General features: G+C 33.6%; 7 protein-coding genes across 9 annotated transcripts; 3 read left to right on the top strand and 4 right to left on the bottom strand.

Annotated features, from left to right (window-relative positions):
- The first annotated feature begins 2,183 nt into the window (after nucleotides 1–2,183).
- Nucleotides 2,184–17,213, top strand: LOC128186652 (integrin beta-3-like). Of its 2 annotated transcripts, XM_052856487.1 has the most exons (23): nucleotides 2,184–2,288; nucleotides 2,646–2,737; nucleotides 4,779–4,877; nucleotides 5,989–6,070; nucleotides 6,352–6,486; nucleotides 6,911–7,001; nucleotides 9,851–9,935; nucleotides 10,293–10,379; nucleotides 11,257–11,340; nucleotides 11,520–11,597; nucleotides 11,717–11,923; nucleotides 12,380–12,465; nucleotides 12,618–12,666; nucleotides 12,991–13,143; nucleotides 13,385–13,521; nucleotides 13,814–13,935; nucleotides 14,108–14,217; nucleotides 14,435–14,521; nucleotides 14,618–14,750; nucleotides 15,087–15,161; nucleotides 15,511–15,555; nucleotides 16,345–16,514; nucleotides 16,642–17,213. In XM_052856487.1, the coding sequence occupies exons 1-23, from the start codon at nucleotides 2,237–2,239 to the stop codon at nucleotides 16,720–16,722; spliced, it is 2,340 nt and encodes a 779-aa protein (XP_052712447.1). In that variant the 5' UTR covers nucleotides 2,184–2,236; the 3' UTR covers nucleotides 16,723–17,213. The 2 variants fall into 2 exon arrangements, with proteins under 2 accessions (XP_052712447.1, XP_052712448.1); XM_052856488.1 differs by lacking the exon at nucleotides 10,293–10,379.
- A 4,715-nt stretch (nucleotides 17,214–21,928) lies between these two features.
- LOC128187711 (guanine nucleotide-binding protein G(o) subunit alpha) lies at nucleotides 21,929–51,417 on the top strand. Its single transcript, XM_052858196.1, has 10 exons — nucleotides 21,929–22,056; nucleotides 22,358–22,499; nucleotides 29,663–29,933; nucleotides 30,597–30,639; nucleotides 38,051–38,192; nucleotides 40,069–40,229; nucleotides 41,003–41,131; nucleotides 43,037–43,166; nucleotides 43,470–43,623; nucleotides 48,830–51,417. Exons 3-10 carry the CDS (start codon nucleotides 29,816–29,818, stop codon nucleotides 49,015–49,017), a joined length of 1,065 nt encoding a protein of 354 aa, XP_052714156.1. The 5' UTR covers nucleotides 21,929–22,056; nucleotides 22,358–22,499; nucleotides 29,663–29,815; the 3' UTR covers nucleotides 49,018–51,417.
- Nucleotides 51,418–57,000: 5,583 nt separating this feature from the next.
- On the bottom strand, nucleotides 57,001–62,544 carry LOC128189153 (THO complex subunit 6 homolog). Its single transcript, XM_052860640.1, has 13 exons — nucleotides 62,465–62,544; nucleotides 62,247–62,362; nucleotides 61,250–61,314; nucleotides 60,988–61,042; nucleotides 60,619–60,708; nucleotides 60,236–60,284; nucleotides 60,021–60,098; nucleotides 59,731–59,833; nucleotides 59,390–59,442; nucleotides 58,970–59,038; nucleotides 58,387–58,500; nucleotides 57,857–57,985; nucleotides 57,001–57,254 (listed from the first exon to the last, which is right to left on the bottom strand). Exons 1-13 carry the CDS (start codon nucleotides 62,471–62,473, stop codon nucleotides 57,165–57,167), a joined length of 1,020 nt encoding a protein of 339 aa, XP_052716600.1. The 5' UTR covers nucleotides 62,474–62,544; the 3' UTR covers nucleotides 57,001–57,164.
- Nucleotides 62,545–63,652: 1,108 nt separating this feature from the next.
- On the bottom strand, nucleotides 63,653–68,659 carry LOC128189152 (uncharacterized). The gene is made up of 2 exons (XM_052860639.1): nucleotides 68,498–68,659; nucleotides 63,653–66,862 (listed from the first exon to the last, which is right to left on the bottom strand). The coding sequence occupies exons 1-2, from the start codon at nucleotides 68,519–68,521 to the stop codon at nucleotides 64,997–64,999; spliced, it is 1,890 nt and encodes a 629-aa protein (XP_052716599.1). The 5' UTR covers nucleotides 68,522–68,659; the 3' UTR covers nucleotides 63,653–64,996.
- Nucleotides 68,660–68,871: 212 nt separating this feature from the next.
- On the top strand, nucleotides 68,872–81,715 carry LOC128189883 (lon protease homolog 2, peroxisomal-like). Its single transcript, XM_052861670.1, has 17 exons — nucleotides 68,872–69,029; nucleotides 70,996–71,086; nucleotides 71,305–71,500; nucleotides 71,669–71,793; nucleotides 72,229–72,381; nucleotides 72,623–72,795; nucleotides 73,277–73,375; nucleotides 76,056–76,130; nucleotides 76,433–76,618; nucleotides 76,716–76,863; nucleotides 77,287–77,366; nucleotides 77,839–78,071; nucleotides 78,450–78,703; nucleotides 78,891–79,103; nucleotides 79,368–79,565; nucleotides 80,201–80,311; nucleotides 80,582–81,715. Exons 1-17 carry the CDS (start codon nucleotides 68,923–68,925, stop codon nucleotides 80,687–80,689), a joined length of 2,550 nt encoding a protein of 849 aa, XP_052717630.1. The 5' UTR covers nucleotides 68,872–68,922; the 3' UTR covers nucleotides 80,690–81,715.
- Nucleotides 81,716–88,581: 6,866 nt separating this feature from the next.
- LOC128190719 (uncharacterized) lies at nucleotides 88,582–95,733 on the bottom strand. The gene is made up of 5 exons (XM_052862863.1): nucleotides 95,516–95,733; nucleotides 93,666–93,816; nucleotides 93,291–93,514; nucleotides 89,626–89,648; nucleotides 88,582–89,132 (listed from the first exon to the last, which is right to left on the bottom strand). Exons 1-5 carry the CDS (start codon nucleotides 95,565–95,567, stop codon nucleotides 88,701–88,703), a joined length of 882 nt encoding a protein of 293 aa, XP_052718823.1. The 5' UTR covers nucleotides 95,568–95,733; the 3' UTR covers nucleotides 88,582–88,700.
- A 5,358-nt stretch (nucleotides 95,734–101,091) lies between these two features.
- Nucleotides 101,092–107,468, bottom strand: LOC128190721 (Golgi-associated RAB2B interactor protein 3-like). 2 transcript variants are annotated; one of them, XM_052862864.1, is made up of 4 exons: nucleotides 107,335–107,468; nucleotides 103,653–103,718; nucleotides 103,036–103,434; nucleotides 101,092–101,470 (listed from the first exon to the last, which is right to left on the bottom strand). In XM_052862864.1, exons 2-4 carry the CDS (start codon nucleotides 103,711–103,713, stop codon nucleotides 101,388–101,390), a joined length of 543 nt encoding a protein of 180 aa, XP_052718824.1. In that variant the 5' UTR covers nucleotides 103,714–103,718; nucleotides 107,335–107,468; the 3' UTR covers nucleotides 101,092–101,387. The 2 variants fall into 2 exon arrangements, with proteins under 2 accessions (XP_052718824.1, XP_052718825.1); XM_052862865.1 differs by lacking the exon at nucleotides 107,335–107,468 and adding an exon at nucleotides 105,103–105,162.
- Between the last annotated feature and the right edge of the window lie 3,436 nt (nucleotides 107,469–110,904).

Here is a 110,904-nt window from a genome sequence, read left to right on the forward strand (position 1 = left end):
AACAATTAAATTTCCGTTCGATTTACAAATGTAAAGGTATATGTGGCGTATTTGGAGTAAAATATTTGACATGAGTTTGAGGAAAAATTTACATCATGCTTCTTAATATAAGACGTTTCTCAAACTCTTGGCCCGTAAAACATGTTCTTCCTTTAGTTATTTGTCTCTAAACTTTGCTACACGTCTGATGAATATTAATGTGATTCGCCATTTGTAACGCCACAGCGCATGAGTGCGGGAAAACTTAGTATTGAAAACAAGATGGAAGAACAGTTTGTTTACAAATTAGAATAACGTATTTCATGTTTTAAATTAGATAATTCTTATACCAGATGATACCCGAAGCATTATTTTGCCGTTATTCATTAAATATTAAATGTAGAACGATATAAATTGCTAATTATGTGTAATATAGATAAAACACGATTTTAGCACCAACGACACGGTAAAATGAGTGAATAACGTTGCCCCCTCTCCCTTAGGGATGCATGTACTGAGAGTGTTAACTTTATTTATTCTTTATTCAAAATTTCCTCTAAACGAAAATCTACTTGTGGTTTATAAGGTAAAGACATGAACACATGGAGCACGTACGAACCTGACTAGCAAAACCCCAACAACTTCATAAAACTTGTTTAAAAACTTCTATGACGTCACCCATTGTATTTAGTCAACGTTTATTTTCACTATTCAATCAGCAGTTGTTGGATATATAAATATCCAACTGACGGGCAGTTGGATATTTTTAATATCCAACCGCCCATCAGTTGGATATTCAGGCAAGTATCCAACAGTGCATCAAACAAATAAAAATGACAAAATGTTGAAGATGTGTATTTCAACATAAATCCAAATTTATAACATCCATACATGTACTCGTACATCCGATAAGCCACGAATGAAATTTCAGCAGAAATACATGTATTTCCTTTTTCTTAATTTTAATAGACTTGGGATCACATATTACATCACTTCCATAAACACTTTTAGACTTCCTCTTTGAGCCTTGAACCATAACACTCCTTTTCATTAGTTTTAACAATAAAAGGGATATTGTCGCACTATGACTTCGTAAGACTCCTATCAAATTTTTTCACAAATCATCGTCAAAATTCTGATTTTTCCTTTCTCATTGCAAGTCTACAATATCATTCAAACGGTATCCGTGCCTTTCCCGGAACTGGACTTCTATACTTTGCGTTAAAAAATTCATCATCTAAATCTATGTCTGCTCAGTACAGCGGAATGGTTTTCTTTAACATGAGCACCTGTTCACTCGTCCATGAATAAAAGGTGTGTTTGGTAAGACTATTGTGTATGGTACTGTTGGAATTATAAATGAGCTAGGTGCTTTTGTATTACAGCACAGTTGGATATTTGAATGGGTCATTGCTTCTCTGAGGTCCAGTGAAGGAATTTTTTTAAGTAAGATAAATAACTCGATAATGTTGAATAGTTTAGAGAAAACATCCCCTCCTCGGGCCTTCGGCCCTCGGAGAGAATGTTTTCTCTAAACTATTCAACACTATCTCGTTATTTATCCATTACATAAAAACTTATGTTCGGCTTTAATTCCTATTCCACCAATCTACATAGTCTCCGATGACAATCTTCTCTTTGTTCCTATCCTTATCAGTATGTCTTTTTTTTTCGATCACTGCCAAATCTGTCAAACTTAACGGTATACCTATCTTTCTCGTCGTCGCCATTGTTGTTGTGATAGACTGAGCGTGGTATCACGTGACCGATTTAAGGCGGAGTTTATTCAAATGCTGAATTTATTGTTGACCCCACAATATTCATAAAAAAAAATATATTTATTAATTACTATATCTTTTAACCCGATTGATATAAACTGCGTAATTTATTGTGAAGATCTATCGTTATATATATAACATATTTAAATAAATAAGTCAATCAAATATTTCTTAGCACGAAAAAATACGCCACATATACCTTTAAGCAACATTCAACTACATATACCATATACTGAAATTTAGATTCAATGTAATTTTGATAATCCTTTGACAATCGCCTAATTAAATCATATTCTCACTTTGACTTGGACCTTACTACATTTTAACTTGAATTTAGCTAAAGAAGACGAGGATTTGCTTTTTATTTCCTATGAGCAAACTTCCTTGAAATCGCTCATTGAAGCATTGCCAAAGTAGAACCACAATTTCCTTGTTATTACGAGGATATCTCTGGACGACCGAGAGGGAGCAAATGAACGATGGCGCTCCTCGGCGTTTATTGTCAAATGGTCATCATAACTTTATTTATATGTAAGTTAAACTCATATTTTTATAAATTTAGATTTTGTTTTTTAATTGATTCTTACATATTAATTGAAAACAAGATAACCACTTAGTAAGTTCATATGTTTGCAGCTATTACAAATAGTATGTTTATAAAATTGCATGCAAATGCGATATCTAGATGGTATAGATGTTTAAGTCTTCAAAGGTTGAAAACAATATGCCCTAGATTGGTCAAAAGGTTTCAACTAAATATTAATGGGTAAAAAGATTTATTTATCAATAAATGTCCTGTCAAATAATTAACAAAGACAACAATATGCACGATTTGTTTTAATTCGACTGACTCGCTAACCATACCCTTTTCTTCGATTCTTCTAACAGCCATTCCTGGTTTGGTTTTCTGCCAGTCTTGCAATGGTTTTCGGTGTGGTAAGTGTCTGATTCGTTCCGGCTGTGCTTGGTGCAAGGATCTGGTAAGCATGCAATTCATTCAAAATATACACTTTAAGAGGGCTGGATGGTCACGTGACCATTTTAAGACTATTTCAATCTCCTTAAGAAGAAGAGCACTATAGAAAGATATAAAAAAAAAAACATTCAGATTTTAAAGTTAACATATTTGGAATTTTTCTTTACTAAATGATTGACTGCTTATGGCTTAAAATATAATATTTAAAATTGTTTGCCATATCTTATGGATAATTTTGTACAGCATCCAGCCTCCTTTGGTTCACGCCTCTATTATATACATGTAGTACCGACAATCTGATTTTTTTTTAAAAACATTTTTTTTTGTTTTATATCTTAAATAGATGTATTCAATTTGTATGAATTGATTCCTCTAGTTGAAGCTTTCATTTGCTTTAGAATTATACATCTATGTCATTTGTATAGAGTTAAGAATCCCCCCCCCCCCAAATATCTGATTTATTAGAATATCAAGGTTATGTCATTGAAAGAAAGATTCAGATCACTCATCATAGATTTTTGTTTAAAAGTTCGGAACCTTTTCCTCTATACTTGTCAAAATGCGTTAATACTTATAAGGATAGTCAAATGCCGTTAAGATACACAAATACGAATTCAAAGCACAAAGAATTTTATTGTTTAAGACCATGAAGTGGAATATTTAGCTATAAATTGTTTTTTTTAATATATGGAAAAAAATTCACATGATACTATTATGGGATTGTAATGCATGAACCGATTTTTCTGTGTGTCGGAAACTCCTTTTACTAATTTCCTGATCTTAGATTATATAACATCCATTTCGTATCGCACTATGTATCTACATCAAATTTAAACAACATGTATTACAGCCAACGGAAGCTCCGTGGAAAAAACGCATATCGGATGTGGAATGATGAACCACTTGTAAATCTTGTAAAGGCCAAATGTATTGTTAATGTTCACGACATAGGCTATCCTAAAATTATACATAATAAATGAAAAAAGTTGTTTACTATGCAATAGAGGTTTAGAATATCTGGTCAAAACAGCAGCAAGGATATGGTGTTATATTATCCCCCCCCCCCCTCTCCAATGCACGATAAATAAATATTGTAAACATGCAAAATATGTTTTCTACATTCAGAGAAAAGTGTTTTCATGCAAAGAGCTATTAATTTATTTATTTTCTATTTATCTATTGTATTTTTGAAAATGTGATTTAGATATACATGTAGGTAAAACCACTTATGCCATACAGACAACTAAGGCAAGATGCAACATAATATTTTATTTATAATATTTTAACGACGTCAACATGCACTTTATTTTAAAAGATGTTTAAGACAGGCGACTTATTTGTGTCAAAGAGTGGGTTAATTATGTTAACATGTAAGATAGTTATGTCAACATGCAAAATGATTTTATTTTTTAGTAAATTACTAATGTCAACATGCAAATTAATTTGTCAAATATATTTATGTCAACATGCCAGATAACTATTTGGACATTCGACTTATTCATTTCCATATGATAATAAAAATACTCGTTTGATGACATAAATTTTATCGCATGTTGACATTATAAGCTCGCATGTTGACAAAGATATCTTGCGTGTTAACATATTTTACTCGTATGTTAACATATTATAATACTGATGTTGCATAGTGTATGTATGACGTTTCTAAAAAGATTCGTGACATGCATGTAGGTATGATTATTTTACATGTCCATATTGACATGCTTCATTGTATGTAAATTGCAGAAATATGCTACCTTACAGGGAATATGCATAAATGATAACTTCCAAGTGATATTACATGTGAATGGTTATGTTAAATGTTTGTACATGAGCGGCTCAATATCAAGCAAAGGGACAGTGGTTTAAAATCTAAGTATGAAAACTTAAAAAAAAGAGTGCATTCTTAGTGTGCATGATCTGAGAAAAAGCATCGATGATTTTCATTTTAGGTTCACATACAAGATCTTCACAAAAATATTGAAAAATTTGAATATTTTGACAATGTTCTAGTACATGTAAAATTTAAATATCAAAATGACTTAAAGGACTACAAACTAAACCGATGCGACAGTCTGGAGAAGATGATTGGAGATGGATGCACCAACATAGTGAAGAGAGAGCCATCTCGCATCACCGTTACACAGGTGTTTTAATCAAATATTTGAATTATTTCCACTTTTTCCTATCTAAACATCTTAAATGCATTTAAAATCAGACCAATCCTTCTTGTTCTTATGGTGGCATATCTCTGCCCCTTGTGTGCAAGTTATTTTTCCATCAAATATGTCGACATGCAAGATAAATATGTTGACATGCAAGATAATTATGTCAACATGCAACATAACTATGTTGACATGCAAGAAAATTGCAATCAGATAAGAATTATACAAAATCTCAAAAATTCTCAAATATCGCCCACTTGTGACATCCAATATGCTAGATGCTACTTTTTATGTCGACATGCAACTTATTTATGTTAACATGCAAGATAAATATGCTGACATGCAAAATATTTATGTCAACATGCAACTTATTTATGTAAACATGCATCTTATTTATGTCAACATGCAACTTACTTATGTTGACATGCGAGATGAATATGTTGACATGCAACTTAGTTATGTTAACATGCGAGATAAATATGTTGAAATGCAACTTATAAGTTGTATGTCAACATAACTTAGTCGCATGTTAACATAACTAAGTTGCATGTCGACATAAAGAAGTTGCATGTTAACATAAATAAGTTGCATGTCGACATAAAGAAGTTGCATGTTAACATAAATAAGGTACATGTTGACATCAATAGGTAGCGTATCTAACATCTTAAATGTCACATGTTGGCGATATTTGAGATTTTTTATAACTCTTATTTGATTGCAGTTTTCTTGCATGTCAACATAGTTATGTTGCATGTTGACATAACTATCTTGCATGTCAACATATTTATCTTGCATGTCCACATAATTAATAGAAAAATAACTTGCACACAAGGGGTAGAGATATGCCACCATATGTTCTACTCCGTGTTGAAGTGTTTCATACCGAAGCAAAAATAGAATTGATTGTAACGGAATTTAACTTGAATAAGTTAAAAATTTGTCAACAGTCATATAATTTCGCGAAATGCTAGTTTTCTTGACTCATTATTTTTGTGAAGTATAATAATAATAACAATTCTAAACCGTTTAGTCTGCTTTGAGATTTGAGCTCGAGGCATATAATTAAAAAATTAAAAATGTCATCTACTCGTAGAATGACGATTTCTCTGATGGGGGACCGGGATTGGAGGCTGTTCAGATAAGGCCACAGAGGGTGAAAATTCAGCTGACACCTAGTGCGTTATTCAAGGGCTAGATTAAACTCACTTACGAAACGATGTGTGAATGTATACTATAAACGAACTTTTTCTTGGTTCATATTAGAAAAATGGTTGTAATTGGTAATTTCACAGCAATCAATGTTGAAAGTTGTCATTGATTTAGACAACTTGATTATACATGAGACTTGAGTTAGATACAGTATGATATTTGAACCAATCTTTTAACAGCAAAATGTTGAATTTTAATGTCAGGAAATTGTTGTGTCCTTATTCTATTATAATGTTGGCATTTTCAGACGATGCCGAAGTTAGGCTTCCAATTTATTATAAAATTGCTCGTAATTTTCCACTGGATGTGTACTTTTTAAACGACCCCTCCTACACAATGAGGTTTCTAATTCAACGTCTCAACGAGCTTGCCAACAGTATTGGTAACTATTTCTATAATAAGTACAAATTCATTATTTAGATATAAAGAACAATTTAGTTCAATTCAATGTGATTTATTCAATGAAAACCCATGGAAATGACACAAGAGATACTAGTTTTGTTTTTATATGTTTATTGTAGCAAATTCTGAAAAAGTTAGACTAGACAATTAAGGTTTTGGAGAACTAAAAGTCTCTTTTTTTAATTTTGGTTATTTACATGTATTTTTTAAATAAATAAGAAGTTTAAAGCTTTTGGTTTGCATAATACATGTATATCATTTAACGTAGAAGAAAAGACATTGCAGAGCAAATCAATCAAATTATGATTTTAATTTTTATTGAATTTTCCCCCCTGAAACTGTTAATGTTCTAAAAGTGATCTTGATGGGTGCAAAAAATAAACATTGTTTGTCTGTTGTTAAAGCTGATGACATTTCATTGCTAACTACTGACTTCCGGTTTGGTCTTGGTACTTCCATGGAGAAAAACATTTTGCCATTTACTGACCCAAAGGGGTAAGTTAATATAACGTTTTCAAGGAAATTGTAACAACGTGCATTAATCAAAGTACTGAGAGTACTGAAAAACGGGGTCTTGAAAGTTTGAATTTGTAATTGTACTTGATTTCCTCGAATATGCTTCCAAAAATTATGAGTTTGAATTAGTTACTTTAATCTACGTTAATACGGCTTTTTTGCAATTGTCTGATACTTCGTACTTTGCCCAATTTTTACTCAATCCCGGCCTTCATAATTGTAGAAAATTGACACAACGGTATTTTATGTAAAATGAATTTTTTTAAAATTACTACTAACTGGGAAAATCAAAACAACTATATCAAGGAAGATAATTTAAATCATTAGATTTATTCAATTTTGTGATCCCAGAGAATATCCACAAGTCGGACGGTATCCGTTATACAAGGTTTATGAAAACCTCGAAAACTCTCAAACTGCTGAATTAACAAACAAAGTTAATATTTGTATACTGATAACAAACACAGGCACCTGACGTTAGAAAAATTTCTTTTTACAATAAGATTCCAAGTACTCTAACAATAAAAAGGTTTGTCACAACCGCCATTTTGATTTTTTAGACCGACTTATCTGACACGATTTTCTTGTAGCGATTCATGCAAAATTAATAGGTCCGTTTGCCACTTACTACTTTTTTGTGTAAACTCGAACATCACCTACACGAATTACGATACAACCGCCCCGTTAATTAAAAATCATTCTCCGAAAATCAGAGACATACATAACAGAGATTGGCAACTCCGCAATTAGCGTGTAAATGTTACGGGACTAACCTTACTTTGAGCACTACAAGTGCAACAGGAATCTTGTATAAGTCATTAAATTTGAACCTGATATTGAACATGAACCTGTCAATATGTTTAAGAATGTTTTATTTATGAAACATCTACAAAAACTCGTGATATAGCTTTTAAATTACTTTTTTAAAACTTATTGACTTTTCACAAAGTAATGGTAATGGTAATGCATTTCTTTACTCATGTAATGGTAATGTAATGCATTACTTCAAGAAAATGAAGTAATGGTAATGATAATTTAATGCCCTAATTCATGAAAAATGGTAATGTAATGCATTACTTTACAATGTAATTCACCCCAAGCCTGATTCCAACTAAACCGGACAACATGAACATTAACATTTAACTTGATTCTTCAATCGATAAGATTGTATATTTTATTTGATGTATTTGTCACCCAAAATGTATAATCTACATGTATACAGATTTTGCTTACCGTCCATTGTTCAAAATTTAAATCCAGTTTAATTAATTAAAGAGCCAACGAACGAGAAGGCAAATTCAGACCTGTTTTTATTTTCTATGTACAAAATTCCTTCAGAGACGAACAGCAGTCATACCGCAAGTAGACTGGAAGCCAATGAAACACCTATTTAATATGTAAGACATCTTTTAATATGAAAGACATCTTTGTATAATCCGTTCTAATTTTAACTTCAGCCTGCGCATGAAGTTCGGTAGTATTCAGGTGAAAGATTGTCAAAAAAAAAATCACGACTTTTCAAAAATGGCACATTGCGTTTGGGAATTTTACTTTCGATTCAACCTTCAACCTCATCTATTGATAAATGAGCTTGTACACCAACTGAATCGTCAAAGGCGTTGTGCATTCAGTTATGTAACTCATTCTACATTTGAACCCGAGCAAGAATATTTTGATCAATAAAACTATTTGTTTATTTTCTAAATAAAATTTGGTTTATACAAGAGGACTTAAAAAGATTTAATGCGTGTTTTTATTATATATATTTACTGAAATGCATGAAAACTTTCTGCACTATTTTCTTACGCACAGATTCAATTCATGTGTTCTACGCGTGCCTTCCGGTTTGAGACTTCGGCTGACAGTAAACTAATAGACGGGGTCACGTGACCCCGTCTAAAAACCAAAACGTCTAATGATGTTGGAAAGGCAAACGTTCATGTTGAACACAAATTCAAACTAATCATAAAAATTTATGTGATGCAATAATTTTTTAATTTTTTATAGCATTCTGTCAATATGTGGAATATTTTTTTTTTCAAATATGTTTAGTGATTTGATTTATTATTTCCAACTGTTAAAAAGCTACAGCAAATTTTTAATTATATATATGTACATTTCTTTAAGAAAAAATAAAATAAACCATTGCCAAGTGAGATATATATTTACCTAATATCGAACTTTTATTCAATGGGTAAATGATCAGTAATTAGATGTTCTTGGTAATGTTTAGACGATATCAATGACGTCTTAATGGTTAAGACGAAGATATTAATAATGAAATATTAATATCAGTTATATGTAAGAATCAAAGGTTTATATAAAGGTCTGGCCATGCTTCTTTATATTTCATACACGAACAAAGCTATGTGTAAAACCCAAAAAATCACTCAAAGCTTGGGGTAACCGTTGTTAGGTTACCAAGGCTCAAAAACAGCAAATCTTATATACTTTGAAGCCACATTATAAAGTTGTGCCCCCTAATTTAAACTATCTAAAACATAAAGCAATCACTGTCATAAAGTCAGTTTTAATTTCATAGAGGAAAATTGGTTGACAAGCCAATTCTTTTAAAATGTAACCATGGAGAAAATCCTGTATTATTTTCCTAAAATCCTATTGGAATCTTATTGACAATAGGATAAAAGTTTTTCTACAGAATCTATAACAGGAACAGGAATAGGAATTTAAACGATTTTGGTGGAAACTGTAGGTGTTAAAAAATGTCAAAACAGCACAGCACTGGCATAACTATCTGACACATTGTAATTCGCTAATTTGTTGTAATATTGCATTATTTTCAATGTATATTCATGCTTCATTTTCAGTCTGATGTACTCTTGTACCAATTGCGATCCACCTTATTCCTTTATTCACCGCCTATCCCTTACTAGGGATGTTGAAGATTTCAAGGTAATATGTTCCATCGTGTCTGCAAAAGTCTCTTCACCCCTTACTCGCTCAATTTTGACAACTAAAGTATATAATTGTTGGGGATTTTTTGTTGGTGTAATACAATTCAAAGGCACACTTGTCTCGATTTGTTTTATGTAAATGTTATTCAAGAAATGAATAAATAAGCAAATAAAGAAAATTTCATTTGAACAAAAATTCAAGTTAAAATAATCATACAATCATTAGGATAATTATTAAATAAATGAAATAAACACAAACATTCTGAAGAAGAATAAATTCACGTGGATATTTTTTTCTTTATGGATTTTTACAAGTTTTACAATTAAAAAATCTCAAAAATTCCGTCTAATCTAGGTTGCCATAAGTAAAGTTAATACAACGGGAAACTTTGACATGCCTGAGGGTTTGCTCGACGGATTAATGCAAGTCATGGTCTGTGGGGTGAGTAATTCTATTTTTCCTGTCTTTGCACCATGCAGTAGTTATATGAATCCAGGGGGATTTTTAGTCTAGATATATAGGACGAAGCATGTATGTGGTTTTACTTTTACCACAACTTTGAGAATTTTGCTCGAGAAACCTACATGCCACTGCTGTCTGAATCCCAAAGCTTTTCATGAATAAGTACCAAAAAAATTACAAATTTTGTACACGTATAAATATGCATGTTGTCCGTAACATTTAGTGTTTCTTTCTGTGATGAATGAAAACAACACCCATGTTTGACACTTGTGCTTATTTTTAAAATCGATGGTTGACATGAATATATTTCATTGTTTGCATAAAATACACTTGGTTTGAACACATCTTAGTATCCCAATTGAACATGTCGTTGTCAATTGATGTTGATAATCTTAAAAGTAAAACTGTGTGACTTATCCAGAGTTTTTCAAAGCGTTTATTTTATGGTGTGGGAAATAAATAAATGGGGAAACAATGTTTTCGTTACGCGATTGACTCTAGAAGTGCAATTCGCTAAAAACATAATATCTCTTAATAAGTATTTAGATGAAGTAAAATTATGATAGCTTAAAATGTTTAAAGGAAAATAAACGTCCTTTGTATTTTGAAAAGAAAAATTATGACATATGATTATTCACCAAATTGAATTATTTATTTAGACATATTAACAATCCAGTAGACCACTGGTTGCTAAAAGTAATTATATTTATGGTAATTAGAGAGCTTACGGTGTTGCGCAACTCCGTAATTTGGTGTCTTTTGATATGTACATGTATAGTGTACTTGCATAAATCTCTTGTTTGAACACGTTGCTTAATAGCCATGCATGCACAATATATTTGATATTTGATCAAAGGATAGGATTGGTTGGAGAAACAAAGCCAGAAAAATGGTGATTTATGCCTCGGATATTCAATTCCACCAGGCAGGGGATGGAAGGGTATTTATCATCAACGCGATGTTTGCCATAAAAGCTAATAAAGAATCAACATGTTCAATATGATAACCAAATGAATCAACATCTTTAATATGATAACCAAATAAACATTTTTATATTTCTGTGTAACAAAAGTTGATATGCTTATCATGCAACTATCGATGTTTCTACTTACATTTTAGTTGGCCGGGATTTTAGAACCCAATGATTGCATGTGCCATATGGATAGCACTGGAAAGTACTCCAAAGCAGAGATTCAGGTAACCAGTTCAGCAGTATCCAACCCTGTGTCACGTGATAAAATAATTCATTTGTTTTAGGAGTTTGAAGAGGGAAGGAGGATACACTTTTTGAAGAAAAAAAATGTTTTCATTTTTAGGACTATCCGTCAGTTGGACAAATTATACAGAAAGCACGGGAGAACAACATAAATATTCTGTTTGTTATTGGTGGTGATGAGTCTGAACGTGTTCGAACCACCGTCTACAACAGTTTGGCCGCCGCTTTACCGGGAGGGATTGACTTTGCGGCGGAATTAGACACCACATCTTCTAACATCATCCAAATAATCGGCGAAAGTTATAGGGTATGATTTGATTTCTGAAACAGAAATTCACTCATTTCCCAGTGTACACCTCATTGAAAATGGGATGCCTCGGCTGTATATGAATCGCAACCTTCATTTCATTTTGAGTAGTAAATGAACTTTTCCCGATTTCAGTAATAATAGACTGAAGAGAAGATTAATGAACAGTAAATGGGAAATATATTGTTTTTAAACTTTTTTGACATTCGTCATTAAAACGATGTTTGAAAAATTAGTATATAATTGTAGTAAAGTTTTACTCCACGTTTTAGTTTTTGTTATCGATTTCATATTAAACATATTTACAATTTTGTTCAAGCAATTTGTTCAAAGAATTTAAGAGAAGAATAGCAATGCAGATGTAAAAGTAAATGGGTAATTATTATACCAAGAATGCAAGGCAAAAGTAAAACCAAGTGAAATTTTGTAGTCCAGAACTAATGGCTTTTTTTTCAGAGATTACGAGATACGGTGAAGATGGTTTCAAGTCTTCTTCCGAAGGAAATCATGCTTAAAATTTATTCAGATTGCAACTCTGATGGGTACATCTCTCTCTCTCTCTCTCTCTCTCTCTCTCTCTCTCTCTCTCTCTCTCTCTTTTTTAAAGTCCAGGACTAACCTTGAAATTCTACAAATGTACATGTAGTACAATGCTAATTGAAATATTGCTTCAGGTGTATAAAATTTATTTCAGGCGCTTTAACCTGACAAATTTGTGCACGGTCTTGAATTTTAATCAAACAGTAAGCATTTATACAACTTTTATAATAATAATTAATACTTTTTTGATCAAGTATATAAGCACTGTGCATGTGCAATTTTTATCATTTAAAAAAAAAAGAGGGCTTGATGGTCTTGATGGCTATTTTTAGACTATATAAAAGTCTTTGAGACGAAGATCTCTGTATAGAAAAATATTCAAATAAAATATGGGGATCTTTACTAAATAATAAGGTCAATGGCTAAAAATTAAAATTTTAAAGTACATGAAGATCTGATGGATGATATAATGAGCATCCGGCCTTCTAATATCATCTTTAGAAAAAAAAACCTTATTAATTACATTGCTTACTTTTGACGCTTCCATTCAATCTAACCTAAATACATGCCCCGAGGAGAGAAACAGTTCCTTTGCGATATTTCCAGAGGGGTTGGATGAGCGGGTCACTGTAAACCTGGAACATGCGTGTGGATGTGATTGTCAAATGGAACCGGAAGCGGTAAGAAGTCAAGTATCACTGAGGTAAAATGCCTTTAAAAAACTAATTGTGCATATAGTGTGTATCATGACAAATTGTGCAAAACCAGATTTGATTTGATTTCTACTTGTACGCAGTATTTTCTGTTCGTAGAATGTACAAGTGTTATGAATTTTTTCTAACATGAACGAAATATATATGGTAGTAAATAGAATGACAATAAAAAACGAAGCACTATCAAAATGCCTATTACTGTATATAGGAACCTAAAAGTTCGAAGTGTAATGGGAGAGGACGATACGAGTGTGGGATCTGCATCTGTGACCCTGGGTGGACCGGAGAGAGGTGTGACTGTGACGAGAGGGGGTCCGTGGCAGAGGCGTGTGGTACAGAACAAGGGTAGATGATTTAAATTACATCGCCCTTAATATGATATTTGATCCAAACAGTTAAAGAGCTATAACCCCTAAACACGTCTTCTTATGCAAAGGAAAATTACAATTTTTGGTTTTTTTTATTTATACATAATTGAATTTGATTGATAATGTGACCTTAAGTTTTAGGCTTAAAGATAAACGTTTATTGTTGAAAATGGGCTAAAATTGGATGAAAAGGACAAATGTGTTCTTAGTTACTATGTACAAATAATCATATATTTTTTCAATATCCCCTTCCCCAAATATTCTTTCAGAATCTGCAGCGGTGTCGGAAACTGCACGTGTGGAAAATGTGAATGTTCTCCGGGTTTCGACGGAGAAAAGTGTGAATGCAGTGACCGGAACTGTCGCTCTTACAATGGTTTGTTATGTGGTGGTAAGTTTTGACCTTGAATTAATATAATTAATAAATTATGGCATTAATTCAAGTATCTATCTGTACATCAATTAAAAAGACTAGATGTTATTGTAAAATTAACACATGTTCCTCCACAATTAGTTTCAAAAGAAATCTTTATTAAAAAGTTTATTCAAATTTTAACACTAAGGACCAACTAATGGCAATTGTGACTGTGGAAAATGCGCTTGTTATTCGAATTTTACCGGGGAGACTTGCGAATGTTCGACATCCACGGGCATGTGTATGACCGAAAATAATGTAAGTGATGAATAAAGCTACCTGCATCTTAATTCACACCACTTACCTCAATTATAGTCTTTGACAATGTGACAATGAACTGCTTGGAGCGTGCATGAGCAGTACTTGTTTGATGTTTTTGCATACTGTTGAGTGGTTTTTATTTACTAGAACTAAATGTATGATAAAATATATTTTTTGATGTAGGAATCTTAGAGTATGTTTTTGTTTGATTTAGACTCTTTGCTCAGAAAATGGCATTTGTGAATGTGGAGAATGTATTTGCAGCGCAGGATTTACAGGAAACCATTGCGAGCGATGCAAGGTAAACTTAAGGATTTTTTACAGCACCATGATGAACCCTTGTGAAAATATTTGTGTTAGTTGATTATATTATATTTGCATTGAACTGAATTTACAGAACTGTCCTGCAATCTGTGAAATTCAGTACAATTGTGTTGAATGCGCTGGATTTAACCAGGGACTTTACAATCAGAGCATATGTGATCAAAGATGTAAGAATGTTGAGATCGTTTCTCTCTTACAGGAAGCATGTAAGTATCCAGGGTTTTTTTTTAAACGATAAAGGTAAGAATCAAGGAGGTCAGATCAGATTCTTACTTAAATATAAAGATATGATTTTAGCCACAAACTATTATTTAGGGGGGAAAATCTAATGTATTTGCTGTAGAAATTAAATATCTTCCTAAATCTTAATTCAAAGCTCTTCTTCTAAAGAAGATTAATATAGTCAAATCAAAATGGCCACTTCCACCCAGCTTAGTATTTAAAAAAAAACCCGATTTTGTGTCTGCTTATATGCACATGTATATCTTTCGTAAACAGTTATCATGTGAGCATCTGATTTGATATAAATGTCCATACTTTAGCATTTAGTAAAGACCTGACCATAACGGGTTGTGTCCTACGAGACAGATTTGGATGCATCATCAAGTTCAATGTCCGTAAGTGGTACTAGTACTTTGTAAAATGTTCAAAAAATTAATAATTGTTTAAAACCAAATTAATTACTGTATTTTTGAATTGATTTACTTTCAACAATAATGTATCGACATTCCAGAAATTGTATTTTCCTTTTTTTTATTACATATAAGGTTTTTTTTTTTATTGTATTTGAGTTGACAGCTCAACCCTGTGAAAAATATCAAAGTTTTTGTATTATCATAATGGTTTAATGTTTTTAAAGTGTCTTCCTCAAATTAAAGATGTTACATTAAGTTACGTGTAAGTCCAATATTTACACTTATGTTTCCTACATATACTCAATGGATCAATTTTTCTGTATATTTACAGACGATTCTGAAAATGAACAGACCATAAAAATCAAATCATTGAGAGGTGAGGTCGTCCTTTGATTTAATTTAAAAACAATATATACTCATATTATGTACAAACGGGTCGCCCTTTAAACTGGAGGTAGGTACGATGTAATCGTGGTTCTGCTATATTACATTTAAAGCAATATAATGAGCTGTATTTTTTAGAATTTTATTTTGCTGAAAAAACCTGCTAGTATGATAAGTCTGCATGTAACAAACTTCTATGATATGATAAGATTTGAAAACATCGATAATTTTTGTCAAAAGAAAGATTTCTCTTCTGAGGAATACATTTATATATAGCAGATCAATTTTTGTACAGGATGACAATAATTCAATTTTGTCCAATTAAGACTTCTCGGTGGCATTTTCCACAAAATTATGGCTTATAGAAATTTATTAAAACCATAATATTTTTGTCATTTTGATAGAAAATAACATTTTTGTAAAAAACAAATTCAACATGAAAATTGCAGCTCATATTATTTAAGTAGTAAAAATTACTCAGTTATATATTGGTTTTTCTATGACATAAAAAGTTCATTGCCTAGCCACTTACTGTGATTTAGCCAATATTCGTTAGATTTTAATTTTCGTGGATTTCGTTGTTGAGTTGATCCACAAAATAAAATGTTCATTGATAAGACATATCGAATAAGAAATCGTACTTGACTTATTGTAAAAAAAAAAATTGTAATTGTTTTATTATAAAATAATCATTGACCAAAAATTAAAAAATCATAAGCATGAAACTGACATTTAACTTATTGAAACTATAGTACCTTTGTATATGCCTATTCTTCGTCAGAGTGTCCCCCAAGCCCACCCGACCCGCTGATTATTGGGGCCAGTGTGTCAGGGGCTGTCGTGCTGATAGTCCTCCTGTGTATTCTCATCTGGAAACTCCTTACCATGTTTTATGATAATATGGAATATTCAAAGTTCGAACACGATTTGAAGAACCCGGCTTGGGAAACGGTACCTTTAAATTAAAAATCAATAATTTGACTTGAGCATTACGCATAACATTAAAATTCAATAAATGAAACATGAAAGATGTATGAAGATGTGAAAGTATATTTAAAAAAAAAACTTTGTTTTTTAGACTGAAAATCCAATCTACAAAGAATGTATAACGAGTTTCGAAAACCCCATGCGTGAAGCCAATGTTGAAGAAAGCAGTTAAGATATCTTGGAGAAAGGCAGCTTAAACTGCAGAAGTTCCTTTGAATTCTTAAAAGAAAGTTTGCAATTGAATGTAAAATAATTTTAAAAAGCATTATGTAAACACTAACAGTAACTTATTTTATTGCTTGCTAAATATCATTTTATGCATGTATATCTAGACGCGCGAATTTGAAATTTTATTATATGATATAACATATTTACATGTAACCATATAAACATAACAATTTGTAGATCGCATTAACTCTCGTTTTTTATATCATTTTGTATTTTCGGTTTAATTTATATAGCATACGTTTATTTTAATCAACCAACTGCGTTAATAAACCTTGTCGGTCTAACATGTTTAAATGTCTTCGAAGATACAGAATGCATGTACATATAAGTATATAAACAGCATACATTGTTACGTTGCATAATATTACTATTCTTGTTATCTACAGGTACGTAGCATCGTTTTTGAAAGTGGGGGGGAGGCAGACTCATCCGAAAAATCTTGACAACAAAAAAAAAAGGTTACTTTCCAAAATCCTGAACATCCTAAACCGGGGGGGGGGGGGGGGAGAGAGAGAGAGAGAGAAAAGTTACTTTTAACTTCAGTGAACTTATATTCAAATTTTAACATGTTCCCATAAAAGAGGGGGGCCAGCTCCATCTTATTTCAATTTTGTGTATGTCAATTTAAGAAAAATCTTTGCTGCCAAAAAAAATGGGGAGCCAGCCCCCCCCCCCCCCCCCCCCCCGATGCTACGTGCCTGATCTATTACAGATACTTACAGATAAATGAACTCAAAACTTGTGAATGATGAAATATGTCATTTATTTAAAAATGATGACAATAAAGAAAAATATAATAGTAGGGGGATCGTGCCCAAAAACTGTTCACATAAGATGTTAAATAATTTATCAATATGTTGATCCCCTTAATTACAGAACAACAATATTTTGTTCAAAATTGTATACAATATAATTATACAAAATAAGCAAAAAGATGGTAGCGCTCAAAAATAAAATATGCTACTAATTGTGAATTGCATAATGACAATTGGCAATTCCAAAATATCTTAAAGACAAAGAGCTCGGTATAACGTTATTGGAAAACATTTAAATCTTAAACGTAAAATATTAGGATTTTATTTTTTCTGTACTTAAAGGGGCATGGTCACGATTTTGGTCAAATTCTATTTTTATGTTTTTATTATTTACAATGCTTTAGAAATGCATTTCTAATGATCAAATAAAATTGGAGAGTCATTCGTAGAGTTATAAGCAAGATACAGGGTTCACAAGTCTTTGTCATGTAAACAAGGCCCGTGTCCTGTTTTTGTTTACATAGGTTCAATATACCAGTAAAAAATCTTTTTCCAGCCTATTTGTCTATCTTTTATTCATTTTAAAGGGTACCTGCAGTTCCGGTCAATTTTTTATATAATGGAGATCTATGTGTAAAAACATCATCCTGAAAATTTTACAGCGATCGCATAAGTAGTTTTCGAGATAATTGGGGAAAACCCTATTTCTACTCCAGATTTAAACTTAATTAAAAGCATAAATGAGACTCCTCGACAAGTTTGTGTATGGGCTATGGTACTCAGGTGATCGTTAAGGCCTGTTGGCCTCTTGATATAAAAGAATACGCTGTACATGATACCAGTTGTTGTGTAACCAAATGACGTCATTATATTTGCGATGCACTCTTTAAAATTCCAAAATCACTTTTCAATGACAACATTTTTTTTTACTTTGTGTATATTTTGTAAATTAGTTATATAATCCAAAATGAATAACCAACCACGAACGCTGACCCAAAGTTATCAAGAAGGAAGATAATGCTTTCGTAAGTATTTCATAAGAATGACGCATATTTTTACATAAGTAATCTGCACTTGTCACGAATTCAAAAGTTTAAAATACCATGATCTTAAAAGCTATTAGTTAAAACCGGGATTATATGCACGTATGCGAGCTTCAGTTTTTTCTAGATATTGAACTCAGAGAATCCAAGTTCATGCAGCTTTTAAACATACATTTACCATTTTTGAGTCGCACAGATTTCAATAAATAGCCATGCGCGTGTCTTAAGGGTGTCAGGGATTTGCCCCTTCCTCTCCCCCTCTGGAAAATAAAATTCAAATCTATTAAATTGACGTAGAGAAATTCCCGAAAATAGGATTCTGACCGCCCCCCTCCGGTAAATTTTCTAGATCCGCACGTGAATAGCGATAGAAAACAGGTGATTGTCTTATTTTGAATTCCTAGCACTTCAGCATTGTAAACAAGTGTCGTATTTAATAAAGTTATCAATGAAAGTATTCATTGTATACAACGTAATAAGAAACAGCGTGCCCGATATAGATTAACAATATTTCATTCATACTCTGTTTGTACACGTACATAGTATTAGGGATTGTGCACATCCTTTTTTTTTATTAACAGTCCTCTTCTTTAAAATAAAACGGACTGTAATGTAAAAGTTATTATAAAAAAAAAACAATACTTTTATTAACAATATTTCTTCTAATAAGGCAGAGATATTGAAAAATAGTTGATAACTCATTTTAATGAGAGGAATAAATTCTGTCCTACTATCGTGTCAAAGATTTTACTTCTGTTTATTTTATTTTTCTTCTAAATTTTAGCGCGATTTTAATCAAAATACTTTCTCGGGGTTTGAATATGGGTATTGTTTGAAAAAAACTTTTGTTAGGTTCAAATGTTGGTTAATCTCATTTACTCGTTTATCTACGTTTATGATAGTAAAAACGTCAAATGTCTTAGAGTTTTAGATAATTGAATTTCCTCACCTGTCATCTTTATTTTGCTAAAAGCATTTACAGGCATTATGTACTTCAAAGGGAATTAATTTGAAACGCTGATTGGACTTAACTCGGTTACTTTTACCAAATTGAGGGCTACTACCCGAGTGTTGATCGGGTTATAGTACAGCCGAGTGTCGATCGAGTTGTACAGTGGTCCTTATTGGTGATGCTACTTTTATTGTCGGTAATCGTCCCAAACCTTTCTGGACTGGACATTGCCGGTAAAAATCCTTACGGACATTCCGGGAATAAGGATAATTGGTGGAGAATCCGGGTACGATCCACGGACCTCGGCCAAGCGAGTTTTCCCCAAACCTCAACTTACCAAGTTGTCATGTACAAATTTTGATTATCAATAATCTAAATTTTTGTAAAGGACACTACATTCCTTTGCAATGCGCATAGTTTAATGTTATATGAATAAATACAATATCTTGGTTACATGCCTGTATTTCAAACAAGATAAAATTTATAGATACCAAGTGCGAATATCAAATTAAGGTAATGGTTCATCAATCATTTTAAAAATCGTGTAGAAAGTCAGCTAATTTACATTGGAAACACCCCCCCTCCCTCTAATTAATGTGCTTGAATAAACCAAACAAATTCTCGTTCATTTCTCAAATAAGATGAAATATGCATATAAACTGATTTCTACAACAGAAAATAGAAAAAAAATTATTCACAAGGTACAAAGTTACGCACATAGTTAAATACAAATACAAATACCAATAGGAATATAAGACAGAAATATAACACCTTTGTTAGGCTATGCGCTTATCTAATCACCAGTCTTAAACTTCCTTTTGAACAACAATGCCCGAAAATGATTTCATAATTTTTGCATGCACAATGACGGAAAGAGGAAAGCTAATTAACTTTTGAACCATTGAAAGTTGTTGTTAAAACAGGAAGTTTTGATTAATATGTAAATAAGATAATTTGACACTGATCTGTACAAAAATATACATTTTTGACCCGAGGAAATGAAATATTTTAGTAGAAAATAAATTACACGCAAATTTTAGAAGACAAAAAAAAACAACGTTGGACAATATCTTTCGGTTGGCATTTAAAGTGAGAATGAATCATAAAAATAATTAAATAAAATATTCTTCATAATTCTGCACCAAAAGGAACTGAACATAACTGTGAAATCAAAGTACTGAAGAACTGACGGGAGTTGATTTTGTCGATGTTTATTTATTTTAAAATCAATGATATGTTATTGTGCATGACAAGTACATGTAGTTTCTAATTTGTATTTGAATTACGCACATTTTTATACAACAAATTTTTGGACTTTTTCGACAAAAATGTCGAGAAACCCCCATATGAATCATGTAAAATGATATTTAAAGATAAAATTAATTCAATCCAACTATGTATCAGTAATAGAAATATTTCTCGAAAATTGTATGGATCCAAGCAATATTGAACTCTAGTCTCGTTCAACCAAACGCTCGGCTGACACAGTAAATCTCCGACAAGCAAGAGAGACTCTCTGCTTGTCGGAGATTTACGGAGACAGCCGAGCGTCGAGTTGAACGAGACTATATATTGAGCTCTGGCTTAGGAATCCATACGACTACAAAAAATATCTAAATTGTTCGTACCATTTAAAATCTGACTATTTTCAAGGTATTTATAAATAAGTTTCCTTGAAAAACAATGCTTTAGCATACATTACATCGAATTTATCAATTATTTTCAAGAACTAAGTCTTGTCAGCGGCGATGATTTGTGCTGAGGTCCAAACACTGTTTCACTTTCGGTTTGTCTGAGTAACTGCATAGGAGAGTTGATTAAAATCAACTCCAAAAAATATACATTTGTACTTACAATTGTCAATAATTTTCTGTTCGAGTACTCTCAGTACTTTGATGATTTTTCTAATTAGATTCTTGCTTCTATGGGCTTTGTGGCTTCTGTAAGTGGCTGCTAGCTACAGCCTGTTTTTTTTTACTTGGTTTGTGTTGATTTATATATGTTATTCTTAATTAAGTTTACTGACAGAATTATCATATCATTCTGCATTTCAAATGTTAAAAATAATGCCATCTTCGGAATCCCTAAGATATAATATCCTGATATCACTGATATATCATGAAACAGTGCTAGTGTAAGGGAGGAAAATGCCGTTGATTCCGACGATCGGTAGTAACTAGTGACTCTTTTATTGTACAATGGGCAGGTAAATCAAGCAGTAAATCTGAGCGATAGAGAGGAGAAGTTGGGGGTGTTTTTTTTAACTTATCTTCTTTGTTCGGACTTATTTAGAACTCCTTTCCTTTACCATATTAAAACTATTACTAGTATTCCTCTGAATCCCAACTTCCGCAATAAGGTTAATTTGCGTCCTGGAAAAATACACACTTCCGGTTTGAATGGTCAAAACAAGTATGTTACCTGTATAGGTATCGACTACCTTGATCTAACACTCGGGGCATTCGGGATAAAATATGCAGGTATTTGGATCTGACAGAGATTTTCAGTAATATCCCACATAATTACAGGTAAGATTGGTTTCTTTTCTTCGTGTAACTTTTAAAGAAAATTTTAGTAATTTAAGACAATTTTAAAACAAACTGATGATAACTTCACTATGTACAAATGTACTATGAATTTCATGGCACACAAAAAAAGCTAATTATTTACCTGAGCCCAGTTCAGAGTACAGTATTTACGTGCGAATGCATATTTTTTATGTATATATTTTTTGGTGTTAACTTGGTGTATACAAAGTTATCAGTACTATTTCTTCAGTTTTCTACCACACTTTTCATACATATTTTTTTTTTTATATATCTGTCCAAGGAATCGGGCGTTATGGTGGATCATGTCACGGAGCTATAAATCGACTGCCTGATTGACTTGGTGTGATGTGACCCCAGGGCCCGAGAGGAGCGATCGTTACCGAAAGATTAGATCACGGCCGGTGGATCAAGAAACTGTCAAAGTAAGGCAACAAATGTTTTCACATGTATACACAATGAAGCTATGTACTTGTTTACTATTTTTTTCTATTTTTGTTCCTTATTCGTGTTTGCACGTGAACGAATTTCTAGCGAAATAACAAATATTCGTTGGAGATCGGGGTGGGACAATTCCATCGTTGGATAAAGCAAACTACTGCGAAAAAAAAATGAAAGAATGTAGGCTGACCGACCCCCACTACAGTATACGTAACTGCAGATTAAAAAATTCCTTAGAAAAATTTTTGCATGGTTTTTTTTTTTCTGGCAGAGGTGTCCCTCTCTCTTTTCATGTTTCAGTTGAAAAAGCGATAAGTTTTGTCCTTTACCAGCACAAAAAACTACACACATAAAAATTACGTATCACTACAATCAGAATTTCAAGAAATTTGTATTTATGGCAATTTCAATTACTTTTTTACGTATAAATTTAATAAGCAATATAACCTGTAGTGAAGGTAATCAAGGTAAATGTATGTGAATTCGAAAAATAACCGGAACGTATCCTAATTAAGAACATCTAATTCGTCCGAAATAAAGTTGCTCGAACAAATAAATACCTGATTTGACTCTTTCAAACTGATAACACTAGTAACACATAAAGAAATAGTTTCCCTATGAAACGTGGGAAGTTTACTTTCTGATATTTGAACTCATGATACAGTATAAGGAAATAAGATGACAGTGGACCTCAATACAATTACACTGACTTTGTGAAACACACTTTTTATCTTACAGTGTCAAATCAAATCACACGAATTTTAACAACAAATGCCGGGGGGGGGGGGGGGGGGTAAAGGTAGAGTTAGGCACTAGACCTTGAAATTAATAATGCAGACTCTATAATATAAAACTTTGTTTAGAGAGACTATATTATCTTGAAAAATCTATAATTTTGAACTCCCAAAAGAGGCAGGCGAACAGGAATGTCGTATAATGAACGATGTTGTGCTTTATGCAACAAATAGAAAGCTGCAAACAAATTGTTTTTCTTGTCATATTATAGAGTACAGTGCTTTATCAAACATATCATATAAGAATATTAATAAGTTTATAAGTATTTAAAACAACTATACAAATTTGAGCCTTTTTTATAACAGGATGAAATGTCGTTGATTGTCTAGCAATATCAACGATCCCGGTTTCTGACGTGAGTCAACCCGTTTTTATGACTTTTTTTTAAAATTCTTTATTCTGAAACGATGACATATAATACATGTGTTAAAGGACAGGTGACACAATCACAAAAACATTGACCAACAAGTTGATTTGTGAGTGGGATACAATTTCTGCAAAATTTTCCTTACTACTCCCATCAGTTTCACAGCTATTGCTGAATTACTGAGCTGATAAGACGCGTGACCTCAATATGCATATCTGAAGCCTCTGAGATCGGAAACCTTCGGTGCGACGTAATAGCCGACACACTGCCCATTCGCTGTATCTTTGAATCATAGGGATTTCTGAATTGCTCTTATCTAAAATCTGAAGTCATTAACTTTTGCTCATTGCTATTAAAAGTTTGAGAACCCAGAACATAAACAGAGTTATTCTAAGCTTAGAAACCCCATTTCTGTTTCCACAGCAATTATGAATAAGAGTAAAAATTGTGACCTGTACGGTTAACTTTTCATTGATCTATATACTTCATGCTGGAAAAAATATGCCAGATGTTGGATTTGTAAAAGATAAAAATCATCAAAACCATGGAATCATTGTTTCTGAAGAAAGGATTTTGTTTTGTCAACACATAGTAAGTGATAATGTATACAGACTTTTCGTAACCAGGAATTTCACTGGATCTTAAGCACTAAATTAACCCTTATTAAGTTAATTGGACTTAATAAAGGATATTTTGATTTAAGAAGTATTACCAGAAATCCTGGTACCTGTAAGCAAATATATTTGTAAATTTCTTTAGTTCCACAAAATCAGGGGTCTACCTTAAATCTCAATACTAATAACTGAAACATCTTTTAATTTCATTTTTAGTATGGTATTTGATCATGTTTGTTTATTGAAATTTAATTAAAAGAACTATAGATATATACCAATTTTCATAATCAGTAAATACTGAAACAGTAGTTTCTTAACATAGTATTCAGGTTTTAAAATCGTATTAATCTCAGACTCCTTGAATTTTATCCAAATGTAATTTGATCTTTTGGTAGTACTTCTGAGTTGTGTATAATTTATTCTCTATTGATCAAACCTAAGAAAAAAAAGCCCAAAAACGAGCTGTTATGCACACTGATTACTTCTTATATACTGACATTAGATTCAGATGGACAATGGATTATTTTTTTTTTTACAGCAACACCAATTGTTACAAATAGTACACAAAAAAGGATTTATATGTGATATAATAAAAATCTAACTCATCATGCTCCCAGTTGAGTTTTTTTTAAAGAAAAAAAAAATATTTAGATTAATATCAACTTATTCAAATCAATGTTTTGGATCTGCAAGATTGGATTAATATGCATATTATTCAAACAATATATTTCAAACTTTACTGAATACTGACAATCTGAGCAAGTAGTTGCCTATCTGGCTGACAGGATGATAATCTGCAATAAATGATTATCAATCACTGAATCTTCAGATTCATTCTAATTTAATTACTTTTTTTCAATTCCTATTACCACTATCTTATGTACATGTAATCTTGTACATTCTATAATCTTATTACTTTGTTTTTAGGAGAGGGTTCATACACTAAACTTTTCAATAAAATATGCTTTTAATAAATTCACTTTAATCTGATATTGCTTTATTTCAAAATCATCATTTGCAACACAAATACACTATCCTGTACGTGTAAATAAATCCTCGTCCATTGCTCTGTTTACTATGTAGCCGATAGCTGACTATGTCATCTTTGACGAATAACGCACAGGGGTTTCTTATCTCATTAAAGATCGGCAAAACTCGGAGATCTGCTGCAGCTGGGATTTTCAGCACACTTAATTGAGCTGTGTGTTCTTATCTGATGCTAGTCAAATGGAAAAATTGTTATAAACTGATTTATATTTATCAAAGAAAATGTTTTTAGTAGAAAATGATTTTGTGTCACCTGTCCTTTAACAAACATTTAAGAACAACAGACGTACAGGTGTAAATAGTCAAAAACATATAATACATGTATTAACAAACATGTAAGAACAACAGACGTACAGGTGTAAATAGTCAAAAAATAATCTAAACCCCCGATAATTAAAATGAGGATAAACGGACAATGGTAATCTACACGGTTTCATACCTCTGTTCCATTCAAAGCTTTATCAGGCACGTAGCATCGTTTTTGAAAGTGTGTGGGGGGGGGGGGGGGGGGGGGCATGCTCAAAAAATCTTGACAAGCAAAAAAAAAAAAAGAGCAAATTTTAGCATTGTCGAAAATCTTCAAAATCCTAATCCGGGGGGGGGGGGGGGGGGGGGGGCTGGCGTAGTATATCCATTACTTCAATTTCACTCCTAATTTCCTTATTTTCATAACAATTTTTTTACATACTCCCAAAAAAGTAGGGGGGGCAACTCCATGAAAATTCATTTTTTTATTTGTAAATTAAAAAAAAAATTGTTGCGGTGAGAAAAAGTGGGGGTGGGGGGGGGGGCAGGCCCGATGCTACGTGCCTGTTTATAATGTCATCTTTTTACCTATTAAGTATGTCATGTTGCGACTCAATTCCGAACTGACATAGTATACAGTATTCTGTATATTTAATTTCACTCAGGTGACCTATTGCAATTGGTCTTTGTCCGTCGTGCAACTTTTTTACATTTTTAACTTCAAGAAATCCACAAGGCCAATTGTTACCAGTTTTGTGTGAAGCATCTCTATGGAAGGAGGAATCTTAATTGGGAAATTCATGACTCTTCCACCCCAGGGCACCATAGGCGGGGGAAAATATGCAAAAAAAAACCTACAGTTTCAAAAATCTTCTCTACTATCACACATGTAGGGGAAAAACTAAATGCATGGGTATGATTCCATGAAGCCCTCTACCAAAATTGTGAAATTCATGGTCCCAGGGTTAGGGGTCAGATCCTGGTGGGGGAGGGGGCGGGGGGGGGGGGGACATGACCATACATATACTCCGAGCGAGATTCCTCCCACTCTGCTACCCCCTCACACCCCAAATTTTCATGAAGTACTAGTATTGTTTTCTAAACATCAAAAGTTAGAGGAAGAGAAGGGTTTAGATTTCAATATGAAGCTTAATATGCAAACATGAGACTCGGTCGAAAGGACTATGGTACTCAGGTGACCATGCATCAAGGCCTGTGGGCTTCTTGTTTAAGTTCATAATGTGTCAAAAAACAGTGGGTGATAGATTTTCATTTTGACAGGTTATTTTAATTGTTAGAGTATTTTTATGAAATTTTAACTATCTTAAAAAAAAAGATCTATTCAGCTATCTAAGGAAAAAAATTCATTTAATAATACTTGTTAATCAAAGCATACATGTATATATGATAAGTATTTATACTCAGTTTTCAGAAGGGGGGGGGGGAGTATACAACCGATCGCCACTTATTTTTTAAACAAATTCTAAACTCTGTCCCGAGTTTCTGCTTCTACCACATTCTGCTTAATATATCGATAATCAAAAATACCTTTTTACACAAACACAAACTACCTTCATGAATCCACTAGAATAAAAAAGTCCATATTTTCTGTTTTGAAACGTCCCCTCTACCGCTTCAGTTTCCTATACTCAATCAAATATAGAAAGTCAACGGGGATTTTGCATTGCAGAAGACGTGAAAAGTACCCGGTTGATAACGTTGAAAAATTGTGCTAGGTGTCCCGAGTTCTTCCGCATTGAGAAAATATGTCAATTGCAACATTTCTGATTAAGAATCTCCGTAAGAAATTTGTTTTCGTTCATGTCAATTTCTCAGGGTAAAAATAGATAAAATGTCAATTAAGAAGTCTTGGATTTTTTTTCCCCTTCGATTTCAATTGTACTTCTTGGACAGGTATGTGTATTCTCGCTAAAATGTATCAAAAAGTGACGGAAACAGTAGCCTGGAACATACTATAACAAACAATATTCACTTGTGTATTTATTCTTTAAAAAAGAAAAGGAAAATAAACACACACACAAAAACCAAAAAAAAAATCAAAAACAAAACAACAACAAAGTCAATGTTTGTACGAGCACGTCTAATTATATGGAACCAATGGGCTATTATTCTGTTACGAATAATTAAAGATTAATATTATGCTTGTAACTTTTTTTGTAATACATCAGTGTTATTTATATAATGTAATTTATATATGAACTAAAACTATCGTTTTTCTTTTATGAATCGTGCAAGGTTATTCATGTACGTTAAAACCTACAGAAGCGTAAATGAATAAAAAAAATTGTCAACTCAAATACGTGTATCTAGCTTAAGGTACTGTTGAAAGTTTTAAAATTAAAACCTTCTTTAAAAGAGAAAAGGCACCAGGGATACATTTAATTTTACCGAATTCTTTTTTCTGTGTCAGAATCAGGCGTTTCATCATTTAAAATTGTTGGACAAAAAACCCCGCAAGTTTTCATTTTATATTTTTGGGTAGAGAATTGAATGTCTCATAAATATTGTCTTTGAAGCTTTGTTATGTTTTAACTTGATAAAAAGGTTCGTGCAATAAATTTTGCATTCCTGTTAAAATATTCAAATGTTTGCAATAGATACATGTAACTCTGTCAACAAAAAGAAATAAATGAAATGTCTTTTTCTATGAGTCACTTTTCAAATTGTCATTATTTTAATCTGTTTATTTACGTTAATCATACTGCGCAGTTTCAAATACATGCTATTCAGTACGCGCCAAATCATATGAATTTTGACAAAATACGCAATTTGCTTCTAATTGCATATTTCTATTTCTAAACCAAACAATGATAAAATAGATATAATAAATGGCAGGTACAAGCCACATGTATATATTGTGTACATGCGGAAGGAATATTATTTAAACAGATGTTTTATAACAGGACATTCAATGAAATTGTGTATAAAATCCTTGAATACGAATCTTTATTGGACACATTTATTGTTTATCACCTATATTCCGTATATACGTACGTATAAAGGTGAGCATATCAATTTTTTTTAATAATTTGATGATAAGTCATAAATAAACATGCCTTTTTATAAAGGGTCCAAAATACAATATTGGGTACTTCAACATAGAAAGGAAATTAACTTGGATATTCTCAAATTAATAATCATGGGACATCGTTGTTTAAGTAAACACGATACTCCATGCTAAGCATTGATTTTTTCCTCCATATTTTTGAGCCACGCTTATTTAATTATTAACAGCTGCATAATAAGGCAAGAAATCGATCTAATTTTTATGCAGCCAACAGATTGGCGTTCAATTGTCACCTATCCCACCAAACGTTAAAATAAAAAAAAAAATTACAATTTCTACATAATATATAGTCTAAACTGATCTGAAATGTGAAATCGTGTGTCGCGCGGTTTTCTGCGTCATTTTCCGTTTGTAAAAATATCACGGAAGAAGATTGTAGCCACCGCCCTGCAACAAGATGCGCGAGGCGATGGTGAGGCTTACTCCATTAACATCAGAAAAACACTGACAATGTAGTTTCACATGTAGGATAAAAACAACATTCAACATTGCATACCGCTTAATTCGATAATTATGAATCAAATTTTCAATCTACATTTATAGTTTTTCCCTAGAAAAAAAAACAATAGGATTAATATATTAAAGCCCGTGCAACGAATGACGTCAGCTAGTAACCCCCGTTACTCGGCGATGTAGAATAGCTATATCCGCACTGGATCGATAGAACGAGAAACGGACGCATATTTAAATAGGCTTTGTTACACCGCTTGGTGGTAGATACAAGCATCCATGACCACATTTTTCGTTGCCAAATGATACCCGTCAGCAAGAGGCGAGATTATACGTTTATTTTGTTTTAACTTCCATGTCTTTTCTCCGGCGACAGTGGAAGGATGCGATATTGCCTCGCTATGAAAAAAGCCGAGTGAGATAGGTTTTGAATGCGGAACCGAACATCTTTCTTTCACTGTCTCGCTGTTTCACGAAGTCCAGACCGAGATTTGGCTTTGCACAGTGAATATATGTTAATATCGGTATTGAATATTTCAGGGAGTGGATTTTTAGTAGATATTTCACCCTGGATTTGAGTGTCGTGTGAGGAGACGGGGTCAACATTGGGATTAAAATCCCCCATCATTTCGGTGGAGGAGACAAATTGATATTTTGGGATCTAAACATTGTGGTGCATTATAATTTTCAAACATGGGCTGTACGATGAGCCAAGAACAGCGCATCGCTTACGAGAGAAGTAAGGCGATTGAGAAAAATTTAAAGGAGGATGGAATACAAGCAGCTAAGGATATAAAGCTACTTCTGTTAGGTAAGGGATGTGTGACCTCCAATGCTTCAAAAATCTATAAAACACGAAAATCCTACCGCTGACATCTTCAGCATTGATTTATGCAAGTTTCATCCGCCATTTTGAATTGTTTGGAAACGATATAATTTTTCAGTGGCAGGAATAAATTATGTATTATCTAGATAGGACGTATTCGAATTTAGAAAGATATAGGTTGATACATGTCCACTTTTTCACACAGGGTATTTCGGAAAGGAGTAATTTTATATTTGGGAAGACATAACCAATCGATAAACGTTTCAGATTCCTCGTACTGATAAACATCTACAACATCATTAATTTTTATTTTAAGATGTACCGATGAGGCGCCATACGGGGTCGTCTCGATAATGATATTATCTTGAGATAGTAGGGCGCTCCATGCCGGAAATTTTAGCAGTCATTTGTGTAAACAAAAGTTGCTTTGAATAATATGCGAGTAGTGTATCATTTTTATTCAGATAGATAGTGTAATTATAAAAACGCAGTATCGTAACGATTTTTTTTTCTCATGACACACGCCTTAGTGACGTTATGTATTCTTTCTTTATGTCAATAAAGATCAATGCGGCTCTGTGTCATGTTTTATTGTTTTGCTTTTTGATTTAACTATATATCCAATGAATGTTAAAATTTGATTTTTAGGTGCGGGAGAGTCAGGAAAGAGCACCATTGTAAAACAAATGAAGTAAGTAGTGAAATGAGTATATGGATGTGACGTATTCAGTATTGTACGTAAATGTTGTGTATGCAATTTGAACAGCTGTATCACTGTTATTTTACATCAAGAAAATAATAAACATGTTTGGGTGGGGATTTTCTTCTTCTAATTAGCTGTACTCTGACTTCTTATATCACTTCTAAAATCTCTTCAACAGCACAGGAAGAAACTCAAAATATACATACAATACGCTCTCTCTCTCTCTCTCTCTCTCTCTCTCTCTCTCTCTCTCTCTCTCTCATTATAAAGCTGTGCTTACGTTGCATGTCATGTAAATCTGTTGGACTTTATAACTTCCTATATCATTTTACACATATACACAATTATTTTCTTTTATTTCCGGTAGAACTTTCATTATACATGGTACTTGTCCGAAATCCCCCCTTCGTTTGCCTCTTTTCATATTGTACCAGACTTACTATGCAGATGTATTAATGCATTGTAAATACCAGAGTTACACACGCAGACATGGCAGCACAGAAAACGACCGCAGTGTGTAATAGTAAAATGATGGAGCCGCCATAACAACAGCAGCAGACGAATTTAGCATGACCTCAAGGCAAAAATCAGGAATTTGACCAATATGTATTATCAGCTGGTAATGAAGAGCTAAATACTGCTCAACATTTTTCTTTTATGCCGATGCACCGGACAGAGAAGCTAAGCAGAATAGCAAAAATTTTGCTACATGTATTTACGAGTCCTAATGGACCGATGGAAAAACTTGGGACCAAATAATCCATGGTTTTTGTTTGACGGAGAGAGAAAAATTATCGATCGGAAATGGCTATGTGACAGGGGTTGTGAATGGAGCTTTCATTTAGCACCTGCCTGCGGCCCTACACCCGAGGTGAAGAGCGGGGCCATTCACCAAATCAATAATGGGAAATCGATCGTGTATCGCGGGGAGGAGGCGCCTTATCGCCATCTGATAATAATATTGGAAGAAGAAGTGCAAATAGACTCGGCTTTAGACGGGTGATTTTTTTTTCAGCCATACTTATGCTTATCCATCTGTTTAGCGAGTTTAAAAATCGCTGTATCATTTGTCGCATAGGCATAATTCTCTTTAATTGGTTTAAATGTTTGAGAACACATGCTGTTAACAACTAACTATTACACATAAACACACGTTAAATCATCCAGTTACAACCAACACAAATGGCGTTATTGTACTCGTCTCCTTGTCTTTCCTTTCTTGGTCTTATCATGCTCTTGACAATAAGCTCAAATGAATCAACAACCCCAACCCCCCAACCCCACCCCACCCCACACTTCCTCAGGTAAAAATTAGCCTCACATCATGATCAATTTCTTTGAAACAAATGTAAATTTGTAATGGACGACAAGCATTGGCGTTTTAAAATACTTATTGAAAGCGTCGATAATTTGTAACTCAGAAATTTTGAATTATGTACAAAGAAACCGTTTGTAATGATACTGAATCCATTTTGGAAGAATTGAATTCTGGCTAAAAATGCCGACCAAACAAAACAATGTTATTAAAATCCATTGCACAGATTCATTGGCCTCAAAGGTATCATCAGATTTCAATATATAAACCTACATATTTAAATGCAGTTATATGCTAAACATGCTAAAATGTACACTATCTGTAAATCTTCGTACTTTACTATTTTTTTCTCTCTAGCATGTCAATGACATAATACTAGTAATGCTTATGAAAATATTCATAATAAACAATTCCTACTTAGTGTTAAGCCGAAACATTATTTATATTAACCCCCAATATTTCTATTCGACAGTTCATCTCTAAATGGCTTGGGTTATTTGCAATTTCATGTACATGACAGTTAACGTATGTGTAAACAATTATTTGTTGAATATACTACTAAAAATGGTTAAAAAGTGAAAAACAACCTGGAAATAGTCATGTCTTTGATTCTTAAAAAGTCTTACTATCTGCTCGGAACAGCACCTTGTCATTAATTTACTGGATGCATTTAACACGTTGCTTTGAAAATTTATTAAAAGAATTGTTATTTTATTCAGTACATAAGAGGTAGATAATAATCCTCGCTGCATTTCTGTTGGTTTAAAAGTTTTGGTCTTCTTGTTTAGAAACACGCATCTAATAATTATTATACAACGATGTTAAAACCCAAAGGCTCATTTAGTGGCCAGCACAATAAAACAAACAATGCATTCTAAGAATTCATTTTCTGTAAGTAGTTACATAGTCGTCAAGTGTTTAGTGTACAGATCGAGTTTCTTTCTGTTTTTTTATGAAGTATCCTGTTTAAATCATTCGCATCCTCTCGCTTACAAGCTAACACACATCCCCCACTGTAACATCTGTAGCATGAATGACACTCAGCATTGTGCAAAGGAGGTCACCAAGGGGCAGTTTCAAGTGAAACCTTGTCCTGCGTATTGACAAATCAGTAACATTTGGATCCAGTGCTTGAGACGGTCGTGTGATATTCTCTGCCCCTTGGAACTCTTCAAAGATAAACTTGTCCCCGCCTAAAAAGAGCACTTCAAATCTAATACTTTCTCCTTGTCATTTGACCCTTGGAAGACTTTCCCCCTTTCTAACTTGTATATTAGGACTTGGGGTGAAATGCAGATTTCTCTCTCTCTTTCTCTCTCTCTCTCTCTCTCTCTCTCTCTCTCTCTAAGAAAAATACAGACTTGCGTTTAAGAAATACACGATATATTCGTATATGTTTAACAATGAAAAGGCGCTACGTGCACAACATATCTGGTCTCTGTTTAAAACGGAAAATTTCAAGGCAATTGAAAATTTACTGAACAAACGTGATAAGTGATCCACTCAATTGTGTCAAATCTCTTTTTGAAAAAAAGAAAAAAAACCGGAACAAAACCCTTCATCTTTATTCTATTCTACAACGACGTGGTTAAACTTGTGATAGACACTACTACCACTTTGACGACGTTTAATCAGATTATGAATCAATACGTGACTCAAACTGTGGATCAATTGGCGGAATAGAAGGAAACTCTGTATAAAAAGATTATGCTTGTTATTCAACAAGTATACGGGGTGGTTAAGTACATTATTAGAGATTGGGGAAGCATCTAACTGACGAATTGACAGCCCAGATTAAAATTAGCACGGGAAACTTAGAATTACATATACTAGTACTTTATATCTTGAAAGCGTACAATATTCCAGATAACATTTCAGAGCTAACGTTAACTTTGCACATAAATACAAATCAAAGTTTTGCAGCGAAAATTGTATAACTGTGTTACGGTAGAACTCACATAGAGGCACATAAATGTGTTTTAAATGAGTCTTACAAAAGAAATCTACAAGTATTTCACTTAAGATACGTGCACTCTGCTTTTCTTGTCGGAACACATGTGTATACTTATATCAAACTAACAAACAACTTCATACCTTTCATGTAATTGTGTTATATGAATTTATATTCAGACATATGTTGCTTGTTAACTTATTATCTCTAGTCATTTACATGTACACATGCATGCAAATTCTTAAGATTAACAATGCGTCTAGTCTGAATTTCCTTTATCAAAGATGGTCGGGCATTATAATTATTTGCATTAGTTGGATACTGTACAACTCATGCTCAAGATTTATGATATAATGGTAGATGCTCCGACGTTCGTTCTTAAAAAATATAATGTTCTGCTGCAAGGCGATCATGTATATAATTCCGTTATTAATTTGCGTTAAATACAATTTAACCATTTTCTTTTTGTTGACCTAAAAAGGCTAAATGAAGCTCCATTCATCAAGAACTCAATTATCTGCCTTAGTTTTTTGTTTACACTTCACTATGACGTAAAGAAAATAAAATGTTTGCAGCAGGTTGATGAGATGTGTATACCACATGGTTAAACAAATCCTTTTCATTTTACACAGCATGCCTATGACGTGAAAAAATCGACGGCAGCATTGTTGCTATATATATCCAGAGGTTAATACACATTAGAGTATGTCAGATTCTGGGATTCTTCTCTTTTCATCCGCCGTTTCGTGTTTATTCTGCCTTTCTTCTCATTCGGAAGAAAAAAAAAGACCAGTTTTAAACCACGTCTTCACCTCTCTCTATATACTTTCTTTTCTTGATGCCATGATAACGGTAGATGCAAATGAATCTTTCATTTGCTTGTCACAAGAGAGCAACATATATCCGTGTCGTTTTAATGTACACCCAAGTCTACCGGAAGCAACTTCAGGATAGAATTGGAGGATCGAAATTCAACGAACAATCCGAGACAAGTTTGAAGAAGGCAAGAGCCGGTACATTTTTGATATGTACTAGCATTCTAGGCGCTTTAAACTAACGTTTCCTGGTACAAACCGCCATCAAGTGTTGTTAAAGTGTGTGGCATGCCTTTCTCTTCAAAGTTTCCTCTTACACGTGTACCATTATGATACCGCTAACCAAGATGGGGACTAGGATATTTCATATATAGAAAGAAACATTCATCATGGACCTGTTTTCAAAGATTTTTTGGTTTAGCTCAATATGGTTATTACACTATTCCTAATGTCATTTCCATAATTATGTTTATAATATGTATTTTTGACTAGCATGTGTCCAGAGTGTTTCTTATTCTATGTGAATTTTTCATTGTTTATTATTAATCTTGAGAAATCTCAAGAATCCACTCGTTTTGCAAAATCCTAAACATCACGCAGTGACGGATATGGTACATGGAATCCCAATGCAGTCTTTGAATTAACATACTGGATTGGTCGATAAGGGACCGTTAAGCAGCTTGTCCATAACGTGTTATTTGTGTTGATGAGCAGTATTTTTATCTTGTTTAAATACAATGTAAGATAAGAGTTACAGAAATTAGCAGGAAACTAAGACAAACAGAATTGCCAGCATCCGGATTGGCCATTCATGTTGGCGCATACTTGTCAACACATACTTACACATTAGCGCAAAGTGCCAGGGCAAGAAAAGAAAAACAACACCAAACAAACAATTATACTTTTGTTATTTATAGAACACTGACGCTTCTCTGATGGGGCCATCTTTTAAATGCTCCTAATTTGATAAAGCTCAATTATTTAACTGTAAAGAAAAAAACCAAGTACGCGAAATAAGAAAAAAAAAACCCACACAAATAAATAACTCGTGTAACTGTCTAGATTTAAATGTTTCGGTCTCTGATCTAGATGATACTGTAGACAACTTTGTAAATAAGCAGTTAACAGTCTCCGTATAGATGTTTAATTACGAACAGAAGCAAACATTTGTATCCATTATCAGTCACTGCCCACCCTCACAGTCCCGGTCCACATCGATTTGAAACCTATCCTATGTCAGCCCTTCTCCGTTCTTCGAGATCTCTGTTACTAGTTGCTATGCTGAGTGATGTCTGAGGTGGGTGCTTATTTCATGTGTTTTAACCTCCGTGGATCGATTTGGTACACATACAGCAAGCCATTATCAGCGGAGAGACGGAGCCTCATCGATTGATCACACAGATTTGCCCCCTTGCTTTGATTTCTCAACAACTATTGCACGCACATTTCATGTTCCCAACTCTGCGTATCCCCCATGTCTTGGTGATGGTATACCTGCATCTGTACGAAAGATTCAGTGAAAAACATACACTGTCAGATAGAATATATCGGTACAGGTCTGGGCATTGGAAAAGTCAACCGTTGAATGCAAAAGAAAGGCGTTTTACCAAAGCATTGGAGAAATCAACCGCGCCAGTTGATTTCTCCAATGCAAAAGAAAGGCGTTTTACCATTGCTTGGCATGTCAATGTCGCAAGAACACCATAGGAGCAAGGGTAGGGATCAAAGGAAGCAAGGTGTCGTCTTTCTCTAGTGTTAACGTGTGTTCAGCAAGACATTGAGGAGAGGAAGTGGTGAATAAGCTGGTCTTGAAGTAGCATGATGTCTAATCCGACTTCTACTTATACAGAGATTATATCTTGTTTGCGCAGTTTGCAGACACTTGGCTCTACCATTGCATGACTTTGGTTTAGTGTAGACCAAAAAGCTATTCAGCACATTTGTCACAGATGGGGCACGAAAGTTTGCTATAGAAAGAATAATCTTACTGTGTCCAGGTTAAACCCGGTCCTACCGGTCCGTATGGCATCTATCATTTTAACGTTAGAGCATTCTATGTAGAAAGTTGTATATTGAATGTTCATTATTGTTGAACAAATTAATGGCTTATTCACAATAAACCGCATATGAGGAGCAGATACATTAGGTTATTCGGTAAAATTGTGTTCGTATGTCGGACCGACCGGGTCTCGCAGGAATGTACTTTATGGTTGTATAATTACAGTGTATTAATATTTCTCTTTTCACGTTTGTGTTGTGTATCATAATTCTTCATTACTCGGCAAAGGATAGTCGATATAGCACAATGAGAATTCCGCTTAAACCGTGATATCCATTATGATATCATGGAGTACTGCTTTGGTATTTTCCTGACTTGCACTATCTATATCTCTTATCATATAACCATTAGACTATGTCGTAACTGCTGCAGATGATTCACAGAAAGCCTACACATAAGTAATTCATAACTTATTTGAGAGAGAGAGAGAGAAAGAGAGAGACGAGAGGACGTAGGAAAAAATCTTCGATCGAAAATGCAGCTTTGCAAAAATATCACATCCATTCGCTGCATGGACTTGTATTAAGACGAAGCAGACTGTGTCGTATATCGATCTGTGGGCATGGAGTCGGCGCTGATCGATATTTCCTCGCAAATATAATGGCGAAAAACACCGGCCTGCTATCGGCCTGTCTAAATAGCAGCTAAATAAGGCTGGTGATGGCCCGCCGAGAATACAAATGAACATCTTACTGGGTTATTTTTACTTGCTACTAATCTTTGAGTGGTATTTTCCTTATATGAAGCAGCATTTTCATACCATTGGTCTTTTGTTTGCACACACACTCTCACACACACAAAAAGTTATACGTATTTGCAATGTGTAATTTCGCGCACACACATTACGCACTCAGTTTGTGATACGATCGAGAAGTGAGTGTATGCATTCACAATATTATAGTTCTGCTGATAGTTGGTGGATTTTTAATAAAATAAATGTTGGAAAGAGATTAGTCAGTATATTATCCTAGGTATCAAGTGTTCTCCTTGTGAACAGGCAGAGATTATAATATTTTCAAAATACTTATTCTTATTTCGCATTCTGGTTAACTTTCTAATCCAACAAAACATGTAAAACTTTAAATGTTGGATGCATGCACCATTTTTTTTGTAGAATTTTCAATAAATTCATCAGGTGATATAAAATATTTGAATAGTTCATGCACTATAAATGATAATCATTTTGTTTCGGAAACAAATTTTTTTTGACAATTGTCTTTATTTATAATTATTTTGTTGTTGTTTTTTAATCTTTACAGAATTATCCACGAAGGAGGTTTCACTCAAGAGGATAACAAACAGTACAAACCCGTCGTGTACAGTAATACTATACAATCCCTCGTGGCCATCATCCGGGCGATGGGGGCACTACATATCCAGTTCGCTGACAGTGAACGAGAGGTATACCAGTTGAATTATGTATATGGATATATATAAACACACTTTTATTGTTACAAAGTGGCATAAAGTTTTATATAGTATTTCACGTCTCATCAGTATTTGGGGTTCAAATCCTGTTCCCATTTTTCGCCAAGTCATGGATTTTACGAACATTCAGCGAATTATGTATGAAGTAAGACACTGTGGGGATTGAGATGCTTGGGAGGGGGGACTAGGGGGCATAAAAAAATAACGAGATTCACCTAAAAAAAAATGTAAGACAGAATTCATGAATTCGTGAATCCATTATTTAATGAATCTAATAAGAAAACAGCATTCAATGATGCCCATTTTTTGCAGCGAATACGTTGGGTGAAAAAAGGGCGGGGTTGCCAAGTTGTTTTTGCTTCTTCTGGCTTTTTAGATGTTATTCGCAATAGCGAAATGGTTAACCAGATCGTCTGCACGATGCACAGACACACATCGGCTCTCCGTTCATTATTTAGCAGGTCTGAAATATAATCACGTTTTCTCTTATGCCCTACAGATTTTCCTCCATTGATCGCTGTGGCAAGATAAATATTAAATACATGCACTTTCATTATGAAACCTGCTGAATCACGAGTGATAAAACTGCATCGTTGTCAAATTGAAAGAGGAAGCAAAACATTAAATGCAGTGAGGGAAAAATTAGTTCATTGCTGTAAATTACCGATGGAGTGATTCAACAATTCGCGAATGAAGGCTAAATAAACATAATTTCTGCCAACTGCAATTTACTGCATACTTTGCATATATTCAAATTAGCTAACAGCAGCAATATCGGCATTACGGGAAAGTACATGTAGATTGTCTAATGGAGCTCCGAAGTCTGTAGTAGACTGATGGAAATTTTCTTACGTGAATTTATTGATATACCAATCAATGAAACAGTCGGCCATACTTGGCACACTTTAGAGAGCGCGGGAGATGACAATAGGTTGTTATAGTTACGAGAAATCATTCATGACGGTCGACCTCATTCATAGGTAGCGCTGTTTGGATCTTGCGCGTATACGTACACTCGGGATTGGGGCGTGGACTCGTTCAGTGAACTACCGTAGGGAAATTCCTGTCGGTTTTTATCACAATTCATTTACCGCTAATTGGAGCGAAAATTATGTTTAATATATGGATTTAATCAGATATGATTTAATTAACAAACTATATTAGTGATTGTGAACATCTCCAACCTAACTTCCCCCACCCTCCCCCATACCCAGCTGATCACCTTTTTCAATATATATACAAAGGTAATTTTCTTTAAACGAATAAAGGGCGTTATTTTAAAATTATTTGAATGGAGAGAGGTATTTTGAGGGAAAATGGGAGAATAAAGCTTGTAAGATACTAGTAAATCAAGTGAGAACTCCAAGACCCTGGTCCCCCCTGGTTTTATTAGAGTCCTATACTCGTTGATTTGGTACCCGTCCCGACGTTCTTTTACCAATAGTTTGGAATCATAACGATGAAGGAATCCAGACGCACACAAGTAGCTGTTGGGGAACTCGCCAGACTCTGGCATTTGTGTACATGTACCGAGTGGTGCCAATGGTTTTATCTATATGTATATACACATCAAAAAATTATTTTCATTAATCATACGCAATCCTCTCCTCTCCCCCTCCTTTGGTTGTTGATTTTGAATATTTGTTGTTATTGTCAAATAAACAATACGTAATAAATAATTCAATGAAGCAGTTCCAACAGTACATAGTCCAGAAGTTTATTAGTTCTTTATAAATTATTCCAATTAAGTTTCATGAGGTGAAACTTACATGTATAGTACCAAAATATATATTTTGACACAAAACAACTTTCACTGAATCAATCAAGAAATAAACATTCTTATTTCCAGTCGGACGCAAAGATCGTCCTTGACGTCATATCCCGGATGGAGGACACGGAACCCTTCTCAGAGGAACTTCTAGCGGCCATGAAGCGACTCTGGACTGACACCGGGGTTCAGGAGTGTTTCGGTCGCTCCAACGAGTACCAATTAAATGATTCTGCAAAATAGTAAGTACCTGTACCGCAATCCAGTTACTATATATTTGTGTTGTACTGTATCCATTGTCATGTTGTAAATTTTGAATTTACCGGGTGGCAGTAAATCACTGCCACCCGGTAAATTAAAAATTTACAACATGACACCATTATACTTGGAAATAATCGGCGGTAAAGTTGATTTTATACAGTTGGTGTTAGAATGAGCTTTTGCGAGTAAATTTCGCAAGAAATGTTCAATTTGAAAATCAAATACTGGGAGGTAAAAAAAAATCGCAAAACAACAAAATGCGATTGAAATGAAGATGGCAGTCAATATTTTTTTGAAACCACTTGTTTCAATGCCGAGCGCGCATTGGGTTTTTCGCAGTGGAGTCTTATTTTAGAGGAGATGTAGCTGTGTGAGAAACCTCCTCGACAGCCTCAATAAATAATTTATTTTCTGCCGCGAAACACCTCTCGTCTTTATTTCGTTAATGCCGACATCAACATATGTTAGAACCATGTAGAAAGAGGCATTACTTCGAGGTAACTGACGTCGGCTTTCTAAAACGGTGTTTACTCTAATCGAAAGAATGAGTCATGGAGTAGAAAATAAACTTCAGAAATGTATTTTTACCGTCTGTATTTAATAAAAAGTCTCTCTCTCTCTCTCTCTCTCTCTCTCTCTCTCTCTCTGATAGCGTTAAATATATGTTGTTATACCCAGGTGTAGCCTCAGTGCTTTTCAATGTATTGAATTGCAGATAAATACTTTAACTCAATTCATTTTCGTATTTCTATAGTTTTCTAGACGACTTAGATCGCTTAGGAGCAAAGGATTACATGCCCACAGAACAAGATATACTACGAACCAGAGTTAAGACCACGGGCATTGTGGAAGTCCATTTCTCTTTTAAAAATTTAAATTTCAAGTAAGTATTTTACGTATTTCGTACGTTTGGGAAACACAATGTTCAGTGTTAAGCTAATTTTAATGTGACCGGTATACAAACGAGTCTAAATGTCGTGTTCTCATTTTACTATAGGGATATACCTGTAATATGCTATATTTATATAATGCTTTACGCATAACGCCAAATTAAGTTTGAACTTTCTCAAAATAACCTATGACTAATATTCATTTTTGATCTATAAATGATAATTTCAAACGAATGATTTTATTATGACATTTTGAAAAAGTTATAAGCAAATATCATTCAAATAATAAAGATCGTAGATCTATGCGCATATGGAGAAAAGACCAAGGACACACTTGAAGTTCACTTAGAACTCCTTTAGAGAGTTATCCTCAAATATGTATTATTATATAAGATGGTTATTTAATTTCTTTTTCTAGAGTAATATCTTTTTCATATATATATAAAGGTCGTGTGCCCATTTTACAATGTGTGTTAAGTAATGTATGATTTTGTAATGCTAAATTGAATTTTCACTTAATCAATACATGTACAAGTTTGTAAAAAACGAATCTTTCATAGTACAGTATTGTTTAGAACCATTTTAACAAGAGCTTGGACTTTGGGTAGTTGTGTCAAACAGCAATGTGACGTAGGCCTGTCTATTTCTTTGCTGGCCACTCAGCTACATGACTCTGAAATCAACAAGATTTGTCTGGCTCTTGAGCAAAGACTACGCAATCTGTGTATATTTCACTTGAAACCAGCGTCATTTTCAACTTGTTTTGACGCAAGAAAAAGATAATTAAGTCCTACTGAAAGTCCAAGGTCTTGTTATAATGGTTCTATTATCAAGAACCATACGGTTCATAGGGTTAACAGATTAGACAAAAATACATGTAATGTGTAAAAAAAAATATAAATAGACATATGACTAATCACAGTCTAAAATCAGTCTGCGAGATAGTAATGTATTAATTTGAATGATAAAATAGAAATTATAAATGTAATCGAGAGTAATATTTAACTAAAAGAAACCCAAATATTTTCTATTTTGTTTTTGAGCCCTTGTAAGGGTATTTGCCCAAATTATATAACTCTTTGATATTTTTTCTTGACAATAATTGAACAAATTTAAAGGCAGATGGATTTTCATAATAATTTTTTTTTACAAACATCTTTCTCTTTTCTTTGTAAAATGGACAGATTAGAATAAAATGAAACTCGTCTTCAAATTGTGATAGCAAACATAGCTTACAAAATAGTCATAGATCTAATTAAAAAAGAAAGCTGTCACAGGGTTGAACATGCACTACTTGTGTGCAGTTTAAAATTCAAGGAGAAACATGCGTATGGTGGTTGTCAGTTGACTATCTAAGAGTTTCAAATATTCTTAAGAATAGCCGGTACGATTGAAAATATTTTATCGATAACATAGACCTCTTGCTACTTAATTACCGGTATTATCAAGGTCACTGAAAATTGCCCTTTAGAGTGACACAGATAGTAGTCTTGCAAGGGGGGGGGAGGGGGGTCCATATTTAAACTTGTGTAAAATGTAGGACTGACATAGTTAGTCTAGGATGGGGGAGGGGTCCATTTTTATGTGTACAATCTTCTTCGATATGAACAGAACAGCAATTGTTTTTTTGTTTTTTTGGTGTATTTTGCATACACCATACTTTATTACATACAGACAGCACCAGGCTGCAATATGGCAACCTTAACATCATAAAATTCGAGATTAAAGCAAAATAAAAGAGAAACTATAATTCGTAATAATTTCTAGGATAGATGCCATACTTCATAAAATTTTATGGAGCGAACAAGGCCTCTGGGTTTTTTGAGAGCTTTTTTTTAAAGTTATGTTTGTATATAAAAACTGAACAATCTGTATGTACCGTGCATTCTTCTTTGTAGATTATTCGATGTGGGAGGTCAAAGATCGGAACGGAAAAAATGGATTCACTGTTTTGAGGATGTAACCGCCATTATATTTTGTGTAGCTATGAGCGAATATGACCAAGTTCTTCATGAAGATGAAACAACCGTAAGTTTAAAAAGCATGAAGGCACCATTTAGATTTTATCAACCATTACATAAATGCATGCAGTGTAAAGAAAAGCTTGTTACAGTCAGATTCTAATGCATTTAAAAATAATATTTGAATGAAAATCCGTAGTTTTGACTGCTCAGATTATGTTTTTCTTTATTTGGAATTTTCAAAAATTCAATTGGAATCTCATTTTCTTCCTTTCTAAAGTTTTCTTTCTTTAATAAATAATATACTAGTAGAGTGATACATGTACTATACAAATGAATTTTAATGTATTGTTTGTCTATTCCATTTCAGAATCGAATGCAAGAGAGTTTGAAATTATTTGATTCTATCTGTAATAACAAATGGTTTACGGATACCTCCATCATCCTTTTCCTTAACAAGAAGGATCTGTTTGAAGAGAAGATTAAGAAATCCTCTCTCACTATATGTTTTCCGGAATACACTGGTAAGTTCTTGCATTAAAAAAAAAAATAAAATCACCGACAGTTCAACTAAGATATCCGATCTCCTAAATGTTGTTGGTGTATAACTTAAAGCGCATCATATATATATACAAAATACATATATTAATTTTCCTTAACGGGGACTAAATCTAGATTAAGTTTTAAAAGTGAAAAAAAAAATTGTTAACTTTTAGATACCGAAAAAGTGCATTTTTATAACCAACGACATTAGTAATAAGTATTTTGCTATGAAGGAAATGGTCTGTTGACTGAAAAATTATGATAGAGTGTTTTGTCGGTGGTAATAGATACAAAGTAATATTGTATTTGAGTCAATCGCTTCCGCAGATCTTGGAAAACAATCTAAAAATTCTTGCTTAAGCGTCCTTGTCGACCCTCTTCTCATATACATTGAAACAAATAAAGAGAAATTTATTATCGTGCGAAACTGGAGTCAAACTTCAGTAAAGCCAATAGCCTAAAATATACCACAGAAGGGACATTCGAAATTGACTAGGGAATACTTCATACTGATTTTGGGCGTCTCCTTTTTGTACTAAATTTCCGAGCTCTGTCGGAAAGGCACGAGAAGGGTCTATAGGAATGGGTTTTCATATCGAAAAATGACTTTTCCCGAATGCATGGTCTCATTCCTGTGATTGCTTCAGTGTTTTGGGTGTGTGTGTGGGAAGGGGGTTGGGTGGGGTGAGGTTCATTGAATCATCATGTCATTCCTTAGCTCGTATTTACATGTTGGATACTTCTTCATTAACATAATTTACATGTACGGTCTTTAGTCTAGCCGCTAAATACTGGTTTCCGGAATTATCCGAAACAAATTCGGAATAAACTACTTTTCCACACCCGGTGGCTGAATAGAATAGACAGCTTATGTTCCTTCTTTAGTAACAATAAAGGTATTAATGATGTGTTGTCTCTGGGTTTTTGTGGTCTGTGGTCTAGTTGTATTTATAATATATTGATAATTTATTTATTGATACATGTAGAATCATTTTAGAAGACCTTGGACTTTCGGTAGGACGTAGCTATCCATTCTTGTATCAAAACAAGTTAAAAATGACGCCGGTTTCGAGTGAAATATACATAGATTGCGTAGTCTTAACTCAAACACCATACAAATATCGTAGATTTCAAAGAGCCATGGTTGAGTGGCCAGCAAAGAAATAGACAGGCCTACGTCATATTGCTGTCTGACAGAACTACCCAAAGACCAAGCTCTTGTTAAAATGGTTTTACCTGTAAACGATTGTTGAAGACTTCACATAATCTTGTACAGAGGAAACTTGGGTTGTAGGAGGTTGAAGATGATCCTTGTATGCTATTTTTACACATGCTACCAATCTTTTTTTTTTTTTTTTTTTTTTTTTTTTTTTTTTTTTTTAATTTTTTTATTTTTGTTTACACATAAATCCACATACACACATATTTCAGACATATTTCATACATTTCAAGATTCTACATATTGTAATAACTTATTAATCTAAAGAAAACATATTAGCTGTGTAGTGTAAAAACGTGTTTTTTTGAAGAAAAAAAATAAATAAATAGATGATAGCAGTAAATGAAAAGAGAAAAAGGGAGAGATACAGAAGAAAATACAAAAATACAAAAGAAAAAAAGGGGGGGGGGGGTACATTATCAATATATTTGTTCAAGTCAATATAATTTTAAAAAAAGAAAGAATAGTTTAAGCAATCACAGATGTCATAAAACTTGTTATAATTTCTCACAAATTGTTTGCCAGCGGTTTTCATAATCTGAGTATCTACAGTTTTTCAATAGCATATATTTTTCAAGCAGAATCCTGTTTTTTATTATTTGTTTTACTAATTCAAAACTTAGATGAGGGTTTTTGTTATATTTGGTAGCAAAAATATACCATTTAATAACCATCAATATTAAATTATACATTTTATAGATGCTTTGTTTTAGAAATTTACCAAATAAAACAGATTTCCTATCAAAAACTATGGAAATATCAAATTGATTTAAAAACCATTCTTCAATATTACACCATAGTTCTTTTACATAGAAACATTCATAAAACAGATGATCAATTGTTTCAATATTTGTTTTACAGAAGCTACATAAGGGAGAATCAATTAATTTCAACTTGTGCAGATAATAATTTGTAGGTATAATTCTATGTAAAATTTGATATTGAAGCCAGTTGAGTTTACTTTCTTGGACCGCTTTAAAACAGAGACAGTAGATTCTATTCCATTCTAAATCGGTGAAATTTTCTCCAAGATCTCTCCATCTAATTGATGATGTTATCGGTTCTTTTTTATTTTCAATTAAAATGTTATACATTTCCTTACATCCTTTTGTATTCCTATAAAAAAGATAAATAGAGTTTGGAATTTTAGGTCCATGTTCTTTGCTCATATCTGTATTATCTATGTGTTTTTTTACAGCTTTTTTTAGACCTGCATATTCAATAAAATTTGTATTCACTTTCATGTTATTTAGTATTTCTAAGCTAAGAAAATTCCCATTACAGTCAAACAGATCACTAGTTAGTGTAAACCCTACTCTAAAATATTTTTTTAAAAATACTGAGGAATTTCCTATCAGAATGTTTGGGTTGTCCCATAAAAGTTCATTATTAAATTGTTTTTCAGTTTGTTTACTTGTTGATTTTATTACTTTTGCCCAGCTAAGTAACACTTCTTTCCAAAATAGATTTGGTATTTTTCTAATCATTTTAAAAGTAAAATCTAATCCTCTTTTCCATAAATCTGATATTTCAATTTCTAAGGTTGTTTCTAAAAGTTTTACCCATTTTGCATTAGAATTAATTAATCTTTTTATCCAGCTGGATTTAAGAGCAGTGATAAATGCTGGGTAATCAATCATTTTTAGCCCTCCATATTTATAATCTTGTATTACAGTGTTTTTCTTTATTTTATGCATGTTGCATCCCCATAAAAAGTGGTACAAATCGTTTTCCAATTTTTTTATCAAGTTTGTATCTGGATTGGGTATACTTAATATTAAGTGATTTAATTTTGGTATAATTAATGATTTTATTATTCTAAGTCTCCCTATCGGTGTTAGCTTTCTATGTTTCCATTGATTCATTATTTTATTGATTTCTGATAATTTAGGAGAATAGTTTAGCTCGGACATTTCTTCAAGGTTAATTGAAAATTTAATTCCGAGAAGGTCAAATGCTGTGTTGTTCCAGTCTAGCTTCCATCGAGTATGGTGAAAAACATCTTTAGAAAATTTTTTGCTACCTATCCATACCATTTTTGTTTTTTGGAAATTAATTTTAAGACCAGATATATTTTCAAAGAAGTCTAATTCTCTTAGAATGCCATCAAGTGTTAGGGGAGAGCCATCAGAAATAAGGGATGTATCGTCTGCATATTGGGACAGCTTATATTCTACATTTCCAATTTTAATACCTGTTATGTCTTTATTATTTCGAATTATTATTCCAAGAATTTCTGCACATAGGAGAAAGAGATAGGGCGATATAGGGTCTCCTTGTCTGCAACCTCTTTGAGGGTATATGTAATCTGAGCTGAGCCCATTCTGTAAAACACATGACTTTATTCCTTTATAAAATGTATTAATCCATTTTTTGAGCTTATTACCAAAGTTGAAAAAATCTAATGTTTGATTGATAAATTCCCAGGAAATTGTGTCAAAAGCCTTTTCAAAATCTATTAGCATAAGCAGTCCAGGAATTTGTTTATAATCTGTATATTGTATAATGTCATAGATTAGTCTTATATTTTCTCCAATAAATCTTCCTTTAATGAACCCAGTTTGGTCTGTATTTATTAGTTTATCTAAGTGTACTTTAATACGTTCTGCTATACATCCTGATGCTATTTTATAGACAACATAGACTACCAATCTTTTTGTCTCAATCTCGGTAATGCCTTTTCCTTATGGAAGTGTAGACACACAGAGGAAATGAAAATACATAATGAATTGACGGCAAGAAAAAGGGATAGAAAATTTGTTTAATCAATTTTTTTTTCATGACTAAAGATTGGATCTTTAACCAAAAGGAGCGATTTAATTAAAGAAAAATCCATATTCTATATCTGAAGTACTTAAAGTATTTAATGTCGAAGTTGACTCGGAAGTATCTAAGGAATGCCAACAGTTTAGGAGTGAGTTTGTTTATCAATTAAACTTGACACTTTCATTAATAATAATTGATTAGTATGAACTAGAAGGGCTCTGTAAACAATGTTTTCCGTAAGTTTTCATTATAGTTGCTATTTCGGAGCTAATAATGAAAGATTAAACAAAACAGTGGGGAGCAACTAACCTTTAGTGTTAAAATGTATTATAGTTTTCAATAAATTAAAACTGAAAATATGATATCAATATTATTAATGGTTCGATCTCGTCTATTCCCCGGAGTTGTCTTAAAAATAAGATAGTTAAATACATGTACGGTATATATATGTCGACATATATCGATCTTACTAGGTGACATAAAAACCAGTCAAGTCGACATAAGAATCCGACAAGTCAACAAATAATCTGACAAATGATGGCAGAACCATGCCACCATCATATGATTTTCTCAGGCGAGTAATTTTCAAATTGGGGATTACTTGCGGAAGTAATTAATACGATAGATATTTCGGCTCTATCACAAACGTTATAATTATATGAAAATCAGTGCAAGTGTTGTGTGATGGAACCACTCAATATTTAAGGACACAGTCATACATGTACACACATGAAGCATGAAATGTGTCTATTATGTTGTACTTGCAACAACTTGAGCAACGAGGCTCTTGTGTGGTTTTAAAAATATTGAAACTGTTTGCAAAACTACAACATTTTAACTCTTTAAATACAATTGATTCCAATAGGTATCTTTAAAACGTTGAAACGCTAATAGTAGAAACGACCAGTTGCTCTGCTAACCTGTTTACCATCGCGCAAGCGCACTAGTTAGTTAGCGGAGTATTTCAGGAGAAGCAATACAGTTTATAAATTACTTTTGAAGCCGAATTCAATAGAATTTACAAGACTGTAGCTAACGCCAAACTCATTCAACAATATTGAAATAAGGACGTTTTGTAGAGTTAATTAATGACATATCCTACATGACTGTTTTTTTAATGTCTTGCATATATATGAAACTCTTGTTCTTGTATCATACTATGTGCAATTCTGAATTGGTATTCTTCGCTCTATTTTTTGCAGGAAACCAAACTTATGAGGAGGCAGCTGCCTACATTCAGGCCCAGTTTGAAGCGAAGAACAAGAGTTCAACGAAGGAGATCTACTGTCACCAGACATGCGCAACAGATACTAATAACATCCAGTTTGTATTTGACGCCGTTACTGACGTCATCATAGCCAATAATTTGCGGGGATGTGGCCTGTACTAGTCGAAGTCAAACTATTTTGAGCCTTCTGGACGTAAAAAAACACTTACATACTACAACAACAACAAAAAAATCAAGACCATACACGAGAACTTGGACTGTCTTTTTTTACGGAATTGTCGTATGCCTGACGAATCTCTCGAGGGCTTGATCCATGTGCAAGTTACGTAAGAATGCGAGTGTCACAGACATTTCTTTTCTACTGCCAAGTGTGCACACCCAAAATCTAAATATATTGGCAGAATTAAAAAAAATATATATATTGAACGACTTTGCTGCTCACTACATATGAATATGTACATGCACACATACAATATTGAATGCATTATGTAAGTGATAGTTTTTTTCACAAAGTGATAGGTTAGGATTATCCAATTGAGTGAGAGAGACGTGTTATGACTCGTCCGATGATGGGAGAATGGTTCACCATTTCGAGTCACCGTAGATTACTTTATTGTAACCATGGTACCCTTATAGTACAATGCTCCTGGCCTTTTGATTGTGTACCTTTGTTAGTATGTTTGTCTACATGTGGAGGTCAAACACGTGATTCATTCATGGCTAACGCACCTGTACATCCAAATTGATGTAATTTGTATCTATGGTTTGTTGAAAACGTATATTGTCTATTTATAACACAATTTTTCCATGATTTTCGCAGTCTTCTCAATTTAAAAAATGAAACCTTTATAAGAGCTTGTCGATAAGGATTTTGAATCAATTAGAGAGCTAGAGAGAGAGAGAAAGAGAGAGAGATGAAGTAGCAGTTAAGGTAGCTTATTGAGAATCTCGTTTTCAAACTGGCCTTTTCCTGAGACGCAAACACTCAGAAGTGTTCGTTGGAATCTCTATGTGTTGTCGGTGTCAAGGTCATTCATTTTCTAATCACCTTTGAACGAATGTGTTCCTCTGCTTGCTATCTAGCCGTTATAGTGAATGTCTGTGTTATTTATATAAAACAAAATGGAGGCAAGTAGTTTACATGTGAAAGCCAATTCAAATTTTTTCTGGTATGTGTGGTGTGAAGTCAATGCATTATCCGTCATGAATTTACTTAGTAACTAATTGATATATATGCTTATTCCAGACAGTTTTGACTTCTACGTGATAGCATGTACTCTGTTGCTTTTTTGCATATTGGGACCATGTAACTATAGCAACAGGGTCATGTTTAGATTTGACCTCTAACCCCTTTTGACGTGATGCCTCATCACTGAGAAAATGGTTAAGGTATATGTTTTCTATTTTGCAAAAAAGCCCAAGTTATGGACTCTTTATTGTTGTAAAGATTCCATTACACTTTTTCTTTGTAAAATGGCGAACCAACATTCCTCTTGCTGCCCATTTCGTGTCATGTCTTTATAAAAGTGCTGTAGCAAGGACAAGAGTTTAGTCTCTTCCGGTTGCTACGATTGACTGTACATCAACGTTCTGTTTATAACTTACTTTAAGTGTACTGTGTGTTTCAAAACGCATATATATTGATCCTATCATAAACTTTTTTTATTATGATTTTTCAGTCAATATTGTAATTGAAATGGTGGTAACCTCGTAGTGTAGAGGAGTAATATATCTGTGTTATGGGGTGGGTGCAATACAGTTCATTACCTCTATATAAGATACGACAGGAAATTTTTTTGTTTGGTACTCATGTTAAATGGGACAAAATTTGTCAATGGAATACCATTAACTCATAAGCCTCTGATGAATTCTAGTCAAGTTTTTGAGACATTTTAACACGCTTTCTTACAAGGGTTATCTGGACATTATTATATTTAAGCTGATATTTATATTGGTGTTGTTTGTCATATAAAAAAAAAATAATGACCGTGTCGAGAACTGTTTCATTTCTTTTAAGCAAATGAAGTGTATACATACTCGGTAGATTTTTAATGTTCTGTGTCGCATTGAAATCATTTCAATGTTTAGCTTGGGAAACAAAGTCAAAAAATCGGCTTCATGTTGAAATTATTTCAATATATGTTTATTGCTATGTGTTGACATGTAACAAAAAAGTTGGTACTTTATCAACTTTTTTTGAGATCACGTGATTTTTTTCTTGGTCATGTGGTCAAATTGAATTTTAGCTTGATATTCCACGTACGTCACGTGATTTTGTGACAGCTACTTGATCATTAAGTGTTAAATTGTCAATGGTATATATACATACATATATATATATTAATAAATATAATTGTGAACTTTCATTAGAATAAAGAAGACAAGTGTATAGCGCTGTTCTTTTACTGAACCCAAACCCTGTACTGGGCCCCCATTTCGTTTTAAATGAGGGCTCTTTGGAATCTCACAACCGTATATCAAACTGCAGAAAAAGAAAAGCTAGAAATGTCTTTGTGTAAAACTCTCCATTTATCAAAATAAAGTCCTAGTATTTATCATGAATATTCGTGTTCTTTATTTGTTATTTTCAAAGCAAACTATTTAAAGAAAATATTGGGGATGTCTGAAATATAGGCTTGCTTCATTCAACAGTACATACTTTTAGATTGAATCCGTGCGATTGTCTTCTCCATCTATAGAAAGCTAATGAAAGATAGAGGCTATTATTTTGATATATTTGAGATCATTAAGAACAAGTCTAATCCGAAGGGAACTTCTCCCATTTTCTTGTGACGTAATATATCGGATTGTTGGTGGCTGTTCACATTTTATTTGGGTCAAATGTAATTCACACTTGAGCACTGGTTATATGTTTAACCGTTTTACTACATGTATAACTGTTAATTTAATTCATACATCCACGTCTTCTTTAAGAACTTCATCTACTGACGTCATCAATATTTGTGGTTGGCCCCCATTTTCATCCTATTTTTTTCAATCAGGGTTAAACAATAATTATCGATAAAACTAAAGTTCGTAATTTACATATTAATGTTTCCGTATTAGAAGTGGGATACATCAGAATATAAGGGAAGAATAAATTTAAAAATTCTGATCGTCACATAGGCTTCTATTGATAAAATTTTAATCCATTTATGTATCATTTCCTGTTTATCGAAAAGTGTGTAAACATTTTATCATATCCTCTAAAATAATATTGATGCACAGGTAATCAAGAGAATTTCTTGAAATCCACACTTTTGGGGGAAGAGAATGGCCCTTGGCTAGAGAAGATGCCAACCCTGATATAACAGAGGTACAAGATGTCACATCCTGTCCGACATAGTCCAACGCACTACGGGTCCGGATTCGAACTACCGACGCCCCACCACCACCACCATTTGAAATCCACGCGCACCCTACATGTATATACATATTTATAACTTTCGTTCTCAACCTGTTCCTCGGCGGCCCAACAACAGATCCAAAGCTCAAAATATGCTGCATAGTATATTGCATTCAGTTTCAGGACTTGTAGCTTTTCTTTCTTTTAAATTCTTCTAGTACATCCCCCCTTCTTTTATATTTTATCAAGTGCGTGCTCATTAGGCGGAACTTAATATGTAAGCAGAAGAAAAATACAGGCCACGCCTGCTGTCCAATCCTATTACATTTTGAAATTTAAATAAAATATTGTTTAAACTGTTAGGCGGAACCGAAACCGATGATTAAGGGGTATGGGTAGCCGCGGTGGGTGCCGCTTTCTTGATAAAATTATGGCATAACATTGTATCTTTCATAACACTCTTCTTCCTATCCATTTCAAAATCACCCCCCCCCCCCCCTTTAAGGCCCAACACCTATTGCAATTTCAAAATATTCAGTGCTACGATGTACGTGTTAGAAGGATATGCAAAAGTAATTGTTTTTTTTTTTACCTCATGATTAAAATCAATAGACTACTTAGAATATGTACATGTATTATCCAACATTCCTCCTCGATCCTCTGTTTATAGCGTTTACAGAAACATTCTTTGAGTATTATGAGGTGATCAAATACGTACGGTCAAATCGTGATCGATCAAACCCAATAAAGCCCAAAAGGCTTTATGATCAATTTGAATGATTCCTTTTTACTTATTTTTATATTTTTTTTCAGCAATTTATCGATTAAAAGAAATACTAAATTAGTCATTGATGAAATAAATTGCAATATACATTACAAAATCGATTCGTATAGTATTATCTTTGACGAAGATACTGGAAACTGAATATTTTAACACAACGTTATATAATTGTTTCAAATACATAATAATCGTGCATGTCAAACAGTTCAGGCGTGTACTGAAGGTGGTACAATGCATGGGACACATATATGTCGATATAAATGTGGATAAAAGTACATTATCATCAAAATATTTTCACCGTTTTAGAATTTTCAAATTTTACAATATTTGATCCAATAAAATGTTTGAAAGGGTAAAAATTATAAAAAGACCCAGCGGAAGTCGAACTTTCGCTACACTGTTAGAGGCAATAATTATAGAAGAACATAACAAAATAGTGTCCCATTTCACCGAAGTTTTGATATAAAACATTTCTTGAAAGAAGGATAACTCTAAATATTTACATAATGTCACAGCCTGTGTTAGAAATTAAAACCCGATCTAACCAGTTTAAATCAATCTGACTGTCATCTTATGAATCATTACACATACATGTGATTCTTGAATTTTTAAACTGCCTTCCAACACATAATACTTTGCAACGTTGCATTCATTGAGATTTTTGGGTTAAATGTACGTAAATGTAAATACATGTATGCTTAATAATGATTACATCGCGAAAATGATCGTATCTTGTACCTTTGAATGTTATTATTCTCTATTGACATATCGAATTAAACTTAAGTAATTTTGAGAACTCAGAGAGCACAGTATTGGCATCAGACCACCAAATACGACGTACATTTATGAAAATATCGACAAAAATGATAATTTAATTACTATAAATATTATTTTAAATATGAAAAGCGAGCCCCCACCCATCCACCAGTGTTTTGTGGAATGGTCTCTATTGTTTTGCAACCAACACTATTCACGGTAATTTTTTTGATACCAAAACATATTATTAAAATTCAGTTATATATTCAATGCCAAATATTTTCGCGCGTTGCAAAAACAGGAAAACAGGGGAAAATCTGATGAATGAACATATTTGACATGATATGACTTTGGTTAACCAACAGTTTCATCTGAGAAATAACAGGGTTTTTCCATTTGCTAATTAATTAACGAAGTCTTGAAACTTCTATCTTCTTGTTTTGATCTTGATGTTTTCTTACTATCAACGCTACACAATACAGAATCTATAGAAAGTTTATCAGATTCCCGAAAACAGCATTTAATCTTATTTTTTTCACCTCTGTGTTTCAAATAAGATTTCCAGTAGTTAATATACATGTCCATTCATGTACTTATCAATATGTAAGCAAAAGTTCTATAATTTCTTCTGTACCGAATTTTTTAATTTTTAACCTAGTAATTTAAAGGAGTGCATTGCATTACTACATGTAAATATTTGGTTGATATGATCGTAAGAAAGTTTCAATGATAATCTAGCAATAGCTTTGTTGTGCATTATAGCAATGTCATATACAAGTATATAGTCATCCCTTTGTCGACACTTTATGAGAGAACTTTAATATCAATATCTGACCAATTATACATGTACTGCAGACTTTAAAAGACCCACTAGTGTTTAGAGAATGGTTTACTAACCATGCAGTCGGCGGAAGGCATTTAAACTGTTTGTTGACAACTCAATAACAAACTGGTTGAAGCTGTCCAACTAACGGTCGAAAAGAGGTCTGTATGTAGTATCGTAAACTTCAAATATTGTGTCATAGATCTATATCAACGATACACATTGTAAATGTGTATTGATTATTGTATTCATTGTTCATATCCTGTAATTCATGCACAATGGTGTGGTTGACTTATTTGACGAATCTGATAAGACTGTATGTACATGTACTATAGAAATCGATACATCATCAAAATTAAGATATTTACATGTAAAACCTAGTACAATGTCAGAAATTGGGTAGATTTGATTGAACTTTCATTGATTTACTGAATGCTTTATAATCGTATAATGCTTATTGCTTACTAGTATATACCTAAAAGGGGGAGGGTTGTAAAGAAATATGATTCAACCCCAACCCTCCTTTCCCCTCATAAACACACACTTACATATACATGTGCTTTGTGTCTTAGTCTCTTCTGATCAACGAAACATTCTTCTAGAACAATCATTTAATTCATCATTTTCAGGCACGAGGAATAGAGGTAGACGACGTCCTTCGTCAAATATGGGCGACTTTGACTGTAGTGGCCTTGATTTTAGCGGCTGTGATTTGGGCGGATGTGACTGTGCCGGGGCGAACTGTGACACGTGTGACTGCGGCGAGTGTGATTGTTGCTGCTTTGACTGTGAGTGCTCCGATTTGGGTTGTTGCTGTGAGAGATGCGCCTGTGATGACCGCAACTGTGGTAGATGGATGGAAGGTTGGGAGGGGACTTCGTGTGAGGGGTGTTGCAATTGTTGCGGAGTTTGCGTGAGAGACTGTTGCTTTGACTGTCGAAATGTTTGGTGTCAGGTACCCCTGTGCCAGATACATGAAAGTTGCGAAGAGGACTGCGGTTGCAGCGGCGACCGGTGCAATCTCGGTCAAGGCCAATGTTGCGGGCAGCCGTGTGGATACTGGTGCTTGTGTCACTGCTATTCTTGTGACCCCTGGTGTGTCTGGCCAACCTCAAGTTATCATGGATGCGATTGCCATTGTTGTACTCAATGCTCCAAAAGACGAACGTGTCGCTGCTGTTCCCATGACAACCGATGCGAAAGCGAGGTCTCGGTTAAGGCTAAGGAAGGCGGTGTGATAAATAAACAACCAACGGCTGATGGAGCAACTACCGTCACAGTGGTTACTACACAACCTGTTTAAATCTTCTTTTTATAAATGACTTATAAATAAGTTTGTCATTATAATAATCAAATACAGTGAAAGTCCAGTCTACCATTCCAGCCATTAAATCATTCCTATAAATTGATTAATATTCCTCTATGGCTATCCATTACTTTATAATTGTGCAAATTTTTTTCTTATACATCTACATGTATATATCATTATTATATTATAGGACAAGCTCTTAAGTAAAAAATGCTCAATAATAATTAACCCGAATCATTCAACCCTCAGAACAATACCAATTAGCTTCATTTATTTCTGAAATATTTATTTTTAATCCTGTCACACAGTAATTTGACCTAACCTGTCTACATAACACTTACAAGAATAAAGGTATTTTATTGGCTGTCCATGTAGTCTGATATCTGTACTTGAACTTAGATTGTATGTAATGTGTGTACAATATTTCTTACATATACTGAATCATTTATGCATTGTATTGACAATCTTTAACAAGTACGTTTTAACTAAAATACAAAATTAATAAATCTTTTCATGAACATGTTAAATCATTTGTGTAATGTCTATTCCGGCTTATCGTCAACAGAACAAAAAAGCTTGGCTCTTGCATTATTTCTACAAATCAACCTTATTGCAATCCACATCATGATGGCATTTTTTTTATCACATAGGCGTCGGAACCGGGGGGGCTAGGGGGGGGCTTAGCCCCCCCACTTTTTTTGCAAAGTTATATCTAACCATTAGAAACATAGTATGATAGAGGGTTCAGCCCCCCCCCCCCCCACTTTTTCTTGCAGGGAAGATTATTGTTCCTAAATTTACCTTGAAAGATTGAGAAGTTGGATTCAGAATTAAACTAGCCCCCCCCCCCCCCCCCCCCCCGGATTAGGAATTTCGTGATTTTGGAAAAAAAAAATTTGGTAAGTAAATTTTTTTTTCTTTTGAAAGTATAGGTATGGTATACTCCCCCCCCCCCCCCCCCCCCCCCCCCCCCCCCCCGGATTAGGATTTTCAAGATTTTGGGAATTACTTTTTCCTCAATATTTCTGAAGATTAGTCTAGCCCCCCCACTTTCAATTTGCTTCCTTTTCCTCAATATTTCTGAAGATTAGTCTAGCCCCCCCACTTTCAATTTGCTTCCGACGCCAGTGTATCACATATACATGTTATTACATGTACATCAATTATCTTAGTGAGCTGCTTGTGAATGTTGATGTTTTCAATGTCACTAGGCCATCTTGTCAACTTGTTGAATTTTATATAAGCGGATGCCAAATGAACATTCAATGTACAAGCTACCACTGAAATCCTAATATTAATCAGGGGTAAGAGAGAATGAGAAAGCTCTATATCCAAAGTTTGTGCACACATCTATCTTATAGCTGCTACCACTGGCACAGAGAACCTGCAAAACCAAAATAATCAAACATTGGTTAAAAGCCTTATAAATAAAATAAATTTATTCTATACATTGTTCATGAAATATCATTAATTATCATATATTATTATGAGCAAAACTACTAAATACCGGTATCAATAACTGTATCATGAAAAAGAGAGCCCAAATAATTGTGTCTCACATTATGACCCAGAATTTGCAGTTAGCACCTGAATATTGGGTCAAGACAATTTTTGAGTTTACAGACATGTGCATAAATATAAATATTCTGATGTTTGGTAAATCAAAATGAACATTTTAACAGAGGACAAGAAAGTACTTCATACAGGGAAATATTAGCCCCTGTTTTATTTTGCCCCTTTTGCCCTCGTTGTCATTGCACAAATTTAAGACTGTGCGAATTCTAATGTCTTAAATTATCTCTCTTTAATCACAACTGTGTCTGAGCAAATTCAAGATGGGGCAAAACTGTTTGAAAGTGTAGAGGGGAGAAAATTACATGGTACAAAAATACTAGAAACCCTATTTACAGTATAAATTCAATCAAAATTAGGAAACTGGCATAATTAGGAGCAACGGTTGGTACAGTGAATGTTCATCAAATTTACCTTGTATTTGTCATCATTTTTGTTGACGGAGACATTGAACACAGACGTTGGGGTACAGGGAACTTTGGCTTTTTGGTCACCATTCACAAACCAGTGGTTCACAAACGGTTCAGTACCTGCAGAAAGGATCTACAATAAATATAGGTCAAAAGATGGTCAGTTCTAGTCAACTATACATGTATGCCATGATATATAAATATATAAACAGAGATAATGCGACAAATTCATTCAGTTACAAAATGTCCTGGCCCTGGGGCCATAAAACTGAGATGAGCTCACTTTTGATCTAAGTCTTACTTTTACAAATGGAACAAGCAGTGAAAAAGTGGGACTGAGATCAAATGTAAGCTCATCTAAGTTTAATGGCCGCAGGGCCTGATGTTATTTATATTGAAACTGTTCCACAAAATTATCAAATATGTTTATGTATCAGAAAAAAATAAAATAAAAAAAAGTACAACTATTTAGCTGATCACAAAAAACAACAGAAAATTACTGGTACAATAACAGAATGTGGGACCATATCTTACCATATCATCGTAGAACTGGACCGTTTGTTGACACGCTTTTGGAGTATCGAACACAGAGGTAGCTGTCATAGAACGAAGATGCCATAACGACATTTTTGGACCCCCTCCACACACCTTGAAATACAAAATAATGTGTTTTTTAAAAACTTTATTATAATAAAATCATTACTGCTTTATCCTGGCCACAACATGCACTCCACATGCAGTGCTTTAATTGTTATTAAACATTTTTCTTTGAAAAAAAATCACTATTTGAGTTGGTTCTATACAGACAGGCATACGGTGAAAGAGTTATTTTCAACCAACCACACTTGTCGAAGATTTTTGTAAAGATGGAATGATATTGTTTTTTTAAGGCAAAGAGTACTTGTCACCTACAGGACACTCTGAAAAAATGCCCCTTTTATAATCGACAGTACTTTATTAGAATCATTGTCAATGTTAATTTGTAATGGTAGATAAACACAATGATCAGTGAACCTATAGTCTTATTTACAATAAACATGCTTAAAATTGCTCGTCAGAACTTTGAATTATAAAGTTGTACATAAATGGTGAGAAACAAATTGCCTGCAATACTTACCAACCAATCATTGCTGCTGTCCATAGCCACACATCCCACCCATTTACCCAGGCTAGGCCTGCAGCAACTCTACAACAGAACAGGAGCTATGAGAGGAAAGCATATTTTTACTCCTATCTAAAGAAACAATTACAGTACATATACAGTAATTAAACCGTTATGATTTGTTATCAACTCATGAAAGAATTGAATGAAAGAAAAATACAGAATGAAACAACATAACCTGTAAGATAGCAATAACTACATGTATGTACCTAAAGAATTGTTTATTTTTGTTATATGTGTACTTGCATTTTATACTTCTTAAATCTAAATGTACAAATGTATCATTTTTTAACATTATTTGCACATAGATGCAGGTTTAAAGCAATGGAAATGTAGGACTGTTATTTACACATAAAAGAGCTTACAAATACAAACCTCTGTTTTGTGAGGAACAATGGAGTACACAGGCTCAGCACTGTCTCTTACATCTGTTGGTGAAAATACATATAACTTGTGTCAAGGCGGTAGTAAAGGAACACAAGTGTATGTGAAGCACTCAAAAAATACATGGAGTTCCAGAGCCCTAGCAGTGGTCATTTACATTATCATTATCTATAACAGTAAATTTTAGGAAGGAATGTAGATCAGAACATAACGATAGAGCATGCGTCAATCTCATAAACATTTCATCACTTGACCAAAAACAGCTGCATTACAGTTCTTTTTCATTGAAAACAACACCTTAATAAATGTGTGTGTGTAGACAAAACACTGACCCCAGATGTTGACCGAGCCGTCCTCAGATGCAGAGGCCAGAGTGTTCCCATCACTCTTCAAGGAGATGTCGTGTATGTAGTCCGTATGACCACTCATGCATAGCTATTGAATATGAAATTTGCTAAAAAAGTTAGTGTGACAACTCATGGTAGCCTAATGTATACAAAAATTTACATCTCATAGATATATTTATTTCTTTGAATTGCGCCTTACATTACAATTCAAATTCCGGTAATTCATCAATTGGAATTGATATCATTAATTTGAATTGAATTGAATCTCTTCTCACCACTTGTTTTCCAGACTCTAGATCCCAACTGTACACATTCTTATCACCACATCCAGCGAACAGTGCTGTCCCTGTCTCCTAGCAACAATAAAGATAATGATATACCGGTATATCATTGTGGAAATACATTTAAATGAAACTGCTGGTACCGAGGCTCTTTTTTAGTAAAAACTTTTAGTAATTAAACTCATTACTTCTCTTGATGTGATACACACCTGCTGATCTACGACTAATGTATTCACTTCTGGATTGGAAAATGGGCCCCTGTTAAAAAGAACAGAACTATTTTTTGATAATCTTGTACAAATTATCAATATAAAGAGTGAGAGGTTTTACAACCAATGATAATCAGAAAATTCAAACTTTGTAAAAATATAAAATTTAGTATAATTGAACAAAATACGTGATTAAGCTGACTTATTGCAAAAAGTTGAAAGTAGTCTTTCAAATTACATTTTACATTCTAATTCAAGCCATTTGATAACATTTTTGCATGTGCATATATATCAGTTGATTTTGATGGAGGAACTTCAACATTTATAAGACCAATTAACATCAGAATTCAATATGAAAATGTGTGTTTATATTTTTTTTTTACCTCTTGGGTATAGAAAAAGACCACACAATTCTTGGACTTTTGTCTAAAATCTCCTTCCATTTCCATGCACAGATGGGGCCATTTCCTGCACTAATTAAAAAAAATTGATACATAATGTCACAATGCAACAACTTTATCTGAAAAATCTGACTTACTTTTAAAATTTAACATCAGAATTTAGAAGAACTGATATTCAAAATCTACATCATAAATTATTATTTAATATTGAGATTTGTTTTCTCACTTTTTTTATGGAACATTTGTTCATTTTGGCTTTCAAATTAGAAAATTAATCAATTCAGAAGAAAAAATATATTTTTGAAATCTCTTACAATTTACTGTGATACAGAAAATTAAACTAGATAATACCTTATCAGCAGATCTCCTGTTGTTGCTAAACAATAAAGAGCACCATCTTCACATGCTACAAAAGGAAAATAATTATAAAATTTGATTAACATGATTAAGTAGCTTCCTTTAAGAATTTAGGGAAAGCATGTCAGTTTCTATAAATTGCATAATACGTTAAAAGGTTCAATGCACATCAATTATTAGGAAATTTAAGCTAACACAACTTGAATTTTAGTGCACACTGTACATTCATATACCTGTGATTTTATCGAGAACTTACCTTGAAATGAAAATATTTGTTTCCAATTACCCTCTGAAGCATCTGGGGCTAGAGCTTTAAAAACACTGAAAGATATAATATAACAATGAAACTAACTTTATGAATACTGGTAGTAAATAACATTAATAAAATAGATTGGCAACTATTTCAAGTTTTCTGATATCTCTCAGCGCATATTGTTTATCATTTTTCAGGTCTTCTATTTTTTAAATCATCAAAATTTCCTATAATCATTGATAATGAATTAAATCCTATTTCTTAATTGTTCAGAATATATACATGTACCTATCTATCATTTATTAGTAAATACTAAAAATTTAAACAATGACAGAGAAGGAGTTTCAAATAGCAACAGTCTGGTACCCTTTGTCATGATTTTCTTGTAATGGGATTGTAATGGGATGGGAGAAATACTGACAGACCAGACCAGGATTAGACCTGGGGCCCCTGAATCTCTAGTCAAGAGCTCTATCACCTGATCATGAGCTATCTGGCACCGGTATTTAAAACGGTCTTACCGTCACATTCCTCCCCCCTTAAATGATCTACTTTGAAGATCACATTGCAACACCAGGATTTCCCCTGGCAAGAGGTGACCTGTCAATTCTAGATGTTGGTCACGGCATATGTAGATTTAATTTAACCTCCATCAAACATTCTTACCGATTAATTGTACATGTCGATGCTGTTTTAAGAATAAAGCTGAGTCCAGCACATATTCAAGCTACAAAACAGTCATATCCATGACAGAGATGCCAATCTTTTTTATTGGTAATTCTGATATTATATATTATTACAAACCTCTGAAAATATTATAAATAAAAGATAAAAGATTATTAAAAGAAACTTCTCTTAGATTCTGATGTACATGTGATGTATTCTCTTTTGAGAGGTGGACAGGCATAAGCTACATCCATGTAGGCTATGCCTGTCCACTTCTTAAAAGAGAATAGATTCTGATGCAATGTAAATTTACTTACACGTGTTTATATTTTACCTGAAAATTGATATTTTCCCATAATTGTTGCATGTTGCTAAATAATGGCCACAAGGAGAAAAACACTGAGAATATACAGTTGTATGGAGCAGTTTCCTGGCCTCTAAACTTTTGTCCTGAATCAAATAATTAATAACATGTCGATCAAAGCCAAATCGTAAACAAACCAATTAATCATTCAACTAACTTGAAAATCAAAAATTGTTGACGATACTTACAAGCTTCATGGTTCAATTCTAAACTAAAATTTTTGTGACGGTAGACCGAATTTGTTTTGTCCGCCGCGTTGACATTGAACATCGAACCCGATCCAAAAGCATGTATTTCTGAACAAGTCTCAGTCTGGTTAATTCTCTACAGTAGGTTTCTCTGACTTTCTCGTGGTTTTTTCTTCTTTTAAACAATAGTGTGTGCATTATTTCTTCCATTTTTTAAAAAATAAAATCACAGTAAAATAAAATAATAAATCGAAGTTCTTTACTAAATATATTAAAGAAAATTTTCTAAAAAATGATATGTAACAATATCAATGTGTCAGCAATATATGGCTTTCTTTTAACAACTTTTTATAGATGATGTGTTTAAAAAATAACCTTTTACCTCGATTGGATTTTGCGCTGGATCTGTAATTAAGTCAGAGGATATTCATTCATTCTCTCTTTATTTCCTCCTTAAGGAGATTTTGTAAAGCATAACATATTTACACTGTTATAAATTCAACACATAGTGAAAATAGATATATACAAAATAAGAAAAGAAAAGAAAAGTTATTAAGTCAGAGGATATGGTTTTATTCACAAGAGAATCGACATTCTTAATAAATAAATGCACAATTGCTTGCATATATAGCATTTATTTTTTTGTTTGTTTTCTAATTTAATTCTATAATTTTTGTGGAAATATTGTATTCAAGAATTTGTAACGAACACTTAAATAAAAGTCAGACCATGCTAATACCAGAACAGTGCAATCGATGACCAATATCTGATTTTACTCAGATAGCGTATGTTCATGACACTTTTTATACATGTACAATTTTTACGAACTTAAATAGATAGAAGGTCTACACGCTGAATTTCTAGCGCATTTATTATTTCCTATATTGTATACATTTTACAAGACTAGTTCGTATATATTGCACTTAAACGACGTGCTTTGTTGTGACTAAAATGATTCAGTGGTTCGAGTACCAGATATTATGTAACCTTATAGTACTAGGCTTTTTAGGTTGTTAAATATTCAAAACTGCATGAATAAAGCTCGAAATTGCGCTTTTGCAAACTTAATTAATAACATTATCAAATAGATTTAATCGGGGGGAAAAATATAAATTTGAAATTGTATTTCAGGACTAAACCAAATGGACATTTACGCTATCTCATCCCCATCTTTACAACGCACACAAATATTATTGCATATGAATTTAATCTTTAATCGATTATGAAACATTAAAACAATGATTAACAAACAGTGAATGATATTTATCACAGCATAAACCATAACAAAGTATAATATAATGAGAAAACATGTCATGTTACAAGTGAACACATTCTATGAGGTAAAAATTAGTAACAATGTAAACAATTGCCATATAAATACAAACATTATTAATATGAGCGTTATGCCAATGTGGAAGATTGACTTATATGGATGAAGAATTCATTTGTAATTTATAATCCCTAGAAATCATGGTCAAATCAAGTAATTTCTCACCAGGTATAAGTATAGTATATGTTTTTAATGCAATATATCATAAAGACAAACGCATAATTATATGAAAGACAGTGGTAAATCAAACACAATATGTAAAAAGGTAATGATCATGGGACTCTACATTTTGGATTACTTCAATTTTGATTTCCGGTTAAAGGAAAATGATACTTTCATTTACATGTATATAATATCCACATCGTCAGATACCCAAAATTGGTTTGATTCTCCGTCTGATTTTTCACTTGGTCCATTATTATTTGATAAAAGCAAAGTTTAATTTAAATTAACGGAGAATTATTTTTTTTAATATAGCGAGGTGATATTAATGTTCAGCGATGACATCTAATGTCCATGGGCGTGCAGATTTCTATACCGACATCTTCGCTAGCCAAGGGTTTCCGCGATACACTACATGCATGTATGTTCCTTCTGTTTTCGAACGTAGTGTATCGGAAACCATTGGCTCGCAAAGATGCCTTATTCAGAGACTTGCAAAGATCATACAAAAATGTGGAGATACAAATATAATGCAAAAATGTTCTTCCAATATAACATCATATAATATACATTGTATATTGTTTCGGTTCCAAACAGTCTTGATTGCTCTTAAAATTTATCTGTTACGTATACAATATACTGTAATAGCTTCTCTTCTTTGGAATGTGTCTAACCGCAGCTGGTATTCAAACCATACTTTTGTTGATGATATATACATGATAAAATATGATTTCGCTGAGAAAGTGATACACATTAAATATTTGGAAATAATTGTTCGGATTGATGACTGTAGTATTGATCCAAGGTCAGAGAAGAGAAAATCACAAAAAAAAAATTGGTCGTAAAGAACAATCTGAAGAAAGAGCAAGATAAATACCGACATATAATCAAATTCGATTTGAATTATTTCTGATCGGCTTTATACACTGTGGGAAAAAACTCGCTATCCACACTTTTGTTGTTGCTGTTTTTAACAAAGACAAAAAAAAAAAAACAAAACTGCAATTTAGAAATAAATTACATAGCTTCCAAATATTTTCTCAATACGTTTTGCCGCCTGTCAATCGGCGGTTAACACTCTGTATGGATTTGCAGGATCTCTCCAAATCATCTATCGCTTCCGGGGAAATATTACGGCAAAACGATACGTCCAGGGTCCGAAGCCGTTTGCTGTACATCTGCAGAAACCGGATGCTCTTGTCGGTCAGGTTGTCACAACTGGAAAGGTTCAAGTTGTTCAAGCGCGGGAGTCGCCTCGCAATGGCCTCGACCGCATCGTCTGTGATAGACGCACATTTCGATAGCACGAGGTGTTCAAGACTTGGATTGGCGGCCGACAGAGCAAGCACTGTGGTATCAGTAATGGGAATCATGTCTAGATTCAAGTAACGAAGCTCCTGGAATTTCAATACTTGAACTAACCCAATGTCAGTCAGTCCAAGACAAACCGATAAATCAAGATCACGCAACTTTGAGAGGTTGTATAGTTTGTATCTAAGAAGTTCTTTTTCTATGATTTCTTCTTTCATCTTTCGCACTTTCATTTTCTCTTCTTTTAAAGTTGGTTTGCGAAATATGGTTGTGCTTTCGTAATTTTTGTTACAACCTTCCTCTAAAGGCTTCTGTTCATCAATGTTTAGCTCAAATCCAAGAACCCCCAGGTCCGTAATCTTTTTGCACCAAGCAAGACGTAGAAATTGAATGTTCTTTAGATTTTTAGTAATTTCAAAAATACTTTGATTTGTGAGACTTGTGCAAGAACCCAGATCCAAATGCACAATATATGGATGTATGGAGCAAAGCTTTTCCAGAAGTCCGTCCGTAATTAAGGAGCAACAACTCAAATTAACATGAGTCAAAGGCATACTGGCGTTTGCGCACAGTCCAGCCTCTATACCGAATGAGGTCACCTGATACAAGTCGGACATTTCAATGGTCTGCAGTTGTGATAGATACGAGAGCTTCCGAATGGAGTGAGCGGTGACATTGCGACACCGGTTCAAAGCAAGGCTCTGGAGCTGGGTCAGATTTGCTGCTATGGCACCAATCCCAGGGTCAGCAACACCATGGCAGTCCCTGATGTCAAGAATTTTAAGAGATTTTTGCTTGTGGCTCAAAGCAACAATTCCTTTATCTTCTATCTCTTTGCAAGCCACCAAACGCAACTCTTGCAAATGAAGATTTGGAACATTTGCAAGAGTTTCCAAAGCGTAATCGTTGATTTGGTTTCGACTTAAATCTATTGTAGTTAAAGTCGACGCCTGTAAACTTACGAAATCTATAAAATTTTCAAAAGTTAGCACTGCGCTGCTAACGAGTTTGGATTTAGCTCTTGGAATGTAATGGTCACTGCTAAACACAATGTGGGAGCCAACTAACCAAATTTTCTCCACGTTATGACAGATTGTCACGATTCTATTAAATGTGACGTCAGAAAGCTGACGTATTGATGATAAATTCAATTCTTTCACGTTTTTCAGAGTATCTCTCAAAAGCTGAAGGTCTGTGTTTCTCTCTAAAAGGCGCCCAGACAAAAATATACTGTTGCAGTTCGTAAGGTCAATGCTGGTAAGATTGATACAGCTGGAGAGAATCTCTACGAAGGTGCTCTCGGTAATGTTGCAAGATTTAAACGAAAGCGACCTCAGACTGTCGCTCAGTTGTTTACATGACCTCAGTAGGACGTGCTTGGTGTTCATGGAATTGTCGAGCTGGCTGAGCGTCAGGTGAGATAAGCGCCGGTGGCTGATGGACGACAAAGGGACGTACTGGGTGTCCCCGTTAAAGTGCAGCATGACATCCTTTTGCAGAATGGGGTCCAGGGAGGCCTCGTACCAAGTCTTGCACACAAGGGCAGCCTCCTTGCGGTCAGATACATTCAGGAAACGCAGTATGTGCGTTACAACCTGAAATTTAGATACAAAGAATGAATGTTCTTGTGATGTCATTATTCTCACGAGATTTCACAATAAAATTTGATGTCAAAACAAGTTAATGATTTGCTAGAGTGTCTTAGAAATGCATATGACAAAATAATTCCGAATGATGAAAAAGTATCGGTACATGTACATTGTACAATGAAGGTGATGATTTACATGTACATATGTAATTTTACTGTAACGTTAGCAGACAGTAATTATATATGCACAGAGTAATCTTGATCAACTTAAATTGATAAAATTTTATTTTGATTGATTCCAACAAAAATAAGATTCTGATATTTACATAAGAAAACGGGGAGACATTTTAAACATGATTCTATTAAATAGATTGTGTTTATTTTTAAATATGTATTTAGGAATTAATTGATTTCAATGCAACTGGAACATTTTTAAAACTCAAGGCCATCTATACAAAAAGGTAATCAACACACATTCAAATTACAGGATTCTTTTTAGTGCAACCAATCATTAGTACAGCTTTTCATGTCTTGACCACTCAATCAAAAAAATCTTACTTTACATGTATGTCTATAGTAGATTTGTGATTTAAATTGGGGAAATTTTAAACCGTACAGCTTTTCACTATCTCTTAGTACGTGTGAGTTTTACACCAAACTGAAATATGAAAATCAATCTCCATATGAGGTTCATGTGCGGATCCAGAACATTTTTCGGGGGGGGGGGGGGGAGGGGGGGTCTGACGGTTACTTAAATTTTTCGATTGGGGTGGACAGACATATTTTTGTGATTTTTTTTAAATGTAAATTAAAAGAAATTTGAATTTGAAGGGGGGTCAAGACCCCCCTGCCCCCCGATCTGCGCATGAAGTTTATCATTAATTTCTTGAGTTCTTTATGGAAAACGCTCAAATTCTGCAACATTGTCGAGACTTTTGATATTACATTGTATCAAAAATATCATGTACAGACTCTAAACTCATGTGAATCCTTCCAATCATTTAAAATGTAGCAAAATTACAAACGCAATTATAGGTAACTGCTATATAAGTATAAACCAAAGTTATATTGTGTGATTTGGATGCTATAATATGCAAATTCCTTCAAATTAACCAACCATTTAAATAAGCCTTATAATTATTTTAAAACATGTAAAAAGGTGCACTTTTTTTCGAGTATGAAAATTTACAAAATGGAAAGGCATACTAATTAAGCTTTATTACACTATAGCTGTAATCACCTGATTTGCAGTTGGGGGGGGGGGGGGGTTATGGTTAATTGACCATACTGGCCTCAATATATGTACATATACAATATATAACGGAAGTACAAATCTAACGCATGTACATATACTAACGTCCCTGTAATCCGAGACTCGGGGGTTAAAGTCAGAGGAATCTCGGATTAACGTCCCTGATCTGATGAGCTGGATGCTATACTGCAGTACAGTGTATATTATTACTATATACTTCGCCCCGTAGAGAACATCTGATTCAGTACACTTGGTACCAATAAAAATAGGCAGAGAGAGAGAGAGAGAGAGAGAGAGAGAGAGAGAGAGAGAGAGTGAGAGAGAGAGAGAGATGATAAAATCTGGGACATGCACCTTTTATAAATGTACATCTTTAGTTTGTAAACATACCTCTTGTGGAAGCGACCCAGCCATTTAAAATTGACAGTTTGTTCACATTTCCTATGTAATTGTAGTTTATTTTCCGTGCAGCCTGTACAATGAATGTCAACCGATTGTTTACACAACACCGATAACATTCGTTACTTTTCAATTCGTGGTTCGTCAACAACGCAAAATTCCAATGCAACCCGAAAGTCATGAAAAATTCACATGTGATGATCATGTGACTAGCAATGACGAAAACACAATAATTTACCGTTATATAATTTCCCGATTTTTATGCATGAAATTAAGATATATAAAACACCTACTATGTTGAGCATTGATTTTAATCTATAATTGTTAATTTTACATGTAACGTTAAACATAGGCCTATATAGATATATTTGTTATGAAAATCACGTGATCACTAGCACTTTCCAGAAAATCTAAAAATGGCGTCGTCCATAACAATACCCCGGCGCTTGCCGTTACTTTTGGTTAAAGACAGCGTTCTTCTGCCAGGATCGTCGATGCGAATTCCGGTGAAAAGCATGAAAAAGTAATGTTTAATTTGCATAAGATATGTAAAAAAATATTTGACAAACAATTCATAATGTTTAAATGATAATGATCGATAGCAGTTCAGCTGCATTTGTCAAAGTATTTATTTTTCGATAGTGTTTCATAGTTTAGAACTTTAGTGGATATTTTCATGTCAATCAATGAATGTTTAATCTAATTTCAGCCTAATATCTGTTTTATCAAATTTATGGATCGATTATGTTTATAACTGCAAATTGTTTATATACCCTGATTCATTATGAAATGTAACGTACGTTATACATAACAAAGTCACAAGCACAACTGTTGCATGACTGTATCATAATTGCATGTAAAAGTCACAGTCTTCTAATGATTGGCATACAGGAATTTTCTTAATCATACAAAGCATTCCAAAAATAGTCATACTGTAATGTTTGAACCAAACATTGACATTGTCATATAGGCTAATTGTATACAGCGTGTCTGCGCACCCGCACGTCCAAACCATATCTTTCCTTAAAAGTAAAATCTTCCTGCAGTAAAACACTCAAATGACATAGATTTTAATTTATTTTAAAGCATTATCGCTTATATAGATGTTGAGAAATACAGAGCTCGATAGTAATTATCTTGTCAGTTTTGATTCATTTGAAACAAAAGTTTTAATGATAGGGGGTAGTGCTTTCTTCAGTGTAACAGTAATAAACCAATGTTCTTTGTATTTCACTTGTTATTCATAATTTGATCTTGGATTTTGTTATATTTTACTATAACTTTGAGCGGCTACAGCTTTGATTTTTATTTCCATTGGACAATACCTAAATATATTTTAAATTTTTAATATGAAATTGACCCTGGTGTCTAGTCTACCCTGTTGTCTAGTCTACTCTTGTCAGACCAATCTTGGCCATAAAACGGCATACAGGTTATCAGTGTTTCACAAACGTATACAGTCCGTATATTTACTAATACCAGGGATATGATAATATCTGGATGTTGGACTTAATTGTTGAATCAATAGCCCAACTGGCCTAAACATTATAAATCAGGGTATGGGGCTGTCCAGTTTGTAAATTTACATTTTTAGGCACGTAAATAAATGTTGTCCTAAATGAATGATATAAAATGTTTACACACGGAGCCTAAGCGTGGTCAGAGCAAAAAGACTCATGACTTGTAAAGAAATTATCTATTCTTCCATTTCTCAAGCACCTATTCAAATATATTGTTCTTTATCAAGTGAAAACTTCTTGCCAATTTAAAAGAATATATTATGCAAGTTTCTTAAATATGCATATGCGCACAGGGTAACCAATATTATGTTTCCCTCTCCAGAACCCGTACCCTATTACATGATAAATGCTATTATCCAGAATACGATTTCCATGTGTGCATGCATGATGTTCAGGGCAAAGAAATCTGACATTGAAATATTTAGACATATACATGCATGTATCTAGCATTGTATGAAACTGGAATGAAGTTTAATGACAAAAACTTAAAACTGTATTATACACACACAAAAAAACTTGAAACAAAATATACAGTTTCCAAATTAAATTTAGATTTTTCTCTCATTCCCTTATCATTTCTATATTTTCATACATTCAAAGTTTTTTATAGTTTTTCTATTGAAAAAGACTTCAAGTGCCTCATTGAAACTAAACTCATTGATGTTCGGATTAATTATAATTTTCTGCTTGTTCACTATTCATTCTGGCAGAGTGAAACATCGTACCCGATGATAATAAAATCGTATAATCGATAAATTAATTCACAAACAAAATCTGTTGTGCGAGTGCGTTGACACGCCGTCATATTGAGCAGAAAATTTCACAAAATTAAATATGTCACAGATTAAATCTTATGCTATTCACCTCTCAGGGTTCCAGAAGAACTATATGTAGGTGTAGAGGTTAATGATACAAATTTACAGTACTAATTAGTAATACAGCACTTTAATTGACAAATATTGTTTTTAGTATGAACATGGTGAAGAGTAGACTCCTCAGTAGAAGTACACTAAGCAGTACAATCATTGGAGTAGTTCCCACCCAGAGGCTAGATGAAGAGGTAAGACGTTTGAGAGGTTAGAAAAAAACTACTTGTTGTGCTCTAAATACTTCAATAGCATAATAAGAAATGATCTGGAAAAAAATAATTTGTCTGATCAAACATTTATGAAGAAGGAATTAGAAATTTGAATGCATTAAAAGTTCAATTGTGAATTGGAAAATGACATTTTAAATGTTTTGAGTGCGTAGCATGCATACACAATTTTGTTTCCACAGGGAGAGGATTTGTCTGCGCTACATTCTATTGGGACAGCGGCAGTGGTGGTGCAGGTCACAGGGACTAACTGGCCAAAACCTGCGTACACCTTGTTAGTGACAGGGCTGTGTCGATTCAAACTGCAGGAACTCCTACAGGAAACTCCATTTCCAGTGGCCACAGTCACACAGCTGGATAAACTTCCTGAAGATATTGGTACAAATTTTAATATCTCTAGTCTAGATACTATTAAATATGATTGATTTTGGCATGATTTTATGGAGTAATGTATCCTCCTAGTCTAGATACTGTTTATGATTAGTTTCGGCATGATATTATGGAGTAATGTTTTATTTAACTTTGATAACAATTTGTCTTATTTAGGTGATACAATCAAAGGAGATAATGAGAGTGCTGAACTTGATGCTCTGGCAGAAAACTTCAGAGAGCAAGCAGCCAAACTTGTAGATATGTTGGACATTTCAATTCCTGTGGTTGCTAAACTCAAGGTATAAACTATATATATATATATATGAAAGATACAGTTACTATCATTCATAAATCTCATTCAAAATGTCCTATTGTCAACTCATTTTAAATCTTATTTTTAATGGAGATTCTTGTCTCACCTAATAGTAGTCAGCATTTAAATGGTGGTTGCTTATTGGCACCTCTGACCATGTATCCAGTTATGCTTAAGCTGCTGCTGTGTAATAGTTAAGCCTGAATATAACTGAAACTTTCTGATCGTAAAAAAGTTTGATTTAAATGCATAGCAATGAATTTATTGTAATATCAGTGTTTTATTTGTAATAAATGTGTATACAGAATTCGTCGTGAACTGAAAATAAACAATAAGATACATGTTAAAAGCGTTATTCTTTTATACCAGTTTGTACATAATCTGTTGGAATGCACTATTTTCATAGTCTTTAATGTTTTAGAAAATGTTGGAGAGTTTACCAAGCCAGCACTTGCCAGACATCTGTGCAGCCATTGTAAAAGCTTCTTATTCTGAGAAAATCCAGGTGCTGGATGCCGTAGATTTGACAGAGAGATTCAAAAAAGCTCTCCCTCTTCTGATGAGGCAAATTGAAGTAAGAAATCAAAGTATTTAGTTTGAGTACTGGTAATGATAATTAATTGGACATGAATATTCATTTGAATATTTCGCTGTTAATACCATATAAATATTGGTTTTGATTTAATCATTGTCATTCTTCTTGATTTAAAAAATTATGATAACATCATTCGTATTACTTACAAAAAGTTTTTCTTAAGTTTTAATTAATATGATAACCTCTATAAATTTTTTGTTGTTGTTTTGCTTTTATTTAGGGACTCCGTTTGTTACAAAAGGCAAAGAAAGATAGATTCGAGATTGTGACTCGCAAGGAGGGCGACACGCGGCCAAGTAAAATGCGAAGAACCTTCAGAAGTATAAACACAGAGTTAGACGATGAAGACGATGGGGAAGGGGATGATTCCGTCGACTTGGAGCAGAAAATCAAGTAAATTAAACCTGATATTTGTGGCCATTTTTAAACTCTACTTATCTTCTTTAGACGAAGAGCTCTGTATGAAATAAAGATATAGGAAAATATTAAAATTTGGGGAAATTTTATTTTTTTACTAAATGATCGTATATAGCTCCAAAAATTTTATAAAAAAATTTTAAGGTAGATCTGAGGGTTATAAATTTGTTGGCCACTGAGCCTCCTTAAGTCACAGCATAGACATTAATTCAGGTCTATAGCAAAATGTTAGAGACAAATAATTTTGATTGAGCAAGTAAATAAGGTCAACACTGGTCAACAACGAGACAAGAAACTAATCTTTGTTCCATTCTGTACACTTGAAATAATTTTGGTGTTGAATGGTAATCTAGTAAAATTACACTCAAGAATTATTGTTTAAGGTTGATATCATTTATTATTAGGAGTGACGTACATATTATACTATGGAAATGATGTTTGAATTGATATCACACAGGGCTGCCAATATGCCAGACCATGCTTACAAAGCAGCCATGAAGGAACTGAAAAGGTTGAAGAAGATGCCCCAACAAATGCCAGAGCATGCCCTGATAAGGTACTTTTTTTGTATAATTTTTCTATCATTTCATCTCTCTCATACATCCAGTCTTATTGGTCAATCCTTGAACTAATTCCTTAATATTGTATATGGCCAATTAATTTTACATGTGCAGATCTAATTTTCACAATCATTTTTACATTGCAAAATATATATATATATATTCAATATGCAGAAATTTTATCTGGTATTGTTTGCTTTTGGTAACTTTTTGAATCGCAAAAAAATGACTGATGCATATTTTTAAAAAAGTTAAACATTTCCCCATTTTTGCAAATTTTTTGAAAAAAGAAAGAAAAAAGGACATATGGTAAATTCCTTTATCTGGTTGAAGATGGTGGTAATAAGTGTTTTTAAAGTCCTTCTCTCAAAGTTTGATGTAATTGACATCACCTTAATGACAACAGCTGAAATTAAAGTGCTATACCCTCGGCGTAGGCGGTGGCGTCGGCGTCAGCGTCGGCGTCCGGACCTGGTTAAAGTTTTTGTTGCAGGTCCTGTATCTAAGCTATTACTTGTCCTGTCTTCACCAAACTTGCATGGATGATGCATCTTGACCTACTTATGGACTTGAAAGACTTGGATGCTGAATCTGGGTCCTAAATTTCAGATGCTGGAGGAGGTTAAGGTTGTTGGACCAGGTTAAAGTTTTTGTTGCAGGTGCCCTTTGATAGCAATATCTTAGTTACTGCTGTTCCGTACTTCACCAAACTTGCATGGATGGTGTGTCTTATGATACTGATGCACCAGACAGGTTTGAGTGCTGAATCTGAGCTATAGGTTTCGGATGCTGGAGGAGGTTAAGGTTTTTGGAGCTGGTTAAAGTTTTTGTTGCAGGTGCCCATTGATAGCAATATCTAAGTTACTACTGGTCCTAACTTCACCAAACTTGTATGGATGATGCGTCTTATGATACTGATGCACCTGATAAGCTTGAATGCTGAATCTGAGCAATAGGGTTCGGATGCTGGAGGAGGTTAAGGTTTTAAGAGCTGGTTAAATAAAGTTTTTGAAACAGGTGCCCTCTGATGATGATATCTTAGTTATTACTTGTCCTTACTTCACCAGACTTCCATGGATGGTGTGTCTTATGATACTGATGCACCTGACAGGCTTGAATGCTGAGTGTGAGCCATAGGTTTCGGATGCTGGATAAAGTTAAGTTTTTTGGAACAGGTCACATGTTTAATAGATGATAGTATACTATTTCAAACTTGCATAGTTGATTTAACTGTAATATGAATGAATCGCAGAGGTAGCTTCAGATGCCAATGCACCTGATGGGCTTGAATGCTGAATCTGAGTCATAGGTTTCGGATGCTGGATGAGGTTTAGTTTTTTGGAACAGGTCACATGTTTTATAGATGAAAGCTTGCATAGTTGATTTAACTTTATTATAAATTAAACGCAGAGGTTGCTTCAGATGCAGAGCCTGATCTCCATTATCAAGGATGCTAAAGAAATTTCCTACCTCACTCAAACCAGATCGATAGATAGATGTGTTTGTTGATAAATGATATAACATGATTCCTATGATATAGTATTGTATGATATGAAACAATATTGTTTGATATGATACAATATGATATCATATGTTATATTATAAAAAGTTATACGACACAATATGATATTGTATCAATTTTTTTTTATATTTTATGATATGATATTGTACCATGATATTGTTATGTATAGTATTGTATATTATGATACAATATTGTATAATATTATATTGTATTTTTAATTTATTATTTCATCAAATGATACAATTACATAAGATATTGCAAAATATTATATTGTATCCTATGATACAGTATTGTATATTCTATAATATTGTATAATACAATATTTATAATATGATATTGGTTGTAGTAATATAGAATTATATCACATGAAATTGTATTATATAATATTGTAATATTATATTATATTGTATCATACGGTATAATATGATATGATATTGGTTTATATGATATATTATCATACCACATGAAATTGTATTATATGATATTGTAATATATATTATTGTGTCATATGATACAATATGTATCATATAATAATGTATTTTATAATATTTTACTTTATCGCATAATATTGTATCATTTGATAAGATACAATGTTGGAATCAAATTATATTGTATTATATGATATAACATCATATAATGTATCAAATATGTTTCAGTGTCATTCAATACAACATCATACTATATTATACAATATAATATCATGTTTCAATGTTATGATGTATTATGTAATATGATATTGTAATATAATACTATATTGTATTATATTTTATGATATTGTATTATGTGATCAAATACAATAAGGTATAACACAATACATTGTCATATCATACGTTACAATATCATATCTCATTATTGTTTATTACGGTATTTTATTGTATTATATGATATATATTATATATATGACATGATGCAATATTTAATTTTATATCATTGAATTGATAAACATATGAACATATGATTATCATAAAAAAAATTATCAGATGATATACAATATTTTGTCAAAACAGAATCCATGAATGACCAAGATCATAAAGTATGATTTTCATATAAAATGATAAAGGTGGTCTTATGAAGGTGATGTCTCATAAGGGTGATGCTCCGTCTCGGTGAGCTTAGTAATCTATGATTATGTATGTTTTTTCTTTAAATTTAAGAAATTATTTGGAGTTAATGGTGGAGTTACCATGGTCCAAGAACAGCAAGGATGCATTGGATGTTTTACAAGCCAGGTTTGTAGAGCTAGTGTATACTGAAAGTTACTTAGCTATCTACATGTATATATACATAGTAACTTAATATCATTTATAACAGGTACCAGTAATGATTTAAAATGTATAAATATTAAGCTATTTACATCATTTGATTCACTGATAATTTCAAGTTAATTTTTAGACCTATGAACTGTCAGTATGACACCGCAAGTATTTATATTACTGTATAAAACCCAGCCCGGCCTTATGATACAAATGTTAAAGAATTATTGAACATTGTGAGCATAATTTTGTCAACAGTTGTCCCTCTTTAAATACAGAAAAGATTTGGACACCGATCATTACGGACTGGATAAACTGAAAAAGAGAGTGATCGAGTACCTGGCTGTGCGGCAGCTGAAAAATTCCTTGAAGGGCCCCATTCTGTGCTTCGTAGGACCCCCAGGGGTGGGGAAAACCAGTGTGGGGAAATCCATTGCTCAGACACTTGGCAGAGAATTCCACAGGTCTGATTATTCATGAAAAAATAATTTTCTTGTAATTGTAGAAAGGGATTATTAAGTTTTGAAGTTTTGCAGAAGAACATTAAATTCATTTTTGCAGGATTGCTCTTGGAGGAATATGCGACCAATCAGATATCAGAGGACACAGGAGGACATATATTGGTTCTATGCCAGGAAGGATAATACAAGGTTTACGATTGGTTGGAGTCAACAATCCTGTCTTCCTCCTTGATGAAGTTGATAAACTGGTAAAAAAAAAAAAAAAAAAAACCATTTTCTTTTAAATTTTTGCTAAGAGATATTGCTACATGTAAATTATTACATGTAACTTGAATCACATACATGCGCTGTACATTATCAGACCTGTAGGTTATGCATACAAAGTGTATCCTTTCAATAGTAATAAATTTTCTGATATTTTCATTGTTAACCAAAAGTATTATTTAAACTGTAACTGTACCTACATCAGGATTACAGAAAGTTAAAAATCCATAACATCAGTGATTACAAAGTTGTACCACATCAACCTATCATAGTTGTTATGCATTCTATGCACTCTACTATAATAATAAAGAATGGGATGTTTATACCCAAAATTGAACTTTGTTAGGAGTGGTGTTCATTGAAGTTATTAAGTCAAGGACAGAAAATAAATTGTGGAGTTATTGTAGGGCAAGTCTCTACATGGGGACCCTGCAGCAGCCCTGCTAGAAGTTTTGGACCCGGAGCAGAACAACACGTTCACCGACCAGTATCCTTTATCATTTCATCTGTTGGTTAATGTAACTGTTGTGTACTGTGATAGTGATAGGATTATTAAAATGAAGATTTATGTGCACTCTCAGTATGTGTTTATGCAGATGGGGAGTACAATCTCAGTTTGCTTCATTTGCTTTTATAGCTTTTTCAGGTATGGGAGTTGCACAAAATCTTTTCGCTTGTGTATGCACATTTTCAACTTTAAAATCATACCGGTAGTTCTGATCCTTATTTTGTAACCTTTGCATTTAGGAAGTTTGCATTCACCATCTCTTTCAGTATTTATGGAATATGACCTTGAGTTTAGCAAGGTTGTGAATGGAAAAAATATTGCTAACATAATTCTCTAGAATGTATATGTATTTTAACTTTTGATGGTTGCTTAAATTATTTTTCATTAAGAGTAACATGTTTAAATGTTATTTGTATAATTTAACAAAAGCGTTGACCTTGACCCTTCTCAGCTATCTAAATGTGCCCTTTGACCTATCACAAGTGTTGTTCATAGCAACAGCTAACAATATGGCCACCATTCCCCCTGCATTGTTGGATAGGATGGAAATCATTCAGATCCCAGGCTATACACAGGAAGAGAAAGTCACCATAGCATTGAGGCACCTACTTCCTAAACAGATTACAGAAAACGGGCTAACCCAAGAGCAAATACAGATACCCGAAGACACACTTAAAGTCATTGGTAAACATCTTTTAAATAAGTAAATCAACAACAGAAAAATAACAATGTATGTACAAATAAATGTGTATTACGTTTGAAATCACTATTCATTTTTAGTTCCTGTTGGTTTGAATTACCGGTAATCATACACAAGTGTTGCACTGGTACATGTACCTTGAATAACATTGATATGTCAGTAGTGAAATGACCCCCCCCCCCCCCCCCCCCCCCCCAAAAAAAAAAACCCCATAATCTTTCAGTATTTTTACCTTGAAGAATTTTCTCAGTTACATAGAGCTTAATAGATAAGAAGGTTTGACTGTATGAATAGTTGCTAAATATACACAGGAGGCTGGGGTGGTATATCCAAGGAGAGTTTATGTTTGTCTTTATTTGTAGTTGCCAAGTACACCCGGGAGGCTGGAGTGAGGACCCTGGAGCGCAGGATTGGGGGTGTGTGTCGGGCTGTGGCAGTCAGAGTGGCAGAACATGCCTCCAAAGCCAAACACGAGAAGATGGATGTCGGGGCAGACAAAAAGCAAGTCACCAACACCAACCTGCCTGCCTCTCTATCACAAGATGTGTCCACCCTGGCCCATCCTCCAGAAATGCCTATAGTGATTGATGAAACAGCTTTGGAAGATATTCTTGGGGTAGGGTGACAAGCTGCTTTCTTACAGTTAGCAATATGTTTCTAGATTTTCTCCAAAGTTTTCAGTTTTATTAATTAGCCTTATCTATTCATTTTACTGTTTATTCTGCCACTTTGACATCATGACAACTGTAGTATATGTACAAATGTTTATAACTGATTTTAAATGTATGAGTATTCTTGTTAAGCCTCCTGCATATGAGAGTGAAGTGTCCCAGAGACTTGGACAGCCAGGTGTAGCAGTGGGGTTGGCATGGACCCCCATGGGTGGGGAGATCATGTTTGTAGAGGCCTCACAGATGGATGGGGAGGGTAAAGTGACCTTGACAGGACAACTTGGGGATGTGATGAAGGAGTCAGCAGAGCTTGCCATGAACTGGGTCAGGTCCCATGCCAAAAGGGTGAGTGTATAATTCTGAAGTTGTTTGATCCTTTCATAGGAGTCAAATCAAAAGACACTGAACTTCATGACCTCCTAAATGTACTATAAGTACATTGTAGTACCAGATGTATATTTTGTCACATATCAGTAGGGCAAATCACTTTGTACAAGGTTTATGTTTAATGCATAGGACTCTTAAAGGATGTGTTAATGATATTTACATGTTTTTAAAATTTCAATTTCTGAATCTAACGTTTTTGCACTTTAATCATTTCAATATCAGCTTGGCATTGAGAAGGAAAAGAAATTATTGGAGAAGAAGGACATCCACATCCACTTCCCTGCTGGAGCAGTCGGAAAAGACGGTCCATCTGCTGGAGTTACCATAGCAACTGTGTTGGTGTCATTGTTTAGTAAAAAGTGTGTCAGGTCAGATGTGGCAATGACAGGGGAGATAACTCTCAGAGGACTAGTATTACCGGTATGTTATTGTGTAATATTTATATGATAGGTACATGTGACATTTTGTTGTTTGATTTGATTGGTGTTCATGACTTTTGAGAATGACTCCCACAGTTAGGCATTGCATCTACCTACATGCACTGGTGGAATGTAAGATTGTAGGGTTCATACCAGTCTTGTGATAATCTAAAAAGATAAAATGAAATACTTCAAGCTTCTTACACTGGGATTGTCATTCAGTGTCAGAAACTTTGATTAAACAAATCTATAGATCTTTTATTTGGACAATACAAAATTTATAGAAAGCCTGGTGAATCAAAAAGAAGTGAAATACTGTATCCTTTGGAAATATTCGCCCCAGTTTAATTGCCCCTTTCACCTTCGGAGTCAGCAAGCAAATTTAAGACTGGGAAAATTCCATTATCTCAAATTATCTCTCTTCAAACACAACTGTGTCTGGTCAAATTCAAGACGGGGCAAATTTTTTGCAAGTGTCTAAGTGTGAAAATTACATGGGGCAAAAAAAATCTTATACAGTACTTTGTTGTTGTTAAACCATTCCAGAAAATCAGAAAAAGTCTAAATGTGATATTTATGCATGATACTCATATATCCAAGGGTGATATTTATGTTCATTTTTTTGTTTTCATGTAGGTTGGTGGAATCAAGGAGAAAGTATTAGCAGCACATAGGGCCGGGATCAGGAGAATCATAATGCCATACAGAAACGAAAAGGACCTACTCGAAATCCCCAACAATATCAGGGTAGATAAACCATTACATGTACTGGTTATACTAATCTATTAAAGAACACAAATATACACTAAATTGATGCAAAATAACTTAAGCAGGCAGCATACAGATTAACAATTATTTGACAAATCTTGTAATTAATGCATGATTGCATTTAATCACATTTTTCTCTCAGTAATGTGTATGATCATGAGCTGGTCATTTGGGGGGGGGATTCAAAGAAAACTTTTGTACTCCTGAATGATGAATATAATTTTGAATTCTTTTATTTTAAAATTTCAGCAAGAGCTAACTGTTGTCTTGGCCCATACATTGGATGATGTGATACAAGATGCATTTAATGGGGAGTTCACACTCATGAAGGAACAGCCTGCCACAAGCAAACTTTGATGTGCAGGGGGAGTACACACTTACAGCTATGATTGAACAGCCTTTTGGCAGTATCAGAGTCTTAACAGCAAACTGCTAATGTGTAGATCATCCAGCTGATTGAGATGCAATTAATTACATGAAGTTAATGAAAATCCAAATATTCAGTGCTTTTGAATTGTACTGTGTTTACAAATATATCAGCAAGAGCAATATTGTTAATCAAAATGCTATTGAAATTTGTTTTTGAATCGAACTAATTTAAGTAGCTATCAAATATACCCAAATTAAGCCCTCTTTATAATGATTTCCAAGTGATATACTTAAGTCAGTGATAGTTCTTTTTGATATATGTTCACAGATAATTTTGATGCAAATGTTGAATATTTCGCGGTATATACATGCGCGGATCCAGAAAATTTTTCCAGGGGGGGGTCCGAAGGATAATTGTGTTTGCCAGGGGGGGTCCGAGGCATATTTTCGCGATAAATTTACTATGTAAATTTAATAAATTTTCATTTTCCAGGGGGGGTCGGGACCACCCCGACCCCCCCTCTAGATCCGCGCATGATATATATTTCTCAAAATACAAATAACATCAAAAGAACTTGTTAAAGGCGAGAAATATTGGAGACAATGAAGTTCTGACAAGTTTTCAAGAAAGTATATCGCATAAATAAAAGTTGATTTACAGTACATCATATCCAGTTACAGGTATTGTAATTTGATATTATTTAAAAAGTAATTTATATTGTTAAACAGATTTATGCACAAGAAGTTTTAAGCACAAGTAATGAATGAATCATATGGTATCATTTTATTTTTCGGAAATAATTATTTGCTTTTGTTAATTATCAAAAATCACACGTACAATTACAAATCTCTTTTTTAAAATCATAGTTACCTATGCTGAATTATGGATACCTTAGAAATAGTGTCTGATTTATATTGTTGATTGTGAGTTGTCTTTTTAATCCTGTTACATATATTATTTGTTATATTTAAACGATTGATTACAATCAATTAAAGTCTAAAGAAATTCTTGAATTTCTTGAATTTTATTATTTTTCATGGACATGTATACCAGACTACCAGTAATGTGACATCATACTTTTGCGACAGGCCAAAAGTACATACTTCATTTGTACATCCTACCAAAAGTCCAATATCTTGTTAAAATGGTTCTAATGCTGGGCCTGTAATTAGGACTATATGATAGATTTAATTACGCCAATATCATATGGTCACTTAATGATAATCAAAGAATGATTCCTTATTGCTTAAATATATTTATGATTTTCAGTAATTTTATAAATCAAATATTAAATTATTGACAATTTAAAGTTGCAGTGGGTTTTCATCTCGAGTAATGTATGCACCCCCCCTTCCCCTGCACTTGCGCCACTATTACGTCATTTGAATTTCTGTTGAAAATATGAACAGCGCACGTGTTCGATATACGTGCAAATTAAGACAGCCCTACATGTATCTGAAAAAAAATTGTGAAATTCTTTTTAAAATTTTTTACCTGTTTTTCTAGCTCTTGGAGTTTCTATTATTTTATTTCGAGCTCTCTACAGCAGCGGTGGAAATTATGTTATTGTTTTCAACCATCGAAAACAACGCCAACGGTCGCAAATTATGTTTGAAGAGAAAAGTATTGCCTACATGTATTAGATATTCTCACACTCTAGAGTGATCGATGTTTAACAAAGGTATTTCGATCACATACATGTAACAGATTTTACGGCCACATTATTATTCATAATAATGTCAATTTTTTGGCTAAAAGCTTTTTTCGCTAACCACTTTATCCTTTTTTAAATGTACTATCAATTAAATCGGTGATTTTCATTGGCTGCTGGCCGAAATTTCCGGAATAATGCTTTCAATCAATACATGTAGCGTTCACAAACTTCCGGCCTTGTGGAAACCAAAAAAACTGAGTTTTTGAACGCAAGTCGTTATACCATATATATACATCACAATGTTGATGCTACAATTTCCTCTCGTACTTGTGTGCTATTGGTTTTGCTGGTAATTGGAAGGTTCTATGGTAATACCAGGTCCGATTCAATTGGTTGTTTACACGACAATGTCCTAGACACGTGGATTTGAAAAAAAATTTATTAATCGATTTTTCTGCCTGGAAGAGAATGTATCACCCATTTTAAGACGTTAAAATTGCACTTAAGGTGAAGAGAATTCAGATTTAGACCATTGTTCTGCCTCAAGTGCCAATAAACAATTGTGTTAAAGTTATTTCGCAAAGCCGAAACTTCGGGTTGTTTTTTTTTAAAAATGCAATCAGGAATATAGAGTTAACATTTTATGATTTCAGGCTTTTCAACTAATGACAGACTATTCCAGTTTAAAAGAGAACTATTTAATACATGTAGATTATAATTAAGAACAAAGGATCATTCTTTGAGTAGTATGAGGTGATCAAATACGGTCGATGTGATCAAATTTAGTAAAGCCCAAAGTATTTGTCGATGATCACTTCATAATATTCAAAGAATGATTCCATATTACTTATATTTATAATATTTGTATAATTTTCAGTTGTATGTTTAAATCTTTAAATGAGTCAGTGCGTGATAAATTTGTATTGATATACGTTACAAAATCGATTCTTAGTGTTATCTCAGACAAAACCACTGGAAAATGTAAATATACAAATTTAGAATTTTATTCAGTTAATTTGTTAAAATATAATCCAATGAATAACATAGGTTACATGAACATCAAGATCATTGAAACTTGTAAAAAATATCAATATCCGTTAGCGGTTAACAGGTTTCAATAGTAAAATTATAATAATAACAACAATAACTAGATACGATCTCGTTACGAGTAACGAGTAGGTCTTCCGTTCAATTTTTAAACGATACGATTAAAATTTAAATGAAATTTCAAATTTCCCCCTCAACCATTCCTTTTCAGATAATGCATACGATTGTCAATATCCCTTGAAATGCTTAACAAAGAGTTTTGCTTTTTCACATACAGCACATTTAAGGTTTAAGATTTTAGTCCCCTAAAATCCCAAATTACGTTATTAATTGGTTTAGAAATTCGTTTTACAAAGTGCTATTGTTACGACCAACAACTTTGTTTCTATAATGCATTACAAAATCTTTATCGTTTTTAAGTTATTTGTAATAGACTTTACGAGTATCTTGGCCCCTAATTTAAGGGGCCTGTCCTATTTTCTTGAGTTCATTTGAACGGTGTCACGAATACTAACATTTTTTGTTCTTACACTTATCTAGAATTGTTGTTCATTTTTTAGATACAAATGATTGAATATTTTAGGGGCCAGCCCTCTAGATCCTTAATGGGGACAGACATTGGTGTTTTCAATAATGGAATCGATTAAAATCATCAATGCAAGCATTTTCTCTTCAACAATGCTTAACAAAATATGTCTATTTTTCTAGATAAATTGTGTCAAAGTTTTAGTACTTTGGCCCCTAAAAATCCCTAATTACGTAATAAATGGGCGTAGCAACGATCTTGCCTGATAGATATTGTTACGGTCAACAACTTTGCTTCTGTAATGCATAACAAAATCTTTATCGTTTTGAAGTTATTTGTAATAGAGTTTATGAGTGTCTTGGCCCCTAATTTAAGGGGCCAGCCCCTATTTCTTGATTTTGTTGGAAAGGACTTTTGATTATCTACCACTTTTGTTATATATGTTTTAACAAAGTATCAACTAATAAAAAGATAGAGATCAAAACGTATGAAAAATTTGATTCAAAATTCGTACCCAGTTTTCGAGCCTAGGCGAGCTCATAGAAATGGCGCCACTGGCGCTAAAAAACTGCATTGTGCACAACTTTAACCTATGGTCTACCTATCCTGAAAATTTCATATTCCTATCTCTGATAGTCTCTTAGTTTATGTCTGCACAAAATGGGTCGTAAAAACTGACAAAATCGGCCGTAAATCGGAACCGGAAGTGCCGATTTCAAAATTTCAAAAAACTTCTAGAATTATGACCACTGGCAATCATCTGTGAAAAAATGGTCGAAATCGGCCGAATAGTTTTCGAGATATCGCGTGCACAAAATTTTGGGAAAAAAATAATAATAACTAGATACGATCTCGTTACGAGTAACGAGTAGGTCTTCCGTTCAATTTTTTAAACGATTCGATTAAAATATCAATGAAATTTCAGAATTCTCCCTCAACCACCTCCTTTTAGATAATGTATACGATTGTCAATATCCTTTAAAATGCTTAACAAAGAGTTTTGCTTTTTAACATACAGCACATTAAAGATTTAAGATTTTAGTCCCCTAAAATCTCTAATTACGTCATCAATGGGTTTGGAAATGAGTTTTACAAACAGATATTGCTGCTATCCACAACTTTGCTTCTATAATGCATTACAAAATCTTGATCATTTTTAAGGTATGAGTAAGAGAGTTTAGGAGTCTATTTGCCCCTAATTTAAGGGGCCAGCCCCTTTTTCTTGGTCTTATACGAAAGGTCTCATAAATACTAACATTTTTTGTTCTTACATCCATCTAAAATTGTTGATCACTTTTGAGATACAAATGATTGAAAATTTTAGGGGCGAGCCCTCTAGATCCTTAATGGGGACAGAAATTCGTGTTTTGATAAGTGGAATCAATTTAAATCATTTTTTCAAACATTTTTTCTTCTATGATGTCTAACAAAATATGTATACTTCTCTAGTTATTTTTCGTCAAAGTTTAAGTACTTCGGCCCCTAAAAATCCCTAATTACGTAATAAATGGGCGTGGCAATGATTTTTTCAAATAGATATTGGTACGATCAACAACTTTGCTTCTATAATGCATTACAAAATCTTTATCGTTTTTAAGTTACTTGTAATAGAGTTTACGAAGGCCTTGGCCCCTAAAAAAAGGGGCCAGCCCCTTTTTCTTGATTTGTTTAAAAAGGTCTTAAGAATACAAATATTTTTTGTTCTTACACCCATGTAAAATTGTTGGTCATTTTTGAGATACAAATGATTGAATATTTTAGGGGCCAGCCCTCTAGATCCTTAATGGGGACAGAAAATCGTGTTTTGATAAGTGGAATCAATTTAAATCATTTATTCAAACATTTTCTCTTCTATGATGTCTAACAAAATATGTATACTTCTCTAGTTATTTTTCGTCAAAGTTTAAGTACTTTGGCCCCTAATAATCCCTAATTACGTAATAAATGGGCGTGGCAATGAGTTTTTCTAATAGATATTGGTACAATCAACAACTTTGCTTCAATAATGCATTACAAAATCTTTATCGTTTTTAAGTTATTCGTAATAGAGTTTATGACTGTCTTGGCCCCTAATTTAAGGGGCCAGCCCCTATTTCTTGATTTTGTTGAAAAGAACTTTTGATTATCTACCACTTTTGTTATATATGTTTTAACAAAATATCAACTCATAAAAAGATACAGATCAAAACGTATGAAAAATTTGATTCGAAATTCGTACCCAATTTTCGAGCCTATGCGAGCTCATAGAAATGGCGCCACAGGCGCAAAAAAACTACATTGTGCACAACTTCAACCTATAGTCTACCTATCCTGAAAATTTCATATTCCTATCTCTGAAAGTCTCTGAGTTTATGTCTGCACAAAATTAGTCGTAAAAACTTACAAAATCGGCCGTAAATCGGAACCGGAAGTGCCGATTTCAAAATTTAAAAAAACTTCTAGAATTATGACCACTGGCAATCATCTGAGAAAAAATGGTCGAAATCGGCCGAATAGTTTTCGAGAAATCGCGTGCACAAAATTCGTGGAAAAAAATAATAATAATAACTAGATACGATCTCGTTACGAGTAACGAGTAGGTCTTCCGTTCAATTTTTTAAACGATTCGATTAAAATATCAATGAAATTTCAGAATTCTCCCTCAACAACTTCCTTTTAGATAATATATGCGATTGTCAATATCCTTTAAAATGCTTAAAAAAAGAGTTTTGCTTTTTAACATACAGCCAGTAAAGATTTAAGATTTTAATCCCCTAAAATCTCTAATTTCGTCATCAATGGGAGTGGAAATGAGTTTTACAAACTGATATTGCTGCGATCAAGAAATTTGTTTCTATAATGCATTACAAAATCTTGATCGTTTTTGAGGTATGTGTATTAGAGTTTAGGAGTCTATTGGCCCCTAATTTAAGGGGCCAGCCCCTTTTTCTTGATTTTATACGAAAGGTCTCATTAATACTAACATTTTTTGTTCTTACACCCATCTAAAATTGTTGATCATTTTTAAGATACAAATGTTTGAATATTTTAGGGGCCAGCCCTCTAGAACCTAAATGGGGACAGAAATTCGTGTTTTGATAATAGGAATCGATTTAAATCATAAATTCAAACATTTTCTCTTCTATGATGTCTACCAAAATATGTTTACTTCTCTAGTTATATTGCGTCAAAATTTAAGTTCTTTGGCCCCCAAAGATCCCTAATTACGTAATAATTGGGCTTGGCAATCATTTTTCTAATAGATATTGGTACGATCAACAACTTTGCTTCTATAATGCATTACAAAATCTTTATCGTTTTAAAGTTACTTGTAATAGAGTTAACGAGTGCCTTGGCCCCTAAATAAAGGGGCCAACCCCTTTTTCTTGGTTTCTTTGAAAAGGTCTTAAGAATACAAATATTTTTTGTTCTTACACCCATGTAAAATTGTTGATCATTTTTGAGATACAAATGATTGAATATTTAAGGGGCCAGCCCTCTACATCCTTAAAGGGGACAGAAATTCGTGTTTTGATAAGTGGAATCAATTTAAATCATTTATTCAAACATTTTCTCTTCTATGATGTCTAACAAAATATGTATACTTCTCTAGTTATTTTTCGTCAAAGTTTAAGTACTTTGGCCCCTAAAAATCCCTAATTACGTAATAAATGGGCGTGGCAATCATTTTTGCTAATAGATATTGGTACGATCAACAACTTTGCTTCAATAATGCATTACAAAATCTTTATCGTTTTCAAGTTATTTGTAATAGAGTTTTAGAGTGCCTTGGCCCCTAAAAAAAAGGGCCAGCCCCTTTTTCTTGATTTTTTTTTTAAAGAACTTATGATTCTCTACCTTTTTTGTTATATATATCTTAACAAAATATCAACTGATAAAAAGATATAAATCAAAACGTGTGAAAATTTTGAATAGAAATTCGTACCCAATTTTCGTGCCCAGGCGAGCTCCAAGAATAGCGCCACTGGCGTAAAACAACATAATAGTGCACAACTTCAAACTATACACTACCTATCCTGAAAATTTCATAGTCATATCTCTGATAGTTTCTGAGATCAGCTCTGCACAAAATAGGTCGTAAAAATGTACAAAATGGCCGATAAATCGGTACCGGAAGTGACGACAGGAAAAATCTCAAAAATGTATGAAGTTTACATAAAGTCCCATCTTCTGTGAAAAAATGGTTGAATTCGGTTGAACAGTTTTCGAGAAATCTCGTGCACAAAATTTGTGGAAAAAAATAATAATAATAAGAAATCGTACGAAAACTATAAGGTCTTCCGTTGGAAACGGAAGACCTTAATAAGAAACAGTACGAAAACTATAAGGTCTTCCGTTGGAAACGGAAGACCTTAATAAGAAACAGTACGAAAACTATAAGGTCTTCCGTTGGAAACGGAAGACCTTAATAATGCAACAATTTCAAAATACACATCTTTGATAACAAACGGTACGAGTAAACATTAAAATGACTTGGTTTACACACAAACAGCAACCGTACGTTGCGTCCAACAAACGGATGCATTTCGCCATTGTCGTCTGAACCAGCCCCCACCCATTTTCATAATTATTAAAACAGATGCCGTTTAAATATTTATCTGTGAACTTTTAAGCAAAGAGGAGATGATCACACTCGAGTGTTTTTCCTAAAAAAAAAAAAAGTCCACAGTAATGCTAAATGCATGTGCCCAAACAGACATTTGCAAGCAATTAAGTCGTTGTTGACATGAAGGAAAATGCAACATAGAATAAAACAATCTACGTAAGTATCTTATATGTAATGCAATATATCATTGGGGTCCCTTGGAGAAGCACTGCTCCTCTGATAGTCACCTGTGCCCCCGCTGTACACAGACATGCGCCTGTCGTTTGTGTCTATAATGGCTGCGTCCATTTCGTCATCATAGTCTTCTATCCGACTGCTCCCAGTGCGAGAAGTGTTATTGCTGTTGCGACCAGACGAATGCTTACTGTAATAAACAGCATGCTCGGGAGGTTTCCCATTACGGTCGCTGGAAAGGTTTCCAACTACGGCCCGGGGTTTGGACGGGCATTTATACTGGATGAGAGGGCGCTTTGGTTGGTCACGTGAGCTGCAGCAGCAGTAACACATCAGACAACAAAGCGCTATCACGGCTGCTGAGACACCAAACCCGACCGATAAACCAACTATCATCACATCGTTTGAGGATTTCTTTGAGCTCTTTAAGAAAGAAACAGATTTAAAATGTTAAGAGAAGGATATCTTGAGGTATTAATCAAAGTATATAAGAATATAATCACCGTTTTGTACAACATTTCAGTAAGAAATGCATTTTGAATATGCCTGCAAAATACTAGTCATCAATAGTCGTTGAATTCCAATTTTCGTGGATTTCGTTGTTAAGTTGATCAACGAAATTAAATGTTCATTTGCATTCAATTTCAACTAACATTTTGTATTGATAGGATCATTATCCACGAAATTACGTATCCTGAAACTCTGGTTTTCAGAAAATCCACGAAAATTGATACCCACGAAAATTAATGAAACCACAGTATTGTAAATGCCCCAAAGTGCGATATCAAAATTGTGATGGAAAAATTATGGTATGGTTAATTTTAATGTTTATTAAAACGCGTGCATGTTCATTCGATTTTTTTCTCTTTGCTTTGCAATGGCATGAGCGATAAAAATAATGAATCTTTATACTTACTGTTTGAACCATTGAACTTTCCCCTGAAAGAAAATTAGAACCAATTATCATACAATACACTACTATGAATATATCATAAAACAAGAGGCCCACAGGCCTTGTCGGTCACCTAAGTACCATAGCCCGTACATGGACCTGTCAAGGAGTTTTCATGTTTTATTATTGAGTGTAAACCCTAATCTGAGACTCCTTTGACTGTTATCCCGGCATTTATCATTTGATGTTTATCAAAAGCAATAAGTTACCTGGGAAATAATCTCAATAAATACATGTGGTATATGGTACACCCCCCCCCCCCCCCCCAATGGGCAGTGAATTTCACAATTTTAGAAGATGTCCATAATGCAATTATGGACATAATTACATTGAAGTTAGTTGATCTCAAATTACTGTGGAAGTACATGAGAAAATATTATAAAATTTCATACATTTTCACTATCTGGCCATATTCCCCCCCCCCCCCCCCCCAAGGGTTTGAACTTCTGACCCAAAGGCCGTAAATTTCACGATTTAGGTAGAGGGTATTCATGGGCAGCGCAAACATGCATTTATGTTTTCTGAAATATATACATGCATGGGGGTAGAGAAGATTTTCTAAGATTTAGCACATTTTCACTATGTAACCATACTGACCCCGCTAAAGGACCTGGGCTCCTGACCCAGGGGCCATGAATACAATTTAGGTAGGGGCTTTATGAACACATAATCATGCATTTAGTTTTTTTCAACTGTGATGTGAAAGAAAAGAAAATGTTTAAATAAAAATGGTTTGTTTTTGTTGTTGGTTTGGTTTTTTTTTTTTGGTTTTTTTTTTTTTTGGTTTTTACCCTATGTTTGGCCCCGTCCATGAGGCCCCGAAGGTTGTAAGGTCATAATTTTCACAATTTAGATTCCCCCTTTTCTAGAAAAGCATGAAATAAAAAGTGGTAACATATGGCCTTGTAGTTTGAAAGAAATTAGAAATGTAAAATTGTTAATTTATTCTTTTTTTTTAATTGCTTCATTAAAATTTCTGAGTTCTTTTATCCAAGGTACAAAGAACATAAAGTTAAAGTATTTGTATAAAAACCGCGAGCATTTACAATAATTGTAAGACCTGGCATAAAACGTGAAATGTCGATTTTATCAATCTTTACCAAAGTTGAAAGTCAACAAATAGACCAACCAAAGGAGATGTGTTGATTTAATGGATCTATTTTACATGTGTGTATATATATATATATATATATATATGTGTGTGTATAGTGTCGGGAAATTGGAACAAAACTGCGTATTGACAACTAATGCGGCACTCGTTACTTACGGATTGTAAACTTTTGTAATGAATGAAAATGTTCATATGTTTATATTAAAATATTAGAATGATAAAATAATGTATATTCGGACACCAGAACAGAACAAGCTATTGATATTCTTAGGTTTCAGTGTAAAAGACATGATTACACCTTTTTTTGCTCCAATTCACAATATTTCTAATCCAATAAAAAAATCCTGACAAAAATCGTAAAAGTCAGTTATAGACATACCTATTGTTACGTGGTAGGTCCACAAATAACTGATTTTAACAGAGCTGTGACTTATGTTATTTTCAACGAGAGAGAGAGAGAGAGAGAGAGAGAGAGAGAGAGAGAGAGAGAGAGAGAGAGAGAGAGAGATAAAGAGAGAGAGAGAGATTTGCATCGCAACAAACCGCGAAATCAATAAAAAAAATGGTTGTAATTGTTCTTTGGTCTAGAACGTTTTGCCTTGGAAGTGAACATTGTTACAACTTCGAATTCTGAGTCAGTTAAACGTATATCCGGGCTTCAATGGTGCAGTCAGCTATAGACTTTTGGTCTAATAGCGTGCCACAGGTTCATGACCAAATACTTATTCAGACGCGGCGCCATCAATTAGAGTGTGGACGTTTGATGCTCTCGTACTCGTAGGAGTGATACTGGCCATGCAACGACCAACGACCCCCCCCCCCCCCCAAAAAAAAGTGATATATGATAGGGTACAATTGTCAACGCAAACCCATGGCACCCCCCCCCCCCCCCCATTCTTCCATGGAAGATTGAAAATACATTTAAATAAGACGTAACATGTGCAATACACAATCGATAGATCAATCAATTTATCTAAGATTTAGACAATGTGACCAAACTCATAATTATAATGAGATCATGTTTTATTAAAAAAAAATATTGCAACGCGCAAAGGTTCATTTCCAGACTGTTTTTTCTATTTCATTTACTCGCATATATAAATATGGGCGTTTGAATTTTAACTGAAAACGTCATTTGGGAAATAAAACGAGCAATGCATCTGAATCATATTTGATCGATCTTTTTGTGCAATACTAGTATACAGTAGTGTCATTTTTCACAACTAAATCGAATTGAAAAAAAAATCATCAAAAAATTATCCAATTTATCAATACTCTTTTAAATTCATCAATGTTTTAGGCGACAAATTTATTTTGCTTTTTTCTCGTGCATGTAAAATCTTTTGCCTATTGAAATAGAAACTTTTCTCATCTGCGAAATCAATAGTTCTAGGGAAAAAAAACTTAATCAAAGTTGCTATTGACGGTCTGCGTCATTTGTTTGAGATTATTACGGGGCCTCGGATCGAAGCTTGAAAAACACCTTCCGATCCTTTTCCCTGATTTGGTTAAAAGTGCCAAAAGTATGACTATTTTTTTTAGCATTGAATAAATAGGTTAATTTTGTCTTGTGTTGTTTTGCCGCACGTTTATTTTATCATTAATTCCATTAGTTATCGTTTTTTTAATGGAATAAGAATAGATTTTGTTATCTCTTAACATTCAATATCTATGTGTTAGTCAAGTCTATAGCCAAAAGCATATTTTCAGATTCATTCCAATTCCCACAATGGCAGGCTTTTTGTATATATATAGCCAAGAGCCAAAGCTTACAGCTTTCCGCTATTACTAGTGCAAGTGTAATTATGTTATATACTACGGATTACAGCATGGGAATTTGATGAAGTCGGTTAGCCATTCTGTCAAATCTGATACAATGTTCAGCAAGCCTTGTCTTATAAAGAATTGTGATAATAATCCAACTTGGGGGAAGGTACTAGATTTATTTTGATGATCATAGGAAGATAACTAATAAACTTTGTAATTATAGAATGGTTTCTGGCACTGAATTTTAAAACCCCTTTTTTTGGACATTGAATCCTATTGATTATTTGTTGCTTTATACGATGTATAAATCGATGCGACGCAATGTGACAGGCATATTTTTGGTTGAAATGTTCGGAATGACATTTGAAATTGAATACGAAAATATGTATGACGCACGCATTCCATTTAATTTACTGCCACTAGAGCATTTAGAACGGATCACAATTTTATAGCTGTAACTTAGAATAAAAAAAAAATAGCTTGGATTTTTGTTTGGCTTTTGTCATCATTGAATAAATTTCAATTTAAAACAATTCTTTGGTCAGGGAGATGTTGTTTTCTAAAATACTTTGTTTTTGTTTAACTTTATTCCTGATATTTCCTGATATGGTGTACTTGCAACGCATCAACTACCTAACGAACTAAAAAACCTTCAAATTAAAAAAACCTTTCAAATTATCTCAGGACGAAAATTATTAATCCTCTACATCAATGGTCTTATGATTTTCACATGTATACCATACAGACATACCTCCCTCTGAGGAACATACGTAGTTGTGTTGATATGTACAGTCAGTGGTGCGGTATTGCAGGTTCGAATCCAGATCGAGTCTGACGCAATGACGTGTCTCCACACTGAAAGGTTCGTTGATGTACCAGTTGACCCACGTGACATGGGTCCCGTCCAGCCACTCATGCTGTTTGTTCACCGTATTGTATTTCAGTCCGATGTAAACAGGGGCGGAGGGCATACCCCTACAAAAAAAATGGGTTTTACAATATGCCACCTTCTTTGGACGAAGAGTTCAGTTTAAAGATATAGAAAAAAAAATTAAAGCTTAAATATTTTGAATTTTTTAAGTAATTATCGTTGATGCCCCTCCCCCTAATATAAATGAGTTCATACCTGCCATTGTTCGTCAGTAGGTCGTAGACGATGTTGAATTTTTCTGGTGTATCTATGATGGCCAGGATCTTTCCTCGGGCTTCACAGTCTGCCACGGCTTCATTAAACTGAACCTTGACGTCTATGTACTCAAATTCTGTACATTGGACCTCTAGGATAGTTACAAAATAAGAAATGCTTAATAATTAAAGAAGAGAGAGAGAGAGGAAGTATTTTTTTTTAAAACATAAAAAACTATGACATCAAAAATCCTTTGTTTCTATTTGAAATATCTTTATTTCATAATTGTAATATTGACTGAGTGAGCGAAAATTAAACGATAATTTATAACAAATTAAAATAAAATTAGTAGTATTTTTTAAAGATGAAATAGCAATTATAATATGAAAGATTTAAAGAATGTTGCTTTTACATTGACATATATATTAACTAAAATTTTTAAGATTTAAACAAAAATGAAATGAATTTGTTATTACATAAATTAGAACAACTAATATTACATTAAAAGTTGTTAGAATGCGCATGTATCGTAAATCAATTTTTGCTATTTTGTTTGTTTTTATACCATTTTCAGACAGTAAATCTAGGTCAAACCAATTACTGAAAAGTACACAATATTTAAGTATTTTTGCTCCATATTGTTCATCAGCCAGATATTTGCCCTTTTTCCCCTCTTCATTTAAATATCCATTACAAAACTTAGAAGACTAATACTAGTTACAGAAAGCGTACTATCTATAATTGAATCTCTTGTTTAGAGGGGTTTTGCTCACTTTTGAAAACAGAGTAGAAAATTATATCATTGTCATTAAAAAAAGTAAAAACAAAACGGAATTTATTGTTTGATATTACTGTAAATGCAGAAATATTTGTTGACGATTTAATTTCGTTATTTTCTTTGGCAGTACAAATCAACGAAATTAAACCCATGACGTATTTTTAACCCAAATATTAATGAATATAGAGTTGATACAAAAACATTTTAGGAATTATGATATGATTGAATGAATTGCCAACGAAATTGGTTTTATTTTAAAAACAACGAAATTTTAACCCAACGAAAATATGTGCTTCTACAGTATAATTTTGAAAACGCACAATTAACTGATAACGGATAACAACACATATCGTAACAAACATTTTTCAAGTCACTTTACGTTCCAAGCGACATACATGCTTAAAACCATAATTATATAAAGAAAAAATATCTATGTTTATGTACATTAGATTAAAGATACATTGATGTTCCTCTCCTATCTAATATACTGGTTAAGAAATTTGTCAAAAGAAATGACACTTCTTGTGAACCTACTATGTAAATATGACACTCAATAAACACCCCCCCCCCCCCCCCCCCCTGCGAAAAAGAAAATAATTTTGTAAAGAAATGGTCGACAATGTAGAAATATCAAATAAAATTCATTAATAAAAAAATTTCTCGTCTATGAAACGAACGCAACCATGATATACATATCATTCCATCTTCTCCTAAGAAATTAGACTTCAATGTTTAATATGTAGCATTTTTTCATTAGTTTATGGGTGTCTTTTATATATACCATAGCTTATTATGTGATAGAAGTATCTAAACTTTTTAACGAAAGACCAAAATTTAAAGAATGCGGAGAGTAACTTTAAAAAAATTAAATATATATTTACCAAAAAAAAAAAATGGTGCAACATCCAATTCATTAAAAAACAAACCTTAATTGACATTAATTATGAAAAAAAATATAATTTATGAAAGAGCGGATCTAAAGAAAAGAAGAGAAATGTATAACCAAAATATTTGTATATTTTTAGACTGAAAATGAAAAGAATCAAAATGAGTTAGTAAATATAATATATACCTAAAACTTGTACCACCATCAGAAGGGTAAAAATTCCATCCAGAAAAACCATGATCCCCTTGGAAATTAACCATCCTACATCCTAGCATTACAAGGGGACTTTCTTCCTTCGCCGGACTAAACAGAACTAACAGATCGGCAGTATTTGATCAATATTTTCAATGCAGGTTGTTTGGAATTTCGCTGGGATAAACTTATTGGATATACCTGAATAGCGAAATGTTCGAATCGATTTCAGAGACTTTTGCAAACAATATCTTCCATCAATAGTTCGCCAATTACATGAACTGGAATGACATTTACAGTAAAATTAAGCAATCTTTGAAAGGACTGGCGTTAATTTAAAATACCCTCGTGTTCTTTGTAACGTTAATAAAGGACTCATTTCTGGATTTGGTTTTTATACCTTTTATAGCTCACCTGAACTACAGGTTCAAGTGAGTTTTTCCAATCAGAATTTTCCCGGTGTCTGTCGTTGTCGTCTGCGCCACGTGGCAACGCACTTTGAAAAAAAATTACATGAAAAAACTACAAAAAATTACACTTAAAAAATTCAAAGTGTGTTAATTTTGGGACCAAATCAACGCATTTTGAAAAATATTTCCGTGCACGTAATTTGTAGTTACAAGTGCGTTGTAACAGCGGGACTCTATTTTAACTTTTATATTTCTAAACCAATTTCCATTAAACTTGCCAAAAAAGCATACTTGTCTCAAGGCCTTCTTATTTTACTCAAATAAAAACAAAACACATATCCTCTCTATATTAGGGGATAATAAATGAAGAGCTTTCGCGGGGTTTTAAGCTCGTCATAGACATAAATATAGAAGAAACTGTTAAAGTATACATGAAAGTCACGAATATAGAAACAAGCTTGTCGCAAAACGTTTAAGTTTAGTACATATGTAATACTGTAACCACTGTGGCTCAGATATACATGTATCTCCCAATGAGAGGTTTGTTCCAAATTTAAAGACTTGTTACAGAATTTTGTCAACTTGACTAGTCAAGAGATTTTTTTAATCGAAACTGTATCAAAATAGAAGTTTCTTTAGATATAATGTCTTTAATGGTTACGGTTTGGAAAATAACTGCTGTTTATGGTGTTCCGATGGGGCCACTTCGACCTTCGCACTTTCGCCTTTAGGTCGAAGATGCGAGAGTGCGAAGTTGCGAATGCCAAAGTGCGAGAGTGCGACGGCGAAGGAGCGAAGGTGCGAAGATGCAACGGCAAAGCGCGAAGGTGCGAATGCGGAGGAGCGATACTACTATCGCTCTTTCGCCTTCGCAACTTCGCACTACCGCCTTCGCAACTTCGCACTTTCGCCTTCGACTTTTTTGATAGCATTGAGAAAGTCTCGGTCGATTACATGGAATTTGATGCAGGCACCGTACTCGCCAAGGTTTTCCGATTAATTCATGATATTATTGGTACGCAAATATAATTATCCATCAACCCCCCCCCCCCCACTCCCCCCCTTTCCCGGAAAAGTAATGGATCTGCGCAGGTTGTTGAAAATAAATTTAAAAAGTTCATCGCCTGCCTCAGATGCCCTTTTATACAGCTAAAATTGTCTTTAAACGATAGAGATCTCATGAAAAGGCGAAGGCGAAAGCGCGAAGGTGCGAAGGCGAGAGTGCGAAGTTGCGATGGCGAAGGAGCGATAGTAGTATCGCTTCTTCGCCTTCGCAACTTCTCACTTTCGCCTTCGCATCTTCGCACTTTCGCTCCTTCGCCGTCGCACTCTCGCACTTTGGCATTCGCAACTTTGCACTCTCGCACATCGACCTAAAGGCGAAAGTGCGAAGGTTGAAGTGGCCCAATCGGAACACCATAGCTGTTTAGAATTTCCAAGACTTAATTTTGATTAATTATTTTCGAGACAATATCTATTTATTTGTCAAATAATATCATAGTTTTGCCAACGGTAATGTCTGAATGAAATATTCTCGAAGAAAAAAGGAGGTAACAAAAAGGGAATTTAGTGTGATATTTTGAAGCTTGGATGATATAATATTTGCAGCTGTTGATATCTACTAGTATAACTTAGCATAGTTGATGAAATACCAGTTTGATTATATTTATTAAAATTAATTTTTGTCTTATATATAGGATGTATATAGTTATTATTATTAGGTTCAAAATTTGAGGGTTTTTTTAAAGGAAAATGATAAGATTTTAATATAATCTTATCGTAAAGAAATATTTATTAAATCAGCATAAATTGTGCTTCGAAAATGAATCATAAAACCATTATTTTCAAAATCTTTATCAATTCTTAATTTGCCCCGTGTTCATGTTGACATGGAGATGCAACTCTGGTAAAAAGTTCGTTAAAAAAATATTTTGATAGAGAGGAAAATCCATTTTTGTTTAAATTGCTTCAAATTTTGAGAAGATTTTAAATTCAAGTTTAGTATTGTTCTATTGTACTACTGTATTTTAAAGACATAATTGTAGATTCTGGAGTATACCTGAGGTAATTGCCAGCCTTTGTGGATTGACGTTTCCCCTTCTTTAGTTCAATCGATGTTCTCTTTCTGGCTCTATATTCCCGAAAGTAAAATAAACAATTTCAAATCGATTAACCCCGTGTATTGATAAGTTTCTTAATTGGCTGCATCTCTTAAGCAATATTGCTACTCTATTTTATAGGCGAGCTTTTACTGTCTGGTGTCAGGCTATATAGAAATATTGACACAGTCTTTCGATTTCTCTCACTCAATGTACCGAAGAGCCTGATTAAAATTTACCATTCGATTGATGTGTGAAAGAGAAAAATTTCATTTTTTTTAAAAGCTGAATGCTAATATCAAGCTTTGGTAAACTGAGTTGAAATAAGAAAACAATTTTGAAATATCATGTTCTTTTTGTACCAAACAGATATTCCTATCCATTGCTTAATTAAGGTTATGTTTGAACAGGCCACTAATTTGCAGATCATTAATGATTTTTAACGAAATTTATTTCAGACATATACGTATTTTATTTTTATATATTAAGCCTTTTAACGATGAGAATAAGTACAAGTACTATTATTTCATAAATCTGAATATATTATTTTCTTGATCTTAATACCTCTTCAAGATTACGCATGCGCAAATGACTTTCATAGTTCGGCAAAAGATCGAACTGGAACTGTGGGTAGACTAACTTTCTCTCTGTGTAATTTTTGTTTCTATAATACTTTGTATTTGAAGATTAATACCCGCATGAATAACCAAAGAAACCATTGCATTTTGTAAAAATCTACAATGACTCATCATATACATTTGTAGTTGTTCAAAACAAAGTGAAATGTTTTTGATTATATCGTTACTTTTGAAGAAAAATTCAGAACTTGTACAACTGTGCGCACCTAGCAATATTAATTAAGTTAAATTGCATCGATTAAAACCAATTTTACCTCTTTGATGTTTTTAATCTTATTAAAATCCGTTAACGTTGAAATCTGGAATGCAAAGACTATCGAAGGTCTACCCGAAACTCGATCAAAAAATCAATTTCTATAATCTAAATAATCGTATTCCAGAGCACCCACACATAAATCTTGTCCGGAGGTCGCCCCGAAAAATTAGTTAAATATGATAGCTTATATTTCTGAAGGTTGAAAGGGAAATTGTTATCTTTTAAGCTCAACACACATAAAAGATCAATACAATAAATAACCCAAGTACCTTTTGTCTTCCTTCAGTAGAACGTGCTGATAAGTGGTGTAAAGGGGATCTTGCTGTCAGTAACGTTGTTGAGTATTGTTTGATAATCTCACATGATATCGATTATTAAAGCCATAATTACTTTGATGTCTTCTTTTCATTTGAATATCAATTTTTTAATATACTTCAAGCTAGAATAGACGCGTTGCTTTGCAAGTAAAAATGGAACACGTAACTATATGATGTTAAGATTAATATAATTACCAAAATGATATTTACAGTTTTGAAATAGTTCATAATATGTTGAACGAAATTTTGATGATAATCTGACCCCGGCGCCATAAAACTTATTAGAACCAGCTCAATTTTAATCAAAGTCTCACTTTTACATAAAAAAATTAATATATCGTCGAAAAGTGAGACTAAGATCAAAAGTGAGCTCTTCTAACTTTTATGGCCCTACGGCAAAACCAACTACCATAACCTATTCTAGAACCATTTCACAATTAAAGTCTTAACTACACTTTCCAGAAACGTAGGAAAGGGTGCTTAACTCTTCCCCATTGTCGAGCTCACTTTTGATCTCAGTCTCACTTTTCCACTATACTATACATGTATATATTCTTTTGTAAAAAAGAGGCTGAGATCAAATGGCCCCGGGGCCATAAAATTTAGACGAGCTCACTTTTGATCCCGGGCCATAAAAGTTAGACGATCTCACATTTGATCTCAGTCTCACTTTTCCACTATATATTCTTTTGTAAAAGTGAGACTGAAAAAGTTTTAACATTCCATGTTCTAGTTCTCTAAGTGTGCCGTTTAAAAAACAGTTCTGAGCAAGAGAGGTGGCAACCTAGGTTGATAGACGCCAACAGATTAAGGTGGCTCACTACACCGTGAAATATTTTCTCAAATCAACTGAAATTTACTTGATTATGAATAAGATTTTAATGGATAAGAAGTATTTAAGACTAATATGCAAAAATATGTGCAATTTTTGATGAAAAATTACATTTTCAAAAATTTAATTAAGTTGACATGAACAAAAGCTCCATGTGGATTCGAACTCATGATCTGCGGCCCAGAAGCCCAATACTTAACCACTGAGCTACGACGATATACAACCAAATTGTACGATATAAACATTTTAACAAAACATTTAAATCGCCATCTTGTGACGTAGTGTATTAAAAAATACATGTGTTGATGTAGTGAGGTACCTTAAGAAAAGCTTTCATCCGTGGTCTTTGAAATTCACTACAATCTCAGTAACGGGTATTTTACAAGAGAATAATTTATCTCGTTCATTTCCTAATGAAACGTGATTTGGTTTTAAAAATCTTACACATTTCGTCACATATTGATACGACACTTTTATGTGCATGTATAATATTTGTGCTCTCAGTTGCTTTCTCTTGGCAGATATATGAAATATTCTAAAACTGAATTACTGCAAGTAATGAAGTGGATGAGGATTTCAAGAATAGATACAAAGAAATTGAAAGGTAAACTACTTATATTACATTCTAAACAGCTGATGAGAAGGGGTAAAAGGTCAAAACGTTTCAAAGATGAAACTGGGGTTAAAATGACATATCGACAAGAACATTCCAGTGAAGGGTTTGATGTACATAGTTTCATACACAAAACGCAAATATTTTAGAAAATAAGATCTGGGGAAGGCTTGGAGAGGGGGGGGGGGGGGGGGATTTACTAGTTCATATTTTCACATCTACCGGTATATTTAAAAAAATGTCTACCCCCTCCCCCTTCGAAAGGGGACCCACCTCCCCCACTATCCCATTGCTACATAATTATATGTGCCTAATCAAACCGGTTGTAAAACATGCTTATTTTGCTTTTTTTTTGCTTTTTTTTGGTTGTTGTTGCAACATCCACAATTTGTAATTTGCAACAGATTTCAAGTAAAAAGAATATTAAATTTATTCAGAAATACATTGTAACAAAGCAATCAACATCTCCGCTTTACAAAAGTTAGTCAGATGAGCAAGTTTTCTTTTTTTTTTTTCTTTTTTCTGCTCACCTGACGGCCGTTATCTAGGCGAAATGTGTAAAAAATAAAAACAGTTGATGCTATGGCAACAAAATTTGACGGTAAAAACAATTTGTAAGAGTCATCGCACTACATTGTAGCGGTCATTTTCATTGGTTTCATTGCATAGTTATAACAGCTAGATAGATAAGGAAAACTGCATCAGTTGCTCATCCAAAATCTGGCCATAACGAGAGAGGCGATAAGCAGGGCTCCATTGATGTAGTATATACAACCACTGCTGTCTGAAAAGACCAAAAACACCCACTCAATCACTATTTTGTGACTTTTTTTTTTTTTTTTTTACATCTAATAACATACAATTATTTACAATTATATTATTCATATTTATTATTTTGATTATATTATTTCAGAAAAAGACTTGTTTTAATGACCAAAAATAGGAATCTTTAATATAGAAGTTGGATCATGCTTAAAAGTCTAGCTCTTTGGATGTATATGTGGACTTCCCTAAAATCATAGTGTATTCAACATAGAAGCTCTTTTCCCAATTTCATCAAATTGTCGTTAAGGAAGGAGTCTTTTCTGGTTTTCGACTTGTCAAACGTAAGTTTGATTAATTGTTCATTAAATCAAGATGAAAGGAAATTAAAATAGTATATTTTTTTTTCTTTTTTACTATCATACAACTTGGCATAGAAAAATGTAATCAATGTTTAGAATGGAACAAGGACTATATTTTTGGCGTAATATTGGCGTAGGAAAATATCACATGTTGCGCAATTCAGAATTGCTGCAGATGATATATATATAATGAGTCTGTTTTAGCATTTTAAAAACAATAACAATAATGTTGGATTTTTTTTTACTTATGTGAACTAATAATATGATACTTGGGTTTCAGAATATGTTATTAAAATATGATTTGCCTATCAAATAACATTTTTATAAGCTTTTTAAAGCGCCCATTTTATACATTAATTTTTGTGAAAAAATCACTAAAATCAGTTTTTCTCTCTTATGAAACGGTCTATATATTAGCTTTTCTGTCAATTTATATCTTTATATAAAGTCTTCATAATACATAAAAATTAGAAATATTTTATTATTGGAAGCATAAAAAAATAATCAAAATTTCTTCAAAATTTAAGAAATTTAGAGGAAATGCGGGCTAAGCAATATCAATTTTAGTATAAATATTTATTCCAATTTAGTAGTATAAGCTGATAGACACTCTCATGGTCTATGATTTCATTGAAGATTTGAATCTTCAAATCTTAAACAAATGTCTACAGAACTATAAAGAGCTACACTTATTTTTATCACTCTTAAGTTGAGGAAAAAGGTAGTGACCTTGACCTGACCTTTATCCGAAAACAAAAAGGTCAAATTTAATTAAACTGATAGAATCATTAAGTAATATGATCCGTTTGACTGTGTCAAAATTTCATGCATTTCTTATTATAAGAAGTATGTTTGATAATAAAAAGACTCCTTCCTTAAAATCTTCCTAATTCCCCAAAAACGTCATTTCCCAAAAGAGGCTGATAAATCCCTGGGTATTTTAGAACCATTTTAACTTGAGCTTGGACTTCGGCTAGTTCTGTCTTTTTCATTGCTGGCCACTCAGCCATGGTTCTTTAAAATCAACAAGACTTGTCTGGCTTCTGAGCTGAGACTACGCAATCTATGTATATTTCACTCAAAACCAGATACATTGCAATTACATCGCACCGAAAATCCAAGGTCTTGTTAAAATGGTTCAATTATGCATGAACGCATAATTGGATTAGGCAGTAGGAATATTGCCTATATATTTAAGCCTTTTCCGTGCAGTTTTATAGTCTACCTTGTTGTTGAGATGATCCGGTTGAATTTCCAGTTGAAGCAGCAACACCAGCTGTAGTAGCAGCAACACCAGCTGTAGAAGTGGCACCACCAGCTGTAGTAGCGACACCACCAGTTGTGGTAACGGCACCGCCAGTTGTGGTTGCGGCACCACCAGTTGTGGTAGCGGCACCACCAGTTGTGGTAGCGGCACCACCAGTTGTGGTAGCTGCACCACCAGTTGTGGTAGCGGCACCACCAGCTGTAGTAGCGGCACCACCAGTTGTGGTAGCTGCACCACCAGCCGTTGTACTATCAGATGATGCAGTTGAAGAAGCAGCGGCTGCAGCGGTTGAGCTATCAGATGACGCTGAAGTTGCCTCGGTTGGAGTTTCAGTAGTACTTGAACCTTGTACAGCAACTGTATGTAAAACATACAGTTAGATAATCTTAATTTTTAAAACCTGTTTTAAAGTCTTATACTAATTACAGATAAGGTGAGTGCAGTTGTAGAATTTTGGAAAACATGGACTACTTTAGATAGATGTGTTGTAATAGACGGTGGATTTAATGAAAAAAAATATGTAGCTATGGATTTTATTCCAATAGATAAATACTTTAATATATACAGACACTTACAGTTATGCAGTGCCACTGTAGAAAGGACACAGATGAGTAAAAGTTGCCGGGATAGCATCATGGAACCTAAAACAAAAGAAGAAGAAATCAAATTCAACGTATAATGTCTATGTTTTAGTAAAACAACAAAATTAGACTTCTTTTCTGCGAGTTAGTCCCCTTGACACATACATGTTTACAACGTGCATAGAATCATCAATGGGAAATTATCTATTATAGGCCTACACATATTAAAAACTTACTAGAAAGAAACGTATTTAACTCAAGTGTTTTGATCTTTTGTAATAAATTATCTTATTAAATGATAAACTGGTACAAAAGTAATTAATTTTAATGAAATGGTATAAGCATTTATATAGGAAATTCATAATTGCACGTGCGGATCTAGAAAATTTTACCAAGGGGGTGGGGGTCTGAGGGATATTTAAAATTGCCGGAGAGGGGGCATATTTTCGGCAATTTTACCCTGTAAATCTAAGAAACTTGAATTTTCTAAGGGGGGGGGGGGGGGGTCCGATCCGCAGTGGCGTCGGAAGCAAATTGAAAATGGGGGGACCGGGGGGGGGGGGGGGCTAGACTGATCATAAAAAATCTTGACAAGCAAAAAAAAAAAAAAAAAAAATTTAAAACCTAATTCCCACCAATATCATGAAAATCCTAATCGGTGGTGGTGTGGTGGTTGGGGGGGGGGGGGGGCTGTGGGGGGATGGAAGTTTCCCTATGACTCCAAAAAAAATTCTTACCTGCCAAATTTTTTTCCCAAAACATGAAAATCCTAAGGGGGGGGGGGGGGGGGGGGTGGGGGGCTTGTATACCAATGACTAAAGTTTTCTTTTTTAAAAGGTAAATTTAGGAACAATTATGTTTTGCTGCGAGAAAAAGTGGGATGCTGGACCCTCCCTGATCCCATGTGCCTAATGGTTAGGTCTAACTTTGCAAAAAAGTGGGGGGCTTGCCCCCCCCCCCCCCCCCCGGTTCCAACGCCTATAGTACGGATCCTTCTTTCCCCGTTTTTCTAGAGACCCGCGCATATTGTATTTTAATTTCTTCAGGTATGGGTTGCCATTAAAAAAACAAGTAAGATAAGTTACAGTTCAAACTGAAAAAAAAAAAACAACAACAAAAAAAACAACAACAAAAAACACAAAAAAAAACCACCAGGGCACCCAATGTTTCACCAAGCAATGCAAAGGGGGACACAACTCAATATAGCGTTCAATGACAGTCCTGTAGGTCTATGAGGCCTCGGTCGATTTAAAGTACATTGTATATTGTCATTTTAGACTACGGACGTGTGAAACAGCAAAAAATCCGTATTTCTGTCCATTCATTTTCTATCTATAACAATCTACAATATCATTACAAAATGTTGAAAGCGCGCGGACATCTTAAAATGGTTTTATATAATTCAGACCATATTAAGCAAGAAATATTCTGGAAGTAAACTTACCCTCAGACTCAATCTTTTCCAACGGTCAAAATGTGAATAGGCTTATACGTGTATGGGTTTTGTGATGTCACATGTGACGTCATCATTGATCAAGAACTATCATCACGGTAGCCGTTTGCGTTGCATGTAATAGGCCAAATTTTAGGGGTGGATCTAGAGGGGCACGCCGCAAAATGTAGGCAGTGGTCTTGGGGCTGCCTCAGGCACGTAACATCAGGGGGGCTGACCCCCCCCCCCCACACACACACACACACACTTTTTTGCGCAGCGAAGATTTTTCTTACATACAAAAAATTGAATTAAGATGGAGTTGCCCCCCCTTTTCTTTGACCATTGAAAAATTGAATGGAAAATAAAGAAATAAACAGTGAATTTGACGTTAAAAGTATACCAACTCCTACTCCTCCCCCCCCCCCCCTCCCACGGATTAGGATTTTCAGGATTTTGGAAAGTAACCTTTTTCCTTTTTTGGATGACCCCCCCCCGCCCCCGCCCCCCCCCCCCCCCCCCCCCCCCAACTTTCTAAAATGATGCTATGTGCATGCGCCTTGATGCCAAAATTTGGAAAGAAGCCCCCGGAAGCTCCCTGGATCCCCAGTATACTATGTCCCAAGATATTTATGCAGCAAATTTGGTCGATTTTTATAAATTTTATAGAGATTTTGTACGGTGAAAATGAAGTCATCAGAGTCAGACTTTTGTGATAGTTCTTCTCCTGTCTTGCAGAGACCCCTTTTATTAGAGGAGTGCCTCTAAATTAATTAGTTTAAAAAAAATAAGTTCAGTGGGATGATCTAAATGAAATTTTAAAATAAATTAAACGCGCCAGTATTATAGTACATGTACATTAGGAAGACTAGTATAACCGATTAAAATAATCCAAGGATGGTTGCTTGATTGGTCACATTTGAACAGACGGGGAGCGGTGACTATAATTGGGTTTCCTAACTTATAACGTAAACGTAACAGTTACGACACCAATGAATCCCTGCACGGGTTTTCTTCATTCTATGTAATACCGTTAAAATCGATTATATGTAGAGAAATCCTTTGAGTTTCCACAAAATATATAACTAAATTTCACAAGTTGTTCATTTTTTTTTTTGCCAAAAGGAGTATGATTTTAATTAATTTTGACAATTTTAGGGGGGGGGGGGGCTAATAATTTGCCATTGTTTTTTTTAATATTAATTCAAACAGTAAAGCATATGTGAAGCTATGGATTCCAATGTTATTTTTGTCCTCACGCGAACATACCGTACCGATCGATTTCTTTCATGAGCGGATCCAGAAATGGGAGTCGGTCCGCGGGATACTGAATTTTGTTACCCCGCTCTAGGCTGATATAAAGGGGGATCCCCCTGGAATGTTCTCATATAACAACCCTCCCTCCCACCAAAAAAAAAAAATTATGCACCTGACCTTCCTTAAATATTTAAGCTGCGCATGCATATCCCAGCTAACTTCAATGACAATATATTATTAGGTGCAATGGTTTATTTTACAGGAAGAAAGTGGGTTCAACACCCTTAGTAACCCATATATTTTTCATTTCAAACTCTGCAGGGCAGTTTTATATAATTTTGTAAAAGTTATTATTACACAGTGATAATTTTTTTAAATTTCAATTTAATGCACAAATGTATTTAAAATACTATCAAAACATTTTTTTTTTAAATTTTAATATCAAAAGTTATCAAGAACTGATCTAAAATATGAAAAAATAATGATTTAGAATTTTTTAGTTAGAAACTGCTTTTCAAAACTTATTCATGAAAAATTATTAATTTTCCTTATAAACTGTACACTATTGTATAAATAAACATGTGCAAGCTATACGTTAAACATGTAAATTCATAGGCATGATATTTTGATAAAAAAGATGAACTTTTTGTAATAGAAAAAAAAATTACTTTATAAAATATTTGATTATGAATATAGGCTACATATCTTTTAAATATGTTCAAAGCTTTTAATTCATACATTATAAAGTGTACGGAAAGGACTTTCTAATCACTTTAAAAAAAAAAATAAATTGGATCGCGCATGATCGGTATCTTTTTTTTTTTTAAATTCACTTGAAATCACAACATTCGAAATCTTCGAAAATAATTAATACCAATTGTTTATTCATGTAACAACTTTTTGGGAAAAAACACCTCCCTTTTAATTGATTTTTATATTTTCCTATGTTTCAAGATAAATGAAAAGGATACAAATTAACTAACTTACCTGAATGTGATGTCGGGATTCAATGACAGACAGACCTGAACAGCGGCTAGGATTAATTGTGAACATTATTTTAGATACTACCCCCTGGGAAACTTAATACCCATCTTTTTAAGTCTCTATTGAATTCATAAGCATCAGGTATACCTTACTCGCGCAGTAACGAAAAATTTGTTTATTCATTAAACACGGATTGACTTACTGCACTTTAATTATCAGAATGCTGATACCTTTTAGAGATCAATTAAAAGACCATAATATTTTCGTTGCAATTTTATTCATCATGCATTCAGATGCATGAAAAGGAAAAAGAAAATATTTTAGCTGAAATATAGACGCATAGAAAAGTCAATGATGGCAGGGTTAGCTTACACCCGGGGGTAAGAGGGTGTCAAGAGGTAATCTTTTGTATGCGTCAACAGAATCCAAGTGACCATTTAAATAATTTCCTCTGTTTTTACAAATTAAACTTGCTACCGGTATAAGCTTTCAACCTTCATTTAAGGTACCAAAAAATGTAGAAACTTTCTTTATTGGAAATATTCACTAGTAAATATGGACAAAGTTTTGCATTAACTGGTACAAGCAGAGCAATAATTTCTATATAACGATGTTATTGCGGCAAAATTCTGTCTAATATCCTTAAACTTTCCTCAGAATGTATCACTAGATGTTTTCATGGATAACCCATACAAATATTTCGCCTCAGTACAGCATTTAAAAAAAGGATAAAAAGAACATCCGCCAGATAATTTTTTTTAAGGGAGGAGAGGGAGTGAATAAAAAGATCATATCTTTATTTCGTGTTGAATTCATATCAATATAATGAATGTTATTTTCATATATAACTTTGTTTCTGCGACTTTCGGCTTAAAATTTATAAAAAAAATTTATAAACTGAACATTATCGATGGATAATTTATTTTTATTTAAGCTTCGTGATCGAAATAAAATCCGTAAGTCAAAGATCGATTTCATAATTATAAAAGACCCGCGTACCACGGTACCCATATAAAGTTCTTGTTAATGACCGGTTGATCTGATTTGGTTGACACTATGGGACGGTCACGATCCTATTTCGCTAATATTAAATTAGGAGGGGTACAGTCAAAGAAATGGCAAGACCTTACATGCCTCTTGGTTATGCATAACATTTCAATTTAAACTTATTTCATTCATAAACTCAGCAGAATCTTGGCAACTGGCGCATACTGTTCAAGTTTTTCTCCGTAGCAATGCCATTATATTCAGGTCACCAGCAAGAGTCATATCTAAATATAGACACATTACGTACACGACCACGTTTACATAGCAGGTCAAGGAAATTACAAAAAAAAAAAAAAAAAAAAAATTTACGCGCATTTATATCGAACACGGCAACTACCCTTTGATTTTCATAAATACAGTTATAATTAGGAAGTTGACCATATATTCTCACCTAAATGTAAACATACGATGTATATGAATTTGATTTGATTTCCACTGCCCAGCGTGTTTAAAATAGCACATGAATTATTCAGATACTTGCTCTTCAAAACCGTCGCATGTTTCTATAGTATCTATAAGATTTAATTTAATTTAAATTGAAATAATTCAGTGTAGATAAATTAGTGTAGATAAATTAGTGTAGATAAATTAATTTAGTGTAGATAAAAAGGTGGAACAAATTCATTCGAACATATTTTCATTTAACTTTTGATTCATCACTGATTCATACTTTTTCAATGACTTATTTCTGCATTTAACAACCGGTACATTTGTACATGTATCCTTGAAAACAGCATACCCAGTAGAAAAAAAAGGGGGGGGGGGTGAATCAACTTTCCACGTTGTTGCGTACAATGTTTTGAAATCCCTTTTTCGGAAGGAAATGTTTATAATTCAAGTTTACAACAGGGATTTTTAACACAGTAAGTAATGTTAAAAAAATTAAGCACGCATGCAAAATATTACATTGACAAGCGTTTAAAAACTTTATTCTGACATTCTTAAATTAAATAACATATACATGTCTTGAATATTTTCAATATCAGGCCATGCACTCTATTATGATCTTAAAGTTTTTTACCAAAATTATTGGTTTCATAATCCTTTTGCAAGATTTCAGGTAGGGAAGGGGTTAGGCCATTATCACATTTTAATGTGTTTTTTTTTTCACTCCAGAACGAAATTTAACTAAATGCCTAGTATATGTAATTCCTCAACAGATCCGTGTTTGGGCTTTTGTACTCATGTGACCGTTAAGGCCTGCTGGTCTCTTGTTTTAAACTGCTGCCGTTTCTACGAATAGTATGGAGTAAAGTCGTTTGTCTTTAATGCATTAATTTATAAAACCAGTCTTTACTATAAACACTGTCAGGTTAACATCAAAATACACTCTGTATTACACTTTTTTTTCTTTGCATAATGTTTTTTGTTCTCAAAGTATTTCATAGTACATAGTAGTGAACATAGAAATTATCTGCATGTTTCATTGTTATTTTTTTCTTTTTGCGCCTTAAAAAATGATTGCGAAAGGAGCATGATAAAAAAAAACCCCTCAAAAAACGAAATAACAAAGAAGCATGCAGAATTTAACACTGATAAACATCAAGAACTCCGACAGTTTTGTTTTAAATCAATGTATCTTATTTCAGATTAAATCCCCTCCGTAGTTAATCCCCACATCTAGATAAATCTGGATTACTGATCAGTATATCTTATTACGTTGTGTTCATTTCATCTCTATAAACAGAATGCACTGCATAAAAGAAAACATAAACTGACGTGAAATTAAATATTACTGTAAAATTACTCGGTGCCATAACGTTTTGTACTTAGACGATTTTAAAGAAATATAAGTACAAAGGTCTGAGCAAGGGAAACAATTTTTTGAACCAGAAAATTAGTCTTTTTTTATAATATAAGGCCTAGTTAACTACAGTAGATATGACTGTAGAACTTTCCACGTAATCGCGTTACCGGCAAGAATTTATGGTGATCTGTTTTCAAGCATCTGATTTTGTTTGATCGATTCAATGAACAAAAGTCCAGTCGCTAATATGAGATTTGAATTTTAATTGAAAAGGATAATCCAGATGAAAATCTGAAATTAATTATAACTCAACTCTCAACCAAGCGTAATTTTAATCATTTTTTTTAAAACAGATTTTTTTTGGTCTGAAACATCTATGAAATGGGATAGACATTTGCCACATCTCTGCCGATTCGTTCCTCATCTTATTGATGGTTACGGAATCGTCCGAGGTTTGCCGAATTATTTCGTAAATAGATACGTATCCAATTGATGAAACAAGTAAATAATCTTTTTTAAAATAAAAATATGTACCAGTTCACGGAAATCTTGCAATATGATTTGAAATTGTTGTGAAAAATTAGAGTTTATTTTACAAGAAAAAGAAACGAGAGAGAGAGAGAGAGAGAGAATGTAAAAATACATCGTGGCTAATTTAATCGAGTCTCCATATCAAACCGGACCCATGGTTTTAATGAAACCAATATTGAATTACTTTAATCATATTCTCAGTTTGACTTTCGCAGTCCAAACTAATGTCAATCAAATCTAGATAAGAT

This window comes from Crassostrea angulata, chromosome 6, assembly GCF_025612915.1.
Source record: "Crassostrea angulata isolate pt1a10 chromosome 6, ASM2561291v2, whole genome shotgun sequence".
Lineage (NCBI taxonomy): Eukaryota > Metazoa > Mollusca > Bivalvia > Ostreida > Ostreidae > Magallana > Magallana angulata.

Coding starts and splice junctions, on each gene's coding strand:
- LOC128186652 (XM_052856487.1), top strand. CDS start 2,237: ATGGCGCTCCTCGGCGTTTATTGTCAAATGGTCATCATAACTTTATTT. Junction 11,341..11,519: donor ACCAGGCAGGGGATGGAAGG/GTATTTATCATC, acceptor CTTACATTTTAG/TTGGCCGGGATTTTAGAACC. Junction 11,924..12,379: donor TAATCGGCGAAAGTTATAGG/GTATGATTTGAT, acceptor CTTTTTTTTCAG/AGATTACGAGATACGGTGAA.
- LOC128187711 (XM_052858196.1), top strand. CDS start 29,816: ATGGGCTGTACGATGAGCCAAGAACAGCGCATCGCTTACGAGAGAAGT. Junction 29,934..30,596: donor TATAAAGCTACTTCTGTTAG/GTAAGGGATGTG, acceptor TTTGATTTTTAG/GTGCGGGAGAGTCAGGAAAG. Junction 43,624..48,829: donor ATGTTTTCCGGAATACACTG/GTAAGTTCTTGC, acceptor TATTTTTTGCAG/GAAACCAAACTTATGAGGAG.
- LOC128189153 (XM_052860640.1), bottom strand. Junction 60,099..60,235: donor CATTAGTCGTAGATCAGCAG/GTGTGTATCACA, acceptor TATTGTTGCTAG/GAGACAGGGACAGCACTGTT. Junction 58,501..58,969: donor ACAGCAGCAATGATTGGTTG/GTAAGTATTGCA, acceptor TTGTATTTCAAG/GTGTGTGGAGGGGGTCCAAA.
- LOC128189152 (XM_052860639.1), bottom strand. CDS start 68,521: ATGGCTGGGTCGCTTCCACAAGAG. Junction 66,863..68,497: donor CTGGGTCGCTTCCACAAGAG/GTATGTTTACAA, acceptor TCTAAATTTCAG/GTTGTAACGCACATACTGCG.
- LOC128189883 (XM_052861670.1), top strand. CDS start 68,923: ATGGCGTCGTCCATAACAATACCCCGGCGCTTGCCGTTACTTTTGGTT. Junction 72,796..73,276: donor GACTTGGAGCAGAAAATCAA/GTAAATTAAACC, acceptor GATATCACACAG/GGCTGCCAATATGCCAGACC. Junction 76,131..76,432: donor TTGGATGTTTTACAAGCCAG/GTTTGTAGAGCT, acceptor CTTTAAATACAG/AAAAGATTTGGACACCGATC.
- LOC128190719 (XM_052862863.1), bottom strand. CDS start 95,567: ATGGTTTTTCTGGATGGAATTTTTACCCTTCTGATGGTGGTACAAGTT. Junction 89,649..93,290: donor CGTATGTTCCTCAGAGGGAG/GTATGTCTGTAT, acceptor ATTTTCTTTCAG/GGGAAAGTTCAATGGTTCAA. Junction 89,133..89,625: donor AAAGTTCAATGGTTCAAACA/GTAAGTATAAAG, acceptor TCTTTCTTAAAG/AGCTCAAAGAAATCCTCAAA.
- LOC128190721 (XM_052862864.1), bottom strand. CDS start 103,713: ATGATGCTATCCCGGCAACTTTTACTCATCTGTGTCCTTTCTACAGTG. Junction 103,435..103,652: donor TACAGTGGCACTGCATAACT/GTAAGTGTCTGT, acceptor TTTTACATACAG/TTGCTGTACAAGGTTCAAGT. Junction 101,471..103,035: donor CGGATCATCTCAACAACAAG/GTAGACTATAAA, acceptor TGGTCTTTTCAG/ACAGCAGTGGTTGTATATAC.